Genomic DNA, 124,506 nt, shown 5'->3' on the forward strand with positions numbered 1-124,506 from the left:
CCAGTGTGGATCCAAGACCCTTGATAAAATGCCTTCTAAAGAGGCTGATATTGTCCCTGTTTCTTTGAAGAGCTATGACACCAGAAGTACAAGGAGCGTTTATATGATTTCAATCTTTGTGTTCCCACTTGAAAGGTCAACAGCCCTTCCGTTACCAGAACAGAAACACAGATAAGACTCATGACAAACGGCAAAAGGTGACAATAGAATCTGTACCATGCACCAGCAACCAGGAATGAAACACTTCTGAACCGAAAATAGCTATAAAACAAGAAAGTTACTGATTCTCTCTGCCATCATTTCTATCTTTTCCTCTTACAGTCGTTATCGTTCGCCTTGAGCCAAATGGAATCAGATTTGTTCAAACAAACCTTCTAAAACAAGCTCTGTATGTCTATTTCATAAGTGAAATAGTCACCTTTACAATCTATAAGTAATCTGTTTTCACATCCCTGTTCCCAGTTTATCAAAAACAATGGATCTATTCAGTGTTTCAAAGGCCCAGATATTTAGCTTGATGAGGGCACACAAGAATCTGTATTAAACAAAGACTGTATCTGAAGAAAAGACGAAAGCAGCTTTGGATAAATTATATATCCACTGGCATTCTAAGACCTCTTAAGTTTCGGTCAAGTTAAATGTCCATTTACAAGAGACTTAGGGTTTCCCTTATTTGTTGGTTCAGCAAACACCAAATGCATACTATGATGAAAGACACTAGTCCCAGGCTTTTCCAGGCATCACCATGTCCCACAATGAAGCCCAGGACCCACTGGGTCCCTACTCTCTTTTTATGAACAGAAATACACAAATCTTGAATTTCACAACACAGTTACTGGCTGAGCTAGCGTTAGCTTGATCTCTGGCGCCACCTACAGATCAAGCTGCATTTTGCTTCACTGCGGCACTGGGACACTCAGAAATCCCGGGTGCATTTGCAATGAAATTGCCGCAGGCTGGAGGGCACTGGAGAACCTGCACACTGTGAAAGACCACAAAAATGGAGTGTCCCTCCGACACCACTCTACAGACGAGCTTGCCTTTTTATTATAAGACAACAGATAAAAGGAACCACACAGAAAACATATAAGGCGGGTACTCTTAGAAACCACCACCCAGGTTAAGAAGTAGAACTTTTCCGGCCACCCCAGACCCTCCACATACCCCGACATCCCCTTAAACCTGCTCTATGTATGGATCAGTGTAGTTTTTCCACGTGGTCTAACTCGTTTGTTTCATAATCCCATCGGGGGCGGATCAGTTTTAGAACCGGAATCCATCGTGAGGGAACTATCCCTACTGGATAGAGCAGTGCTCAGTGGACCCCCCGATCTTGGAACCGAGTAAACTTGCTTAGGCGATGCTTGGAGGGAAGACAGATACGAGGGGTGCGGTTGGGGGATGTGTCTCCACAGGGCTGCCTTGGCACCTGCCCTCACACCCCGGTGACTGCGGCCACGGCATCTGCAGGCCTCAGGGTGGAAGCAGGCATCCCTGGAGCGGGTGAGTCCAACGTGGCTCGAGGGCTGGGCGGCCGCGTTGCGTCCGGAGATCCGGCTGGCTGGCCACCCTTTCCGGGGGTCCTAGAGGCACTGGCTGGACTCCAGGGGCGCCTCGAGCTGCCCGACGGAGACCAGCGCGCCCAGCTGCCCGGAGGCGCCGCTCTCGGGCGGGAAGGTGACCAGGCCCGAGCTCCGGTGCTCGCCGTGGTCGCGGTGCTGCTTCCGATGGCAGCGCAGAGAGTCGTCCCTGACGAAGGCGGCGCCGCACGTCTCGCAGCGGAAGGCCCTGTGCGTCACGATCTTGGCCACGGGCGGCCCCTCCCGCCCCGGCGGGGCCCGGTTCTCCGTCCGGGCCTCGTCCCGGTGTGCCTTGTCGACGTGCTTGGCCAGGCTGCTGGGCCGCTTGGTGTCGAAGCCGCAGAGGTCGCACTTGAAGGGCCGGTCGGGGCAGTGCACGCGGCTGTGCACGCGCAGGGCGGCCGCGCTGGAGCAGGAGTAGCTGCACTCCGGGCACTTCTCGGGGTGGTCGGCCCGGTGCAGCCGGCTATGCTCCAGAAGGTCGGCCCGGTCCTGGCCCTGGAAGGCGCAGTGCAGGCACTTGAAGGTGTGCTTGATGCGGATGTGCGACTTCAGGTTCGCCTTCATGGTGCAGCGGACGTCGCAGAACTCGCACTTGAAAGGCTTCTCCCCCGAGTGCACGATCATGTGCCTTTTCAAGTCCGAGCTGATTTTGAACTTGGCGCTACAGAGCCAGCACTGGAAGGGGGTGTCCCCTGGCAACGGGAAGGTGCGTTTCCATTAGAGCAGGCAGGCAACAGAGCTCCCCACCCCCCACATGCGTTCAGAACACGTGCTGGCAGACAGCTGGGTCCTTAAAACTCCAATCACTCCTCACCTCCTACCAGCACCACGCGAGAACACTGTGTATTAAAACTTGCTTAATCCGCATAGCAATCCCACCTGTGAGTGCTACCCCCACTTTAACAGATGGGGTAACTGAGGCTCAGAGAGGTCACGTCATTTGACCATGGCCAAACAGCATCATGGCATCCAAGTCCACCCTCTTCACGACACTTCAGGTTCAGATCTAAACTCACTTGACATCTCAGATTTGGACACAGAAGGAAGAGGTGTGGTTATGCGATACAAAACTGTTTCAAATCAAGATTTATAAACATGCTCACTTTGGGGTTTGGACTTTCCCCCGTGGCTCACACAGGAAAGAATCTGCCTGCAACGTGGGAGACCTGGGTTCAATCCCTGGGTTGGAAAGATCCCCTGGAGAAGGGAATGGCAACCCACTCCAGTATTCTTGCCTAGAGAATTCCATGGACAGTCCATGGGGTGGCAAAGAGTTGGACACGACTGAGCAGCTAACACTTTTACTCTTCACTTTAAGTTGTCTTATTACATCAGTTAACTGGCTTGTATTAAAGGTTTGCAGTTTCACACCGAAAGACTGAATTTTATTTATGAAATTAACCCATGAATATGGCAGCAGGAGCAGAAGACAAATCATGAAATGCCATAGCCTCCTCTACACTCCCTGCAGGGATGGTTAAGGGTTTAGTTCTTTGGAGGCTGTTACTTTAAACACCACTGTCAGTTGATTATAGGCAAAGATGAGATTGTTACATATCCTACACAACCATCCTTTCCCCAAACTTCTCCTACGTTCTGTTGGTTGTGATTTTGACTCATCTAGCATCACTCTCTAAAGCAAGTATTAGCTTCAGTGTTTAGTCCATTGGCTTGAGAGGTTTAAGGATGCCTTTCTCTTTGCTACTACCTCTCTTTGCTTGAGAAACAGCTTTATTTCACTTGATTTTCTCACCTCTTTTCTTCCTGACCTTGCCAGAAACCAGACTTCTATCTTCTGATTGTCAGTTCTCCAGGTTTTTTTCTGCTCTCTGAAAAGTTGGTTATAGCCAGCACCCCCAGTTTCAATTCATACTGCTTTGTTCTACTGTTTCTAACAGAACTCTTCTTAGATGCAACATTCCTGCCAGTGGGTGGATACCAATGAGAACTAAAAAATTCTGGTAAGTTACGCAAGTACTTTGCTGTCTCCAGGATTTGTTGTTAGCCTTGGCACATTTCATACCACTTATTTCCTGCAGATGACTCATAATCTGCAGATGACACTTCAGAGTTAGGGGAGGAGATCAGTTTAAGGACTCGACATTCGATGTGTTTTCCCTGTGACTCAGCGGTTTGGGCCATGATGCCAAGAGGCTTCAGCTGCTCCTCTGACCTCTGACTTCTGCAGCCTGCACCAGCTCCAAGTCCAGAACACCCAAGGCAGTCAGACACTGGCTGCAAAGATTAGCACCCGGCTCTAGGGCTGCCTCCCACTGGTCTGCTGGGACACAGGTTTCTTGACTCAATTTTGGATGTCAGTATATGCCGGTCTGCGTGCCATTTGCCAGGCATTCACTGGAAATTCTAATTTTCTGACTCTTCTTATGAGCTTCCCTGACCCCCCCTTTTCTGCACTATGATGGGTTAGTTGGTTCTATCTCATTATTTCAAGTGTCTCACACAGGGAGGGAAAAGCTTTTCTGCAAAGCCTAATTTCTAGACGCTTGTGATTACCAGGAAATTTTGCTATACGCTTCTTGTTTTAATTAGAATATAATTGCTTCACAATGTCACGTTCAACAGAGTGCGTCAGCTGTATGCACACATGCATCGCCCCACTCCAGCCTCCACCCCACCCTGCTCCTCCCCCATCCCCAGGCCGACACAGAGCACCACCTTCCCACCAGCCAGCCGTTTCACACGTGGCCACGTTTCTGAATTAAGCTGCACAATCAGAGTTGACGTTGAATGACAGAAACACCTAGTTTATTCATCAGACTTTTATTGAGATGCACCCTTTGCTTCCTGCGTTTTGAATTGGATAATCGCCCCCAGCTGAATTCTGCACAGGCAAGTTAGGAAACTCAGCTGTCAGACGTCCAGTGTTTTACTAGAAGCTGCCGTCCCAGTGGGAGAAACCACAGACTTCACCGTCAACAGAGAAGCCCCAGATTCCTCTACTCACACCCTGGAGTCACTGAAGCTGCCTGTGCTTTAACTAAGCGACCAGCGAGGGGCCAGGGATGCAGCGAGGCCCGGGACTTACCGGTGTGGGAGCGCAGGTGCACGGTGAGCTGGCTGGAGTTGCGGCTGGCGTAGGGGCAGAGCTGGCACTTGTAGGGCCGCTCGTCCGAGTGGATGCGCAGGTGCTTCTTGAGGCTGCTGCTGTCCACGGCCGCGTAGTCACACAGATGGCACTTGTGGGGCTTCACGCTGGTGTGGCAGCGCATGTGCATGGTCAGGTTGTCCTTGCGGCTGAAGCACTTGGCACAGAACTCACACTTGTGCGGCTTGTCTCCTGCAAACACACAACCAAGAGTCGCGGCTTCAGGGCCTTTGTCCGTCAGGACGACGGCAGAGAGGGCCGACCAAGGCGGCGGCCCGGGCCCCGCCGGCAGAGAGGGCCGACCAAGGCGGCGGCCTGGGCCCCGCCGGCAGAGAGGGCCGACCAAGGCGGCGGCCCGGGCCCCAGGCTCTGCCTTTTCCTTCGGACCAAATGCCCGGAGACAGGAAGACACCGAGGTCTAGATGGGCACCATGGGATGCGAGAAGGGGTGCCCTTTCATTCACGGCTCAGAGCTTGCGAAGCCTCCCGAGGAGCAGAGATAAAGTCAGGCTGAAAGGAGGCCATAGGCCAAATCTTGTTTGGGAAAATGAGAGCACTTCTAGAAGCAGTCGAGATCGGAGGGGGCAGGTGGCGGACACTGAGCGGCTCTCGGGCTCACTAGCTGATGAGCCGCCTGGAGAGCGGTTAGGGTGACTTCCCTGACTTGGGCTAAACCACAAGCAGCTGAGGCACCCACCTGCCGGGCTGTCAGGAAGGGAGGCTGCTTAGGCTGGAGAAGCACCACCAAGGCTCCAAGCATGTGCAGGTTCCCGGAGAGCAGAGAACCCCATGCCCAGAACATCGCCACCAAACTGCGTTCCTCCTCCTCCAACTACTCCAGATGGATCACCTCCAAACAAAAACCTCCCCCCGGAAACCACTGATCAGGGAAACCCAGAATGGGAAGGTATGCCCAACTAAAGAACCCGGACTTAAAGAAGATAACTATTTGACACCAAAACCAGACATGGGTCTTTAAAAGATGGTTTTGGGTTGTGCGTGGCTCGGGGGATCGTTGTTCCTTGACAAGGGATCGAACTCAGGTCCCCAGCAGGGGCAGTGCTGGGTTCTGACCACTGGACTGCCGGGGGATTCCTCAGACATGGGTCATTAAGATGGCTCAATTAGAGGCAGGGTGGGACAGTGTCCAAAGCCGAAGAATGATGACATCCTAAAGCTTTCAGGATAGGGAGGGAGGTGGGAGTGGGGTTCAAGATGGGGAACACATGTAAATCCATGGCTGGTTCATGTCAATGTATGGCAAAAACCACTACAATATTGTAAAATAATTAGCCTCCAACTAATAAAAATGAATGGAAAAAAAAATAAAGCTTTCAGAAAAAAAAAAAAGGCCCAGATGAGCACACAACTCCTCAGACAACACCAGATGGTAAAAAGATGGGAACAGTACCTGCAGAATTCCATAGACATTACTGAAATAAAACTCTGTACTTGAACCTGCTTCCCCGGTGGCACAGGTGGTAAAGAATCCGCCTGCAATGCGGGAGGCCTGGGTTTGATCCCTGGGTTGGGGAGATCCCCTGGAGGAGGGCATGGCAACCCACGCCAGTGTTCTTCTTGCCCGAGAGCCCCATGGACAGAGGAGCCTGGTGGGCTACAGTCCATGGGGTCGCAGAGTCGGACACGACTGAGCGACTAAGCACTCAACTTAAGTGGGAAGAGAAAATAAAGAAAAGAGAAAATAAAGCCAGTTGACAGATTACACAAGGCATCACACTTGAACCGTGTACATCACAATAACAAAAAGGTAAGCGGACAAGATGTGGGATATAAGTAATGAAATGGGAAGGACTGCTTTCAAACCGGAAAAGAGAAGGATAAAAAAAAAGGGGGCACAACAGAACAGAAAATAAGGGAAAAGTCAAACTAAACATTTAGTACAAATGGATTAAATTTCCTGTTAAAAATGTCAATTAGTTTTTTTTTTTTTTTTTTACAAATCAGTTTAATTCTCTTGAAAAGGGAAAGTGTTAGTTGTTCAGACATGTCCAACTCTGTGACCCCATGGACTGTAGCCCACCAGGCTCCTCTGTCCATGGAATTCTCCAGGCAAAAATACCGGAGTGGCTAGCAATTCCCTTTCTCCAGGGGATCTCCCCCACCCAGGGAAAGAACTTGTGTTTCCTGCTTTGCAGGTGAATTCTCTATCCTCTGAGCCACCAGGGAAACCCACAATCAGTTTAGATGACTCAATAAAACAGTGATGGTCCAGGAAGATACAAAATTACAGCCTGAATTAAGAAAGAAAACAGAGCAATAACAAATTTAGAAAAACCACTGTTAGAGATGTGCCCCAAGGTAAACCGTTTTCTGTTCAAATATTTGGTGTCCTTCTCAGGAGAATTAGGCTGCTTGATCCCATCACTGTAGGCCTGGATGTGGGACTGGCTCTGCTCAAAGGAGAGGAGCAAACCGACTTCAGAGCCAGTCTTGGGAATTCCCAGGTGGTCAAAGGGTCAGGACTCTGCGCTTCCACTAGGGGGCATCGGTTCAACCACTAGTCTGGGAGCTAAGATCCTGCAAACTGGGTGGTACTGCCCCAAACAAGAAACAAAGATCCCCCCAAAATGAAAGAACAACAAAAACAAAGACCCCCCCAAAAACGACCCCAAACTAAAAACAAAACGAGCCAGTGTCTGGTTGGCTACACTTGCTTCTCTTGTTCAGGATGACCTGTAACATTCCAGATCATGGGGTTTTTTTTTTAACTGTTTCAGGTGTACAACATAGAGATTCACAGTTTTTTAAAGTTATATTACACTTATGGTTATTATAAAGATATTGGACTTATTTCCTGGGAAGAGCAAGGATTCTTAATTTGGGCCCTGTGGGTAAAATTTAGGGAGTTTTAAGACCTTGTATGAGAAGGGATTAAGTTTTATCTCCTTTACCTCTAACTGGAATTTTTCATTCCCATACATTCTGAGGATTCATTCCTCTTATTTGAGCTGCAGGTTTTACCTTCGACGGCTATCTCCCCATTTCTCAAACCGGACTCATAGAAACAAGGAGGAAAGTGCAGTTTCGGGGTCAGTGGGTCTGGGAGGGCCTGAGATCCTGTATTTCTAATGAGCTCCCAGGCGGTGGTGACCTTTTCGGTCTGTAACACTCTTCAGGACTTCCCTGCTGGCTCAGACGGCAAAGCGTCTGCCTACCATGCGGGAGACCTGGGTTTGATCCCCGGGTTGGGAAGATTCCATGGAGAAGGAAATGGCAACCCACCCCAGTATTCTTGCCTGGAAAACCCCATGGATGGAGGAGCCTGGTGGGCAACAGTCCATGGGGTCGCAAAGAGTCAGACACGACTGAGCGACTTCACTTTCACTCTTCAGGAAAGCAAGAGTAGTATATTAAAATAATGAACACTTTGATAGCAGCTGTACTTAAATATAGTTTAATGTGATTATGTTAAATTATGTTTATTAAATTATATATGTGATAATATGTTATTAAAATGTTATTCTAGGAGGGCTCTGTAAGCTTCACAAAACTGCCAGGAGTCCACAGCAGGAAAAAAGGGTTAAGAGCGCCTTTAGGTGGCATATTCCAGACAGGCCGCCCCACCAGCTGGGTCCTGGAGGGGAGACCACAGGCGTGGAGCTGGCAGTGACTCTGGGGGCACGAGGCTGAGCAGAGCTGGCCTCCGCGGCCACGGAGACGGGTAACGTCATCACAGCCTAGTCCACACACCCTCCAGCCTCTGGGAAAAGAAAAGTCACAAATGGAGTACTGTGGTCACATCCTACCCAATTTACCAGCAAAAGCGTTTGCATGTTCAATTGTTTAATAGCAGAGGGAAAGAAAAAAATGTCTCAACTCACTTCAGGATAGATTAACCCTGATATCAATACCAAGTGAAGAAATATAGAGTGGGATAAAACAAACATTGGAAGACAGTGTCCTCTATGAGGTAAAATGCCAGACAATTATCTTAAGTGCAAAACATTTGAAATTAAACCATCACTAGTTTTTTTTATAATTTAGTCGCTAAATTGTGTCCAACTTTTTGCGATCCCAAGGACTGCAACCCGCCAGGTTCCTCTGCAAATGGGATTTCTCAGGCAAGGATACTGGGGTGAGTTGCTATTTTCTTCTCCAGGGGATCTTCCTGACCCAAGGATCAAACCCACGTCTCCCACACTGGCAGGTGGATTCTTTACCACGAAGCCAACAGGGAAGCCCGTCAACTATCATTCTTGATGGAAAAACCCAAAGCTGAACAAAACACATCCCAAGACCCAAGCCCACTTCCGCAGACTTGAAATAAAATCAAACAAACAAAAACTTCTCAAACATGACAGTGATTTCCACAAGGATCCTAAGGACTTGAACCACAAGTGATGGTTTAAAAAAAAAAATCCAACTCACTCCCTGGCAGTCCCGTGGTTAAAGCTGGGTGCTTTCACTGCCGAGGCTCTGGGGTCGATCCCTGGTTGGAGGGCTAAGATGCTGAAAGCTGCTCTTGCGGAGCGGCCAAAGAAAAAAAAACTCAAGATATTCCATCAGAGTCAGGAGTAAGATACGGATAGGTTTCCCTTCGCCACTACTCTTCAACTCTGACCCAGAGCACCAAGGCACTCTAGATGGAATAGACACACAAACACGATTTGCATATGATACTCTACCAGAGAATTCAAAAGCATAAACTTGACCTGCTAGAGTACAGAAGGCAGCCAGGGGCCTGGAGAGAACAGGCAAAACTTCTCTGAAGCTGGTTCTGCCGCTGTCAGCCCTCTAGGTTCCCACACACCCTGTTGCTACCCCATCCTTCATCCCAGTTTTCTCCCTGCAGAGAACCACATCCCGCCTTGGGAGGTGGGGAGGCCCGGTGCGGCCGAGGCTTGTCAAGTGCCGTGTTCCGCGATTCACAGTCTTAACTGAGTACTTTTCAGCTAGCCCACTCTGGGGAAAACACAGTTCTCATGTTTCTTTTGGACTTTATTCTTGTGGGCTTTTCACCTGAATATTGGCACTTCTGTTTGAGTGACTGCTTCTTCAGATCCTTTTCGGTTGGAGCCATCACTGATTTGCAGGCATCCTTGTGTGTTCTGAAGATGAACTCTGCCCCACGCTGCAAATTTCTTAACTTCTTAATGATGTCTCAGTGGAAGTTTTAACTTTAGTCATGATGATGTCTTAGTGGAAGTTTTAACTTTAGTCATATTTAATCTGTCTTCTTGGTGGACTTTGCTAATTGTGTTTACCCATCTATTTTCACCATAAATTTGTCCTCCTATATTTCCCAGTAAGTTATAGACTTTAACTTATTTAGGATATTTGGAATTTGAATGATAAAGCTCCCTATTAAAGATGTTGATTACACTACAAAAAGTGTTCTGTAAACCAAAATCCTTGGCTGTCCTGACAACAAGTGCATGACGGGTGACTGCGCAGGGTGCTTTCCCTATGATGTACCCCTGTTGACTTGAAAGAACTAAAAAAAACCACAGTTATTTCAGATTTGGTATTCGGCAGATGTTTCCTTAAATATGAACTGAGTAAGCCAGTCATGTCAAGGAAAGTTACTGACAATACTGGGATGATAACTTTTGGATTCTAGAAAGTTTGGATTGAAAATCATATATCGCTCACTACCCCAGGCCTGCAGCATCCTAGCTTTAGGTATTTCTACTGAGATTCATAATTAAACATGATTTTTCTCCTATGGTACAATGAAATGGATCAACATTTGGAAGAATTACAGAAGTTGGCAAAAGTCACATTTTCCCAAATGACTGATGTATGACTGTCAAACCATGTATGGTTTGAGAGCCAATCAAGCAAGAGTAAGGGCTATTCAAAGTTGAAAACAGACAAATGGAATTTAACAAGTCTGAAAAATTTATGGATGTGACTGCAAATTCTATACAGCAACTAATATTTAACAAACCACCATTTGTTGTATTTTGGTACAGTATTACCTGAAAAGACTATTGAAATACTCCTCCATTTCCAATTACATTAGTGAGCAGCCAGATTTTCCTCTCACATTCCAACCAAAGGAACACACGGCAATAGACTGGATACTGGGATACAGGGATGAGAGTTCAGCTAAACCATGAAATAAGACACGTTTGCAAGTATATATGCACTGTTACTTGCTTTGTTTTGGAAAACAGTTACTTTTCATAGAGGTGTTTATATATAACAGGCTTATTGTTACTCTTAAATGAATAAAGTTTTGGTTTTAACTTCTAACGCAGTGACTGTCAATTAAAAAACTCTCCGGGGGATCTTCAGGTTTGAAGTGTAAAGGATCTCAAAACAGTGGTTGGAAAATCAGTGTTCTACCCATTTGGCAAAGGACCAGCTTCAGCCTCAAGCTGTCACCTGCACACAGACTGCCACCCCCACCTCCCTCTTGCAGCTGCGTCTGGGAGGCCACGTGGTCTATATTTGAGCTCTTTTCCTTGGTAACAGAACTCTCTCTCTGTAGCTGGGCACTTACCACACAGATTCAAGACTCCAAGCTCCCGGACTTCATTTCCACAGCTAAGAATCGCCACGCGACTAAGTTCTGGCCATCGACTGGGCAGATCTGGGCATCGACTGAAATGACGTGTGTAACTTCTAGGATGCTGCCTTTAAGGTGGGAGTGGAACTTCCTAGTGACGCAGACAGTAAAGACTCTGCCTGCAATGCAGGAGGCCCAGGTTTGATCCCTGGGTTGGGAAGATCCCCTGGAGAAGGCAACCCACTCCAGTCTTCTTGCATGGAAAATTCCATGGACAGAGGAGCCTGGTGGGCCACAGTCCACGGGGTCGTAAAGAATGAGGACACGACTGAGCGACTAACACAGCCATTTGAGGCCACACCAATCTTTGGGATGTCCAAGCAACAAAATAGGACCCTGAGTCCCTGAAACCACGGGGCTGGCCTCCACACTCGCCAGCAGTCAGAAGTATGTTGGCTTTATGCAACCATGGGGAAAGCTATGCAACCATGCTAAGAGCGCCCCAGGGCCCACTCCTGCTTTCCAGAGGTAGCATGGGCCTGCCCAGCATCTCCACCCTGGCTCAGGGAACCCCACCAAGGACATGGCCTCACCTGTGCTTCCGTATCCCCCTCACGCTCTGTATTACTCCTGTAAAACATCACTCTAGCCCCCACCTGTCTCTTGAGGTTCTCCTGGTACCGTGGCCATAGGGCTTGATGACCCATTACAGGGCCCGTCCTGTTCACTGCAGGTTTTGGGCAGCACCTTCGGCCTCCACCCACCAGAGTGGCACATGCCCCAGCGGAGAAGCACTGACTGATTATCCTCAGGACTGAGTCACCCACTTTGAAGTTGCCTAACCCGGCCCCCTTGATGAGGAGTCTCTGTTCAAATGGCTCCCGTGGTCTGCGGGCGCACCGCCATCATCCTGGCAGCCCTATCTCCCGAGGCTTCACGAGGAGGCCGTTCACGACCCACCCTTCCCAGGCAAAGCCGGCCCTTTGCTCGCTAGCTTCCACAGCCCACTGTCCATTTCCAAGAGAGACTAGGGGTCCAGAAAGCTGTCCCCTTGACGATGGAGCCTCAGGGTTTCAGCTGGGCATGTGCCTGCCCTTCTTGAAGGCATTTTCCAGCCCTGCTTCGTGCCTGGCGCGATCATGATTGAGTCCTGCTCATTACCTGGCTAATCACTGGGGAGGCCACTTCAGGGGCCTGGCCTGGGGGAGGCTCCGAGCCTTCCTCCTGCTTCAGTTTTCCACCAGCTGAGAGACCGAGGTCCAGAGCAGCTGCCTCGGACAAGGAGCCGAAGCTGTTTGTTAGGATGCTAGCTATATCCCACCAGCTGGGGACTACCTGGCTTCTTAAATTGTGCTTGAGAAACAGAAAACTCATTGTGTTTAAGTCGTTTAGTCTGTGAGGGCAAAGAGATCAGTATCTCAACTCATGCAGGCTAGTGCAGGGTCAACACTGGACACCAGAGGGGGGGGAAGTTTCTCTAACAAACTGGACAGTGTGTGTCCGGCTCTGCGTACCATGCGGTCTCCAGCAGCGATTCAATAACCTCACTGCAGGGCCAGGAAACAGTGATTTTTCATGCAGCTGTTAATACATCATGGGCTGTTAATACATCATTATCTGTAGCAGCAGCCACAGGTGACAGACGGGCCGGGCCTGACACCAGGCCGCACGCAGTGTGCAGAGCCTGCCTCTAGGTCAGTCCTTTGCCCCGGCACATCTGGTTTCTCTGCGTTCTCAGCAGCGCGGCTGCTCAGAGGGCACCTTCCGTCCAGAAGCAGCCTCACTGCTCTTAGCCACGACCCCGACGGCCACGGGGCCTCTGTGCGGACCCTCCCTCTGCCCGCCTCTCCAACCGCATCCCACCTCCGTTCTGCTCTGTCCACACCTCTGCGCAGCAATCCCCTCCGCCTGGAGTCCTTCCTTATCCTCGCCCGACTCCTCAGGCATCTCTCCTACCCGAAGAGCCTCTTCTTCCAAAAAGTCTGCCATCACCAGCTTACGACAGTCTGCCCCGTCAGTTACCATCACTGCCTTTGTGACTTTTCAGGCCCCAGCGCCTCCCACGGGATCGCATCCTGAGGCAGGGACCTTCTGAGCCAGGCTCACCAGCATACATTCCTGTTCTCGGGGTTTTTTCCAACACGCAAGTTTGGGACAAACGAACGGGTACCTACCCGTGTGAATTCTTAGGTGGCGGTCCAGATCTTTCATGCCATGGACAGTTTTGAAGTGGCAACCTAGAAAAGAATAACAGGTTCCCTTAACAGAACCTCACAGAGGAAGTCAGGAAGAATCTGAAATTCTGGCGGGTCGCACACTGAGTCGGTGGCTGGGCGCGTGTGACGGAGCCGGGTGCAGAGCGGGGCTCAGCACGTCGAGTCTACCCTCTACCTGGATAGCAGCAGTTGAAGGTCCTCTCCCCAAGGGTCGCTGTTGGTTCCTTTGACTCGGGGGGAAGAGCCGCGACAGGGGCTTTCTGGACGTCACTGCCGTCAGCGGAGGGACAAGGTGGTGTGGGAACGTCATTATCTAGTTCCGAAGCTGAAATCGAGACAATGGGGAGTATTAATTTCTCAAATATATGCACCATGATTGGGAAGACCCCCTGGAGGAGGAAATGCCAACCCACTCCAACACTCTTGCCGGGGAAATCCCATGGACAGAGGAGCCTGGCAGGCTTCAGTCCACGGGGTCGCAGTCTTCTGAGCACACAAGTCTTATAACAGTGCAGGTCTGGGCTTATTTCACCTACTCCCAACTCCTGCCAGAAAAACCCCAGACGTTACAGATTAGAAGCCATGCACACTCTGGTCTTGACCATCCTCTTCACAATTTCCAGGAAGCAGAGGGGACCAAGGAACATGGAATGTGTCAGGGACATGACTGTCAAGATCCAGACTTTGCAACTGCACCTTTCAAACGATGTGGGGAAGACCTGGTTTGTAAAATAACTTCTGATCCATCAGACCAGCATTTTTAATAAAATAAACAAAGTATGAGAAAAGTGGAATAACACAGTAAAAGCCCAGATGTTTCAGATATGACATAAAGCTGGATGTTTGTTGCATTACTTTTAAATGCTCTGCTTCTGAACTTATTTTGACTCAACTCAGCAACAAGTCACAGACCACACTTCAAGTGTCACTGCTCTCCAGGTTAAAATGCTACCGTTTCAACCTGAAACATGAAGGACGAAAACACTACAAGACTAAAAGGCTTGAGATGGTCTACAGTATCAGGACTTTCTGGGATCCTGATTAAACATACTGTAAAATCCATTTAAGACCCTGGGATGCACCAGCACTAAATGAACATTTAAGGGACGTTTTTAAGGTGTGAAGATGAAATTAAAGTTTTAAAGAGTATTCTAGTAGTTTGCATGCATTCAGGCTAGTCATGTCCAACTCTTCACAACCCCAGGGACTGTAGCCCACCAGGCTCCCCTGTCCATGGGATTCTCTGGGCAAGGATACTAGAGTGGGGTTGCCACACTCTCTTCCAGGGGATCTTCCAACCCAGGGATTGGACTGGACTCTCCTGCATGGACAGGCAGGTTCTTTACCACTGAGCCACGTGGGAAGCCGTGTTCTAGCAGTTTGGGGATGGCTCTGTGTAGACTGTAGATGTCTGATGTGCATCAAAATAATCTAGGGCAGGGCAACGGCTGTAGAAGAAACAAGGTCGGCCACCAGTGGTTGAAACTGAGCCCCTGGTTCATGAAGCTCATCGCATAACCCTCTGTCAGCAAGGCTGACCCAGGTGTTACTGCAGTTTCTGTCGGTCAAAATCGCCAGATTATTTCATATGGTTCAATCTAATAGGAAACTTTAAAAACTTCTACAACAAAGACCAAGTGCTCCTCAAAGACTATAAAGTGATTTCTCTCCAAATAGATTTAAGACCCAGGTAAAAGGAGGTGCTGTCAATATTTTAAGTCTGAAAAGAAAAACATATTAACTGGTTTATGAATTACAGCCCAGGATCAGGGACTTTTGATCCCAGGCTTCCCAGGGGGTTTAGTGGTAAAGAATCTGCCAGCCAAGCAGGAGATGCGGGTTTGATCCCTGGGTTGGGAAGGAAATGGCAATCCAATCCAGTATCCTTGCCTGGGAAATCCCATGAACAGAGGAGCCTAGTGGGCTGAAGACCATGGGGTTCCAAAGAGTCAGACATGACTCAGTGAGTGGGCAACACAGAAGGTGGATTCTGCCTTCCTTGACAGATCGGTCAAAGCAAACCTTCTTATCACAGAAGCTGCAGAACACGCTGATGAGGGTGTAGGGTTTGCGCAGTCACATGCCAGCTGTGTGATTACCGGCAGCTTACTGAACGTTTCTGAACTTCGGTTTACTTATCTGTAGAGAGGCATCACTGACCTGCCTCCAGGTAAGAAGAGATGCACTATGTAAATTCCCGGCACAGGTCCAGCCTCCACTGTGTCAATGCTATTGCAGGGCTTCGGTTAAAGGACTGCAGGTGCCATATCCAAGGAGCTGCGATGCTTGACGCCCCTTCACGGGGACTGAACACGGGACGTAGGCCTATGCCTTTCAACTGGGGGTCATTTTGCAATACCTGGGGACACTTTTGATTGTCACGATTGTGTGCACACGTTTGTGACAGTGGCGTCTAGTGGGTAGAGGCCAGGGACGCTGCTGAACATCCAAAGATGCACGGAACCCCCCCAAACGCAACATCAGAATCACCTGAACTGTGGGTTAAATGTAGTCTCCAAAGCCTCATCCACCTTAACTGGGGAGGGGGTGAGCCCAGGAACCTGCACGCCAACCTCATACTACTCTCTAAGCCTTTGATAACTCAAAGGGTGGCCCTCAGAGTACTAACACCAGCATGATCCAAGAGCCTGTTAGAAAGGCAGAGCCCAGCTCTCAGACGTAGTCTGTGCTTTAACAAGATCCCCAGGTGAGGCCCATGCACATCAAGTCAGAAGCACAACTCCAAGCCAGAGCTTCTCAAATTACCCATCATCACGGTCACCTGAAGGGCTTGTTAAGGTACAGGTGGCTTGGCTCCCCCTCTGGAGGTCCCAAGTGGAGCTGGCAGTGTTTCATTTCTAACAAGTTCCCAGCTGATGCTGCTGGTCTAGGGGGCCACGCTTTGGGACTTTCTGTGAGAAGAGATGGAGAAGGCACTGGCACCCCACTCCAGTACTCCTGTCTGGAGAATCCCATGGACGGAGGAGCCTGGTAGGCTGCAGTCCATGGGGTCACTAAGAGTCGGGCACAACTGAGCAACTTCCCTTTCACTTTTCACTTTCATGCACTGGAGAAGGAAATGGCAACCCACACTCCAGAGTTCTTGCCTGGAGAATCCCAGGGACGGGGGAGCCATAGACGGGGCTGCAGTCTATGGGGTCGCAGAGTCGGACACGACTGAAGCGACTTAGCAGCAGCAGCGGGAAGGGAACCGGGCTCAGAGACGCTGCTCAAGGCTGCTGGGCAGAAGTTCTCTGTGAATCAGAGCCCACACTTGGCAGATCTGAAGTCCATCACTGTGCCTCTCAGAGGAAGAGGAAACCTTGCATTGTTTAGCACTTTGCATGTTAAAGAAAGAAAGCCATTAAACTCATGAGGGTTTTTAATCCCACTGAAACCAAGGAAGACTGGAAAGCTGAAAAGCTAAGACTGGAAAGCTGAAAAGCTAAGACTGGAAAGCTGAAAAGCTAAGACTGGAAAGCTAAGTAGGAGGCTGTGAAGCACAATGGTTTACGAAACTGCCTGGGAAGCCAGCTGATAAGTTCCAGATTCCAATTCTATTCTTTATTAGCGGTGTGACCCTGGTGGAGTTCCTCAACTTTCCTGTTCCTCGGTTTCCAGATTTATAAAATGAGGATTTTGGTCCCCATTTTCCAGGTTTAGACAAATATTAAATTCCTTAACATACTTTCGTAAAAGAACCTTCTGAGTCAGCACTATACAAATGCTCTTGGTTGTATCCACTGATGTGTGCAGACATGAGCCACCAAATTCCCAGGGAGAGGGAAGCAGCTCACAGTGCCAATGTGAAGGCAGGCAGAAGGGAGACTTTCGGGTTAAAGCTCTCAGAAAACTGTGCCCAAGGCTACAAAGGGTCACCCAGGCAGAAAACGGCAGAGCTTCAGAGGCGACCTCCTTCTTCCAGGAAAGGAAGGAAGGTGGGAAGCCTGCTCTCCCGAGACAGGCGCAGCTGGGGCAGAGACCCTTCTAGACTGGAGGAGGATGGTGAGAACTCAAGGGTAGCACAGTGGCCCTTCGAAGCTTTTGAGAAACTGCTGGTGTTCTTTTGGTAAGGTTGTGTTCCTGCCTCAGTTTCTCTCTGGTGGTGACTGAAGTCTACCAACTGACCTGTGTCACTATCTCCTCCAGAAGCTACATGAGTTGCAACGACACCTGCAAATTAACAGCAGCCCAACCTTAAAAACGGCTTCCTAGTAGAGGATCCGCCTGCCAGTGCAGGAGAAGCAGGCATGTGGGTTTGATCCCTAGGTCGGGAAGATCCCCTGGAGGAGGAAATGGAAGGAAACTGCACCCCACTCCAGTCTTCTTGCCTGGAAGATCCCATGGACAGAGGATCCTGGTGGGCTACAGTCCACGGGGCCTAAGAAAGTCAGACACTTAGCAACTGACCCCCCCCCCAGACACACCCATGCACAACCTTATAAAGGGGGGGGGGGGCTCTAGCTCAACATCAGAACAGACCTGAGGCAAGTGCAGGGGAACGTCGGTTACAGGTCTGTTTTTCTCTGCAGCGGGGGCTGGTGTTGAGGGGCCCTGGCACCCCCCCGAGCCACACAACAGCCTCCCCAACCCCTGCAAACAGAGAGCAAGGCTCCAGGAGGTTGCCCTCCAAGCGCTGTTTGCAGGGGTAAAAAGCAGCCCATAGCACTCACTCTGAACAGCCTGTGTTCCTTCAAGAACAGTCTTATGTTATCGCCCCCCCCCCAAGACTTAGCATCTCCAGTACCCCCGCAACTCTTTTTTACAGAGGATCGGCAGCCCTGCCCCACTCCCAGGAAGACCCTGGTTCTTCCTGCCTATCCGCACTCTAGACCTTGAGCACAGAGACGGGGTGTTTGGGTTGCAGAAGTTTCACCCAGCCAAGCTTCACTTTCACACACAAACCACGAGTTTAGGAGCGGCTCTGTTAAGCTGGTTCTCTCCTCACCGCCTCCCTGGGGGCAGTGTGGTCGTCAGAGCCCACCAGACACCTGCTGCTGGAGGTCTGGCCCTTCTCGCAGAGGAGACCAGATCCCACCTCTCCCTTTCGGAGCCAGGAAAATGCGGGGGGCCCGGGGGCGGGGAGGGAAGGAGGGAGAAGGGGAGAAAGTTCCAGTGAGGGCTCCTCTCACCAGCTTCTGGCTAAGCAAAAGGTAGCAACTCTCCACGGGGGTGGGTGGGAGGGGTGGGGAGGAGAGACCTGAAATAGGAATCTACATGGTCTTATCTGAGGACAAGATAATCACAAGGGGAAGGGCCTTAGAAATGCAGATTCCCCGACTCCACTCCACCCCTGGGATTCCAGGAGCGTGGGGTGGGAGCCGGAAGAATCCAGAGGGTTCTCAAAGCTCCCCACCCGCAGGGTCTTCGGAAGCCGAGGCTGCCTTGGGGCACTCAGGGTAGCCCAGAGTCTCCAAGCTTCTCCCGGAACCCCTCTAACCCTACACCCCACCACCGCGCTGACCCCGCTCCTGCCCCCAAACCATGGCGCCACTTCGCTCAGAGTAAAAGTCGAAGTCCTTACTGGAGCCCGGGACCCCCGTCCCTTCTCAGACCTCCGTCGGACGCCCCCGCCCCAGCTCCAGCCTCGCTATCGCCTTCTGCCGTCTCTACCGCTCGCTCAAAGCCTCCGGAGTTTTCCTCGACGGTGCCCCCCGCCGAGAGGCCGTCCCCGGGCAGCACCCCGGCCCCTCCCAGCCCTGTGCGTTCCCAGCGCTCACCCCTAACACGCTGCACGCGCCACCGCTTTATCTCGGGGGCCACCGCTCCGGTCCCTAGCGGCCTCGACCTCCAGGAGGACGGTTGGTCGCAGTGCCTCCGCTCTAGCACCTCTCCCCAGGGCCAGGCAGAAGCTCGGACATTTCCCCGCCAACACCCAGGAAGACGCCTGGGATATCGGAACGCCCACCTCCGAGGCGCACATCCCCAGCCCGGCGCCAAGGAGGCCCGGCACGCCGAAGGCTGCCTCCAGAGGGATCTCAGAGCATCCTTCCAAGGTGTCCGAGGAATGAACCGTCATCGAATAGCGCTTGGGGGGCTGGGAGGTAGGAGTGGTTGCAAGAGAGCGACTCGGGGAGCGACAGAATCTACCCGAGAAGGGTCAATTTACAAGGGTGTGTGTGTGTAACTTACAAAGGCAAGGGTAACAAGATCTGAGCCCCAGAACTAGAGTTGGCAGCCTCACCGCCACCACCCCCCGCCCCCCCGAGCCTGATGGCCGGGACCTCGCACCTGCGCGGGTCTGCGGAAAGTCCGAGAAAACCGCCCCTAGCCCCGGGATCCGCGGCGCCACTCACCCGGCTCCCCCGCCGCCTCCCGGGCCGCCTCGGGGAACTCCCGGATCGCCGGCTGAGGCTGCTCGGAGCTGAGATGCTGGGGCCTGGCCTGCTTGCGCCGCGACATGGCGTGAGGATCGGGGCTCTGGCGACTCCCTGCGAGCGGCCAGCCTCACACAGCCAATTCCTGGAGTTCGGGAATTAACCCGGCTCGGCCGGAGCGCGCACGTCCCGGCAATCCTACTCCTCAACCCAGCGGGACGGTTTATCAGGAGCCCCGGCGGCGGACTGGCCGGCAGCCAAGACCTCGGGACTCTCGGGGAAGCGCGGGGCGCACCCGGGCAGCCCGCACCGGCTGGGAGCTCGTTAGAAATGCAGACTCTCGGGCTCCACCCCAGACCCGTGGAATCAGAATCTGCATTTTAACAAGCTCCCCAGGTGATTCGCATGCACATTAAGGTTTGAGAAACCGTGTCTGCATTTTAACGAGGTCCCCAGGTGGTTCGTTTACCCATTAAAATTTTAGAAGCACAGCTCTCCTGCAACTTTAAAGTGCGCGCGAATCACTGGGGATCTCGTTAAAATGCAGATTCTGACTCAGTGGGTCTGGGGTGGTGCCTGAGCTTCTGTATTTCTAACGAGCTCCCAGGTGAGGCGGCTGCCGCCCAGGCAGCGCTGTTAGATTCCGGCTTAATTGGTCTGGACTGAACCCTGGGCATTGGTGTGTATATTTAAAAAAACTCCCCAGGTTATTCTGAAGTGCAGCCAAGGTTGGGAAGCACGCCCTCCACTCGTGGCTGCGCATTCGAATTTAAAATTTAAATTAGGCTACAATTGAAGGGTGAACCTACGGGTCCTGGAAGAGCCGGGTAAAAATGCAGATTCCGCAAGTTTTCGCTTCAGGCAGCAGGGCCCAGGAATCTGTATTTCTACGCAGCGTCTTCCCCATCCTCCGCCCTCCTCGCCCGGCGCCCGGGCTCCGAGACCACAAAGGAAGCCTGGGGCCCAGAGGGGGCGGACCCCGCCCGGCAGGTGACCGAGGCGTGGTCCTGGGGGCGGGGGCTTGAGCTAATTGGCGTTCTCGCTCAGACTGGCTGGGTCTTGATGAGACCCGAGGGGACCCCTCCTGGCACGAGGTAAACGACATCCGACCGGGAGCAGAAAGCCACCTACGAGCCCCAGGTGTTCGCGCTCTTCGGCTGGGGAGTCACTTCCGGCGGGGCTGTGCCCGGAGCGTGCCCGAACCTGAGAGTCACGTGGGGGCTGTGGTTAAAAAGACTCAGGTTCGGCGCTGAACCCGTGGGGGCGGGGCCTGGGAATCCCCGTTTCTAACACAGCCGCGGGTGAGCTTGTCTTCTGCGGCTGGTCCGGCCCCGAGCGGTTTCCGCTTCATCCTGTAATGCACCTTTTGTGAAGTTTACCCTTGTCAAACCCTAGGGGGCTGCCTGCGAGAAGCACATTTTTATATTTCTCAAAGACAGAGCTCAATTTTCCTCAAATTTCCCGTTAATTATCAAGTTGTAGATTGATTGTCAAGAGGTCTGTGTAAGGCCGGGTGAAGTCACTCAAGATTAAATTTCCCCGACGTTTTTAAAAGCAGCTCTTACAGTTTTCTCTGGGATGTGCGCCTGTGTGCACATACGGGGGCGGTGGCGGTGGCGGGCCAGTGGCTCAGTCGTGCCCGACTCTTTCGGGCCCGTGGGCTGTAGCTCGCCAGTCTCCCTGTCAGTGGAGTTTCCCAGGCAAGGACACCGGTGCGGGCTGCCCTCACCTTCTCCAGGGGATCTTCCCGGCCCAGGGGCCGAACCCGCATCTCCTGCGTCGCGCTGAAGGCAGACTTTACCGACTGAGCTACGAGGGAAGCCCCGGGCACACACACAGGCAAAGCCATTTCAGAACACCCACGTGCGCTGTGTTTTGTCTGTGTCCTTTTGGAATGTCTCAGGAGGGTTATGAGGTGGCACTTGTTGCCTCTTGTTGTTCAGTCGCTCAGTTGTGTCCCATTCTTTGAGACCCCGTGGACTGCAGCACGCCAGGCCTCCCTGTCTTTCACCATCTCCCAGAGTTTGCTCAAACTCATGTCCATTGAGTCAATGATGCCATCCAACCACCTCACCTTCTGTCGTCCCCTTCTGCCCTTAATCTTTCCCAGCATCAGGGTCTTTTCCAATGAGTTGGCTCTTCGCATTAGGTAGCTTAAATATTGGAGCTTCAGCATCCGTCCTTCCAGTGAATGTTTAGTGTTGGTTTCCTTTACGATTAACTGGTTTGATCTCCTTTCAGTCCAAGGGACTCTCAAGAGTCTTCTCCAACATCACAGTTCGAAAGCATCCTTTCTTCGGCGCTCAGCTTTCTTTATGGTCCAACTCTCACATCCATACATGATTACTGGAAAAAACACAGCTGTGACTAGATGGTCCTTTGTTGGCAAAGTGATGTCTCTGCTTTTTAATACGCTGTCTATGTTTGTCATAGCTTTTCTTCCAAGGAGCAAGTGTCTTAATTTCATGACTGCAGTCACTGTCCACAGTGATTTTAGAGCCCAAGAAAATAAAGTCTGTCACTTTTCCATTTTTTTCCCCATCTATTTGTCATGAAGTGATGAGACCAGATGCCGTGATCTTAGTTTTTTGAATGTTAAGTTTTAAGCCAGGTTTTTACACTCGTCTTTTACCTTCATCAAGAGGCTCTTTGGTTCCTCTCTGCTTTCTGCTATTAGGGTTGCCTCTGGGGAAGTTGAAAGAGGAAATGCATGCATCCTGGAGGTGGGGAGAGGTCTGATAGCGCTCTACCACTCGAGCTGTGTGCCTGTGTTTGTATTTGCTCTGGATGGAGATAATTTCTTCAGCTTAGGTCACAGAATTGGATTACCCAATCTTTGGTATCAGTACATGTCCTGCTGTCATCCGTGATGTGTCGCTGGCCTGCATTTGTTTGGTTGCTTGTTTGTTCCTTGGCTTATTATGATATGATTAATACCAGGGAACACGCAACCCCGGCGTGCCAGGACCTTAACCATGGCCTGCATTTCTCATATACCTTCCTTAACCCCTCCCCCAATTTAATAGCCATCAACCTAAACCCTCCATTCTTCATTTCTTTGCCTTTTTTTCCCCTTGGCAAGTTTTTTTCTTTTTTGTACCTACACGTATTCCTTAAATCTTAATTTTTTAAGAACTTCATTAAAAGGGAACGTAGTGACTTCCCTGGCGGTCCACTGGTGCTGCCTTCCAATGCAGGGGGTGCGTGTCTCTGATCCTTGGTCAGGGAGCTAAGATTCCCACATGGCTTGTGGCCAAAAAATCAAAGTGTAAAACAGAAACAATGTAACAAATTCAACAAAGACTTTAAAAAATGCTCCACATCAACAAATACTGAAAAGAAAAAATAAAAGGGAATGTCATCTCCCAGGAATTACTCCCTCGTTTATTATATTGCTTAGGTCATCCAAACTGTCACTGTTATCCAACCATTTTGACTGATGTGTAATATTCCAGTCTTAATTGTCTGCTTTCCTGTTGATGGGCGCTTGGGTTGTCTACCAGTCTTTGCCTTCTCACTAATGCGGCTACGATCTTTCTGAAAAGTGTCAGTTTCTTAAATGAATGCATACATTGGTTGGACTGTAAGAGACTAAGAAATGATGAAACAGTGGAGGCATCAGCCTCACTTTCCCAGCAAAGTAGGAGGGACCGTGGAGCCACCTTCTTTCCCACACTCCATATTATCAGATGTCTTAATTTTTGCCAATCAAATTGATGTGCAAAGATATTTCACTATGGTTTTGACTTGCATTATCCTTGAATATATTTCTACAAAAAACAAAGTGAAAAATTAGCAATGTTTTCTACAAGTATCATGACAGCAACAGATTAAAATTTGTTTCCTTTTTTGAAGGCATTGTTCTAGTATTTTGTGATACATCCATTCAAAGTTATGATCCTAAATAAAGCTCTGTACCATGTTCAGTTTTAGTGGCTTAATTTCAGGGTCATCACTGAAAAACTGAAGAGGAGAAAACCTCACAGAATATATAGAAAAAAGCAAAGTACCATTAGGTATGCTTAAGTTTCGGTTCTTCCTTTTTAATCCCATTCACCAGTTAATACAAACTGACTCTTTATTTTCTTTGAAATCCAGCTCATAAATTTTCAACTTCCCTGATAATCAACCTGGGGCCTCTACAAACTAAACTAAAGATGATGCACCACTATATGTGTAACAAGTGGATTTCAAACCCACTGAAGCTTTTTAGGTGGAAGATATTGAAAAAGATTAGGAAATTCTGTTGCCAAGTTTAAACATGCAGATAGAGGTTTTTTATAGGTGACAGCTTTTCTTTATTTTCAGCAACAAAATCACCTAACAAAGGAATCCTGGCCAAACACTGCATTTCAAATATTCACACCATATCATGTTCCTCTTGGAAACTAGTTACTTTATTTTTTAGAACTTCTTTTTTTTCTTTGGTCTTGTCTCTGGGCATGTAAGATCTTAGTTACCTCAGTTCATTTCAGTTGCTTAGTCTTGTCTGACTCTTTGCTACCCCATGGACTGCAGCATGCCAGGCCTCCCTGTCCATCACCAACTCCCGGAGTCCACCCAAACTCACGTCCATCGAGTTGGTGATGCCATCCAAACATCTCATCCTCTGTCATCCCTTTCTCCTCCTGTCTTCAGTCTTTCCCAGCATCAGAGTCTTTTCCAAGGAGTCAGTTCTTTGCATCAGTTGGCCAAAGTATTGGATTTTCAGCTTCACCATCAGTCCTTCCAATGAACACTCAGGACTGATTTCCTTTAGGATGGACTGGTTTGATCTCCTTGCAGTCCAAGGGACTCTCAAGAGTCTTCTCCATCACCACAATTCAAAAGCATCAATTCTTTGGCGCTCAGCTTTCTTTATAGTCCAACTCTCATATCCATATATGACCACTGGAAAAACCATAGCCTTGACTAGACGGACCTTTGTTGACAAAGTAATGTCTCTGCTTTTTAATATGCTGTCTAGGTTGGTCATAACTTTTCTTCCAAGGAGCAAGTGTGTTTTAATTTCATGGAAGCAGTCACCATCTGCAGTATTTTTGGAGCCCTCAAAAATAAAGTCTCTCACTGTTTCCACTGTATTCCCATCTATTTGCCATGAAGTGATGGGACTGGATGCCATGATCTTAGTTTTCTGAATGTTGAGCTTTAAGCCAACTTTTTCACTCTCCTCTTTCACTTTCATCAAGAGGCTCTTTAGATCCTCTTCATTTTCTGCCATAAGGGTGGTGTCATCTTTGTATTTGAGGTTATTGATATTTCTCCCAGCAATCTTAATTCCAGCTTGTGCTTCATCCAGCCCAGCATTTCTCATGATGTACTCTGCATATAAGTTAAATAAGCAGGGTGACAATATACAGCCTTGACACACTCCTTTTCCTATTTGGAACCAGTCTGTTATTCCATGTCCAGTTATAACTGTTGCTTTCTAAACTGCATACAGATTTCTTGGGAGGCAGGTCAGGTGGTTTGGTATTCCCATCTCTTGAAGAATTTTCCACAGTTTGTTGTGATCCACACAAAGGCTTTGGCGTCATCAATAAAGCAGAAGTAGATTTTTTTTTTAACTCCCTTGTTTTTTCAATGATCTAATGAATGTTGGCAATTTGATCTCTGGTTCCTCTGCCTTTTCTAAATCCAGTTTGAACATCTGGAAGTTCCCCTCTCAGGGTTCAAACCTGTGCTGCCTGCACTGGGGGCGTGGAGTTTTATCTGCTGGACTGCTAGGGAAGTCCCTAGTTACTTCCTCATTCTTTATATATATTACTTTTGTCTTGATTTTTTAAAAAATAGTTGTTAGGTAGTTCCCTTTCTTCACAGAGAAAGTTAGTTTTTAAGGCTTGTCACTTTGTAAAAGAACAATGGAGTATATCTGTAATTTTGATAATTTAAGCATTTTGCCAAGAGATAATGCATACTGCTGAATTATACAGGAGAGTTCTCCTGGTCACTCAGTATCTCCTTACAAAGCATTGCAAAGGTTCCAGAGTGGGCATCCTGCCATTACTAAGCACATGTACTCAGGCCAGCTGGGGTGAGAATCCCGGCTCTGAGACCACGTGACCTTGAGAAAGAAGCCCTGTGCCCCAGTTTTCCCATCAATAAAATGGGGAGGCTAATACACCCAGGGTGGCGGCGAGGGTGAATGAACTTCATGCATGTAAAGTACAGGGAACAGTGTCTGCTACAGATGCAGGCCTTGAATGTTAACAGTTATTGTAACAGTGGGGTAAGAGTTACAGTTACCTGTAATAGTAGCTAACGCTCATCTAAGCTGGTGGTTCCCGGAATTCCCTGGAAGTTCAGTGATTAGGACTCTGAGCTTTCACTGTTGAGGACCTGGATTTGATCCTTGGTTGAAGAACTAAGATCCCACAAGCCTCATGGTATGACCAACCGAAAAAAAAAAAAAAAGACTTCGTGGTTCCAGTGAACTCGAGACAGATATTCGTTTTATGTGGGAATAAACAGGAAGCAAATAAGCTGTGCTGACATTATCAACCCTTCTGAGTTGCATATTCTCATGCCTTCATGCCAGTTTCTCTCTCTAGTAAGTAAGTACTAGTACTCACTTATTTAGCCTAGTAATTTCTTTTTTAAGAGAAATAAATAAAAACACAATTCTCTCTCTGACTGCTCCCAGAGGAGAAAAACATAGCTCATAAGAATTTGAAAAGAAGGTCCAAGCTCACTTACGATGAAAGAAATACAAGTTAAAAATACACTGAGGTACTATTTTATATCCTGTCTGAACAGACAAGACAAACTCACGCACGCCCCGTGTCAGTGGAGAGGGGGAATGCTGCGGCCCAGCTTCCCTCGCCCAGTGCACTTCTCACTGTGCGTGGGCATCACTCGGGACCTTGTTAAAAAGCAGATTCCGACTCCAGGGCTTCTCAAACTTTAACGTGCCGAAGACGGACCTGGGGATCATGCTAAGTGCAGATTCTGGGCAACGAATGTGTAAGAGGCGTTCAGCATCACCAATTATAAGGGTGGTGGTGGTTTGGTTGCTAAGTTGTGTCCGACTCTTTGAGACCCCGTGGACTATAACTTGCCAGGCTTCTCTGTCTATGGGATTTCCTAGGCGAGCATACTGGACTAGGTTACCATTTCCTTCTCCAGGGGATCTTCCTGACCCAGGGAATCTTCCTGAGATCCAGATCAAACCTGGGTCTCCTGCACTGCAGGCAGATTCTTTACCAACTTAGCCACCAGGGAAGCCCAATTATTGGAATGAATATTTACCATAAAGTCTTTGTTTTTTACCTATCAGCTCAATAAAAATTGAGAATACTGGTAACATCTACTTTTAGTAAGAGTGCAAGGAGATTAGTCCTCTAATGCATTGCTAGTGGGAGTGTGAATATTTATAGTCCCTTTGGTGAGGGCAATTTGGCGATGAGGCTTTAGATACGCCCTGCCAATTCTGTCAGTTCTGCTTTTCATCGATTCTTCAGAGAAATGGCTGCACATGTGCCAAGCGGGCAGGTCCAAGGATGTTTGTTGCAATACCACTGTCAGAGCAAAAATCCTTGAGAAGCAACCTGAATGCCCAACAGGAGAGGAATGGTTAGAATCAGTTGTGGTTTAGCCACATCAGGCAGCAAATACAAGTACTCAGGCAGATTTATGGTTATAGGCATGGTTAGAGCTCTAGATAGACTGCACTGAGGAGGAAAAACAAGTCCTACAAAGACATGAAAGTGAAAGTCGCTCAGTCGTGTCTGACTCTTTGCGACCCCATGGACTTGTCCAGGCCAGAATACTGCAGTGGGTAGCCTTTCCCTTCTCCAGGGGATCTTCCCAACCCAGGGCTTGAACCCAGGTCTCCCGCATTGCAGGTGGATTCTTTACCAGCTGAGCCGCCAGGGAGGCCCACATGGACATGAACACGGGTTCAATCCCACATGTTTCCAGGGGTAAGAAACGAATGTCCGGGGGAGAAATGCCTTGGCAGAATGCACACTGGCTGTGGGGTTCCCACAGGCGGCTCAGGGGTGAAGAATCCACCTGCTGCTGCAGGAGACGCAGGTTTGATGCCTGGGTCGGGAAGATCCCCTGGAGGCGGGCATGGCAGCCCACTCCAGTCTTCTTGCCTGGGAAGTCCCATGGACAGAGGGGCCTGGTGGGCTGCAGTCCACAGGGTCACAAAGAGCCAGACAGGACTGAGAGACAGCACACATGCATACTGGCCGTGAGTTAAGGAAGATGTGGGCAGGGAGTAGTTTGGGAGGGGAAGGATTGGAGAGCCTAAAATATCCACAGATGTGCCTAAGAGAGCATTATACTCAGTAATATATATATATACTTTTAAATAGAGAGCAGGTTCACATACTACTTTATGGTTAAAAGTCAATACTTAAAATTACTACATTATGGTTATATCATACAATGGAATAAATTCTTTGTGACCATAAAAATAATTTCTCTGTGCACAGATGGAATATTCTTCAAGACGCATGCACACATGCAATAGTATCGTGATAAAATTTAACACATTTACATATATGCACATTCTCACGTAAACTTGTGAATGCAGAGGAGACCAGGTTGCGGGTAACATGAGTTCTCTCTGGGGACACGACAACAGTATTTGTGATGCAGTTGTCTGAGTGACGGACATCTTGGCTATATGCCTTTTCACACTCTTTTAAGTTTGAAAATTTTAAATTTGGCACATGTACAAGAATGTGGAAAACATAAACGTGCAATTTAAGGAATAACCATCAACATAGGGAGATAGGGAAGATTCTCAGCACTGAAGGAGCCCTTCACACATTCCATATCAGCTTCTTCTTCCTTCAGCCACCTGTTTCCACAGTCTCTAACTCTGTGCATTATTTAAACATCGTTTCATCACCTAAATATGTTGCTTAGTGTTGCCACTCATGGAATGGTATGACTTAACTTTCCTTCCCTTGCTCCTTTAAGCCTGTGAGATTCAACACATCACTGCAGGCAGCTGTGGTTCGTTCATTGTCACCCCGTGAATATATTCACACTTCATCTACACCTTCACGACGGGTGGTCTCCAATTTGTAATCAAGAGCAATGTAGCTACAAACATTCTGGCACAGATTTCCTGATTCATATGTATAAGTGTCTCTATGCCCAGAATCTGCATTTTACTAATAACAAGATCCCCTGGTGAGTCTCATGCATGGTAAGTTTGAGAAATTCAGTGTGGTAGGAATGCCTGGGTCAGAACATATGCTTATGTTAAAATTTCCTAGGAAGTGCCAAACTCTACTTCCATGTGGCCATACTAATTTATATCCCTATCAGCATATGAGGGATATATAGCACATATAGCTGAGCCACTGGGCTTCCCTGGTGGCTTAGTCGGTAAAGAATCCTCATGCAATGCAGGAGACCTGGGTTTGATCCCTGGGTTCAGAAGATCCCCTGGAGCAGGGAAAGGCTACCCATTCCAGGATTCTGACCTGGAGAATTCCATGGACTGTACAGTCCATAGGGTTGCAAAGAGTCCAGACACAACTGAGCAAGTTCACTTCACTTTGTCAGAATATATAACTTTTTAAATTAAAAAAAAAAAAAAAAAGAAGCTTGTTAAATAGTCACTAGTGCTAAGTTGCTTCAGTAGTGTCTGACTCCCAACTCTTTGTGACACTATGGACCATAGGCTGCCAGGCTCCTCTGTCCATGGGATTCTCCAGGCAAGAACACTGGAGTGGGTTGCCATTTCCTCCTCCAGGGGATCCTCCCAACCCAGGGATCGAACCCACCTCTCTGGCATCTCCTGCATCAGCAGGTGGGTTCTTTACCTCTAGCGCCACCTGGGCAGCCCGCAGGCACTAGGACACAGTCTTAGCTGAAAATGGAAATAACCATGATACAGATCCTCAGTTCTTCTTCCCCTTTCCTTTCTCCTCCGTCACTCCAGCCCCTCCCCTGCACGGATCAGAATTCGAAATGACGAGAATGAAATATTGGAGGAGGATACTGTGTAGGCAACAATGTGGATCAGGACCTTTATGGTGGAAACAGCCTCCGATTCCCAGGCTGGCCCACACAGGCATGTAAGTTCCTGAATGCTAAAGGAATGCTTTCCCGGAATAAGCATTCTAAACCTCAGGATGCGGGGCTGGGGATAGTGGGCCTGGACTGCTCAGCTATCTTACCTACTCTTGAGAAAAATGCGTTTCCAATTCCTTTCTGGTGACATTGAAATCACCCAGCCCACTGTCATTTTCAGGTTCATTTTCATAGTGTCCATACATTATGTCACAGCTGCACTCATCTCACAACTAGCAAAGTAACTAACGCTCAAAATTCTCCAGGCCAGGCTTCAACAGTACATGAACCATGAACTTCCAGATGTTCAAGCGGGTTTTAGAAAAGGCAGAGGAATCAGAGATCAAATTGCCAACATCCATTGGATCATTGAGAAAGCAAGAGAATTCCAGAAAAACATCTTCTGCTTTATTGAATATGCCAAAGCCTTTGACTGTGTGGATCACAATGAACTGTGGAAAATTCTTAAAGAGATGGGAATACTAGACCACCTGACCTGCCTCCTGAGAAATCTGTATGCAGGTCAGGAAGTGACAATTAGAACAGGACATGGAACAACAGACTGGTTCCAAATAGGAAAAGGAGTACATTAAGGCTGTATATTGTCACTGTGTTTATTTAACATATATGCAGAGTACATCATGAGAAATGCTGGGCTAGAAGAAGCACAAGCTGGAATCAAGGTTGTCGGAAGAAATATCAGTAATCTCAGATATGCAGATGACACCACCCTTATGGCAGAAAGCAAAGAACTAAAGAGCCTCTTGATGAAAGTGAAAGAGGAGAGTGAAAAAGTTGGTTTAAAACTCAGTATTCAGAAAACTAAGATCATGGCATCTGGTCCCATCACTTCATGGCAAATAGATGGGGAAATGGGAAATAGTGAATGACTATTTTCTTGGGCTCCAAAATCACTGCTGATGGTGACTGCAGCCATGAAATTAAAAGACACTTGCTCCTTGGAAGAAAAGTTATGACCAACCTAGACAGCATATTAAAAAGCAGAGACATTACTTTGCCAACAAAGGTCCATCTAGTCAAAGCTTTGGTTTTTCCAGTAGTCATGTATGGATGTGAGAGTTGGACTATAAAGAAAGCTGAGCACTGAAGAACTGATGCTTTTGAACTGTGGTGTTGGAGAAGACCCTTGAGAGTCCCTTGGACTGCAAGGAGATCAAACTAGTCCGTCCTAAAGGAAATAAGTCCTGAATATTCACTGGAAGGACTGATGCTGAAGCTGAAACTCCAATATTTTGGCCACCTGATGTGAAGAACTGACTTATTTGAAAAGACTCTGATGCTGGGAAAGATTGAAGGTGGTAGGTGAAGGGGATGACAGAGGATAAGATAGTTGGATGGTGTCACCGACTCAATGGACGTGAGTTTGGGTAAACTCTGAGAGTTGGTGATGGACAGGGAGGCCTGGTGGGCTACAGTCCATGGGGTCTCAAAGAGTCAGACACGACTGAGCGACTGAACTGAACTGATATTATGGCACACAGTCTCCCCGACTCTGACATATTCTACTAGCACTTGTTCTAGAACCATTCATTTGTTTAATAAAAATTAATTGGGTTCCATCTGAGTGTGAGGTGCTATATCGACCTCTAGGAATGCCACAGTAAGCCTTTAAGGAAGTCACAGAGTAGTCAAGAGGAAAAATAAGTAAACAGTTCCATACAGTATGATAAAGACTCACACAGTGGTCAGGCAAAGCTTCCTGTAAGAGGCAGACTCGTAACCCCGGAAGTGCAGGAAGAGTCGGTCTTAGGCAGACAGAGAAATGAGGCAAAGAGGGAATAGACATGGCACTTTGGAGAAACCGCAGCCTGGCTGGAGGTGGCGGATCGCTGGGGACAGGAGGCGGCGGATCGCTGGGGACAGGAGGCGGGCGGATCGCTGGGGACAGGAGGCGGGCAGGGAGGAGGCGGCGGATCGCTGGGGACAGGAGGCGGGCAGGGAGGAGGTGGGCGGATCGCTGGGGACAGGAGGCGGGCAGGGAGGAGGTGGGCAGATCGCTGGGGACAGGAGGCAGGCAGGGAGGAGACACGAAGGCTTTGATGGCAACAGGGTGCGGGGAAGCCAGCTCCTACTGCTGCTTCCCCTCTCTCCCTATTAAACTTGGACATTTCCAGAGCAGGTCCGAGGCCTGGTCTGGGAAGGCTACCTAACCTGCCCTCCCCTGAGAGGCATCGGTGGTGATGGCAGTGATGGCTGCGATGCTGTCAGTGAAGAGTGATCAGAGGCTCGCCGTGTGAGCGTCCGTGAACACATCTCACACGCATTGTCTCACCCGAGTCCAGCTCTTCAGAGATGCGTGATTTTGAACAAGTCTCCTAATCTCCTCAGGCCTCAGTTTCCTCATCTGTAAAATGAGGATGATAATTCTACCTAACTCGAATGGTTTTTCTGAGTATTTAAAGGGAAATATATGTAAAGGGGCTGACAGTAAAGAATCAAGTATATTAGTTATTATTATTATTATTATCAGCAGCAGCCACCTACCTACTACCCTTACACTATAATAACTTTAAAAACTACTTTAAAATGCAATAAATACTTTCAATAAAATATTTTAAATGAAATAAACTTTAAAATACAAATTTCTATAATTATTGATTTTATTGAGTATCTACAAAGTGCCTGATTGGCTTGTCTTGGGTCATATACCCATCCTTTAGCCCAGGGGTTGGCAAGCTATGGTCTATGGACCAAATCTGGCTCATTTGCGTGTTTCTGTAAATCAGGTTTTATTGGAACATGGCTCCACTCATTTACATATTTATCTATGGCTGATTCCTGAGCAGTTCAAAGGGTAAAGAATTCTCCTGCAATGTGGGAGACATGGGTTCGATCCCTCTGTCGGGAAGATCCCCTGGAAGAGGGCATGGCAACCCACTCCAGTATTCTTGCCTGGAGAATCCCATGCACACAGGAGCCTGGTGGGCTGCAGTCCACGGGGCCGCAGAGAGTCGGACACGACTGAGCAACTTTCCCTTCACACGGCTGCTCTTGTGCTAGAACTACAGAACTGAGGAGCTGCCGTAGAGATGATAAATATTTACTGTCAATTATTTCTGTTGAAACCAGCAACTCTGTCCGTTGCCTTATAGGATAATCTCGCTAACCTTTGCTTTTGGACTGATACCTTTGGCCGAGGTCACAGGGTGCTGTGATTGGCCAGGCATGAGACACATGCCCTCCCCTCACGAAGGCCGGCCCTCACACAGCTGGAACCCGTTAAGCTCTCAGAAGGAAGGAGAATTCCCCTGCTGGTGGTAGGGGCATCTTTTTGGTTAAAGGAAACAAGGTTTGCACTATTAGACCAAAAACATCTGAACTGGCTTTTCAGCTGAGTGCAAGGTCTGAGTCTAAGCAATGATGTCTACATTGATACAGCCCCCAATTCTGCCCAGCTGGAGTCCTCAGTAAAGACCAGTGACCGTAGATCCCATCAGAGCTCCTCTCTTTGGGAGTTTATCAATTAGAGTTCATTGATTACAAGCAACAGAAACTGCTGGCCAACTGCACCAGATCAGGAATTGACTGGCGGCAAGTGAGGGAGCTGAGAGCATAGTTCAGGCGACAGGTGGACAGCGAGACAGGCCACACTCGGGATGCCGCAGGGGTGTCTGTGATGCTGAAGCTGGAAACTCCCCAGCGGGGCCCCGCTGCTCTCAGAAACTGCTGCTGCTGCCATCACGCACTGTTGAAGCCTCTGCAGAAACGCTGCTCTTGTGACTGAGCTCTAAGACCTCCTCTGGTTCGTGCTGGCCTTCCCGGGTGGGGTGAGCGGGAAAGAACCCGCCTGCCAGTGCGGGAGACATAAGAGACGTGGGTTCAGTCCCTGGCTTGGGGAGATCCCCTGGAGAAGGGAAAGGCTGCCCACCCCAGTATCCTGCCCTGGAGAACTCCATGGACTGTATAGTCCCTGGGGCCGCGAAGAGTTGGACACAACTGAGCGACTTTCACATGTGTTAGGTACTTAACATGTATTACTCTTTTTGTTTTTCTTTTTAAATTGAAGTATGGTTGCTTTACAATATTATGTGAGTTTCAGGTATACAGTATAGTGGTCCAGTATTCTTGTAGATTATATTCCATTATAGGTTATTATAAGAAAATGGATATGGCTATACCGTTTATCCTTGTTGCTTATCTGTTTTACATATAGTATGTGTATCTGTTAATCCCACACTCCTAATTTGTCCCCTCTCCCTTTCTTCTCCCCTTTGCTAATTTTCTGTATCTTAACATGCATTATTTTATTTAACATGTACTATTTAATTCTTTATAGTACTAAAAGGCCAGCACGGTTATTCTCTCACATTATAAAGAAGACCAGAGAGGTTAGGTCACTTGTCTGGGTCATTTTCATTCTCTGGGATAATACGGAGCTGGGATTCTAACCCACATTCTGCAGGAAGACTGCAGAGCCTTCCTTCCTAACCGCTGCCATCCATGCTCCACTTGTCCCTGGGCCTGCCGTGCAACCCAGGCTCGCGAGGGCTTTGAATGATATCCACGTGCCCTTCACAGGCCCAGCTCTAACAAACTGCGTCACAGAACCCCCTTTTATTTTTTCACCCCTAGACACCCTGGTGGCTCAGCTGGTAAAGAATCTGCCTGCAATGCAGGAGACCTGGGTTTGATCCCTGGGTTGGGAAGATCTCCTGCAGGAGAAAATGGCACCCCACTCCAGTATTCTTGCCTGGAGAATTCCATGGACAGAGGACCCCGGCGGGCCACAGTCCACGGGGTCGCAGAGGGTCAGACGTGACTGAAGTGACTTAGCACGCACGCATGCTGTCTACACTGGATTAGGTGGAAAGAAGCTCTGTAAAGATGACTGCCAACTTACTAACTTGCAAGAACTTTTAATACTGAAAAAATTCTAAGTTCTCATGGATCCTTCAAGATACAAATCTTTCAAATTAACCTGAACTCTGCTGATCTTTCTGAAGACACATAGTAACTTAGAGTCAGGTAGAAACGAATGGAATCCTCTTTAAGAAAAGGTGTAAACTCTCTCAAAAGCTGAAGCATCTCCAGAACTTTGTTACTCTCACAAATCTTCTGGAATGCGCTGAGTCTAAGAGCCAGCAGGGAAAACGCTGCCTCTAACCAAAGATGCACACAGGGAGACTAACAGGCCTTGGGGAGACCGAGTGGGGAGGCCTCTGGGCAGTTTTCTTTCTGTTTCTAAAAAAGGGAACTGGACAAAAATTAAAAAAAAAGAGAAAAAAAGGAAGGAAAAGGAGGTAAGATAAGATGTGAAGACGAGACCTGTTGGATTTGCATTCAGAGTTTATAAGGACAAATATTTTTTTCATCATACTTGTGTTGAAAGTGATTTTAAAGTGGTATTGTAGGGGAAACATTGTTTTACTTATTCAGGTAAATGCTAAATATGGGATACGGCAATTCAGTAGAAAATCGTAAATTGAGGACGTTCACTAATAGTCTCCTGTGTTGGCTTTTGCTGTGTAACAACCTCAAAATCTCAACGGCTCTTGACGACAAATCTTTGCTCTTTTTCATGGATCTGGGAGTCACTGTGCTCTGCTGGGTTGGGCTCAGGTCAACCCCATGCGCCTGCTCGTTTTTCCTTGGGTCTTTACCTCTGGGTTGGGCTCAGGTCAACCCCATGCGCCTGCTCGTTTTTCCTTGGGTCTTTACCTCTGGGTTGGGCTCAGGTCAACCCCATGCGCCTGCTCGTTTTCCTTGGGTCTTTACCTCTGGGTTGGGCTCAGGTCAACCCCATGCGCCTGCTCGTTTTCCTTGGGTCTTTACCTCTGGGTTGGGCCCAGGTCAACCCCATGCGCCTGCTCGTTTTCCTTGGGTCTTTACCTCTGGGTTGGGCCCAGGTCAACCCCATGCGCCTGCTCGTTTTTCCTTGGGTCTTTACCTCTGGGTTGGGCTCAGGTCAACCCCATGCGCCTGCTCGTGTTTCCTTGGGTCTTTACCTCTGGGTTGGGCTCAGGTCAACCCCATGCGCCTGCTCGTGTTTCCTTGGGTCTTTACCTCTGGGTTGGGCTCAGGTCAACTCCATGCGCCTGCTCGTTTTTCCTTGGGTCTTTACCTACACGGGCCTGTGCTTCTCATGACAGGCCATCTGAGAGGGAGAAGATGGGCCAAATCACACGGGCCCAGCCACAACCCCCCTTCCCTTCGGCTTCATGGGCCACAGCAAACCACGAAGCCTCGCCCAGAGTCAGCGGGGCCCGGACGCCACTCTACCCACCATGACACTGATGGGCAAGGCTGGGTAAGGGTGACTCAGTCCCAGGGAGGGGGTGCCGGGTTGGAAATAGAAATCGAATCCACTCTGCCTACTAACATTGGAAACAGGAGTGCAATCACACAGCGAAGCATAAACAGAGAAAGATGATACATTTACAGTAATAATACATTTATCTCTAAAGCATTAGGTCAAAACTCAAACTCCATCAACTCTGTGGCATGTGACTTGTTATTTTTCTTGGAAAACTGACCCATGGGGTATGAAACTCTGACCTTTGCCTTATGTTGTGTTGCCGCCTTCCATTGCTAAGGCAAAGCATTAGGCATTATTTTACAGCTTCTGGGCTCGGCCTTCCATTGGAATGGGTGCTAAGGGCATATTGGAAGCTACTTACATCTGCTCGCCTGTCCTAATTATCAGAGTGCCGCCTTACTCTCTGTCCCAGACTGGATGATGGACTACACGGTCTCTTTATATACACGATATAAATGTGGTATTGCTTCTCTAGAAATAAACACCTCTCCCAGGAGCTAACATTCCCCAAGGAGCCCCATTTACTTATTTTTTTTTTTGGCCTTTTCCTTTTGGAAGAATGCTAACAGGCTTATATTTTACTCTCTTAGATCAAACACAGAATAATATGAAACATAAAACAAATATTTTGGTGTGTATGAGAAACTCAGGGCAAAGATTCTACCTTTGAATTCCCCAAGCTATAGCTATAAATCAGCACGCAACAAAACACATCTGTCACTCACATCTGGGGGTGGGTGTGGCAGGCACACCAGCAACGGCTTCCCAGTCCCACTGACTATTCCAGGGGGGTCCAGGGGTGGGTGGGAGTAGAGAAGAATCCCGGATTTACCAAACTGGATGAAGGTCGTGATGACAGAAAACATGCCGGTTAGGATGGGGCAGGTGATTTGAATGCTGGCTGATGGCTGCAACATTACAAGGGAATTTGCTGCGTGACCTTGGGTGGGTTTCTTACCCTTCCTGAGCCTTTGATTCTTTAGTATTTCCCATGTTGTCTGGATCAGAAAAATAGTCGCTGGTGCTATTTCTAAAACACAGGTTCTCAGGGCCCCTCACAGGCGGACTGTATCGGTATTGCCAAAGCTGGGCTGTGGCTGCGGGCCTTTGTCACACGTTTTCCAGGTGAATCTTACACCCGGCAAGCTGGGAAACATCTTTTTCTGCACAAAGTGGGTAATAATTGTGCCCCCCTCGTGGGCTGTTAGGAGGATGAGATAACGACGTACAGCATTTAGCACTGTGTTGGACAGAGGAGCCTGGTGGGCTACAGTTCATGGGGTCGCAAAGTCAGACACGACTGAAGTGACTTAGCATGCATGCATGCATGGCATATCCTGAGTCAACAAATGTTAGCTTTTTATCACTGAAAATCGTTATTGCTCTTTATTTAATAAAAGTCTGTTAGGTACCTACTCTGTGCAGTTGTACTAGGGCAAGGGCTGGCAAACTGTGGCCCAACACACCTGTGTTTGTGTGGTCTGCGAGCCAGGAATGGTTTTCACATTTTAAAAAAAACGGTTGGAGAAAAAGAATAGTTTGTGACGCTTGAAAACTACATGAAACTCAGCTGTCAGTGTCCATAAATAAAGTTTCATTGGAACGCAACTGTACCCTCTCCTTCACTATTGTCTCTGGCTTACGGAAGTTTGCTAAACCCTGCTCCATAGCAAGAGCCTGTAAATGGTGTTCTTGTATTGGGGAATAGAAAGATTTCTCAAGAGGTGTATGGGCATGATTGAGGAAACCAGTTCTCAGATCCTCCACTTTTATGTGTACTTTTCCCTAAAACTGATCATCTAAGAAAACACCCAGGAGGTGACTTATGGTGCCGAGGTTGAGAAAGTAAGTGCTCCATGACTGGGAAGGAAATCTCAAGTGGTTTTCAGTTCTTTGCTTTTAACAAAATTGACCCAATTAATTATGATTGATCATTGTATGATCTGGCATTTAACTCAGAAGGAATTTAAATAATTGAGAAGCATTGCTGAAACAATACACTTTCTATGTCCACATCCTTACTTGTGTGACTGAGACTTCTCCGGGTTTACACCAATAAAAAAGAAAACTGAGAATATAACTGCAAATGATCTGTCCCTCATTTTAGCAGATACAAAGTTTTATGTACTGTTCATCACAGATATATAAGCTGATTAAAAACTAGTCCTATCTCTCAGTAAATTTTTAAAATTTTAATTATCAAAACATGTTTACAACATAACAACAACAAAAAGTTGTTTCTAATGATAATTTGACGTAAAGAAGTATTTAAAGCTTGGAGCCCTATGGTCAAAGGGAATAAAAAAATGTGTTTCAATTTACAGAACCATAATTTTGTTGCTGAGTAGTAGGATGAAATGATTAAGTTTCAGATCTGGAAGTTTCAGAGACCAGTTCTTTCGATCTGATTGGCTGAGATAGAGACTTCCCAACTTTTTCCCCCTGGCAACACTGCCATTCTATCTCAGTTTTGCCAGTCACTGGATCAGATCAATATCAAACTTTTCATCTCCATGAGAATAGATTTTAAAGATGACTTAAAAGAACCCTCTGTCCAAAGGTATTATTCCTCTGCCAGGACAAAAGAAATACCAACCTATGTGACCTTTCTGAGGAATATACTCAAGAGATTAACGGAATAAGGATTAAAATCTGAGTAAAGATATGAAATACAGAAAAAAGAGTATAAGACACTAAGATGAAAAATGAATGTTGTAACTTTGATTATATCTCAGTGGATGATGGTAATTTGGGAATAATAACATAAGAGACATTCTGTAGGGTAAAATTTAACAAAAGTCTGGAAGTAAACGATCTAGAAGCTATCTCAGCAAAACCCAGGATTTGGGGAGGGGGTTGTAGAAAGAGATGTGGTCCCACAGCCTCCTCTTAGGAGGATGCAGATTCTTAACGAAAGGCTGGCGCCTGGTTAATATTTATATTTGATATAACAGTAGAGGAAGCAATTTAAGAATAATCACTAAAGTTTAGAAAGTAACTATTAGCAGAATGGAGACATATTTAAGAACCATTGAGAACAAAGTGAAAAGCTAGAAAGGGAAAAGAAGAAAATCACTAAGTTTAATAAGTTGTAAATATTAAATAAGACAGAAATGAATAATACTAAGTATATGTTACTATGATAAATGCAAACAGTTTGAATTCTCCAACCAAAGACAAAGAGATACTATTAAAGAAAGATATTAAACCACAGAGTGGGCAAAGATAAATTGAGAAAATATAATAAAATATAAAATAAGTCTTAGAATATTGTCACAAAATAAAGTATAATTTAAGGCCAAAAACTTTTAAATGGAAAGATCAGGCATAAAGGATAAATTGTGAAACTGACAAAGAACACATCACAGCCACAAAATTATATGCATCAAACAACGTGTGACAAAATACAATAAAATGAAACACAGTAATACAAGAAAAGCTTGATAAAAAATACAATGATAGTGAAAGGTTTAAAAATACTTATTTTGAAATTTACCAAATAGACAAAAACTAAGAGGGATTCAGAAAATCTGAATAACAAAATCAACATGCTTAATTCATAGATCTCCATCATACATTGACAAAAACTGGTCATTGCATGGCCATGAAAACGAATAAATTACCAAAAGCACATATTTTACAGGTCATATTCTCAGATCAAAACATTAATATCAAAAACCAAAATGTAGTCTCACAAATTGTACTTACTTAAAAAAATAAGAAATAAACCTCTTGGATTTTATCCCCCTGATCCACCAAACCAACCAACCAACCCTAAAACTGGAATAACAAAGAATCTAGAAATTTTTGAAAAGACACTTCATATAAAAATCTGTAGAGATATGGATGTCAAGAAAATTTCTGAAAGACTTGGAAACAGGCAAAAAAGATTACTGGCTGGTCTGTGAGATCCCAGCCCCAGGTCCCCTAATTCTACAGGGGTCAATGCCTGTCAGTGTTTTTGAGATATTTTACAACTTTGTGAGTTATAGAAACATACGATAATGCAACAAACATGCAAGAATGCCAACAGACTTTGTGGGTGGAATGCAACTGATGGTTGCCCTGTAGACACTGACCAATTTTGCATCTGTCTGTGAACTCACTTCAGTATTCCTGACCGCCTGTTTAAGTGTTCATTCATTGAATTCTCCTTGGAACCTGTTGTAACATCTTACTGATTCCTTCATTACTTACTGAATTAAATGAAATTGCTAATGCCTGTTTACTTTATATTGGTATGACAGTCATGATTTTGAAACTTCGAAAAAAATGATCTTTTTCTGACAAAAAAAAAAAAAAGATCTATAAGTCATACTGGAAAATACATAGGTTTAAATGCTTTTACTATTAAAGGCTGAAAATAAGTGAACTTAATACAGGAAATTAGAATAATAAAATAAACTGAAAGAAAAACAGGGGAACGAATTAATAAAAATACTGAAATAAAGATAAATGCTGAAGTGAATAAAATGGAGGAGAAGCAGAGAAAGAATAAATAAAAGCAAAAGCATTACTTTTACATAAAAAACAAGATAAACTCTTGGCAGACTACCTAAGGAGAAAACTGAAAATACCAAAAAACAAAGCAAAACAAAACCCAAAAAACCCAAACCCAACAACAGCAACAAAACAAAACCAAAAGTCAAACAAAAAACCCCCAAAACCTTTCACAAAATCCCAAACAAACAAAAAAGGTAATCAGAAAGCTGTTAGGCCAAAAAAACCTGAAGATTCTAAATAATTTAAAGAGACTAAGTGGAATTACATACTACAGATTTGAAAATTTAGAGTGAAATGAATGTTTTTTTTTCCTTTTGCAAAGTCTGTTGTACCAAAATATATCAGGTTGAGATATAAAATCCAAATAGACCATTAATTACAGAAAAAAATTGGAAAGTTTCATAGGAATGTACAGTGAAGAAGGGTACCATGTGACAGACATGGGGTTCATGTCCCAGGTGCCCAACAACCCACGGAGAAAAACGAGAGTATGAGTTTAAAGTTCATAGATAAGAAAAGTGCAAATAATCAGAAGTCTACGCAGAGGCGTCAGGGAGATGCAGATCAAAGCTCGAGCTCAGGGAATGCAGAGTCCTGATTACCATTTTCACACATCAGATTGACTAGACCTCAAAAGATCAGTAACACCCGAGATTGGTGAGAGCTGGAGCTCATACCCAATGAGACCATCATTCTGAAAAAGTCATGTGAGTCTACGCAATGGAAACTACAGAAACTCACTGAAACTCACTTTGAGAAATCTAACCTACAGAAAGAAAATAAAGCACAAATGAATACGAAGAATTACGTAAGACATTTACTGTGGCAGCTTGTAATGGCAAACAAACGCCCAAACAACCAAAATATCCAGGAATATGGAGGTGGGTGCTTATAACACGGTAATTCATACTCTACCTTTTGCTTAAAAAAAGTTTGGCGTTGCTGTACTGACAGATGGTACTGTGTGTGGAGCAATAAGAGCAAGGCAGAGAGAAATGGACGTAGTGTGATACTATAAAAACAAGGAAAAACCTTTACTGGTGGCTCAGACGGTAAAGAATCTGGAGCTCTGGGTTCGATCCCTGGGTGGGGAAGATCCCCCGGAGAAGGGAATGGCTACCCCCTTCAGTATTCTTGCCTGGAGAACTCCATGGACAGAGGAGCCTGGTGGGTTACAGTCCATGGGCTTGCAAAGGTTCGGATACGACTGAACGATTAACACTTTCATTTTTCACATCAGAGAGAAATGTATATAGTGCAATACTACAAAAATAAGGACAAACTTTTCTAGGTTATCTTTTGAGCTGGTATGAACACAGAGACCTTACTTACCTTGGGTGGGGTAAGAATAGGCTGGAGATTATTGTCTTGGTTTTTGTCCAGCTCTATATATAGTTTATCAGGAAGAACAAGTTTTCCTGTTGTAGTTTGTTAAAAAAAAATCCAAATATGCACGTGTGTGTATATGCATGTATGTGTATGTGCTTTACATGTTTAAATGGAGAGCTGCAGCTCTCTGGAGATGTAATGGTCTAAAGACAAATATAGCATATAAAAAGAAAACAGTGTGCTCGATTCAACCCCAGCTCTGTAACTGGAGTAGAAAACACACGCAAGCACAGAGAATAATGATTAGAAGGAGGTACATCAAGGTGGTCACAAATTTTACATCTGGGCAGTAAAACTATCAGCGTCTTTGAATTTTTCTTAATATATATGCAGATGGCCCCAAATTTATACGATGGCTCAACTTAAAATTTTTTAACTTTTCGATGGTACAAAAGCAATATGCATTCAATGGAACTGTACTTTGAATTTCGATCTTTTCCTGGGCTAGCACTCTGCAGTCTGATCTTCTCTCCTGAGGCTGGGCAGTGGCAGCGACTCCGCCGTGGGATCCCAAAGATGAACCTACAGCCATTCTGTACCCCTACAACCCATGACCGTCACTTTCTGCAGTCAATACCTTACCTGAGATATTCCATATCCTGCTACAAAACGGGCTTTGTTGGGCTTTGTATTAGCCCAGCGGTCGGCTAAAGTAAATGTTTTGAGCATGTTTAAGGTAGGTGAAGCTAAGCTATGTTTGGTAGATTAGCTGCATTAAATGCATTTTTGACTTAATGATATTTTCGACTTAGTAATATTTTCAACCTAATGATGGCTTTATCAGGACACAACCCACTCGTATGTTGGAGGAAGAGTTATAACATGGTTCCCATATTTTCTATCTTGACTACATAACATTCGTAAGCAGGAAAATATCATTTAAAAGTTGAAGCAAGGGGCACACTGGGAAAAAAGAAACATGTAGGACATAGGTTCATAACAGTTTCCCAGCTAGAATTTAGTGGCTGAATATTTTCTCAAAGAGCTGCAAGCAATAATCCTAAAGTGATAAAATAACTAAAATACTAACAGAGTAAACTGCAAGTTTTTTGATTTCTTACCAAACCACAGCTAATGATGCATTATTACCATAGCTGATAAATAAATACCATATTACCATAGCTGAAAAGAAATTCTGGCAAAGAAGATATGTGAATTATCAAAACTGTGTTCAAGTGGAAGGGATCAAAAACAGAAGACAAAACGCAGCTTGAACTCTGTGTCTTATGGAAAGCTGGCTTTCGTTTCTAATGGGCAACTCTCAAGGTTTCCGGCATCTCCATTTTGCAAAGTTTCTCAGTTTGCTATTACAAAAAAAGGGGGGATAGTATCTTTATGTAAAAGTGAGTTGATATGCATGAGAATTTTAGTAAGTTCATGCGTTACGGAAATTAAAGTGTTGATGACTCTGGTAAAAATGTATCTAAAGTGTTCTCTCATTTTAAATATGCTTCTCTCACAAGTGTAACCTCCCCTCCTGACCAATCTTTGCTGATGCTCTGTGACAGCATGTTTCATTCATTTAGAGTTTGTTAAGAGCCCATCCTGAGCTGAAGATAATACTAGAAGCTGGAAATCAGAGACGAAGACCCCAGTTCAGGTCTTTGAAAGTGAAAGTGTTATTTGCTCAGTCGTGTCCCACTCTGCGATCCCGTCAACTATGTAGCCCTGAGGCTCCTTTGTCTATGAAGTTCTTCAAGCAAGAATACCGGCGTGGGTGGCCATTCCCTTCCCAGGAGATCTTCCCCATCCAGGGATGGAACCTGGGTCTCCTGCATTGCAGGTGGATTCTTCACCATCTGACCCCCAGGGAAGCCTCAGGTCTTTGAAGGGAAACTTGAGACTACTCTCTGGCGCCACCTACTGATCACACGGCATTTCAATTCAAAACAGTAAAATTTGAATTTTCCTCTCTGTACAGCCCACACTTTGGAAAAACATAGACGCTTTTCCAATCTCGCTTGTCTGATCCCTGGGACTGCATGTATATTAATATCTAACACAACGGCATTCTAGAAAATTGTCCTAAAGGCTAACAGGAACTTGCATTATATTAGCATCTAAACAGAAATGTCAGGTTCGTCACTCTGAAGTTTTAAAATAAAAATGATAGTTGGGTCACTTTAGGCACCACACATATATGACTGTGAAGAAGGTAAGACGTTTACATACTATTTATGAGAGAGGACTAAGAACCTTTGCTTCTTCAAGTTCTCTTTAATTATATAACTCACCCCCCCAATAACCCAAATCACACGGTGACTCTAAAGAATCATTAACATTTGTTATGTTTGAATCATGTATCAACTTATTAGGAAACCATTCCTTCCCCCGCCCCCTCATTTGCCCTAAACTGTTTTTAGGCATATCCATGTAACATTATGTAGAAAATGGTCCTTCATGCCAATAGATTTGTATCCATGTATTAAAACACTATAACCCCCAAACACTGCGGGGGTTTCAGAATGGAAGCTCACAATAGGCTGAGAAGTACCATCTACTACACAAATTTAATGAGATGGAAAAATCCTTTATTAGAGCTGGGAAACAAGTTGGAAGCAAACAAATGCATTCACTACTCCTTTCATTCCAGCCCCTAAACGGGTCATGTTGGTAGCACTGAAGACTCACTCCACAGCAGTTAGAACAGGGTGATTCAGAGGGCTCAAAATCATCACAGCGTAAACAAATTACAGTGAGCAGTATAAAATTGCCATTTATTATGGGGGCGAGGCGTTTTTCACAGCAGCCCTTGAAAACAGTAAGGAAGCAGTAATTCTCTTACAGAATTCTCTTTCTGACGTCCTTTTTGGGAGTCACTCCTTTTCCCCCCTTGCTCTTGTTTTATGAGCACTAGTCCGGGATGGAATCCGCGGGACAGAGCAGCGCTGGGTGGGCCCCTCCTTGGATGATGGAGTAAGTCTGCTTGGGGAGCTCTTGCTGGGACGTGGAGAATATGGGCGGCGCCGTGGTGGCCACTGCGATGCTCTGGCCGCCGTCGCTGACCACCGTCACTTCAGCGGTCCCCTCCTGAATCAGGGCGTTCAGGCCTTCGAAGTCAGTACACGTGATGCCCGAGCTGGTGATGAAAGTCTGGTTGCCGGAGCCCTCCTGGGGGCCGCCCGGGGCGGTGGGGATGAGGGTCTGGTCGTGGGTGGTCAGCAGGACAGCCGGCTGGGGCAGCGCCGCGGCCTCGCCGGGGCAGCCGGGGGGCGGAGGGGGCGCGATCAGGTTGACCTGGCGGAGGACCTGCAGCCGGCTGTTGCCCCGCAGCTCCTCGGGGTTCGGCGCCACCAAGGCGGGCTGCACGATGTTCACGGCGGCCGCCGCCGCCTGGACGATGGTGCTGGCCTGGGGCACTTGGTGGCCCACGATGATTTTGACCCTGCCCTCGCTGAACGGGGGCGCCGGGGTGGGCGGCAGGGGCAGGTGCCCCACGGCCAGGGGCGCGGCGGGCGGCTTGCCGGCGTCCACCTGCAGCTGCAGGACCGTCACGTCGGCGCCCTTGCCGTCGCCATACTCACTGTGCTGCCGCCTGTGGCTGCGGAGCGAGTCCTCGCGCATGAACGAGGCGTCGCAGCGGTCGCAGTGGAAGGTCTTCTTGGCGTCCAGCCTGGCCGCCTGGCGGCCGCCCGGCCGGCCCGCGTCTCTCCTCTCCGCCGCCTCGCTCTTGAGCGCGTCGCCGTGGAACTTCTTCACGTGCTTGGCCAGGTTGCTGGGCTGCTTGGTGTCGAAGCTGCAGTGGCCGCACTTGAAGGGCCGGTCGGGGCAGTGCACGCGGCTGTGCACGCGCAGCGCGGCCTTGCTGGAGCAGGAGTAGCTGCACTCGGGGCACTTCTCGGGGTGCTCGGCCTGGTGCAGCCGGCTGTGCTTGCGGAGCGCCGCCTTGCTGTCCCCCAGGAAGTCGCAGTGCGGACACGCGAAGCTCTTCCCGCTGTGCTTGATGCGGATGTGAGACTTGAGGTTCCCCTTCATGGTGCAGCGGACGCTGCAGAACTCGCACTTGAAAGGCTTCTCCCCCGAGTGCACGCGCATGTGCCTTTTCAAGTCCGAGCTGATTTTGAACTTGGCGCTACAGAGCCAGCACTGGAAGGGGGCGTCCCCTGTCAACACAAGGTGAGTTTCGATAAGAACAGGCAGGCAACAATCACAGCGGATCCCCCCGAAGCACACACCAGAAACCCGCTTAAACCGAGGCGGGCGCGTGGAGACCTTCTAACTGCAGCTCCTAGCAGCCCCTGGGAGGAAAAAAAAGAGGGGGGGTCCGGGGCGTCTTTCCTTTCCCCAAACTTTCCCACCACCACCATCATCATACCCGGAAGGAAAATGGAGACTGAAAATCAAGCTGCTTAATCGTCCCCCGTAAAAGAAGGTTTGTGAATACCCTCAGTGTCTCCTTTGAAACAATCAGGCTAGCTCTTCCTACCATTAATGTGCTCGCTCTGCTAGGGAACCGTTCACAGTTGTATAATTTTGCATAATCCGTTGATTTTGATTGAGTTATGTGTTGTAACAGATTCAAGGGTACATTTTCAAATCAGTCAGCTCCGTGCTCACTCATCAGAATATCCTTTTTACAGTGATTGAGACGCCCCGCTTATACTTCATGTAGATGTTTATCATTAAAGATGTGTTTATTGCGTGCAACTTAATTTATCCACATCACCAGCTGTGTTCTTTACTCTTGGAGTTACAAAATCCAGCTGCTTGATTTTTTTTTTTTTTTTAAAGATTCATGTGCGGTGAAAGATGAACAGGAAAAGCGAAATTGCAAACATCTGAAAGGACATGGATATTCCAAATTTATTTCCTCAGTGAATGCCAAGTCCCAATCGTCTGATAATTGAAGCAAATTGGTGAGCCCACCCATTGCAATGCTGTTTGAGCAAGAGAAAGCAGCTAAGAGTCTTCGGCGGCTTCTGGGAAGGCAGGTGCCCTGCTGAGCACTCCACAAGAATGGTCTCATTTGAAGATCCCGACATTTCTATGAGGTGGGTACCGCTGTCAATATTATTCTCAGCACTATTTATGAATGAGAAGAACTGAGGCCTAGAGGGACTACATCACTTGTTCATAGTCACTGGGTAGTACATGGCAGAGCTCGGATTCCAACCCAGGCTGATTCCAAAGCTGGTATTTTTAGATGCTGGGTCATTATCTGTACATATGACCAAGGCTTTCTTACTGTAAACTTAAAAGAGTGGGACTGTGTTCCGGCTTTTTGGTACAAGACTTATAACATCATTGTGAGATGTTCAATAAATGCAATTAACGATGGCAGGGAGCAGATTAAACAAGCTTTGAGAAAATGAAGACGCTCCAAACCAAACAACGCTTTGCATGACTAAAATGCCACTAAGGTCATTCACACAAAACTCCTGAACAAGGAATGGTAAGCTATACAGACTATGGGCCAAATCCGGCCCACAGTTTGTTTCTGTAAATAAAGTTTTATTGTAACACAGTCGTGTCCATCTGATAATGTGTCGCTGATGACTGCTTTCATGCTCCAACAGCAGAGCTGAGTATCTGTGACAGACACTGTATGGTCCGCAAAGCCTGCAGTGTTAACTATCTGGCTCTTTATGGAAAAAGCCTGCTGGGCTTCCCTGAGATGCTGGCTTGATCCCTGGTCTGGGAGATCTCACACGCCTTGGAACAACTAGGCCTGTGAGCTGCGATGCTGAGCCTGCGCCCCAGAGCCGGGGAGCTGTGACTGCTCGGTCTCACGCTGCCGTGCTGAGCCCTTGCGCCCTAGAGCCCGTTCCCCACACTGGGAGCCGCTCCCGCGATGGGAGCCAGTGCACCCCGACCGCGGGGCGGCCCCCACTGACTGCACCGAGGGAAGGCCACGTGCAGCAGCGGAGACCCAGCACAGCCATAAATAAACGGAGAAAACTATTAAAACAGAAAATGCCTGCTGACTTCTGCCTGAGAATGTTGCTCGTAACCTTTTTTATGTCATGGGGTCCCCCTTTGGCAGTGAAATCTGTGGATCCTTTCTCAGGAGAATGTTTAAATGCACAAGGTAAACTAAAATAAAAATCAATGGGAAGACAAGAGAAACTGATTGTACCCAAAGTTATTAAAAATTGAAGGAAAAAAACTTGTGATTTGGCAATGTGTGTGCTTCATTAGTGCATGAAGTGACAAGCTCCAGTGGCGGGTCTAGTGACTATAATAATTTCTAAATAGAGAAGAAAGTAAACTATATTTTGATCTATCAAAAACACTCGCTATAAAAAGATCTGTGACTTCTATGGATGACAAGGTTTCACACATACTGTAATCAGATCGGATGCCCATTTTCATAACCAAAGGACACATCACATTCCTTATTAAGATCAGTGAGAATGAAGATGTAATTTTTCCCCTCATCCAAGTTCATGGACCTCCTAAAGTCTACCCATGGATCTCTTGGTGGAGGTGTCTGTGAATTCAGAGGAAGAACTGCTGCTCCAGAATGTTCTACTAGGTATTCCAATTAGATCACTGCCCAAATTAGTGACCATCTGTTTGCCTTTTCTTTTTTTAAAGCAACCAGCAAAGGTCAAACCTGGAAAAACCAGGTAACCAAATCTCACAGCTGAGTTGCAGAGCTGAACAACACTTTCTGACATGAAAGCAGAAGGTTTACATCTCTTCATCATCATCTTTTTCCTTTTTAAAAAAATTTTTATATTTTCTTCTTTTTCCTTTTAAAGTGAAAGTGAAAGTCGCTCAGTCATGTCTGACTCTTTGCGAACCCATGGACTGAAGCCTGCCAGGCTCCTCTGTTCATGGAATTCCCCAGGCAAGAGTACTGGAGTGGGTAGCCATACCCTCCTCCAGGGGATCTTCCTGACTCAGGGATAGAATCCAGTCTCCCGCATTGCAGGCGGATTCTTTACCATCTGAGCCGCCAGGGACGCCCAAGAATACTGGAGTGGGTAGCCTGTCCCTTCTGCAGGGGATCTTCCTGACCCAGGAATTGAATCGGGGTCTCCTGAATTGCAGGTGGATTCTTTACGAGCTGAGCTACCAGGGAAGTCCTTTTCCTCTTAACCATAAATTAATTTCTTAAACAAGGCAGAAATGTTAGTACCAGTCCCATAGGACCAGAAATTCTCCAAAGCTACTGACTATGTTCGTCCCTGCCCACTACCCGGTCCCCACACTATCTGGTACCTGAGACTCAATGAATGTTGCTCAATGAATAAGTAACTGCCATATTTAAGCTGATAGGGCTTTCTTGAGTTTAGGTTGCTACTAAGACAAGGTAGTTGATCAAAGAGATAAAAAGATAAAAACAAACTCCTATTAATTTTATAATTTCTAAAAATTTACAAGTGCCACAGATTTATAAAAGGGATGGATGTTCCACAGAGACACTGCATAGATGGCACACATTTAAATTTTTAGAAAATATACCTTTTCTAGACCAACTTAAATATGCTACTATAAATGGTAAGTTTTCCCTCCTAAGGTGATTCTGACCCATTTCGTTAAATGCATACTTCAGTGCCCCTAACTTAGGTGGGAGAGACTTCTGAAGAAAATCAACTAGACACCAGTCATGCCAACGTCTTAACTTGCTGTAGTATCTTAATGTCCCCAGATGTCCCCACCTCCTAGCCCTCTCTGTAGCCATGGCCTCGTCCAGGTTTGTGATTATGCAGGCTCTCCTGGCAGAGGCAGGGTGACTTTCCATGACCCCCCAAATAGCCTCAATCATGTCACTGGGTTTGGCGGATGGTATGTTAACTAGACTTGATACAAGTAATGCCTTGAATCAGGGCCTGTGAATTCGGGTTTGCCCACGTGTACCTCTGTCATCCATTGCCACGAGAAGGTCAATCCTGTCCCTGCCCGCTGGTCCTGGAAGGAAGGTGACAGAGGCGGAGCAGAGCTGGGCTGCTGCAGCCAAGGCCACCGGACACCCAGCCCACAGCCGGTAGACTCTCAGATTTGTAAGTGAGCCCAGCGAAGACCAGCAGAGTTGACCAGGTGACACTCCGCTGATCCCCAAACACGAGCAGAGAAGGCATGTTACATCCACTGAGGTTTTCTGGGGTCTTTTGGTACACAGCATCATTGAGACATTAGATAGCTGAAACACATGTTAGCATCCAGAAACTAGTGCTGCTGTAACAGAAAACTAAAATATGTAGCGCTGACTGGGACTGGGTGGCAGGCAGAGGCAGGGAATAGTGGCAATGGCCAGTATTTAATTAATGGCCAGTATTTATGGTTTGGTAAAACTGTCGCCTGTTCTAACTCAGAAGATAGAAAGTGTACCCACTGAAGTTTGGATTTGAGCAAAGAGATTAGTTCTAAGTAGAACAGTGAAAGTGTCTTACAAGCTGCATCTGATAAGGTCCCACAAGAAAGAGACAAACTCAAAGAAAAACAGGGTATTTCAAAATGGAATTTAGAGAAAATATAGAAATTAAAAGATGTGCTGGGCTGAATGAAGCGTCTCATCTCCAACGAGCAAAAGATTTTCAAAGTAAGACAAAAGCCTGGGGACAAAGATCATATCCAGGGAACTGATCTCAGAGGGAAAAACAAATGAGGAAAGAGGGGTATAAGCATAAGGTGCCTTGTTAAAATCTCCAAAAGAATAAAGTTGGTGCCAGCTAAGTCCTCTCAGCTGGACAAGGATTCCTAAAAGCCTCACTGGTTTCAACCTCCAGAAGGTTACATGCCAAAAGTGTCTATAATTAGGTTTAGAAGAAAGGCAAGTCTCCAAGAGGAGTATGGGTGTGGCTTCTGACACAGATATCCAGGAAATGCACAATGTTTTTAAGGTAGCTCACCAGTCTAGAGTAAAGTAAAATCCAAAAAGATCCCAAGTTTCTGCAGGAAGGAAACAGGTGGAGAAAGTTTCTCAAAAGCACATTTCCACTCCTTTTCAGAAGTGGTGATGGAAGGTGAGGAAAGGATGCTGCAGGGGACAGAGCCGAAAACCAGGCAGCTGGGTCAACGCTTATTCAAGAAACATTCCCTGTCCTCAGAGTTGGGGGACCTGGAAGCATCTTTCCAGAGAGAGTTCAGAAATCTGTGGGCCAGTGACGGCCAAGTGCCTCCTGTCCTCCCCCTTTGGAATGGCAGGATTATTGTAAGTATTCCGACTGTGTTTCACTGCTGTATGCTGGGAGTGGGGGGACAGACAACTTGTCTTTTTATTTCAAATTCAAAAGGCTCTAGGCCAAGAGAGGCCATATCTGTACATGATGGAGTCTATAGGATCCCGGCCTTTAAACCTGATTCTATGATCAGATGTGATTTGTGGGGGTCTGGGCAGAGCAAGAATGCACGTGTGTGTCAGAGGGAAGTGGATGAGGGTGCAGTGAACCCTGGTTGCTTCATGGCCTCCACCATGTAACCTTTGATGACCCTCCACTGTGGGTGAGCTCAGCCCCACCCCTTGATACCAGGTCCAATCAGGTAACTGACTTTAGCCAATGGGATGCAAGCAGAGGCTTGAAATGAGCTCACACATTGGGGCATGCTTGTTTTGTCTGCCATCCTCATGGAAGGACAAGCGTGGAGTAGCCCACTGGTCCCAGAAGGAGGCCATGAGATATATGGACAGAGCCAGACTGCCCCAGCCAAAGCCAGGGGACAGCCAGCAGATGCCCAGCCAAGGTCAGTGGACACCTGCCCTTTCCCACACGCATGATCAAGCCCTGCAAAGATCAATGGAATCTCTAGCCAACCCCCTGCTGACCTGAAGTATGTGAGCAATAAATGCTTTTACTAATATAATATGCCACTCAGATTTTGTGGTGGTTGTTACACAGCATCAATGAGTCAAAAGCTAACAGATACACACTTGTGAAAAGGAAAACACACATAATTTGTTAAGTTACCTACTCTGCTGAGTTTTTCCATCAAGCTGTCCCATGTTGAACTGATGAGTATTCTTTAAAAAAATCACTGAAACATCTAAGCATGTGTTATGCAGGCGTTTACTAAAATTGCATTTTATATCTCTATTTCATTTAGAGCATCTTCTTGATTAAATACTAGTGAGTGAGTTACAGACCTACATAAAGATAGGCATAAAGTGTAACTTTACTGTTCTCGCCTGGTGTGTAGAGAAAGATGCTTCTGAGCAGATGAAGAGCAAGACGGCCCACTGGGGGATGAACTGACGTGTGCAGTTCCTTTCCCGAGGCTGTGACTCAACATGCCTGAAGGTGCCGGCGACTGACGCGCCAGGCCGGCGGGCGCAGAGCGAGGACCGCGCGGAAGACTTACCGGTGTGGGAGCGCAGGTGCACGGTGAGCTGGCTGGAGTTGCGGCTGGCGTAGGGGCAGATCTGGCACTTGAAGGGCCGCTCGTCCGAGTGGATGCGCAGGTGCTTGTTGAGGCTGCTGCTGTCGGCGGCCGCGTAGTCGCAGCTCTTGCACTTGTAGGGCTTCACGCCCGTGTGGCAGCGCATGTGGGTCTTCAGCTTGTCCTTCCGGCTGAAGCCCTTGCCGCAGACTTCACACTTGTGGGGCTTGTCGCCTTCAAACAAGCACGTGCGGCGGCAGGGGACAAGATGAAAAAGGAAAAAGGCTTACTTCCCGCTGCCTTAGAAGAGAGGAAGGCAGAGGCACCCCAGGATATTTCGAAACTCCCGCCCAAACTAGCTGGATGGGTTTTAGTCGTCAACAGACAGCGAGTGGGGGCGGCTGGACAGCCCAGGGAGCTGGCTTGGTGCTCTGTGATGACCCGGAGGGTGGGTGGTGGGGAGGGGATATATATACACATGCATGTATTATATATATGTAACATATGTATATTACATATATATATACTTAAATATATATACACACATAGCTGATTCACTTTGTTGGAAGGCAGAAACTACAACAGCATTATAAAGTAATTAGACTCCAGTTAAAAAATAAAACTAGATGGGGCTCCCCTGATGGTCCAGCGGCTAAGACTCTGCACTCCCAATGCAAGGGGCTAGGGTTCAATCTGTGGTGAAGGAACTAGATCCCACATGCTGCAGCTAAGACCCAGTGCAGTCAAATAAACAAATAATAATAATAAATAAAACTAGATGGATAACTGGCAAAGAGCTAACATCTTGGGAGAGGGGGAAAGGCTTCTTCTATTTTCTTTATTAGTATTTTCTGACTTTTCTGACAGCGAATATGAGTTCCTTATCAATTAAAAATAGAAAGCAACTCAAATTTTTAAAGTGCAGCTAAGTAAAAATGAGGAACATTGTCTTTTATACCCGTTTGGGTTTCTTCTTTTTCATAACAGACACAGCCTAAAACTCAGTCTCTGAGCTCGTGGCTCACCAGCCTAAGAATGCATTTCTCAGCCTCACTCGCAGCCAGGGGTGATTCTGCGATCAAGTCATCATCCATCAAACGGCAAAGAAGGTGAATGTGCTCCTTTCCTAAAAGGAAATTGCTTGACTTTTACTTTCTCTCTTTGCACCTGTCTGGCCAGCTGTTCCCAAGACGTGGAGGTGGACGCACATGCGAGGACAACACGGCTGCGGAGGGTGGATGTGTACCTAACGCACGGTGACACCAGGGGGAACGTCAGCCCCCAGACGACCTCCCAGAACACAGCTGCCTCTCTGCCTAGACCGCCTGCTTACCTCTGGACAGTTATGTGAGACAGGCATAGGCCCTGCCGTGTGTGAGCTGGCATTTGAGCTTCTCTGTTACAGAAACTTAATCTGTATTCACGGACACACCTGTCATCTTGCCACCCGTGAAAGTGAAGTGAAGTGAAAGTCGCTCAGCTGTGTCCGACTCTTTGTGACCTCATGGACTGTCCAGTTCATGGAATTCTCCAGGTCAGAATACTGGAGTAGGTAGCCATTCCCTTCTCTGGGGATCTTCCGAATCCAGGGATCAAACCTGGGTCTCCCACATTGCAGGTGGATTCTTTAACAGCTGAGCCGCCAGGGAAGCCCAAGAATACTGGAGTGGGTAGCCTGTCCCTTCTCCAGCGGATCTTCCCAACCCAGGAATTGAACTGGGGTTTCCTGCATGGCAGGCGGATTCTTCACCAACTGAGCAATCAGGGAAGCCCTGCCACCCTTGAACACCTGCCAATTTTTCTGATGACTTTTGTATGTGTGTGTGTACATTTTGGGGTACAGCCTTCCTGGCCAATATCAATTTAAACACTTATTTTTGAATGGTACTGTATCTCTCAATGATTTTACTTAACCCTCCCAACTTGGATCAGAATCCAGGATGGCCTTGCCTTCTTAGCCAAATGCAACACTCTCTCCCTATTATTGACTACTTTCTTATACTTGAAATAATTTCAATCATATTCATATCATTAAATTTCTAGAACATAATTGTTAAGGGTGAAGTATTTCACTGTATGGATATACTGTAAATTATTGAACCAATTTCCTACTTGGCCATTGAAAGAATGAGGTAGATACATACACATAGGGATGTGGAAAGACCTCCAGCATTAAGTGAGAAACAGCAAGCTGCAGTGACAGTGTATACAATATTAATTTTACTTTTATTTTTCTTTTTTTACAATATTAATTTTATAAGAAATGGAAAAAGTACATTTTGTGTCTGTTTAAGCCCAGTATGGGCTTCCCTGGTGCTCAGATGATAAAGAATCTGCCTGCAATCTGGGAGACCTGGGTTCGATCCCTGAGTTGGGAAGATCCCCTGGAGGAGGGCATGGCACCCCACTCCAGTGTTCTTGCCCGGAGAATCCCAAGGACAGAGGGGCCTGGGGGCTGCAGTCCGTGGTCGCAAAGAGCCGGACACGACTGAGCAGCCAAGCACAGCAAGCCTCGTATTGGCCAAAATTTAAGAATGAGACGCACTGGACTCTAAAGACTGATGACTTCTGGGCAGGTTATCAGATACGAAGGAGGTAGGCAGTGAGTCAGGATTTTCACTTTTTACATGCCCAACACATACTTTGACCAAATCCTAAATAGCTAAGTGCTAGAGTCAATTGTCAGTCAAAGGTCATCACTATCTTCATAGAATAAACATCTGGGATTTAAGAATACATCTACGGAAGTGTATTAAAGATTACAATTTTATTATTAAAAATGTTCATAGTCAGAAAATCCAGCAACCACCACTTCTCAGTACTGTCAGCTGCTACGCAGCGTCGGTGGGTGCCAGCCCATGTACTCCGATGCTGGACAGTGGTGGAGCTGGGCGGGTGGCAAAGAGTCCGGCTGCTGCTGGCCCTGGCCACACCCCCTTCTAAGGCAAGGGCATGCCGTCAGCTCTCCGACTTGAGGATGTTAACGGAGGCGCTGCAGTTACCTTTGTTGCAGAAACCACCTTACAAATCCAAGCCTGGTTAACTGGGAGCTCCCTGAGGGTGTGCAGCAGTGAACTTCAGGTCACTGTCCTCACTGATGCTTTTATAATAGTTCCCTGATTCTCAAGAATCATGATAGCACTTTACTCTTGCAATGATGAGTATGCTGTATGTGACTGATGGACCTTCAACAGAGGACACCCACCAGGAGAGATTTACTGCTTGGTACATTGAGCATGCTTACCAATACCTGAAACGTAATAATTTCAGAGTCTGATAACTTGATGAAATTCAAATGACAAGATGCTGTGAGGCTGATTAGACCTGATGGTGACCCCAGTGCAACAAAGCAATCATTGGCCCTGGCCAAGGAATATCTGAGATAACCGCTGGATATTTTGTCTTCTTTATTTTATCTTATAGATACTTATCTGAGGCTAAGTAGCAGATTTTGGGCAATTAGTGATGCCCATGACAAATTTCAGTGTCCCTTCCTTATATACATGGATACTCATTGAATTTATACATGACTATATAATTTGACTTATGAGCATCTAATACTTTGTTAAAAATAGCCTAAAGTAATTCTTTCTCCATGCCTAAAGTCTGGGAGACACAAAAATGATACATTAAAGAAAATTAAATCACAAGAAATCATCGCAGGTTTTTTTCCCATGCATCAATCTTTTTTTCTTCTTTGAAAATAGTTTTTGTTAAATTTCCCCTTGGAAACTGCAAAAGTGACACACTCAGGTATCCATTCAATGATGCAGTGTAAAGCTACCTAAGTGAAAAGTTACTCTTCTCCCCCTTCTTGCTCTGTTTACCCGTCATTACACACACACCATACACACACACGCTTAGAGGATATTCTCCTCCAGATGAGAAGAGCAGGTGCATTTAAGTTGTAATTAATTCTGGCAGATCAATTTTCAAAGTGCCCACACCAGTTCACATTTCCACTCCTAAGTTTGCTCATATCGATTCTAGCACTGAGTTTTCTTGCTTTAAACATTTTCTGACAAAATCATGTGTAGAAACAGCGTCTTGTTTTTATTTCATTTGTATTTGTGTTCCTGTGATGACCAATGAGGTCTGTGTCATATCATGTGTTTGACCTGTCTGGACCCCCACCTCCCAGCAGGGGGGATGTGTGTGACCACTTACCAGTATGGATTTTTAAATGACGTTCCATGTCCTTCATACCATAGGCAGTCTTGAACTGGCAACCTTAAAAAGGCAAGGAAAGATGAATGCCAGAGGGAAACAGTTACTTTAGAATGGAGAAACAGAGAAGCCACTTCCCTAACCAACGGATGAACATTAATAACATAGTAATGGGACCAGCAGGTATCAGGGTGAATCCTCATACCAGGTATCAAGAAGCACAGAACATCACTTCTGTGCGTCCTACTGAAACTGCCGCACCAAAATCTAATCAGACAAACCCAAAGTGATGAACATTTTATGTAATAACTGGCCAGTTACTTTGCAAAAATATCAAGTTCATGAAAGACAAAAGCGTAGCATTAAAGGAAACCAAAGACACATGAGAACTAAATGCCATGTGTGATCACAAACTGGATCCTGGACCAAGAGAAAAATATTTTTCTTTTGATACAGAGGATGTTAATGAGACTGTTGGCATAATCTTAATAAAGTCAGCAGTTTGATAACAGCATTTATCAATGTTAATTTCCTGATTTTGATGATTATACTGTGGTTTTATAAAAGAATTTCCTTGTTTCTAGGAAGTATATATTGAGGTACTTAGAGGTAAAAGTCATGTCCACAACTTTGGGGGAAACATATGTATACTTAGAAAAAAACAGGGGCTTCCCTTGTAACTCAGTTGGTAAAGAATCTGCCTGCAATGCAGGAGACCTGGGTTCGATTCCTTGGTTGGGAAGATCCCCTGGAGGAGGAAATGGCAACCCACTCCAGTATTTTTGCCTGGAGAATTCCATGGACAGAGGAGCCTGGCAGGCTGTGATCCATGGGGTCACAAAGAGCTGGACACGACTAAGCGACTAAATCACCAACCACCAGAAAAAAACAAAGCAAATGTAATATGTTAATATTTGGGAAATCCAGATGAAAGGTAAAGGTTGAAGGAAAAAGAAGGGGCCGGCAGAGGACAAGATGGTTAGCTAGCTTCACTGACTGCAATGGACATGAATTTGAACAAACTCCAGGAGACAGTGAAGAATAGGGAAGCCCGCATGCTGCAGTCCATGGGGTGGAAAAGAGTCAGACACGACTTAGCGACTGAACAATAACAAAAGGGTGCTCAGAAACTTTTTGTACTATTTTTGCAACTTTTCCCTAAGTCTGAAATTATTTCCAAATAAATTTTTTTGTTTTCCTTTTTTAAAGTAAATAAGGGACAGTCTTTCTGGATATCTTCCTAAGCTGTGGCACCAAGAAAAATTCACAGTAATCTGAAATTCTCACTAGTGCCATTCAAAGATTCTTGGCTGTAATCTGAAATTCTCACTAGTGCCATTCAAAGATTCTTGGCTGTTAAAGTGTTAGGGCCCAAGTGCACGGTGACCAGGGCCAGTGAGAGGTGGGTCACATGTAACGATGAAAATTCTGTGGCGTTGATTTCTAAGCCAAGCAGTTTGGAGCACATCTTTGCCCAGTTGTTGGGAATTCAGGAGTTCGAGCCCTGGACCTGTTAGATGTCACATTCTCTACCCAAGCAGGACTCAATGTCGCCTTTACCTGGATAGCAGCAGTTAAGCCTTTTCTGAGCAGGTGGGGCGGTGGGCTTTTTGGCACGTGACTTGGCAGGGACAGAGATGACAGTGGCTGTCTGGTTTTCGTTGCTTTCCGTGGGCAGATATGTTTGATAGCCATGTTCAAACACAAATTCTGGAGCTGAAACTAAAAGATAGGATGATTATTAATTTTCATAATATGAATACCCAGTAGCTTCTCCCTTTGCCTACTTTCCTTTGTGAGAATAAATATGTTAGATTGTTTTCCCATTGTTTCTTGCTGCTTAGGAGTGATCACGTGACCCTGTTCTAGCCAATGAGACCCTAGAGAACATCCGCTGGGGGTGTTTCTGGAAAAGATGTTCTCCCTGATTTAAAAAAAAAGGTGGGGGCAGAAAGAGAGGTCGTTGAGAAAAAGTCATTCTTGCTGCCCCGGCTGCCCTACTATTTGTCTTTGGACATGCCTGATGAGGATGTGATGTCTGGATCGAGGCAGCCACTTTGTAACCATAAAGCGAGATGTTGGGCCAGAGCCCTGAAACCCACTCAAATCTACACTCATTAAATAAACAAGAAATGTCCTATTGTTTATATCAGGTAGGCTTTCTGTTAACTTCACCCAAATGCATTAGGCACTGTACTTTCATAAGCTTTATCACAAAAACCTTACAAAAACCAGAAAGGAACTGACTGAAGGAATTCTGGGCAAACTATGAATACTCTCTAAACACAAACACTCTTCAAGCACTCCTAAAACCAACCAACCCACCAAACAACCTTATATTCTCACTGTAGTTTTGGGGAAAAAGAATAAAAAGAAGACCAAACATCATTATCATCTTTAACTCTTGTCATTATAACAAGTAAAACAGGCAGTCCCAAATGTCTTTTCTTAAAATTGTTTTCACTGCTTTGTTAATTAAGTTTATAATTTGCAGTTTGGGAATATGTATTTTCTCCCTTCCTGTAGTGTCTGTAATCGTCACACAGAGATCTGGCTGCAGACAGGAGTAAATACAGCCTCTGGGACTTCTTCCGGTGAACCTGTCCGGCTGAGACGCCCTCCTGATGATTTTGAGAGCCCATGTCACATTCTGCTTCCCAAACTTCAGTCACGGAGGCACCACCTTTGACACTTCTCCACTGTACTTACAAAGTACACTTCTTTAAATCAACACGGGCCTGACATCACTCCTTATTCGGCTTTGCCTGAAGCAGTAATACTCATGCCAAAGGGCTGAGGTGCCAGTTATTTTCTCTTAAACATTCTCTCTCTTTGAAGCTAAGATGGTATAGACCGTAAGATGTCACATTATTTTATATACAATAAATTTTTAAAAGCTGTCAATTCAACACATGATAATGCATTGCTTTCATATTCCTTATAGGTATTTTACATATATTGATATTCCTTAGACATTTTATATGTATTGAATGGGTTCTGTGAGACTTCACTGAACATTTGATAGGACATCCACGTTCCTGGCATGTACCTCTTTGGTACCTTGAGCAGTGACAACTTCATCCCAGCGTATGTCAAAGAACAGCCAGGTGGACCAGCATTTGGCATTTGAGCAAACTCATGGTTTCCATTCTTCTCAGTTGAAACATGTAGCGGGGAGTTCAGCGGCTTTTGTCTGAAGCTGGCAAGAGATTCTGACAAACTGAAGTTCCACCTTCTTGCCAAGTCTCTGATGACCTGATCACCCACACCCGCCTCTTGTTGAGATGCTTCATCTGTGGGATTTAGCTACTGGTCTCAAAGTGTGGCCCCCAGCCAGCGGCGCTGGGTCCCCAGGCAGCAGCGCTGGACTTACCTAGGAATCTGCTACAGAGGCAAATGCTTGGGCCCCACCCCAGCTTACTGAGCCAGAAACTCTAGGGTGGGCCCAGCAATCTGGTCTAACAAGTGGCCCATGTGATTCTGATAAACACAAGTCTGAGAACTAACGGCGCAGACCATACTTTTCCATGCAGCTCGGCAGTAAACCCCAACCCAACTTTGTCTAACAGGGAATCCATCTCTCTCAGTTGTTGCTTTGCAAAAACCAATGGTTGTTTCTCCAGCAACAAAATTTGCTTCATCAATATCAAACTGACCTACTACTATTTCTAGGTACTTCTGGGCACAGTTACTTTTCATCTTCAATCTGAATCATCCTGCGGTATCTCAGGAGACATTTCAAACAAAAATTAAACCAAACACACATAGCTCCCCCCCCAAAAAATGCACACATCTCTGCCAAAGTGAGTAAAGCAGTGATGACTGATAATAACCCAGGTCATTCACAAACGTGCAAAGACAATTCCTTGGTGACTGCCTCCGGGCGCAGCCATCTCGCTGATTCCCAGCTGCAGCCCCCTTCAGGTGTTACAATGTGTCTCTGAACTGACCGAGAGTCCAGGCTCAGCCACTTCCTGCGGGTGGGACTTCAGGCCAGTCGAGGATCTCCTTGGAGCCTCAGTTTCCTCACCCGTCAGTGGGGATAATCACTGTGTCGGCTTCACAGGGACATCAGGAAGCTACATGAGAGCATCAGTAGGGCAGGGTATGGCCTCAGCTGAGTCTTAATAAACATTAATCCCTACAGCTGAACAGAACTGGGCACCAGACTCTGAGTGGGAATGATCAAGGCTTAGGGGGAGCAACCACTTGCCGGGAACCGGGGGGCTCCCCCGGTCACAGGACCCGAGATGAAACTAGGACGGCTGGTCATGGCACCCCGACATCCCAGCTCGTGGGACAGAAAGAAGACTGGGGGCGCAGGGGCGGGGGGTGGGGGGTTGTGACGGTGGCCAGGCACTCCCTACAGTCCGGCTGCGGAGTCTGTAACCCTCCGGGAGGCGCGTCCGGGGTTCAGGATGGTCCTGAGCCTGGGATTCCCACCCTCCCTGGAGACGCCGGCCTGTCTGCTGACCGCCCCCGCCCCGCCCCCACAAGCCTCAGCATCCCTTCTGTGGTGCGGCCCAGCAAAGGGGAACCGTGAGAGTGTTCTGCGGCAGCTCCTTTCCAGAAACCTGGTTTGCACTATTTCCTCCCACCCAGGAGGCCGTCTTTACGTTCTGCGGGCTGTTTCCCTAGGTGCACAGAGCTCGGGGCGGTCCTGCTGGTCTATTTTTGCCTTTGCTGCAGGTGCTTTTGGCGTCTTTGGGGAAGGCATCCAACTGGAGGGGTCACTTGGGGGTCCCTTGTTTGTCTTCAGATTTGGCATAAATAGTGGAATCTGAGTGTCCAGCAGACGTGAAGGCAGCAGGGACAACCCCAAGCACCCAGATCTGCTGAGCGGGGGAAGCGCTTCTAGCAGAGGCGTGAACTCACCCCCAGGGAAGAATGTTCTCAACCCTTCTTTCCACTGGGGTGACCTGTAGCATGAGCTGCCGCTTTCTGGGGGTGTGGGTGGGATGGGGGAGTCTCATTTTTAACTTTCCCCCAGAGTTCAAGGCCTCGCCTCCCCCGTGCGTAAAGGCTCTTACCATCAAGTGCAGTGTTTCTGGATCAGCCCCCACGCCCTCCCTGCACCCCCAGCAGCTCACAGCCTCACCCCTGCTTTTGGGTTTGTGTGACTCTGGGGCTCTCTCTGGCTTGCCACTGTGCCCAGCTGCACCTCTGAAACGCACAGCTTGTTATATGCAGCCCCGCTTTGTAGCAGGAGTACCTCGAGTGTTCAGTCATTCACTCATGATGTTGCTTAAAAAGTAAGACTGTCTCATGAATTTCATAGGGAGCCAAAACCGCTCTCTGAGCTTAGGACCCACTGGTGCCTGAGACCCGCTGAGCTCACAGGGGCCCCTGCAGCTCCTCCCACGAAACTGCCCTGCGAGTATCTGAAGTCGTCCACGTCCCCCAGGTCCCTTGGCTCCTCTTTCTCTTCCTCAGGTTAAAAACTCCAGTTTTAATCCTTTCCTCTTTTTTAAAACTAAAAGTGTATTATATTGTCAACACAAAAGAAAACACCAACTGGAGAATATCCAGGGAGCACAGAAAAGCGTGGAGAAGGAAAGCAGAGCAACGCTGTCCCCACGTGGCAACGTGCCCCCTGCACGACGTGCTCACGGAATTCTGCACTTTTCCCCGAAGCACTCATCTCCGCTGTAGCTAGCCACGTGGTAAACTATCTGATGACCTTCCTCTCCGCCATTCCGTCCATCACTGTCTCCTAGAGCCTCACAGGATTCTGGCAGGTCAGGGGCTCAAGGAACACCTGTCGAGTTAGTGATGGATCAGACGGCTCACGGATTCTTTTTACATAGATTTTAAAAATACAGAACTGAGATCACGGCTTCAATCATTTTGTATTCTTTTCTTTCTTATTAAATGATTAAACAATTTTGTTAAACAGTTTTGCTATGTGAAAGCATGCTGCCACGTTATCAGTTCATCCAAAACACCATTTCTCACGGCTACATAGCGTGCCACCATTTTGGCCGTCCCAGCTAAATGAACCCTTTTCTCTTTTTTGGACATTGAGTTGGTTTCTAGGGCTTTACCTTTATAAATAACAGCTATCCAAAAATTTTAACTTATCTCTTTAGTTTCTCTGGATACCTCCTGTAAGCTGAAGAACCGGGTCAAAGTGGAATGGTCATTTTATGGCCATTTTATAAGACCCTTCAGGGAAATCTAAATCAATATATATTCTCCCCTTCACCTTGGCTATCACACAGACTATCTGACAGGACAATATGAGATCATTTTAGTTTAATCTGCATTTCTTTCATAATTGGTAAAGAATCCCTTTTCACTATATTTTATTCATTCACATATCTTCTTTATGAACTGCCTGTTCAGGCTATTAGCTCTTTTTTTTTGTTATTAAGTTTTGACTTTTTTCTCATTTACTTATAAATGATCTTTCAAATCAAGGCTACTCCTTCACTGTCACATATTTAAATCTATTGTTTGCTTTTCCCCATATTGTCCATACTCACAGCTCACATTTAGGGGTCATGATTCGAGTGAATCAAACTCAGCATTCACTCCTGGGAGAATTCTGTAAGGAAAGGTGGTCTCATGCTCTTCTAAAGGGTTTCCCCTCATGTCATCCACACCTGATCCGCAGGTCCCGGTTCCAAGGGCTGAGGCCAAGGCCAGCTTCTGATTCCTGTCCCTGCCCCTCTCTCTGCAGCAGCTGGCTGGTCTGGGGGCAGACACGGGCACAGAAGCTGGACCGATCAGACCTGCCTGCCTGCGGTTAGGAACTGGGACAAAGACACTGTGGTTTGCTGTGGACATATCATCTATTTTGGAAAAAGAAGCACCCATGTGCCAGACATTGCCACCGATAGTGTCTAGAGTTCTAGTCCAGAGTTCCTTCCAGCCTCTCTCCCGGCCCAGTGGTTCTCAAAACTGATCAGGAAGCAGAGATTCTGATGCGAGGTCTGAGTATAGTCTGGTATATTTCTAGCTGTAATTTACACATGTTTTCCATTCTTTTTATGCAAAAGGAGAGAGCTTTGAGAACAGTTTTGAGAACTGCTGCCCGAGACTATTCCAGGAGGGTAGTGGCAGGAGAGTGGGTGGCCAGAAGGGCTTTGGACTTGGATTCCACAGCTAAGCCCCTTCTCCATGACCCTTTCTGGCCTGGCTACACCAAGACAGTGGAACTGGGCCTGTTCCCCATCTTAGCCGATGGGACCTCGGATTCCTGGGGAAGCATTTCCTCTCCATTAAAGAGAAGGTCCCTTTCCGCATCCCTGAGCTGGGCTGAGTGAAGACTTGAGGAGGAAAGCAGCCACCTTGTGGCCATGAGGAGCATTACTGCCCGGAGAGCAAGATGACGCAGAAACCCTGGGTCTGCCCGGCCAGCTCTTATCCTGGGATGAGCAGAATCTCACACTCCAGCCCTCTTGAAGCTTAGTGTTAAGAGCAACTGAAAGCATCCGAACTAACCCGAGCCCTCACTGGCTGGCCCAGACTCCCAGGACCTGCTCAGAACCACCCAGACGGGGTTGTTAAGGGAGGGGGCTGGGGATCCCCGTCTTTCACTGAAGCTCCAGCGGGTTCTTTTGGGAAAGGCTGCGATGAGGACTTTACCAAGGGTGCCGAGCGGCGGCCAGACGCACAGCTTCTGCAGTCCGAGAGCTTGGCTTCCAGCCCCAGGTCTGGCTCCCAGCCCCTATCTGCGTCTGTCACTTCGATCAAGTTATTTAACACCTTTGTGCTTTAGTTCATTATGGGTAAAACGGGGACAATAATTATTAGTATCTAATATATGTTGCAAAATTTTAATTTTTTAAATTAAACGTTAAATTCGTTAACAACTGAAGTTGTGAAAACCTGCTTCACACAGTGAGAAAACTGCTTGGCACAATAATAAGCAGCACGTAAGAAATTAGCCGGGCTTCCCAGGTGGCAGAGCAATAAAGGATCCGCCTGCCCACGCAGGAGACGTGGGTTCCATCCCTGATGTGGGCAGGATCCTCGGGAGGAGGAAATGGCCACCCACTCCGGCATTCTTGCCTGGGAAATCTCATGGACAGAGGAGCCTGGCAGGCTGCAGCCCCCGGGGTCACAGAGTCAGACACGACTGAACGACTAACACACACACAAGAATTCGCTGTTACTATTATTATTGCCGGATCCTCCGGGCAACTCACGACCTAGTTTGTTTTACTAAATTGCTCACACGCTCGGCAGCCTTCAGTGGCTCCCTAGCTCCTTGAGAATAAAGGCCGGATCAGAGCAGGGGCCGCTACTCCATGCGCCCTGTATCATCTCCAGCCACTGTGGTCAGAGCTCCCTGCAGCAGCAGGGGTCAGCTTCTCCACCTCCAGACCATCGGGAGGATATGCCCCGCTCCCGCTGTCTTCCTCCCAGAGGCCAGTGAGATTCTCAAGGTCTATCATGCGTGTGATCTCACTCATCATTTTCCCCCATGGCTTTCCCCGCCAAGACCAACCTACTCCATGAACTCTCTGCATGAGGGGGTACTGGTCACACATGGCTGGGCTTGTATGTCTTGGAATTCTCCAAGGGAAGCATCTCCATTATCTCGGCTCCAGCATCTGGTGCCCGCTAGTCCCAGAGCTGCCCTCACCGGGCCCTGGGTGAGGAGCCAGGCGCCATGCCATGAACCTCATGGACTTGAACGAGTTGAATCTGAACCACGCCCCCTCCTGCATTTACTTGGTAACTTTTACTGAGCGCCTAGGATGTGCCAGGCCTGCTGCTGGGCAGCCGGAAAGCAAGACTGATTAGTCCCTGCTCCAGGGAGATTATGGGGCTTCCCTTGTAGTTCAGTCCGTAGAGTAAGCCTGCAGTGCAGGAGACCTGGGTTCGATCCCTGGGTTGGGAAGATCCCCTGGAGAAGGGCATGGCAACCCACTCCAGTGTTCTTGCCTGGAAAATCCCATGGACAGAGGAGCCTGGCGGGCTACAGTCCACGGGGTCGCAAGGAGTTGGACACGACTTAGTGACTAAACCAGGCAGATTATAGTCTAGTAAACTAGAAGTTAAACCACTACCTTGCTTACTATTAGTTAGTTGTTTTGCAAATACAGAATAAGGGTCATTTAAAATTAAGAAAAGAAAACGAAACAACCCACTACTTTGAGGCCCACAGGCCAAACTGAGCCTTCAGATAATTCTGTTTTCTAGGCTTTCAACATCAGTTAGGTGGGCTGGGTCTTCCCCAGGTCAATGACCTCTGGCCAAAGACCACCAGGGACACACCTATAGTTGAATAAGTTGATTACTCCTTACGGTAGGGGAGGCCTCACCCCACGGGGGCTGTGGAGGGTCTCAGTCAGAGGGTGCCTGGAGGCATGTAGAGTTTTAGATGTGTGGGGCTCGTGGTAGGTGATTCTGCGAGGAGGCGTCAAGGAAGCCTGCACTGGAGGCTGTCGGGAAGTGGGGACAAGCCTATGACTTGATGTCTCAGCGACCGTGCTGAGATGCGGAGAAGGCGGAGCAGCAGATAAAGTCGATAGCGCAGCGGAGCAGCAGATAAAGTCGATAGCGCAGCGGAGCAGCGGGGCAGGAGGGGGCGCCCGGGGCGCTGAGGCTCAGGCAGGATAACAGAGTTCTGTTCTCAGTCTGCCCCTGCACGGTCAGAGCTGCCCTGTCCCACGTGGACGTTCTGGGACTCTCTTCAGCAGGGGAGCAGCATGGCCCGCGCCCGGGGAGTTAGCCCAGCTCCCAGCGACGCCCCCTCCCGCTCACAGCTGACCTGCTGCCGTATTTGCTGCCCCTGCCTGATCCCCGGAGCATCTAAATTCACTTCTCTGGCTAAAGACTGCTTGTTACCAAATAAACTGATGGCAACTGTGATAAGTGCTGGTTGAGGAAGCGGTGAAGAACCTAACCTTTGGGGTAGGGAAGGGAGGGAGAAATCATGGCCAGCTTCTAGGTGGAGGTGACTTTTAACCTGGGTCCTAAAAAAGTAGGAATGAACCAGAAGAGGCAGGAAGAGTCAGTGATAATTCAACTAATACTGTCTGGAGGCTTGCTATGAGTCAGAGCCTGCGTAAAATTTTCCATGTGCTGTTTCACTTAATTTCTACAGCCCCCTGATTCAGTAAGTAAGTAATGAGAACTAACCCTGACAGCTTGAGTGTCTACCATGTAGGAGTCCCTGGCAGTGACCCTCTGAGGTGAGTACTATCATCACTCTCCCGTTTTACAGCTGGGCAAATGGAGACCCCGAGACCCTAAGTTACCTGCCCGAGGTTACCTGGATGGGAAGTGATGTAGCTGGGATTTGAACCCAGATAGGCAGTCTGGCTCAGGAACCCAGACTCTCTCCACTACCAAGTTCCATGGCCTTTCTATGTATTTTTGTCCCCACTTTAAAAAGGAGACAACACAAGCTCTTATAACACAGCTCCTAAGGCCCTCTATAGCCAAGACTTTAACACAGGGGCCTGACCCCAAGCCCCATGACTTCAAGGGGGGAACTTAGAAAAATGCATGTAGGATGCTAGTTTTTTCCACCAGCATCAAGATCTAATTTTACTGCTTTTATAGAGAAGTTCTATGCCAAATGATAGGCAGCTTTCAAAGCTAGCAGGCAGAGAATAAATTTTACTTTATATCCAACATGGCAACCCACTCCAGTGTTCTTGCCTGGAAAATCCCACGGACAGAGGAGCCTGGTGGGCTACAGTCCATGGTGTCGCAAGGACCGAAGCGGCTGAGCAGGAGGAAGGGTCTGGTTTAATCAAGGACTGAGGAGGGACCACGGGCCCTGGACAAGGGCTGGGTGTGGGTATCGAGAGGAATCTGCCAGGGTGGGGGCCGGGCGGTGAGCACCTTTCCAACTGGGTCGAGGCCTGGAACCCCCGGGGAGCTTGTTAAACATGCAGAGGCCTGCGCCTCAGCCAGGCGGATCCGGAGGTGCAGCCCTGGCACCAGCGCCTTTAACAAGATCCCCAGGGACCCCGGTCCAAACTGCTGCTGCTGCAACGTTGAAGCCCAAACTCTGGGGAAGCGGGACCCAGCAAAGCAAAACTGTAGAGGAATGGGGGCGGGGGGAAAGCAAGATGCTGCCTGTTTGGGGGCGGAGCTGCAGGCACACGCGGGGAGAGCAGCTGGGCCAGCCAGAGACCCAGCGTCCTGCTAACCTCACTTGTGCGTTCAGCTTGATGCTAAGAAAGTGAAAGTCACTCAGTCACTTATCTTAATAGAGTGAAAGTCGCTCCGTTGTGTCTGACTCTTTGCGACCCCCATGGACTATACAGTCCGTGGAATTCTCCAGGCCAGAATCCTGGAGTGGGTAGCTTTTCCCTTCTCCAGGGGATCTTCCCCACCCAGGGATCGAACCCAGGTCTCCCGCATTGTGGGCGGATTCTTTACCAGCTGAGCCACCAGGGAAGCCCTTCATGTTAATAAAAGCGGTCGTTTACCGAATCCAATGACTGTCCCAGGTTCTCTATTTGGATTATTGCAGCGTCTCACAATAACCCAATGATATAGGCACCTAATTCTACAACCCAATAGTATTTGTTTGTTGTCTACTCACTAAGTCACGTCCAACTCTTTGTGTAGCCCGCCAGGTTCCTCTGTCCATGGGATTTCCCAGCAAGAATACTGGAGCGGGTTGCCATTTCCCTCTTCAGGGGATCTTCCCAACCCAGGGATCGAACTTGCGTCTGCTGCATTGCAGGCAGATTCTTTATCCCTGAGCCACCTGGGCAGCACCTACTAGTACTAGGTACCCTTTTTAATAATCCCTTTCTGCAGACGAGGAATACCGAGTGAGCGACATGCCCAGAGCCCAGGGCTGCCGACCGGGATGAAGGTCCAGCAGCCCGTCTCTGGCGCACGGCGCCCCCATCAGCTCTGTGCGGTGGGGAACCTCCAGCAGTGGGCGCCGAGGCGTACAGGGCGGTCGGCAAAACTGAGGCACTGCTACCGTGAATAACGGCTGGGCCGTGGAGATGCCAGGAGGCGGGTGAAGGTCTCCGAGCTGAGAACTAGGACAGAGGAAGGGGCGGTTACATGGTGCGGGGTCAGCTTCACCAGTGGACGTGAGACGCGGGCCCCCGTGGGTTCATCCACACAGAACCCATGCTGGGAATGATGCTGGGGGCCCAAAGGCAGTGGGACAGACCTTAAGTTTGTTCTGCAAACGATCATTAATTACGGGGACCTGATCTGAGAGAACAGTGCACATGTGTGTGGTCTCGGGCGGGCTCTTTGAGGCAACGCAGTTAAGCCCAGCTCTGACACACGCACCAGCGTTAAGTTAGTTCAAGGCAGAGGGGGCAACACATACAAAGGCTCAAGGTAAAGCGGCTCGTTCGGAAAACAGAAAGGACGTCATCACGGCTACTGTGGTTCGGAGCGGAGGGGAGTGTCCTGAGATGAAGCCAGGTCCTGTGTGCAGATGGCCCTGAACCTTAGGTTTTGCGGTTGAGCTGGTGTCAGCCAGGCAAAGGCGGGAAAGGTATTTCAGGCAGAGGGAACAGCACCAGTGAAGGCTCAGCGCCCAGAAAGACGCAACGGCCACACATGACGGGTCTTGAGGCCTCCCCTGTGCTGGGGCCTCGGGTCCCAGGCTTCACACTGGTGTGCGGGGTGGCTGGGAGTTTGTTTCTGAGAACAGATAACCCAACACTAGAGCTTCAGGGAGAAGACCATGAGGGCAAAGGCCAAGGGACCTAAGTCCCAGGGCTGTTTTGAACCTTGAACCATCTCTCATCTCCACTTGCAGCTTCACTTTATCCAGCTGTAAAATGAGAAGGTGGCACCAGGCTCATCTCTAAGGTGGGTTTCAGTTCGAACACTTTCTTGGTGATTTCCTCTAGGATGAGATTAAGAGAAACTCAGGAAAAAGTGGGAAGACCTCAAGGTAACCTGATTAAAGTTTGTGAGGTGATCAATTATATTTCAATGCTTAACAAATTTCAGCAGAAACATTATTTTGGATACATTAAGGAAACGACCACAAAACTTTACCTGCTGCCAAAAAATTCAGACACAACATCAACATACAACTGATAAGGTAAAAGTTGGTACCCCCACTTCGGAGGTTCTCCACATCTTAGCTCCCGATTAACTGTTTGCAAAACAATGAAAACAAGTCAGAAGTGGCTGATGGGCTCGATCAAGCTCCAGATGTATTTTGTTTGACCAGCAAAGTTTTTTTTTCCCCTCGTTGCCTAGCACGTGGGATCTTAGTTCCCTGACTGGGGATCAAACCTGTACTCCCCGCAGTGAGAGCACAGTCTTAACCACTGAACTGACAGGGAAGTTTCCTAACAAAGTTTTAAAATTTGGGAAATTTTACCTCTTTCAGTTTCTCAGAAAAACCCAAATATCTAACTGATTGAATCCAAAGAGCAGCTTTCTCTGTTTCACCAGAGTCCCCACCATCCCCTAACGACTTTGGCAGAGGTGACTCCTCTTTTTAACATTACCTGCCTCATCCCTGTTCCAGAAGCTTTCCTTGAATATAATATGTATGCATATATATGCCTTTTTGTATTTACCCTGAGACTCTATGTGGGTACACAGATCTAGCTCTCCTTTTCAGAGCTAAGTCACATTCCACTGTCTGAATTTATTCACCTAATTAATTATTAGATTATTATTCATCATCTGTGGCATTTATTCATCTAATCTCCTCCTGACATATATGTTACAAAGGTTCCATTTTCTTTACAGTATATCCATAAACACCCTTGTACATTTTTACTTGTCAGGTTTTATAGGATAAATACCTATAAAAGTGCACATACTGGGTAAATGTGTACATTTTAAAATTTGAAAGATTTTAAATGTAAGAATTAAAGTTTGAAAGATATCACAAAATTGCCCGGCTTATATGAATGGAAGCAGTATTTGATCTGCGTTTCTTTATTACTGAGTGATGATGAGGCAATGGCGCATCCTTGTATACTTGCTGGCTCTTGAGCAGCAACTGATGCTCTTTGCTGAGTTTTCCACTTAGTCCTTTTATTGATTTTTAGGGCTTTTTTTTTTTTTTAATATATGAAGGATATTAGGCCTTAGTCACATGTACTGCATTCCCCTCCCCCGCCCCAGTTGTCTTTAGGCTTTTTTTATACATTGTTTTTACTTTGGAAAAATGGTAACTTTATTTGCAACTACATAACAATTCTTTCTCTGTGTGTGGGGGGGGGGGCGCAATCCTATAATCAATCTGCTTTCTTTGGAAGGCACAGTACTAATAAATATATTTTTGGATTTAAAAATTTGAATGCCTTTAGCTAACAAACACATTCTCTATTTTCCCATAGGATCCAACAGTGTGTCTACCAACTATCTCATAAATGGGTGACTTACTATATTTAAAGTGATCTGTCTTGTCCCTTAAGGCAGATTATAAAGGAGTAAGCGTAGGGGTGTGTGAGTGTTTGGGTGTCTCCGCGTGTGTATAGTTTTTATTCTACAACTTTGACGGTTTCATTGTGCACATTTAACTTTTGGATCCATCTGCGGTTTCTTTTGGACACGACCAAGAACTCAGATGAACTTTTCTGTTTTTCTGGTTGGCGGCACAGAGAAGGGGAGTCATCAATACTTGTTTATAGATTTAAAAAATTTCTTAAACATTTTTTTTTGTCCTTTACATAAATAATGCAAATTCAGGAATCACACACTTATTTCCACCACCCCAAATAACCACTTTTTCCTTTTTTACCATTTCCTGCATGTATTTTTTTCTTGGTATATAGGGTTTTTTTTTGGTTTTGTTTTAAAAACCTAGTTTTTGTCTGGTAGTTTTGTTTAGCACGTGACAACAATTTATAACTGCTACCACTTAATGTTTTAACCTAGCAGTTCCCAAACCTGGCCAGGCAGCTAGCTTCCCCATGGAGCTTGTTAAAATTAATGAATCAGCAATCCTAGGGGGTGGGCCCTGGATGTCTATATTTTTAACAAGATCTGTAGAGGCGTCTGGGACACAGCCAGGCCAACTCTAAGTGACTACCCCACCCCCCAACCATACCTGTGATCGTCTGGGTCTCGGAGGTGATGGTTCGAGTGGTGGTCTGAGTCTGGGTGGCAGGCACCGTTTCCTCCGATACAAACTGGACCGTGCTGGGCGCCGCCCCAGACGTGCCGGTCAGCTGGCAGCCACTCTGCTTGTGAGCTACAAAGGCGTCCAAATTGTTAAACTGCTGCTTGCAGATGCCACAGATGTGGATGTCGGGAGTCAGCTCCACCAGCACTGTTGTGCCACCTGGAACTTCATGGGACAAAGGGGAAGTCAGGGGTTAATTTCAGACAGCTTGGAATGACAACACACACCAGACCCACATAAGAAAAATGGGCACGGTGGCAGACGTGGCTAGCTGTTGGTCCAATATCTATCTTGCACACAGAACCTCAGTTCTGCCCAGCAGCAACATACCCACCCAAGTAATGCTCCTGATTATTCCCTGTGGGGGCACTAGTGGTATTACATGCAAAAAGGTTCTTCCCTGCACTTCAAGAAGGCTACCCTGCACTTCAAAGGACCATCTTCTATCTCAGATAAAATGTAATTGTACTTCTCAGTCATTATGAAAACTAATGCTCCCACTATTCCAACCCTCTCCCCCATCATGAGAACCACTAGCCTGAATAATTTTGGTTCATGACATACTTGGGAATCCCTCCAGCACAGTGCTGGAGGAGCTTCAGGGAAAAACATGATAAAAAGGGAGCTGACATGGTTGGCACTGTTCATCTCCCTTCAGCCTTGAATGCAGATGTGATGCCAGGTGCTTCTGCAGCCATATTGTAACATGAGGTAAATAGTAAGATCTCTACAAAAGTTACTTCACTGATCCCCTAAATCAACCCTAGAACCAATCAATTCCAGACTTCTAATTAGGCCAGTATAGTTCAGTTTAGTTACTTGTAAGCAAAATTAATTCCTGACAGAGACATTATTTCACTATAGTAACAATATCAAGAATTAATACTGTATTTAATACTTGCAAAGCGCTTACCATAGTCCTGGCACTATATTAGAAACTGCTATATAAATGTTTATTAAATAAAGAAATACAATGAATAAGTAACTAATAAGACAAACTGAATTTTTATTTTAAAAGTTTTCTTTGCCTTATTACAAGGAAATTCATGTTGATAACAGAAAATTTGGGAGAGAGGAAGCAAGGAGGGAAATTACAGTCTTTCCACCTATGGCTACCATGAACATTACAAAATATTTTCTTCCATTCATTTTCAATTAAAAATTATTTATATCGTAGTGCATTGTAAATTAATCTTTCCCCCAATACTGTTGTACAAGCATTGTGCTCTATCACTAAAATCTCTTTATATATGTATATATATAACTATTTAATGATAACACATTATTGCATATTTTCTAAGCCTCATAATTTCTCACTAACTATAAGGTTTGTATATTATTCCCAACTTTCCCTGAGTCTAAATAGTATGAAAACCACCTTTGTGCATATACAGTCGACATCCTTGCTTCATAATTTTTTTTAAAAAAACTTATAAAATATTTGCATTATGTCCAATGTCCCATTACAACCAAGACATCTCTGTGCAGAAAGACAATTTGGTTGACTTCTAAGAAAAGATACTTTGCACTGAGCATGGTGGTTTTATAAGCCATCTTGCAAACACTGAAATCAATGGATAGAAGGATGTGACATTTCTCTTCTCTGGAACACTGTCTTCCTGTAGCTACTGAGGTGCCCGAGCTAAGAGAAAGACAAGGAATTAAGAGGCATAGTGACTGCATCGCTGAGATTCCTTAATGGTAGGACTGATATCAGGGAGGAGATGCGGTGAAGTTTGTGCTTCATAAGGTGGTTAGGAGAATTAAATGAGATGGTGCTTGTAAAAGGCCAGCACAGGGGTCCCCAGCATGTCACGTGATGGGGTTATTACTGAGGGGTCCTATTTGAATTTGAAAATATCCCCTATGAAAATCTGTAATGAACTGAGACCCAATAGAAAACACTGGGTCTATTTTTTTGTTTGTTTTTTTCATCATCATCAACAAAAAGAATTTCTTTATCTTTGCCAGGCTCCTCAGTCCATGGGTGTCTCCAGGCAAGAATACTGGAGTGGGTTGCTGTGCCCTTCTCCAGGGTGTCTTCCCAAGCCAGGGATCGAACCTGTGACTCTTCCGTCTGCGGCATTGGGAGGCGGGTTCTTTACCACTGGCGCCGCCTGAGAAGCCTCTTTATCCTTGCAAAGTTCTCCAAACCTGTCTGGGCATCAGAATAAGGGCTGGGGTGGGTTTAAACACGGACACGTCCGAGCCCCACTTCGGAGATACTGAGTCCTATTGCAGGTGGGGTGGATGGGGACTGAGGTTTAGGGAAATCTGCGCTTCTCACAAGTTATGCAAGGAACCCACAGACAAGTTTGGGAGCCAGTGTCTTCCAAGTCGTTAGCAGTCACATCTAACAAGTGCCAGGGGTTCTCAAACTTCCTGTGCCTCCAAATCGCCCAGGGCAAGGCCATCCTCCTCCCCCCAACCCCGGCCCCGCCGCCTGGTAGGTGGGGCCCAGAGAGCTCCCCCCCCCCCCCTTAAAAAAAATAAGCTCTGGAGCTCCCAGGTGGCTGGTTCGCGCTCAGCCCCTGGTCTACACTCAAGGAATCAAGGAGCCCGGCGAGACCACGGGCTTGGAAAAGGCTGTCATCATAATGAAAATGAACCCCAAACTCAAAACGCAAAGAACACGCCCACGGCCCCGTTCCCCATTCAGATCTCCACCTTGAACGTGGACAAGGCTTTCCAGGAAGCCTGCAAGCCCAGCCAGCCAGACCTCGTGCAGTCCTCCGAACCCCAGACTTCAAGGATTCGGGGCCACCGAGACAGAAGTTTTCCCATCAGCGTGGCCGCGGTTACCCCCAATCCACCTCCAGGCTGCGCCGGGGGCGGGGAATGCCGCGAGCGGGTAGGCGATGGTCGGAGCCGCCAGCCCTCCCCCACCGCCCCCTGCCCGGGGGGGCTCTCTGGAAGCTGGCGAGCGCCCCCGCCTCGCGCCGGGTCGGGAGCGCCCGCCCCCGGCCCACCCCGGCGCCTCCCGTCCGGCGCGCCCGCCGGGTCCCCGAGACGCCGGCTCCGGGCCGTCACCCCGATTTCGGGGCCCCGGGCCTGCCCGCTGCGTCGCAGGCGTGCTTGGGCCCGGGCCCCGGAGCGCGCACTGCGCCCGGAAAAGCACTTACTTTGCACTGAGCCCGGGAAGCTCTCGCCCTCGCTGCTCGCGTTCATGGCGGCAGACTGGGGGGCGAGGGGGGTCCCTGGCCGGCCGGGGTGCCAGGGCGCGGGGCGCGCGGGTCTACATGGTGCAGGGACTTTTCCTTTTATTTTTCCACCCTCCCAGCCTTCCTTCTCCCAACTCCGCGAGGCGGGGAGGACGGATGTACAGCGAGCGCCACTTCCGCTGCCTAGAGGGCGCTGGCCCGGCCCGGCCGCACCAACCTGGCTTCGCGGCTGCGGCTCCCGGGGGAAGCAGCCGGCCAATCCCGATGCCCCGGGCCGCGGGGTCCCCCCGGGGTCCAGACGGCGCACACGCGGTGGGGCGGCTGCGGGTAGCGAGGGATGCGCCCCCTACCCCCCGGGGCTGCAGCAGCCAGCGCCCTGTCCGCGCCCCGGAGGGCTGGGCCGGCGCGTTTGGCACCCCCACCCGGGCTCTGGCGCCTTTGCACCTGCCGCTCTGGGAGTCTGGTCCCCGCCGAGTCCGGGCAGCCGGGTCGCCCCGGTGGTTTGCAGAAGAGGACCGAGCCGGCAGCAGTTGGGTGGGTGCGTGGGGCGGGCCTCCTGCCCAGCAGTGAAATAAAGAGCACCGTGCTCACGTGCTTGGGTGGCAACTGGGATCGGTCGCTGGGGCAAGACCCCTGGCCCCGGGGGTCCGCCAACTCTTGTGTGCATCACAACCACCCAGAGAGCTTGTTAGGACGGAGGCCGCGGGGCCAGCCCAGAGTTCTGACTCGGTGGGTCCGGGGGGAGGCCCGAGGACCAGCCTTCTAAGTGACAAGGTGGAGTTCCTGATGCCTGTGGGCGCTGCTCCCCACGATCTGACCCCGCGCTCGTCTGACTTCACCTGCTATTCCCTCCTCCCCTCAGGCGCCAGCTCCAAGCTCTTTCCAGCCTCAAGGCTTTTGTGCTTACTGTTCCCTCTGTATCCACCTGCCACCCTGCCTAACGCCCTCAGGTCTTGATTTCAAATGCCATCCACAGAGAGGCCCTTCTTGGCTAGCCCCCCTGTTCTAATCCTGCTGTCCCTCCTCCATCCAGTGGCTCCCCTGTTACTTTCTGGTCTGCTTTATCTTCTTAGAATTTATCAAATCTACCATGGTCATCTGGAGTATCTCTATCTGTATCTACCAGTCTATCCTTCTATCTGTAGATCTATCTAGTTTGTCTATCTCTACAGACAGATACGGCACTTCCCTGGTGGTTCAGAGATTAAAGTGCCTGCCTGCAATGCGGGAGACCTGGGTTTGACCCCTGGGTTGGGAAGATTCCCTGGAGAAGGAAATGGCAACGCACTCCAGTATTCTTGGCTGGAGAATCCCATGGACGGAGGGCTACAGTCCATGGGGTCGCAAAGAGTCAGACACGACTGAGCAACTTCACTTCACTTCACAGACACATATACAGATTTATTCATTCATTACCTGTTTTCCCTTGCCCCTTACATTCAATAAATCCTCCAGAACCTGGAATTAATAAAAACCTCTTTGCCTCGCTGATATATCTATCCCCAGTGACTTGGCCTGGTGCCCGGCACATAGTAGGCCCAAGTAAATAGGGCGAGTATGACTGATGGAATTAACCTGCAGTTTCCATTGAGGGTTTGCTCATTCCTTCAGCAGCAAGTTACTTACAAGCGTCTGCCATGTGCCAGGCAGCGTGCTAGCCCCTGGAGGTACAAGGGTGATCCTGACTATTTACTTCCTGCTCTGATAGAACTTGGATGGTGGCTAGTGATGCAGTCCGCACTAAACAGTCAGATCAGCAGAGTAATTTCTTGAGAGTGATATGATCTCAGAGACATGAAACAAGGCTGTGATAGTGGCTCCTTGGCCTATCTGAGCAAGCAATATTTGAATGAGGCCGCTGCGTCAGGGGCAGTTCCAGCCTGGGGGACTGGCAGGCGCTAGAGTCCTCAGCGACAATGCGCTAGATGGGGACGGGCCACCCCGCCCACCGGTCCCACTGCGAGTCTCACTGTCCTCCCCCAGCTGCTCAGGTCGGCCAGACCCCCCTCACTGCGGCTGCTCAGACACGCCCAGCTCTGCATATCCTCCTCCTTCTGCCTGGATTGCCTTCCCCTGGTCTTTGCAGGACTAGCTCCTTTCTGTCATCCAGGGCCAGATGGAAGGTCACTTTGTGGGGAAGGCCTTTTCTCTCTCTTATCTGAAGTACTTACCCCCCACTTGGTACACTGTGTACATCGGCTTCATCACACCTACTCCTGGTCAATATGATCCAGAAAGGCACTGCAGCATAGGGCGATATTTACTTTTTTAACGCTTGATAAATGAATCCCCACCTGCATGAACATTTCCAGCCTCATGCCCCTTCCCAGTCACTGTTACCCCAGCTCCCCAAGTCCAGAGGGGTACACACCATACAGAATTCTGTTGCTGCAGATTCCTTTTGTTGAGAGCAGTAGTTTTTATTTTTGTTGGAAGAGGAGAAATACCAAGGGGGCTTGCTAAGGAACAAATTCTAAAGTTCCAATCCAGACCCAACTGCACCCAAATTTCCTAAGGCAAGACCTGGTAATTTGCATGTATGTCACAAGTGCTTCAGGTAATTCTTACCACGATGTAATTAGGGGCCTTACGAATCAGTGCTTTGTGGACCCTGAATTTTGAAATGTATTATGAACTTTGTAACCCGAAGGTTGATGTCATTCTCCCTAAGTGGCAGTCGGAGAGCCAGGGTGCAGCATATCCCTGTGAATGATGCTCATAATATGAGTTAAGAGCATCACGAGGGGGAATGAAGAAGGAATTCATAGGGCCTGGACTCCTTCTGAGGCCTGTCCGTGCTGATCGAGCTCGGCCGCCTCTCCAGTGGACTCTGAACTCTCTGCTTGGTGCCTGTGGGAACGACAATGGAAGGAGAAGACCCCTTCCGGACAGGGGAACCTGTCGTATCCAGGTTACTCATCGCCTAAGAGAAAACAGACACTAATCAGCCCTGCCTCCAGACAGTATCTATCGGAATGTAACCACAGGCTTATCGGTTATTAACTGGTTGGAATGTAACCGCAGGCTTATTGATTATTAACTGTTTGAACACATAACACGTGAACGATGGGGTTATTGGGATTGTATTTACCCTTCCTTCGTAAGCATCAAGGGATTGGGGTGGTGGGTTTGGACACGTACACATGGGGTATAAAAGATTTTCACAAATGCTGGTCGGGGTCCTTGGCTAAGAGGAGACTCCGCCTTGGCCCGCCGGTGTAATAAACTGCACTCCACTATCAAAAAAGTCTCCCCGACCGGGACACACACTATTCCAAGGTGATGTAAACCCTGGAGCGGTTTCGCTGTAACTAGTTGGGTGACCTGCTTGGGAGATTCAGCTGCTTTCGGCCTCACTTATCTATAATCTGGGGATGGTAATGGTACCCACTTCCCTAAGGTCTTTTCAGGGGAAAGTGGAAGTGCAGTCCTTCAGTGGGTCTGACTGTTTGCCCCCCCGCGGACCGTAGCCTGTCAGGCTCCTCAGTCCATGGAATTTTCCAGGCAAGAGTCCTGGAGTACTGCTATTTCCTTCTCCAGAGGATCCTCCCGACCCAGGGATTGAACCCGGGTCTCCCACATCGCAGGCAGACACTTAAGCATCTGAACCACCTGGGAGACAGTATACATACAGTGCTTAGAACACTGCCAGGGCAACATTAGCATGACTGGGCTACAAAGGTTTAAGAAAATTTAAATGTTTACCCCACGTCCAAGGGCAAAGGAGAAGCCCCAGCAAGCCGGGAGGAGGGGTGACATCGTGTTTAGAATCAAACCCTTCCCCACCAGAGGCGCGCAGGGGGCTCAAACAAACCTTGTGCGCACCGGGACCCAGGGACCCACAGAGCCTGAGCCAGAACCGAGTCTGAGCGCCTCCCGCGGAGGTCCGGGTCAGCAGCGCCGCCGCAGGGGCAGGGGCTCTGGGTGCCGCAGGCCTGGGCGTGGCATAAGCCCGCCTGGAGGAGGTCGTCATTAACCCGCCACAGAGCCGCCGGAACTTACCCAGGACGGGGGAAACAGACCCTTGGAGGGCGCAGCAGAACCTTGTGCGCCAGGCCCCAGGGGGAAGGAGCAGTGACCCACAGGAGACTGACCCGGACTTCCTGTGAGTGTCCAGGAGTCTCCGGGGGAGGCGGGGGTCGGCGGGGGCCTGCTGCGGGGCCGCGGGCACCGAGCGGGGCGGTGCGTGCCTGGGACCTTTTGAAGGAGGTCACCTTGTCTTCATCACCTCCACCATAGTTTGGACCCAGGTAAATAGCAGGGAAGGAACACAGCCCCACCCTTCAACAGAAAATCGGATTAAAGATCTACTGAGCATGGCTCCGCCCCTCAGAACAGGACCCAGTTTTCCCCTCAGTCAGTCTCTCCCATCAGGAAGCTTCCATCAGCCTCTTATCCTTCTCCATTAGAGGGCAGACAGACTGAAAACCACAATCACAGAAAACTAACCGATCTAATCACATGGACCACAGCCTTGTATAATTCAGAGAAACTATGAGCCATGCCGTGTGGGGCCACCCAAGATGGACGGGTCATGGGGGAGAGTTCTGACAAAGTGTGGTCCATTAGAGAAGGGGATGGCAGACCACTTCAATATTCTTGCCTTGAGAACCTCATGAACACCATGAAAAGGCAAAAAGATAGGACACTGAAAGAAAAACTCCCCAGGTCGTAGGTGCCCAATATGCTACTGGAGACCAGTGGAGAAATAACTCCAGAAAGAATAAAGGGATGGAGCCAAAGCAAAACAACACCCAGCTGTGGATGTGACTGGTGATGGAAGCAAGGTCTGATGCTGTAAAGAGCAATATTGCATACAAGCCTGCAATGTTAGGGCCACGAATCAAGGCAAACTGGAAGTGGTCAAACAGGAGATGGCAAGGGTGAACGTCGACATTCTAGGAATCAGTGAACTAAAATGGACTGGAATGGGTGAATTTAATTCAGATGACCATTATATCTACTACTGTGGGCAGGAATCCCTTAGAAGAAATGGAGTAGCCCTCATGGCCAACAAAAGAGTCCGAAATGCAGTACTTGGATGCAATCTCAAAGACGACAGAATGATCTCTGCTCGTTTCCAAAACAAAGCATTCAATATCACGATAATCCAAGTCTATGCCCCAACCAGTAATGCTGAAGAAGCTGAAGTTGAATGGTTCTATGAAGACCTATAAGACCTTCCAGAACTAACACCCAAAAAATATGTCCTTTTCATCACAGGGGACTGGAATGCAAAAGTAGGAAGTCAAGAAACACCTGGAGTAACAGGCAAATTTGGCCTTGGAGTACAGAATGAAGCAGGGCAAAGGCTAATAGAGTTTTGCCAACAGAACGCACTGGTCATAGCAAACACCCTCTTCAAACAACACAAGAGAAGGCTCTACACATGGACATCACCAGATGGCCAATACTGAAATCAGATTGATTATATTCTTAGCAGCCAAAGATGGAGAAACTCTATACAGTCAGCAAAAACAAGACCAGGAACTGACTGTGGCTCAAATCATGAACTCCTTATTGCCAAATTCAGACTTAAATTGAAGAAAGTAGGGAAAACCACTAGACCATTCAGATATGATCTAAATCAAATCCCTAATGATTATACCATGGGAGTGAGAAATAGATTTAAGGGATTAGATCTGATAGAATGCCTGATGAACTATGGATGGAGGTTTGTGACATTGTACAGGAGACAGGGAGCAAGACCATCCCCATGGAAAAGAAATGCAAAAAGGCAAAATGGCTGTCTGAGGAGGCCTTACAAATAGCTGTGAAAAGAAGAGAAGCAAAAAGCAAAAGAGAAAAGGAAAGATATTCCCATCTGAATGCAGAGTTCCAAAGAATAGCAAGGAGAGATAAGAAAGCCTTCCTCAGGGATCACTGCAAAGAAATAGAGGAAAATGATAGAATGGGAAAGACTAGAGATCTCTTCAAGAAAATTAGAGATACCAAGGGAACATTTCATGCAAAGATGGGCTCAATAAAGGACAGAAATGGTAGGGACCTAACAGAAGCAGAAGATATTAAGAAGAGGTGGCAAGAATACACAGAAGAACTGTACAATAAAGATCTTCACAAACCAGATAATCACGATGGTGTGATCACTCACCTAGAGCCAGACATCCTGAAATGTGAGGTCAAGTGGGCACTAGGAAGCTTCATTATGAACAAAGCAAGTGGAGGTGATGGAATTCCAGTTGAGCTATTTCAAATCCTAAAAGATGACGCTGTGAAAGTGCTGCACTCAATATGTCAGCAAATTTGGAAAACTCAGCAGTGGCCACAGGACTGAAAAAGGTCAGTTTTTAATCCTAAAGAAAGGCAGTGCCAAAGAATGCTCAAACTACCGCACAATTGCACTCATCTCACACGCTGGTAAAGTAATGCTCAACATTCTTCAAGCTAGGCTTGAACAATACGTGAACTGTGAACTTCCAGATGTTAAAGCTGGTTTTAGAAAAGGCAGAGGACCCAGAGATCAAATTGCCAACATCCTCTGGATCATTGAAAAAGCAAGAGAGTTCCAGAAAAACATCTATTTCTGCTTTATTGATTATGCCAAAGACTTTGTGTGGATCACAATAAGCTGTGGAAAATTCTTCAAGAGATGGGAATACCAGACCACCTGACCTGCCTCTTGAGAAATCTGTATGCAGGTCAGGAAGCAACAGTTAGAACTGGACATGGAACAACAGACTGGTTCCAAATAGGAAAAGGAGTATGTCAAGGCTGTATATTGTCACCCTGCTTATTTAACTTATATGCAGAGTACATCATGAGAAATGCTGGGCTGGATGAAGCACAAGCTGGAGTCAAGATTGCCAGGAGAAATGTCAATAACCTCAGATATGCAGATGGCACCACCCTTATGGCAGAAAGTGAAGAAGAACTAAAGAGCCTCTTGATGAAAGTGAAAGAGGAGAGTGAAAAAGTTGGCTTAAAGCTCAACATTCAGAAAACAAAGATTATGGCATCTGGTCCCATCACTTCATGGCAAATAGATGGAGATACAGTGGAAACAGTGGCTGACTTTATTTTTCTGGGCTCCCAAATCACTGCAGATGGTGATTGCAGCCATGAAATTAAAAGACAGTTACTCCTTGGAAGAAAAGCTATGACCAGCCTAGACAGTTTATTAAAAAGCAGAGACATTACTTTGCCAACAAAGGTCTGTCTGGTCAAGGCTATGGTTTTTCCAGTAGTCATGTATGGATGTGAGAGTTGGACTATAAAGAAAGCTGAGCACAGAAGAATTGATGCTTTTGAACTGTGGTGTTGGAGAAGACTCTTGAGAGTCCCTTGGACTGCAAGGAGATCCAGCCAGTCCATCCTGAAGGAGATAAGTCCTGGTGTTCACTGGAAGGACTGATGCTGAAGCTGAAATTCCAACACTTTGGCACCTGATGCAAAGAAACTGACTCATTGGAAAAGACCCTGACGCTGGGAAAGATTGAGGGCAGGAGGAGAAGGGGGCGACAGAGGATGAGATGGCTGGTTGGCATCACCGACTCAATGGAGATGAGTTTGGGTAAACTCCGGGAGTTGGTGAAGGACAGGGAGGCCTGGCGAGCTGTATTCCGTGGGGTTGCAAAGAGTCGGACGGCTGAGTGACTGAACTGAACTGAGCTGAAGTTAATATTTGCATATCTAAAAATCACTTGGTTTTGGTTGCGCCAGGCTTCCTCTGCTGCTCTTCCTCACTGCAGCGCGTGGGGCTCCCCCTGGTCCTGGCACCCGGCCTCTCACTGGGGCCTCCCATCGCGTGGAGCGCAGGCTCTAGGCCCACAGGCTTCCCTCGGTACGGCACTGGACTTCGTTGCTCCGCGCCATGTGGGATCTTCCCAGACCAGGGATCAAACCTGTGACCCGTGCATTGGCAAGCAGATTCTCAACCACTGCACCACCAGGGAAGTGCAAATCCTAGTTCTTGTTATTATTATCTGTTCTTGGTTGCCATCTCCTCTCCAGACTGTAAGCTCCCGGAGAGCATGGGCCTGATCTCTTTCACTAACCCTGAATCTCTGGAGCCTCCAACAGGGCCCGGCACATGCGACCTCAGTACAGCTTTGCTGCTGAACGAATTCACTTACGTTTCCACCAGCTGCGTATTAACCACTTGCTACTGGGCTCAGCCAGACTTTCTCTACTTCGAATGTAGGTCACTGCAGTGGTTTTTGTCTTTTTTCCAGGTCTTAAAATATCCTTTTTTAATTTCTTTTTTTCCTTTCTATACGTATACTTCTTATTATAAGAGTATTACAAGTTCTTGGTTAGTAATTTAGAAAAAACAAAGTAATATAAGAAAAGAAAACCCGTATATAATTCACTACCCAGAAATAACTTTTTGGTTGATGAATATACCTAAAGTCTTTTCTTCTTTTTGTGTATGTGGGCTTCCCAGGTGGCACTAGTGGTAAAGAACCTGCCTGTCGATGCAGGAGGCATAAGAGAAGCGGCTTCGATCCCTGAAGTGGGAAGATCCCCTGGAGGAGGGCCGGGCAACCCATGCCAGGATTCTTGCCTGGAATTACTTATACTACTATGCTATGTCCTTTAATCCTTAGAACAACGCATAGGTAGACACTGTCATACTAGTTTATAGATGCAGAAACTTGAGTCTCCTAAAAGTTAAATAAATTTCATCCACATGGAAGGCCAATAAAGGACCAATGCAGTTAAGAATCCTTGAGGACAAGTAACTGAAACGGTAAGGAGAATGGAGATTTGCATATGTTACAGTCAATCAATTAGAATTGTATCCTTCTTTCAGTGATTTCTGGCAGGAGATTTTCAGATATTTCTTCAATTATTAAGAAAATACATTGGACCTTCCCTGGTGGTCCAGTGGTTAAGAATCCACCTGCCAATGCAGGGGACATGAGTTTGATCTCTGGTTGGGGAACTAAGATCCCGCATGCTTGGAGCAACTAAAGCCCATGTGCCACAACTACTGAGCCTTGTGTAGCCCCTGCTTGCTGCAACTAGAGAAAGCCTGAACACGGCGACAAAGGGACAGTGCAGCCAAAAATGAATAAAAAAGAAAACACACTATTTTTACACTGGTAGTATTTATTAATCATAATAAGAATAATGAGGTCACAGCCACTGGCTTGATTGTTGTAAGTTCTGCAAGCAAAGATATCCTTATCCTAAGAAAATAGTTTATAATTTCAAGTGATCAAAATTTTTTTGACAGTAACCATTTTAACAGATTTAGTTTCCTATAGCAACCATGCACAGTTCACTAAAATTGAAGTTCTCAGGGCAGAAACTTTTGTTCATTTTCTTCCCTGCTGCTCACCAGCATCTATAATAGTGTCTGGCTTCTAAAAAGGGATGGATAGATGGATGATGAACAGACAGATGGATGGATGGGTGGATGATGGATGGACAGATGGAATGATTAGAATCATGGTTACTTTGGAAGACAACTATTAAAGCAAATCTTTGACAATCATAGGAAAGCATTCTTCTCTTTTCAGTAAAACATACAGACAAAAGTGTGATACAGTGACAGAATCTAGAAAAATTATAGATTTAAGTTGTATGGTCACTGATATGCAAATTCCTTATAGCCTTCCTTATTTTTCTAGACAAAGGCTAACAAGAATGGCTAACCCAGGGTTTTGCGGTTTTCAAAAGTACTTGTGTCAGCTACCTCTCCACTTCTCCATTTCTCAGAAGTACTACAGAAAATTCTGGCCTCAGGTTCCACCCATAAACTTACCCAAGGTGGGTGAGCTGGCTCTGAGCCTCTTGTTATCTGATCCCTTCCCTGTCATGTCTGCCCGCCCCCCCCCCCCTCCCCGCTCAGCTCTGCAGGGGAGCTGACCCCTGTCTGTCTTCCAGGCTTCTGGGGCTTCTAGTTTCCTGTCGAGATTGCTAATGGGTGGAAGGAAGCGGGAGAAGCAGCCAGTCTTTTCCCAGGTCTTCCTCTCTGGGTGGCAGGGTCTGCATCTCTGCTCTGGCTTCAGATCCCAGATGGGCCCACCGTGGCCTCAGGCAGGTGGCTCTGGTTCCTGGTCTCTGAAAACACAGCCTCCTCCCTGGGGAGCACGGGCCGGTGACTTCCAGCTGATGCTATAATCTCTGGTTACCTACACATTCCCATTTGGCTTTTCAGCTATCAATTCCTGATGTCAGCTTAACTTAAATCCTCAGACTTGCTTTCTTTTCCTGGTTGGGCTCTGGTTTAAGGTTTGGATTAAGGTGTGTGGGGCTTATAATTTTCTTCTGGCTTTTCTGGACACGGCAGGTGATTCTCAATTGGAGAGTGCCGTAAAGTCTCCAAGGGAGCTGCCGAGAACACACACACCCAGGCAACGCCCAGCCGCGCGGGAACAGAATCTGGAGGCCTGGAGCTCCAGGTGCCAAGCCTGGGGAAACGTGGGTGACACGAGCTGGCCCCTCCTGACTTTCTCAGTGAAACCTGACCTAAAATCTTGGAAGCAGACCAGGGGGGCATTTTTTATATTCCAGAACTGATTTGCCAACAGTATTTGATGATGGCCTGCAATCTTTACATAAACATAAAAGTCAACAAAGAAACACTTGGAAGTTAAAATAACCACTGTAACCTTCCGTAACAGGATATAGTCAAGACTCAACCTGTTGGGCATTAAGTGGTGATTATACAACCGACCATTTTGATGAGAGCTGGCTCTGAGTCCTGTCTGGCATCTGAGGGTGGCACACCTGTGCTTTCAGAGAAGCCTCACGTGGATAATTCCATATGAGCAAGCACACACACGCCTGATTTTTTTCACTCTTTCGGATAGTTACTGTCTGAACGCGAGAATGCTCAAATAGTATAAGAAGGTGTGTAGTAAAAAGGGCGTGCCCCTTCAGCCTCTCACAGCCCCAGTCTCCTTTCCAAGAAACGGTCATTATTGCCAGTTTCTGGGGTGTTCTTCAGAATGGTATATCTATACATATATATATATATATATCTCCCTCCATTTCTTTTTCTTCCAAATGAAAATACAATGTAAATAAAACTCTATACCCTGCTTTTTTTTGCATAACAATGTATTTTGGAGAATATTGCTTGTAACTGAACCTAGGTTTTCCTCCTTGCCTTAGGAAGAGTTCAGTTTTTCATTGTGCATATACATATACTAAAATTTACTTAAACAATCCCTGTTAATGAACATTTAGTTTGTTTCAAGGGTTTTGTTACCACAGACAAAGCTGCAATGAGCATCTATGCCTGTATAGGGGAGAGTATATATCTGTAGCATACTTTCCTAAAATAGAATTGCTAAGGCAATGGGTATGGGCATTTAGTGGGGTTGTTTTTTGGGGGGATATGAACCATTTTTAAAGTCTTTATTGAATTTGTCACAATACTGTCTCTCTTTTCTGTTTCGGTTTTTTGGGCTTGGAGGCATGTATGATCTCTGCTCCCCGACCAGAGACTGTTGCCACATCCCCTACATTGGAAGGGGAAGTCTTAACCACTGGACCGCCAGGGACACCTCTGCCTTTCAAATTTTGATGCTCTCTAATGGCCCTTAGAACGCCCATCAATAACTTGTTAGGGCATCTCTTTCCCACATTCTAACTCACACAGTAGTCAGGTTTCTGATCTCTCAGTCTGGTGGGTAAAAAAAATGCTGTGTTGAAGATTTAATTTGCATTTCTCTAATTATGATATACTTCTGAATTTAATCAAAGGAAGGCAAACTCAACACCTGTCTTCAACAAAACAGAATAATGCAGCTACAATCTGTATAATTATGAGTTCAGAGAGGTTCAGACATAATGCATCAATGGCAAGGGAGACACTTTGTCTCAAAATGTGACTGTCGAAGAGCTAACCTGCTGGGGTTAGCTCTCAGCTTGCTGGGATCCCCAGTGTGTTAAAAATTAGCAGGTAATACTTTAGCTTGTGTGTTTTCAAATGGTTTTAGTATGTGACAGAAAATTCCAATCGGTTATTTGCTAAGATCTTGAAACCCTAAGTGATGGTATGGTTTGAAAACCACTGAGCTAATCCTCATTTTGGGTTTCCCAGGTGGCTTAGTGGTAAAGAATCCACATGCATTGCAGGGGCTGCGAGTTTGATCCTTGGGTCAGGAAGATCCCCTGGAGGAGGAAATGGCAACCCATTCCAGTATTCTGACCTGGGAAATCCCATGGACAGAGGAGCCTGGTGGACTATAGTCTACTGGATTGCAAAAGTCACACATGACTTCGGGACTTAACAACAAAAACCCTCATTTTACAGAATGCAAAACTGAGACGCTTCCTTTGTAGGAATCCAAAACTGTTGGTGGAAATTTGAAAACATTTTTTTTGTTACCTTTTTGAATATCTTTTAAAATATCTTTTAATTTTGGAATCGTTTAAGACTCACAAAAAGTTGCGAAAACAGTAGAATTCTTTTATTACCTTCTCCCCAGTGACAACGGCATATTCTTTTTGAGTTACCCCCCCCCAAAAAAACTTGAAATGTTTATTAATTTTAAATGCTTTTTACCCATCCAAGATCACAGCCAATTCAGAAGGTAGTCATATCACAATTATACTGATAACCCAGATTTTCATTAAGATGTCCCAGGAAGTATTAATATTTTAGTTAGGGCCACATGTGTGGTTGAAATCAATAGTCCCCAAGATACAAGGGTTCAAAGTCATAGAAACTAATTTCTCATTCTCTGCAGTCTAAGATGGGTGTTCCCGTCCATGGAAGGGGGTCTCCTTTAAAGAAATGAGGACCCTCTAGACTGGAGGAGGTGTATTTTTGATGTACAAGTAGCTTGTGTGCCACAGAAAGGATTCTGCTCTTTCTCAGATGGTGTATCACCCAGGAGACTGGGGCACCTAGGGTTTAGTTCAGTCTATTGTTATTTAGGGGCTTCCCCTGTGGCTCAGGTGGTAGAGAATCTACCTGCAATGCAGGAGACCTGAGTTTGATCTCGGGGTTGAGAAGCTCCCCTGGAGGAGGAAATAGCAAATCACTCCAGTATTCTTGCCTGAAGAATGCTATGGATGGAGGGGCTATGGTTTTGGTCTTCCTAGTATCTCTTTTTTACTTCTGAAAACAGGACTACTTCTTTCTGTGACTTCCCTTGAGAATGATTGCCCTAACTCCACATAAAGGAAATCACAGCCACCCCCTCTCCCCAGCCCAGTTGTCAACCAAAATGGTCATGTGATCCAGACCAAGACAGCGTCTCCTATGATCCTGAATTATCTGAAGCTCCTCCAAGCTTCCCTACTGTATACATTCTGTCTGTTTCCCCTCTGAAATTCTGTTTCGCACTTTATCAGGATCATGCTTCCTTTGGTTTGAGCTCAAGGTCCTCTTCTACGGAACCTCTTAAAATCTCGGTTGACTTAGGAGCCTCCTCCTGCAGGTCCCTCTGCGTGGCCGTATCCTAGCACTTACGCGCTTAGCTGCTCGGGCATGTCCGACTCTTTGCAAGTCTATGGACTGCAGCCGCCAGGCTTCTCTGTCCATGGGGATTCTCAGGCCAGAATACTGGAGAGGGTTGCCATGCCCTCCTCCAGGGGATCTTCCCAACCTAGGGGTCGAAGACAGGTCTCCTGCATTGCAGGGAGATTCTTTTACCATCTGAGGCACCAGGGAGGCCCAAGAATACTGGCGTGGGTAGCCTATCCCTTCTCCAGGGGATCTTCCTGACCCAGGGATCTAAGCAGGGTCTCCTGCATTGCAGGCGGATCCTTTACCAGCTGAGGCACCCGGGAGCATTTTGTGCTGGTTGGTCGTTGGCCGTTCTCAGCTAGGATGCCTCTGGCTGCCAGCCTCTTACACGGAGTCTTTCTCAGTTATGCCTCAGGCACAGGTCACCGCAATCCTATCAGCAGATGGACAGAAATGGGTTTGCTGGAGCTCCTGGGCTGGTTACAGTGGCCAAGACCAGCTTTGGTCTGGGTGCCCAGCCTCAGTCTAAGCTATACGTGAAAAGACTCGTTTCCTTTCACTAGTGACAAGTCCACAGTGGACATGTGTGATGCTGTGATTGATAATGAGACACATGTGCCTGGTTTTCCACCTTTCTTGGCGTGAAGCTCCTAAAACCCCTTGGAGTTTCCTCGGAGATGACGGTGATGAAAGCGTCTTTTGTTATGTTAATGAGGTGACTTTTGGAAGGCCCCAGTCACCTAAGCACGGGTGCTGGTTGCCAGGGAAACCCAGCTGTGTTTAGCCCTGGTTGGAACTTCAGTCTCTCCTTGCCCTTCTCCCCCCACTTCCAGGGAGGAGACAGGGGCTGGAGATCGGTTTTACCACCAATGGCCGGGGATTTAATCAACACTGCCAGGGTAAGGGAGCCTCCTTGAAAACCCAAAAGGACAGGCTGCAGACAGCGTCTGGGCTGGTGAACATCTGGCCGTGAATTCAGGGGAGCAGGAAGCTCTGGGCCCCTTCCTACATACTCACGCCATGCACTTGTTCCAGCCGGCTGTTCCCAGGTTGTGTCCGTTTACAATAAACTGGTAAGAAATAAGTAAAATGTTTCTTTGAGTTCTGTGAGTGGCTCTAGCAGGTTAACTGAACTCAAGGTGGGGGGGTGTGTCTTGGGACGCTCAGATCTCCAGCTGTTGTCAGAAGCTCGTGTCAACATGGGTCTGTCATTGGCTTCTGAAGCAGAGAGGGAGGCCATCTTGCAGGACTGAACCCTTGACTTGTGGGATCTGAGACTATCTACCTGTAGAAGCGAGCAGGGCACCCAGCTGGTATTGGAGAATTGCTTGTGTCTTAAAATACACACACACAGACACACAGACACTGCAACATGTGACCAAGTTCTGCTTAGTAAGAGGTAGAGGAAATCTGGAACCTTCTGAGAAAGACTTTTCATCCTGAACTGAAAGAGGCATGTGAGAAGAAAGCTCCTTCCTGCCTCATCCCCAGCTTCCCTCCTCATCCTCATCTTCTCTGGGTGTTGTCAGGAGCGGACCTGGGTTCTGGAGCTCTGACAGCCATCCATGGACACCAGGCTTGGCAGTGGGAGCTGGGGGGTGCTGAGGCAGGTGGGGAACAAACATAAAGAGCCTGGGTTTTTTTGCTGATGTTACTGAGCCATTGAACCTACTCTGAGATTGCCTACCTCCTGACTTCTCATTAATTGTAACAATAGATGTCCTAATAATTTCAGCCAGTTCCCTCCAACTTTTTTCACAACAGGGTACATGATCATTCAAATGATAATAACTTAGTTATTATCACACTGGGGTCGAATGGTAGAAATTTTGAGGCACTGTTATGCAGGCTGGGGAAAGAAAATCAATCCTATTTCTTCATGTTATTTCCTTAGAATATAGAAAATAAAATGGAAAGTTTCAGGAAATAATTATTACAATTTTACAAAACTTTTTGTTAGAAGATATCAGGTTTTTACATGAGAAACTTGAGTTTGCATCCGTAAATCTTGTGTATCAGATTTTATGCTCTAAGTGGCTCCATGCAATTCCTGTTTCGGTCTTTTTAATGAGGATCATGTTATGTGATCCTCATTAAAAAGGATGAGATGGCTGGGTGGCATCACTGATGAAATGGACATGAACTTGGGCAAACTCCAGGAGAGGGTGAGGGCCAGGGGGGCCTGGTGTGCTGCAGTCCATGGGGTCACAAAGAGTCGGACACGACTGGGCGACTGAACAACCACGTGTTACACATGGTCACTTCTCTTTTGGCCCTTGTGGTAAAGAACCTGCCCGCCAATACAGGAGATGCAGCTTTGATCCCTGGGTTGGGAAGATTCCCTGAAGGAGGAAAGGGCAATCCACTCTGGTACTCCTGCTTGGAAAATTCCATGGACAGAGGAGCCCTGCAGGCTATAGTCCACGGGGTCGCAAATAGCTGGACACGACTGAAGCAACTTCAGTTCAGTTCAGTTCTTAGCACTATGTTACATATAGGAGAAGAGCCATTTCATGAAAAGCTTTGTTAACACAAGGAAGCTGTGTAAAAACATACTATTTTTATAACAAACTTAACATACTATTTTTATAACAAACGCTTAGAAATTTCCAATAATAACATTTTTTAAAAAGGCAGCCAGCATACATATCCTCTCCTGTCATTGGTAAATGCTGGAATTTCTTGCGGTAGTACAAATGGCTTTCAAGTCCAGTCAGACTTAGAGGTAAAATATCATATTTTACAATCGTGATGAACTCCCACCGGCAGAACACAGAGCAATGCCCTACAGGTGGTCTGCACCCACTAAAAGGTCACAGCTGAGGATGACGTGAAGCACCCAGCTTATAGAAAGGCAGGTCAGGACCGCTGCATACGGAAACGGACCTGCCAGTAGTTCTGGCCAGACCCCCATCAACTCCACGCTGGTCGGCCAGGGCACGGTGTTCCTGGGCATCAGGGGCACGAGCTCTGCCAGCATCCAGGACGCGCTGGTCACTGTCCGTAGCCGTGAGCTCTGCAGCTGATGTGGATATCTAGCTGGGCAGCATCTTCCTGACCACACTCAGCACATCCCGCACCGTCTGGGCTGCTCAGCGGAGGACCAGAGTGAAGACACGGTGCTTCCTGGTGCGGAGGGTCCACAGCTCTGGTATTTGTCCATTTTCTCTTGGTTGTTAAAGAGAGAAATCCAAATTTGAACTGGCTTTAAACAAAGAAGGGAACGAATGACTTCCGCTTCAAGGATGGTGTTATCAGGAATGGCTCTCTCTCTCGCTCTCTGGTCTGATTTAGGGAAAAATTTATTTCATCAAGCTAACATTTTAAGTTTAGTTTTTTAAATCTGTGTTATTAAGGCACATATATTAAAGAGCTAGATAATTCTGCAAGGCTTTTTATCAGTGAGAGTGATCTCCCCACTCCTATTTCCCAGACCCCAAAGGAATTGTGGTGTAATTATGTTCAGACAAATATGTAGCGGTCGTCGTTGCACCGTAGGATATTCTGATTACCTTTGCTGTTCTGCACAACCTTTTGTTTTCATTAGAGTTAAAAGTTTTCCTTTTCTGTCTACTTACATGTCTGTGTATTAATTCATCTGAAAGAATTACCGCCAGTTGTGCAAGTCTCTCCTCAGTGAATCGGAACGCTGACAAGCCCTGTTGATTTTAGCCTCTGAAGTTCTTCAGTGCAGACTGGAGCCGCTGAGGAGCGGCTGTCTGAAGACGTCTTCACACCATCCCGGGCTTTCTTACGCTTCTCCCTCTGGTTTGTTCCCCACCTTCCACTTTTTTTTGGTATGGTAGATTCCTATGACAAGGTAGAAGGAAAGTACATTTAAGATCTGTGTATCCTCCTACTTTATTGATTTGAGTTTAAAATTCTAGGCTGGGCAGACTATGACTCAGCAGGGAAAAGGAACAAATGAGGGATACGTATGAAAACTGGGGGGAGTTTTGGGGACTTCCCTGTTGGCCCAGTGGCTAAGGCTCTCCACTCCCAACGCAGAGGGTGTGAGTCCCATGCCTGGTCAGGGAACTACATCCCACACGCCGCAACTAAGAGTCTGTGCGCCCAAACTAAAGATCCTGTGGGCCACAGCTAAGAACCAGTGCGACCAAATAAGTAAATACATATTAAATGGGAAAAAAAAAAAAAGACTTGGGGGAATCCCAAAGACACTAGGTTGAGTGAGTGAGGGAAGCCAGTCTCAAAATGTTACATGTTGTAGGAGTCCATTTATATGACACTCTCTAAAAGACAAAATGACAGTGATGAAGAACAGATCAGTGAGTGCCAGGGTTTAAGAGTGAGGGGAAGCTGTGAGTACAAACGGGCAACACCAGGGAGACTTAGAGGGGGATGGAAATCTTCGGTATCCTGATTGTGGCGCTGGTCACTGAAGTCTATACATGTGTTAAAATTCATAGGCCTGGACTTTCCTGGTGGTGCAGGGGCCAAGAATCTGTCTGCCACGGCAGGGCAGATGGGTTTGATCCCTGGTCCGGGAAGATCCTGCATGCCACAGGGCAATGAGCCCGCGCGCTAGGGCCTGTGAGCTGCCGCCCCTGACTCCAGGGCCCGTGAGCGGCCGCCCCTGACTCCGGGGCCCGTGAGCCGCCGCTCCTGACTCCGGGGCCCGTGAGCCGCCGCTCCTGCCGCTCCTGACTCCGGGGCCCGTGAGCGGCCGCTCCTGACTCCAGGGCCTGTGAGCGCCGCTCCTGACTCCGGGGCCTGTGAGCGCCGCTCCTGACTCCGGGGCCCGTGAGCTGCCGCTCCTGGCTCCAGGGCCTGTGCCCCACGACGAGAAAGGCCGCTGCGGCGAGGAGCCTGCCCTCAGCAGAGTCGCTCCCGCGAGTGCGGACAGCAACGCCAAGCGACGCAGACCCAGCACAGCCGACAACGAATAAGTAAACTCACAGGACTGCACACGGACAGAAAACAGTCATTATCTGTATTATAAACAAAAACAACAGGAACATTCCAAGTTATAATTCTGATTCTTGTTGTAGGAGGTGGTGTGTCCTGCAGTCACCATGACCACCAAATTCGTGACTACCGAACCCCTGCTTCCAGGGGAAACGCAGAGTCGGGTTCCTTTGAGCCCCTAGCCGTGATATTTTCATCAACACATCGACACATAACCTTTGTGTATGTGTTTCTATCGAAAGACAGCTTATATACTGTTAATGCATTAGCACCGAACTCTGCCAACTGTTAACTGTCCACGTGTGAGCGCTAAGTCGTTTCAGTCGTGTCCAGCTCTTTGTGATATTACGGACTGTAGCCCGCCAGGCTCCTCTGTCCATGGCATTCTCCAGGCAAGAACACTGGAGTGGGTAGCCATTCCCGTCTCCAGGGCATCTTCCCCACCCAGGGGTCAAACCCAGGTCTCTGGCATTGCAGGCGGATTCTCTGCTATCCGAGCCACCAGGGGAGCCCAAGCTGCTCCCTCCTGCTGCTGAGTCGCTTCAGTTTTGTCCGACCCCGTGCGACCCCACAGACGGCAGCCCCCCAGGCTCCCCCGTCCCCGGGACTCTCCAGGCGAGAACACTGGAGTGGGCTGCCACTTCCTTCTCCAGCGCATGAAAGTGAAAAGTGAAAGTGAAGTCGCTCAGTCATGTCCAACTCTTCGCGACCCCGTGGACCACAGCCTACCAGGCTCCTAGACCTAAGCCGAGTTTCCATACCACACCGAAGTCAGCCACAAGGAGCAAGGCAGCTCCACGGTGCTTGGGTTTCCCGTGCTGATGATCCTATGTCTGATATCATTATGATTGTTGTACTTTCAGATGAAAATTCCGTATTTTTTTCCCACCAGCTTTCAGCTACCTTCCCTTGTCCCTTTGTAATCTGAATTTTAATGATGATATTTATTGTTTGGGTCTATTTCTACCCACTGCATGGATCTTGGCTGTCTAATTATTGAGCAATGCATGTCCTCTGGTTCCAGGATATTTTACTGGATTTTTCCTGTCCCCACTATTTCCTCTGTTCTCGTCCTGGAACTCACAGCATTTGGCATTGGAACTCCTGTCCTGCGCTTCTCCTTTTCTGTTTTATTTTAAATTATTTATTTAAATTTTTTTTTTTTTTTTTGCTGTGGCTTTGTTGCCTGGAAAATCCCATGGACAGAGGAGCCTGGTGGGCTACAGTCCATGGAGTCATGAAGAGTTGGACATGACTCCACACACACGCACACACAAGAGAATCCTCTAAAAGGTAAAATCATGACTCTTTCTGTGTCCTGATTGTGGTGGTGGTTATACAAATTTGTATGTGAGATAACATTTATAGGATTGCACATTTAATGAAAAAACATCAAGTTATCTGTATTTTACATTAAAAAAATGAATTAGTGAATAATTTAAGGGAAGACTTCAGTTCAGTTGAGTTGCTCAGTTGTGTCCAACTCTTTGCAACCCCATGGACTGTAGCACACCAGGTTTCTCTGTCCATCACCAACTCCTGGAGCTTACTCAAACTAATGCCCATCCAGTCGGTGATGCCATCCAACCATCTCTTTCATCCTCTGTCATCCCCTTCCCTTCATGCCCTCAATCTTCCCCAGCATCAGGGTCTTTTCCAGTGAGTCAGTTCTTCGCATCAGGTGGCTGAAGTATTGACGTTTCAGCTTCAGCATCAGTCCTTCCAATGAACACCCAGGACTGATTTCCTTTAGGATGGCCTGGTTGGATCTCCTTGCAGTCCCAGGGACTCTCAAGAGTCTCCCCCAACACTACAGTTCAACAGCATCAATTCTTCGGCACTCAGCTTTCTTTATAGGGAAGGCTTAAAAGGTGTATAATCTGAACCCCTAGAACTGGGCTCTGTGGAGGTGAGATTGAGGTTCAGAGAGAGTGTGTTGATGGAGCTTCCATATGCCCCTCCTTCTCTGACACTGTACTGGGGGCTAGTCAGTTTCTAATTTCCCGTTTCTCCTCCTGTGCAGTCAGAGTAATGCTACAGAGTAATGCTACAGTAATGCTCAGAATGGACCCTTCTGAGATGTCCTGATTCCTGGAAACTGTGGACCTGTTAACTTACTTGGCAAAAAGGACTTTGCAGGTGTGATGAAATGAAGGATCTTGAGTTGGGGAGATGACCCTGGACTGTCTGGGTGGGTCCAGTGTAACCACGTGGGTCTTTAAATAAGGGAGCTGGCAACTCCAAAAAAATAAATGACCCAATCAAAAAATGGGCCAAAGAACTAAACAGACATTTCTCCAAGGAAGACATACAGATGGCAAAAAAACACATGAAAAGATGCTCAACATCACTCATTATCAGAGAAATGCAAATCAAAACCACAATGAGGTACCATTACACACCAGTCAGGATGGCTGCTATCCAAAAGTCTACAAGCAATAAATGCTGGAGAGGGTGTGGAGAAAAGGGAACCCTCTTACACTGTAGGTGGGAATGCAAACTAGTACAGCCGCTATGGAAAACAGTGTGGAGATTTCTTAAAAAGCTGGAAATAGAACTGCCATATGACCCAGCAATACCACTTCTGGGCATACACACCGAGGAAACCAGATCTGAAAGAGACACGTGCACCCCAATGTTCATCGCAGCACTGTTTATAATAGCCAGGACATGGAAGCAACCTAGATGCCCATCAGCAGACGAATGGATGAGGAAGCTGTGGTACATATACACCATGGAATATTACTCAGCCATTAAAAAGAATTCATTTGAATCAGTTCTAATGAGATGGATGAAACTGGAGCCCATTATACAGAGTGAAGTAAGCCAGAAAGATAAAGACCATTACAGTATACTAACACATATATATGGAATTTAGAAAGATGGTAACGATAACCCTATATACAAAACAGAAAAAGAGACTCAGATGTATAGAACAGACTTGTGGACTCTGTGGGAGAAGGTGAGGGTGGGATGTTTCAAGAGAACAGCATTGAAACATGTATACTATCTAGGGTGAAACAGATCACCAGCCCAGGTTGGATGCATGAGACAAGTGCTCGGGCCTGGTGCACTGGGAAGACCCAGAGGGATCGGGTGGAGAGGGAGGTGGGAGGGGGGACCGGGATGGGGAATACATGTAAATCCATGGCTAATTCATTTCAATGTATGACAAAAACCACTGCAATGTTGTAAAGTAATTAGCCTCCAACTAATAAAAATAAATGAAAAAAAAAAATAAGGGAGCTGGGAGAAGATGTGGTAACAGAAGAAGAGGTAGAGAAAGAGAAAGATTTGAAGATGCTATGCTACTGGATTTGAAGATGGAGGAAGGGGCCATGAGCCCAGGAGTGCAGGCAGCCTCTAGAGACTGGAAAAGCCCAGGAAATGGATTCTTCCACTGAATCTTCAGAAAGAATGCTGCCTTGCTGACACCTTGGTTCTAGGACTTCTGATCTCCAGAACTGTAAGATAACAAGCTGCTTAGGATTTTTTAAAAATTTTTATTTACTTGTTTAAGGCTGTGCTGGGTCTTCACTGGCTGCGTGTGGGCCTTCTCCAGTTGTGGCGAGTGGGGGCTACTCTCTCTGTTGTGGTGCGTGGGTTCCTCACTGCAGGGGCTTCTCTTGTTTCGGAGCACAGGCTCTAGATTCACAGGCTTCAGGAACTGCAGCACATGGGATCAGTATCATTGCAGCTCACGGGCTTAGTTGCTCTGTGGCATGGGGATCTTCTGGGACCAGGGATTGAACCCTTGTCCCCTGCAGGAGCAGATTGTTAACCACTGGGCCACCAGGAAAGTCCCCACTTAGTGTTCCAAAGCCACTAGATGGTGGTGATTTGCTACAGCAGAATTAGGAAACCGATACACCTCTATTCATACGCTCATTCAGTATTCCTGGTTTCTTTGGATCCTCCTTTCAACTGGTTCTAATAGCTCCACAAGGAGCCAGACCTGCTAATACCTTGAATTTAGTCCGGTGAGACTGAGTTTGGACTTGTGACCTCTCTTGCTGTGAGATAATATGTTTGTGATGCTTCCAGCCACTGGGTTTGTGGTAATTTGGTACAGCAGCGAGGGGAAACTTTCCTCTGCTTCGGGACACAGAGGGAACATGAGTGTCAGTGCCTGAGATGGAGAGGTGGGTGTGAAGTGCATCAACAGCTCACCAACCTAATAACTTAAAGCGAACCCTGCAGCCTGAATTAAAGTAAGCTTCTGCGTCAGGATCTCTTATGCGGTTTTCAAAAGGCATTCAAGCCCCCCTCCCCCCCAACTCCTCTTACTGTAACAGAAATTCAACTAAAAGAATGAGAAACAAGGATCTCCTTGGGTCAGCACTTCTGTCTGACCATAGTACATAAAAGGTTCCGGAGAGCTCCTATAGTCACAAGAAACAAAGCTGGTGTTAATGAGGCCACGTCCAGAAGGTGTCAGAGGCAGAAGAGAGTTATACAGGGATGGCCACTGACTTGAATCTCTTTTACCACACTGCAAAGATGACTCGATGGTTGAAACATCACAACTGACTTCCTTTTTGATTTTTACCGGAGATTTCATTGTTCGCTTCATTTTTTTTTTTGTTGGCAGATATGTGACATATTTTTTCCAAGAAACTTATTCAGCACTTCAAGGCGTCATTATTCTTTAGTCCTGTGTCCTAGCATATTTGGCTCAAGTTTTAAAAAAGGATGACTTTAGTGAGTATACTTGGCTGACCAGGCCTAGAGTAAAAAGGGAAAAGAAAAGTGAGCAGAACTGACCAAGAAGATTTCAATAAGGTCTCATAAGAGCTCATTTCTGGCACACATTTCACGTATTTTTTTTTATTAAAGCCTTCCAACCTGGGAAACGCTTAAAGAGGCACACAGAGAACTTCATTTAGGGTACAGTTTCCATTGAGAGTTGAATGTGTACCCCCTCAAAAGTTATGTTGGTTGAATCCCCCAGGGAGCTCTGGAGACAGTTCAGTTCAGTCACTCAGTCATATCTGACTGTTTGTAACCCCGTGGACTGCAGCACACCAGGCTTCTCTATCCATCACCAACTCCCAGACCTTGCTCAAACTCATGTCCATCGAGTTGGTGATGCCATCCAATCATCTCATCCTCTGTCGTCCCCTTCTCCTCCTGCCTTCAATCTTTGCCAGCATCAGGGTCTTTTCCAATGAGTCAGTTCTTGGCATCAGGTGGCCAAAGTATTGGAGTTTCAGTTTCAGCATCAGTCCTTCCAATGACTATTCAGGATTGATTTCCTTTAGGATGGACTGGTTTGACTGAAGGCAGTTGGGCTGCTGTAACAAAAATGCTATAGCCTGGGGAGACTTCAACAACATCAGTTTGTCCTTCACACTCTTAGAAGTTGGGATGTCCAAAATCAAGGTGCTGCCCAATATGGTTCCTCGTGAGAGCTGTCTGTCTGGTTTGTAAATAAGTAGATGTCTTCTTACTGAATTCTCACATTGCAGAGAGAGAGAGAGAGAGAGAGAGAGAGAGAGAGAGAGAAACAGGAAGACAGAAACATTGAGCGCATAACGGTGTCTAGATCTGCTCTGTTCAAGATGGCAGCCCCGAGCCACATGTGGCCATTGAGCCGTTGAAATGTGGTTATTCCAAATTGAAATACACTGTAAGTGTGAAATGCACACTGAATTTTGAACACTTAGTACCAAAAAAAGAATGTGAAATACCTCACTAGTAATTTTTAACATTGACTACATGATGAAATGGTATATTTTTGCTGTAATGGACTAAATGAAATGCATAATCAAAATTATTTCCACCTGTTTATTTTTACTTTTGTAAGAAGTAGCCAATAGAAAATTTCAAGTGACAGAGATGGATTGCATTATGTTTCTATTGGATGAAGCAGGTTTATATCCTTGCACTTGGTCATCAGGGAAGGGGATTGGTTAAGGCATTTTTCTGTGTGTGTTTGTCCCTCAGTCATGTCCAGCTCTTTGCGACCCCATGGACTGTAGCCCAGGCAAAAATACTGGTGTGGGTAGCCATTCCCTTCTCCAGGGGATCTTCCTGACCCAGGGATGGAACCCTGGTCTTCTGCGTTGCAGGGGGATTCTTTACCATCTCACCCACTAGAGAAGCCCAAGACATTTCTAGCTCTGCCTAATCCCAGGCAAAACTGGTTTGGGCAGCTTGAAATGGAAAGAGCCCAAGTGTGGGGCTGCTAGAAGTCGGTGCCTGCTGGGAGTCTGTGTGCAGGAAAATGGGAAAAAGATGCTCAGGGACACGACGTACACACACCTTCTGTTCTCATCTGTGCAGATGAGAACTGTGGCTTAGTTTTACTTTCATTTATAAGAACTTCCTTTAAAACAAAAGTTCATCATGAGCAATACGACCGGGGTATCACAGGCTTGTCATGTTAGTGATATTTCTAGGATACATTAAAATAACAATTAAAATAGAATCATAGTTATCTCCCATCCCACTGAAGGTGCACATTCTGGAACATTCTGGCAGAAACCAAGTTTGCTAATCTTCAGCAAAGGAATTCTTTTGAAAGAACAGTTAGTCATTCTCTGATATGCTTAATTATGGCTTTCCTTCTCTTCCATTTTACAAAGCCATTTGAATTCTTCCAATGTGCTACTTTGACACTTAACTCAGTGTTTATGAAACAATCATAAAAATTAATTCTCTTCCTTCTTGAAACTGTTTAAAATCCTCATCCTTGGCCTGCCTTATTGACATGTGCACACTAAAGTATGACTGTGTGACAATAATAATTTCACAACAATGAATAAATGTCAAATTAATTATGTTAAAATAGTAATTTGTCTGCTTCATTTCTAATATGTATAAATATTAATTTGGGGGGAAGTGTGAAGGAAATATTAAGTACATTGTCAGAGTTGAGGATCAACCTTTGAAGTGGTATTTACTTTTTCTTCTGAAATGTATTATGTGGGAGCTTCCTTTTTCTCCATATCTGTTACTTGGTGGTCAATAAGTTCTAGGGAAATTTCAGACAATGCCTTAGGTTTCAAACCAGTGGCTAGGGCATGTCAATGGCAATATTACCAGAACTTTCTGTTCATGAAAACTTTGTGGTATTTTTTCAGTGGGAGAAGAGGCAGGGTTTTTTTTTTCTGTCATGATAAAGATTGTACCATCTTCTAATTTTGTTTGTTTGCCAGAACACCTATGGGACTAAACATAGAAAACATATGTGCTTCTCTTCACTCTTTAAATATTACCTTGAATGTCTATCCTCAATGAATTCTTCCCAATTTAGTCTTAACATTTTTGATAGTGTATTGTTGCCATCATCTAAAATGATATAAACTGGACCTCTCTATTGTTTTTGTAATTATATTTAGTTTATAACTTATACACAAATAATTTTTGATGTATGCATTCCTATCAGTTCAGTTCAGTTCAGTTCAGTCACTCAGTCGTGTCCGACTCTTTGCGATCCCATAGACCACAGTTTGCCAGGCCATAGACCACAGTTTGCCAGGCCTCCCTATCCACCACCTCCCGGAGTTTACTCAAACTCATGCCCATTGAGTCGGTGATACCATCCAGCCATCTCATCCTCTGTCGTCCCCTTCTCCTCCTGCCCCCAATCCCTCCCAGCATCAGGGTCTTTTCCAATGAGTCAGCTCTTTGCATCAGGTGGCCAAAGTATTGGAGTTTCAGTTTCAGCATCAGTCCTTCCAATGAACACCCAGGACTGGTCTCCTTTTGGATGGACTGATTGGATCTCCTTGCAGTCCAAGGGACTCTCAAGAGTCTTCTCCAACACCACAGTTCAAAAGCATCAATTCTTCGGTGCTCAGCTTTCTTCATAGTCCAACTCTCACATCCATACATGACCACTGGAAAAACCATAGCCTTGACTAGATGGACCTTTGTTGGCAAAGTAATGTTACTGCTTTTTAATATGCTGTCTAGGTTTGTCATAGCTCTTCTTCCAAGGAGCAAGGGTCTTAATTTCATGGCTGCAGTCATCATTTGCAGTGATTTTGGAGCCTAAGAAAATAAAGTCTGTCACTGTTCCCCCATTGTTCCCATATCTATTTGTCATGAAGTGATGGGACCAGATGCCATGATCTTAGTTTTTTGAATGTTGAGTTTTAAGTCAGCTTTTTCACTATCCTCTTTTACTTTCATCAAGAAACACTTTAGTTCCTCTTTGGTTTCTGCCATAAGGGAGTTGTTATCTGCCCATCAGAGGTTATTGATATTTCTCCCAGAAATCTTGATTCCAGCTTGTGCTTCATCCAGCCCAGCATTTCGCATGATGTACACTGTATATAAGTTAAATAAGCCGGGTGACAATATACAGACTTGACACACTCCTTTCCCAATTTGGAACCATGTTGTCCCATGTCTGGCTCTTGACCCAAACACAGATTTCTCAGGAGGCAGGTCAGGTGGTCTGGTATTCCCATCTGTTGAAAAATTTTCCACAGTTTGTTGTGATCCACACAGTCAGAGGCTTTGGTGTAGTCAATAAAGCAGATGCTTTTCTGGAACTCTCTTGCTTTTTTGATGATCCAACAGATGTTGGCAATTTGATCTCTGGTTCTACCTTTTCTTAATCCAGCTTGAACATCTGGAAGTTTATGGTTCATGTACTGCTGAAGCCTGGCTTGGAGAATTTTGAGCATTACTTCGCTAGCTTGTGAGATGAGTGCAACTGTGCGGTAGTTTGGACATGATCTCCTGTAGCATATTGGGCACCTACTGACCTGGGGAGTTCATCTTTCAGTTTCCTATGTTTTTGCCTTTTCATACTGTTCATTGGGTTCTCAAGGCAAGAATACCGAAGTGGTTTGCCATTCCCTTCTCCAATGTACCATATTCTGTCAGAACTCTCCACCATGACCCATCCATCTTGGGTGGCCCCACACAGCATGGCTCATAGCTTCTCTGAATTATACAAGGCTGTGGTCCATGTGATTAGATTGGTTAGTTTTCTGTGATTGTGGTTTTCAGTCTGTCTGCCCTCTAATGGAGAAGGATAAGAGGCTGATGGAAACTTCCTGATGGGAGAGACTGACTGAGTGGGAAACTGGGTCCTGTTCTGATGGGTGGTGCCATGCTCAGTAAATCTTTAATCCGATTTTCTGTTGAAGGGTGGGGCTGTGTTCCCTCCCTGATATTTCAGTTCAGTTCAGTTTAGTTGCTCAGTCTGTCTGACTCTGTGACCCCATGAATGGTAGCACGCCAGGCCTCCCTGTCCATCACAAACTCCTGTTTACTCAAACTCATGCCCATTGATTCGGTGATGCCATCCAGCCATCTCATCCTCTGTCGTCCCCTTCTCCTCCTGCCCCTGGTCCCTCCCAGCATCAGGGTGTTTTCCGAGTCAACTCTTCGCATGAGGTGGCCAAAGTATTGGAGTTTCAGTTTCAGCATCAGTCCTTCCAGTGAACACCCAGGACTGATCTCCTTTAGGATGGACTGGTTGGGTCTCCTTGCAGTCCAAGGGACTCTCAAGAGTCTTCTCCAACACCACAGTTCAAAAGCATCAATTTTTCGGCGCTCAGCTTTCTTCATAGTCCAACTCTCACATCCATGCATGACTACTGGAAAAACCATAGCCTTGACCAGACGGACCTTTGTTGGCAAAGTAATGTCTCTGCTTTTTAATATCCTATTTAGGTTGGTCATAACTTTCCTTCCAAGGAGTAAGCGTCTTTTAATTTCATGGCTACAGTCACCATCTGCAGTGATTTTGGAGCCCCCAAAATTAAAGTCAGACACTGTTTCCACTGTTTCCCCGTCTATTTGCCATGAAGTGATGGGACCAGATGCCATGATCTTAGTTTTCTGAATGTTAAGCTTTAAGCCAGCTTTTTCACTCAGGCAATGAAGATAATGGCGACCTCCTTCAAAAGGTCCCAGGCACGCACCGCCCCGCTCGGTGCCCGCGGCCCTGCAGCAGGCCCCCGCCGACCCACGCCTCCCCCGGAGACTCCTGGACACTCACAGGAAGTCCGGGTCAGTCTCCTGTGGGTCACTGCTCCTTCCCCTGGGGCCTGGCGCACAAGGTTCTGCTGCGCCCTCCAAGGGTCGTTTCCCCGTCCTGGGTAAGTTCCGGCGGCTCTGTGGCGGGTTAATGGCGACCTCCTCCAGGCGGGCTTATGCCACGCCCAGGCCTGCGGCACCCAGAGCCCCTGCCCCTGCGGCGGCCGCTGCTGACCCGGACCTCCGCGGGAGGCGCTCAGACTCGGTTCTGGCGCAGGCTCTGTGGGTCCCTGGGTCCCGGTGCGCACAAGGTTTGTTTGAGCCCCCTGCGCGCCTCTGGTGGGGAAGGGTTTGATTCTAAACACGATGTCACCCCTCCTCCTGGCTTGCTGGGGCTTCTCCTTTGCCCTTGGACGTGGGGTATCCTTTTTTGGTGGGCTCCAACATTCTCCAGTCGACGGTTGATCAGCAGTGAGTTGTAGTTCTGGAGTTCTCCAAAACAGTTTTGTAGTTTGGAAGATGAGTGCACATCCTTCTACTCCGCCATCCTACGCCAAACTCAGGCTTAATTAGTCCGGGCTGAGCCTCCAGAGAGACAGCATGGGTCCCCGCCGCCCCCTGGGTCCCCGCCGCCGCCTTCTGTAGATAGATGTAGTCCCACAATACTTCCTAATGGAAGATGGATTTGGTGAAAAACATTGTGGATATACACGGGGTCTGTGGATGTAAACAAGGGCCCTGGCAGATTGAAGTTTAGCTCTCAAACTCCTCTCTCCTGTGATGTGATAGTATTGCAAAGTTACTAGAAATTACAAGGTTGCAATGTTTGGCACGATTTTCCTGAAGGCAAAAAATACTGCATTAAAATATTATTAATCTTGATTACTGACCTTTTTGTTGCCTCAAATGTTTTACCGGAGATGAGTGTCTCACCTCATTCTAAACTTGGCCCTGCTTCCGAGCTCTTTCCTGATAACTTGTAGTAAATGCAGAACAGTCTTACCGATTCTTGGTAATTCTTGAATTTGGATAATGAGTTTACCGAATGTCAGACTGTTGTGTATTTTGAATTTTCCAATAAAACATACAACTTTACAAACATAATACAAATACTAATATATGTGCAACAGAAAAGCTTTGCTGTATCGCTTCATTTACACATTACGTATGTGAAAAGTGAAAGTCACTCAGTCGTGTCCAACTCTTCACGACACCATGGACTGTAGCCTGCCAGGCTCCTCTGTCCGTGAAATTCTCCAGGCAAGAATACTGGAGTGGGTAGCCGTTTCCTTCTCCAGGGGATCTTCCCAACCCAGGGATTGAACCCAGGTCTCCCACATCGCAGGTGAATTTTTTACAGTCTGAGTCGCCAGGGAAGCTATCATGCATATAAATGTTAAGCATTAATTATAACACTTTTTCTTAAAGTTCCAGATTTATATTGTAAAAATTTGGAAAATGTCTTTGCAAGTATAATGAAAAAGATTAAATCTCATCTCTCAGAGGGTCCCTGACAGTGTTTTTCTATATTGCAGTCCTATATTGTGCACGCGTGTGTGTGGGCTTCCCAGGTGTGTAAATATACACCACACCTTCTTTATCCATTCCTCTGTCGATGGACATGTGGGTTGTTGCCAAGACTTGGCTATTGTGAACAGTGCTGCAGTGAACACTGGGGTACCCCCGCCCTTTCTTTTTTAAAGAATATTTATTTAATTTTTTGGCTATACAGGGTCTTAGCTGTGGCATGGGGGATCTAGTTTCTTGACCAGAGATCAAACCCAGGCCCCATGCATTAGGAGCACAGAGTCTTAGCCACTGGATCACCAGGGAAGTCCCAGGGCACTTTCTTAGCATTAAAAAAAGCATTTTTTTTTTTTTTCTTTTTGCTACACCATGAGACTTGTTCCCTGACCAGGAACTGAACCCACACCCTTGGCAGTGAAAGCATGGAGTCCTAATCACTGGACCGCCAGGGAATTCCAGCACCTTCTACTTTCGCTTACCAATTTATGGCATTAAGCATTCACAGAGTGATTAAAACTAACCTCTTTTATGTCTAAGTTTCTTTTATGTGTATATGTTCTAGTCATATAAAAAGAACATGTTAATTTTAGAAAATTCTATGTTTACATGTGAATGTGTGCTTCTGAAGAACCGTCATACTATAAATACTATGCTGCATTATATATTTTTCGGGAACAAGAAGTCACAAGTATTTTTCCATGTCGGTGAGATTCCATGATCTTTAATGGCTATCTGTGTCCCATCGGATGAACACAGATTCAGGTGCTGGTTAAGAACACAGGTTTTGGCAGCTTGTCCATCTGTTCTGATCCCTCCATTCCTCTTTACTAGTCGCAGATCTTAGACAAGTGATGAAACAACCCTTTTCTTCGTTTTCTTACCTGTAAAAGTAGAAAGAAACTGTGTATATCTTATAGGGTTGTTCTAAGAGTATAGGACAGAATGTTTATTAAGCCCTTGGAACTTAATGGAACAATGCCCAATTCTAATCCATAGTCCTAATGCCTAGCTCTAATCCATCAAGGTAAGATTAATGAAAATAATAAGTCATCTAATCCTCTCTGACCAGATGTTTAGGCTGTTTCCCACTCTTTGCTTTTTCAAGTGGTACTGTTAGCATCAACTCTTTTCTTAGGCTAAGTTTTTACAAGTTGAAATATTGGATTTAAGAACGCAAACATCTGTGAAGCCAAGCCATATAATGCAGACATGCTTTCTATAAAGGCGATGCCGATTTCTGTTCCCACCATCAGCTGAAATATTTTAAATATCCTTTTTACCATGTTGGACACTATGATTATCATTAGTTTACATTTCATTAATTAGACATTCATGTCTTTTTCCTTCTCTAGTTGCTGATACTTGCACTTATTTTAATATTATCCCTTTATACCTCACATAAATAAAATTTTTTTTCATTGTTTGCGTAACCAGGGCACAGTCTTCTGTTTAAAGTGAGTGAAATGGACACAGGTGGAAAGTGAGTGTGCGCTCTCTCTCGTATCATGCTCACTACACTAACTGTTAACAGGCTTTTCGGTATCCTCTGCACCCTTTAAATAATCATTTGAAAAATAATAAAGTGAGCAAATAATATATTCTTGCTGTAAAAATGCAAGCAATGTTCAAATATATCTATGAATGCTTATTTAAAAATGAAATCTTACTATTCTTACTAAATGTAGAACACTTTTTGCCTTCGACACTAAGTCATGCATAAACTTCCACACTGGTGTACACAGATCGCCTCAATTTTTCAGAATGTCTGCAAAGTGTTCTATATCTCAATTATATGACTCTAATCAATATTTATTAGCCATTCCCTATTGATGGACACTTGTCTCCAACTTGTTAATATTACATTTTGGTGCATGCAGCATCTCCGTACCTATATTTCTGCTTGTTTGTTTGTAGGTAAATATCTCAATGTTCAATGGTTGGGATGATTTTTTAAAAAATGCTAAAGCAGTCAGTAAGCAAAGATAGATAAGCTGAGATTTGAGGAAATCCAGTTACCTCTCGTTCCCATGCCCCTGCCCCCGTCAAGGGGTTGTCGGAGGTATTCTAACATAAATAATACATGTGCTTAATTAGAAAAAACAACAAGTTATTTCCACCCAAATTTCAGTTTACAATTCTTATTTACAAACATTACTTTTATCTTATTTCTTCCTGCCTTTGTAGTAAAGCTTAATTTTTAACTGTAACCTAAACAACCTTTAAAACAAATCATTAATCCCACAGGTTTGCCATGTCATAATTGCCTGGTTATTCGGATGATGGATGCGTCATATCTGAAAACAAACTAGTTATCGTGTGAAATTTATTTCAACATGCATTATCTAAACCACCAAAAATGAGAACACTGCATGGGTAAATATGATGGATTTAGAAGCACAATGCTCAGGTTTAGTATTTAGTCATTTTTATTATATTGTTGGCTCAAAAATGTAAAAGACTAGCAGAGGAACTGTTAACGCATTTTCAAATTTTTGCCTGTTCTCTTGTCTGGGAAGGAAGTAATTCTAGCCTATGAGCTCCTGAATGCTTTACAAGTAATAGAAACCAAGTGGGAAAAGCAGGTTCTATATTTTAATGCTGACATCCTCATAGGAAAAAAAATTAAAGATTCGGAATACTTGGCCGTGATTCAGTACCTAAACACTTCCTGGTGTTTTTCAGAATTCCCTGGAGACCCGTGAAAGCTTCTGTGTGGAGGTGCCCATTGTCGCCGCACACTTAGGCCAGTTTATCAAAGTAACGAGCTCAAGAGTGATGCTTTTTCCAGGTTCAACTCCATGAGGGAAGAACAAGAGAGAAAACAAAACCAAAATTCAGACAGAAGGGTAATCCTAAGGGCCAGCCTGACAACAAATTTATTAACTCATACACACCGAATCTTACCCAGAGTAATATTCTTTGTGGAGATTTTACTCAACAAATCTTATGCCAGTTCCTCCAGTCAAAGCATTATAGATAAAGCACTGTGGTTTTTACACTGGGTGATGTTTATTGATATAGACTTAAAAAACAGTACTGTATGGCTTCTTCCACTAGCATAACATTTGCAAACAACTGTAAAATGCTTAGAATGTATTTTTTTTGTGTGTTAGGTGCCTAATGCATTAAAAAATTAACAGAAGGAGAAGGAGGTCCTCAAATTCATTTAGACGAAATTTTTCTCTCCCTTGGAATTTGAATGATGGGTAAAATTTGGGGGGGTGTCGTGGGTAGTGAGCTGTGTAATTTGTGTCTTCAAAACAACCACTGTATTAGAACATGAGATACAGTATCAACAGATAATAGAAAATGGAACTTATACCAATGTGTGTTTCTTAAAAGCTTTTGTTATCTGTTATTTTCTAACTGTGTAGGCAAAATTTAGTCACATGTCGGATACACTTATGTTGACAGTAACATATCAGATAATTTAAATAGTAAGTCCCTCTTATAGTTTTGCCTCATGCAGTGTTGAATCACTTTGAAATTCAACTGGTGTTTGTTAAATAGATCATTCAAATACTGTCAATGAAACATTAAAAAAAAATTCTCGGAGGTGACTTACTCCATCTTGGTTCTAGTGTTGCATTTATGGTGTAACCAAATATGAGTTTTCTGAGCTGCAAAGTTGTTCTTTTAGCATTACCAATCTGGGTTCTTTTTGTTCTTTTTCACTTTCTTTTTTTGTTTTCCCCTCCCTCTTCTTCCTTCAACAATTCACGAAGTAGGAGAACTTCTGTGTTAACTTTATTGCTTATTTAAAAAAATTTCTGGGACTTCCCTGGTGGTTCAGTGGTTAAGACTCCAAGCTTCCAAGGCAGGGGGTGCGGGTTCCATCTCTGGTAGGGGAACTAAGATCCCAAATGCCTAATGGTGTGGCCAAGAAATAAAAGAAAAAAAATTTTCTTTCTGGCATATTTCAACATATCATTTGGATGAAGCATTAAAATTTTTTAAATCTGTCCTGCATTTTTTCCCGTGTTTTATGGTAGAAAAACAAAACTAGTATATACAAATGATCTGCTAATGTTAATATTTCTTAACCTTTATGTATGTGCCCAAGAGAAGACATTTTTTCCTGAAACAGCATTTAAACAAAAATAGAGTCAAATATTATGTCTATAACTCTTGCATTTGTGGTTATATTTTTTAAACTTTAAAACATTATTATTTACATTAATGTTTGAAGTATTTTCTCTTGAGGAACTACCTGTATTTTTTGCATAATGGCCTAGTTTCAATAGTAATATTTTGTAAATGGTGATGGTAAAATTTATGTTCTTGGACTGTCCGGTCATGATTCACTCTATTTTGAATCTAAAAAAGATTTCTTTCCCAACCAAATGGTTATGCCTCACATTTATCCTAGCCCCATGACCTACTATTTTTGCCTTGAAAATGCATGATAATCTGATCATGTTTCTATCATCAGTAATTTCATACACAAATCATGAAGCCCATGGATTTCCTCACACGTCACATACTCTTATTTATCTCTTTGCTATTTATGGTTGATGCTTTTGGGAGAAGAATTTGGATTTAGTATAAATTGAAACTCAGCACCTAGGTTCGCCATCAAGTGTCTGTATTTCGCTGCAGCGCTGGGAACAAGAGTGTGAAGAAGCCCTTGACGGGAGCAGATGCTCCCTCCCCAACGCCCTCCGCCACAAACGCGCAGACAGACAAGGCTTCCGCTAAAGCTAAGAAAGATGGAATAACCACCACTTTACATTTCGGTGACCTTTTATGTACTTTCCCAGTACTTTCCCCCTCTTTCAACAGGATCCTGTTTTCATTTTTAGAAATTATCTTTCCCTCATGAGCATGGTTAATCAAAGCCTTCACACTTCCCACTATAGAGGCCAAAGAGGTAGAAACTTCTTATTATTCCAGGGCAGGCGAGGGTGGACAAGTGAACTAAGGTCAGTAAATCAGACTCTCTTAACCCTGGACTTTGAATTGTGAGCGAAGTGACTCCGAGATGCAAAGAGGGTGCAAAGGCAGTGACCCCTGTCTGCGGTTCTGCTTGAGCTCCTGCCTTAGTCCTGACCTTTGTTCACGCCTGCTTCTGTAGCCTCCCCATAAATTCTGGAGACTCCCAAATCTCCTTCCAGCGCGTTTCCTTCTTGCTTTTGCTGGCCGAACAAGGGTGGCCTAACGGTTGTTGTTGCTTGCCACCGAAGAGCTCTGACGGAAAGGGAATTTACCTCTCACCGCCCACGCTGCAGTGAGGAGCAGGCGTCACCAGCCCTACGCCCAGTTTACGGACTGGGAGCTGGGGTCCGGGGGCCTGAAAGACTCGCCCCAAATCTCACAGTGAGGGCACAGCAGAGCTATAGTTCCTTCCCACGGTGTGGGTCTCTACTTCAGAGACACGTCTTTGAGGTTCACTTGAAAGACACTATTTTGAACCCAAAGAGGCTGCATTTAAACCAGAAGAGACAGAGACACCTTAAAGAGCAAGCTGTACATTTATTTCTGCACGTCCTCTCATCTGCCCACCTCACCAACTCTGGGGCTTGTTACAGAAAATAAAGATACATTTTCCTGTGTGCATCAGAACCCAGCTTGCTGCCCATTATTTTTCTGTTTACCTCAGTTGCAATAACTGCGTATTTATCTGGGTAAGTATTCAGTTAATATCTGTCTTACCCTCCTGACTGTCAGCTCCCCGAGGGTGGGGGTTGTATCTGCCTCCCCCTCTATTAGATGCAGGGCGGAGGGGCCCAAGGCTGAGTCCTCAGCATGTACTTTCTAACTGCCCAGTGACTGGCTCCCAGCAGTTACTCAGTAATCGAATCTTTCTGCCACCTGATAGAGACTGTTGGCTTCATTTGTCTGCGATTCTGACAAATAGAGACCTTTATTTTAAATAGGTTAAGAGGAATGGCTACTGAAGGACAGTTGAAAAGATATCTACTTAACAAATTAAAAGAGTGAATTTAATTTACTTAAACATGTATAAATATATGATTTCTAGTATTATCTGTATAGCTAACAAACTTCTAAAAGACTTTTTGCCAGGAGTGTGTAAAAATCTGTACCGTAATTTGTTTTTATCTAATGAACTCATTTAGAAAAGTAAATCTAAGTGACTATCTGAGCATCCTCTTTGACATGAATGTCTCTAGAATACACATTTGCTGTGCTGAATTTTTCCTAAAATGCAAGAAGATAAACGTATATCTAGCAGAGTACAAAATCACCCTTTATGTCACTTGAGTGTAGCAAGTCCCCTCCATATAATTGAGTTTTGACCCAAGAGTGGGCTCCTAAGTTCAATTTGCTCACAAATCCGACAAAGTTAGCCTAGGTAGCCATCTAACACAATCAGCTGTAGGTACGGTACTGTGATAGGGTTATAATACTTTTCATACAAATAGTGCGCAAAAAGCAAACACAAAATAAACTATTTTTAATCTTATAGTACAGCTTCCCTGGTGGTTCAGACGGTTAAGACTCTGCCTGCAATGCGGGAGGCCTGGGTTCGACCCCTGGGTAGGGAAGATCCCCTGGAGAAGAGAATGGTAACCCACTCTAGTATTCTTGCCTAGAATTCCAGGGACAGAGGAGCCTGGTGGGCTACAGTCCACTGGGCTGCAGAGTCAGACATGACTGAGCGACTCACACACACACCTTGAGAACTACAATAGAACCAGCTACATCGCCTATGCTTTTACACTGTCTTCTGGACATCCTGGGCTTGAAATAAAGGGAATGGCAAACTCCATGTGTCTGTTGTATGTGCTAAGTCGCTTCAGTCATGTCTGACTCTTTGAGGCCCCAAGGACTGTAGCTCAATGGACTCCTAGGTCATGGGATTCTCCAGGTAAGAATACTGGGGTGGGCTGCCATGCCCTCCTGCAGGGGATCTTCCAGACCCAGGGATTGAACCCCTGTCTCTTATGTCTCCTGCATTGGCAGATGGGTTCTTTACCACGAGCACCACCTACACAAGTACTGTAAAGTACACAAAAGTGCAACAAATTGTGGAGGACGCATACATGTGACAATGTACGCCAGACACATGAACATGTTTGCATCTTTTAAAGTTGGCAACTGGAAGGCTTGTATGTAGGGGACTTACGGTATGTAATAACTTGGGGAACTCCAGATGCTTCATCACTAGAGTTGTGTTTTATGGATTGTGTGGATGTGCTACACGTAAGAGGCCAGGGTCTCTGAATTCAGAACTGCAGCCCACTCCACAAGGGAAAAGTGGTGGCCGACTAGGGTGACTAATGGGTCTTGGTTTGCCCAGGACTTTGCACTGCAAGTTCCACCTTCTGGGAACCTCCTCAACCCTGCACGCCTTCTAGCTGGCATACTTGTAACTGAAGGGTACCGTGGTTTTAGATTTGGCTCAGTTGGTCCAAAGACCTTGGGACAAGGAAGCAAAGCAAAGAAGAGACAAATAAAACCATCCCAGCAGAGGAAGTGGAAAAGTGGGCTTAAGAAATGGACTCTATTGCTCATTTGCCACTTAATTTCCTTAATTTGGGTTTCCCCAGTAGCACACCCTGAGATACAGCCCCACGTACAAGTAGATTATCTGGGGGGTGACCCGAGGAAACATCCATAAAGGAACGGGGCAGTGAGACTGGGATTGAGAACAGCCAATAAAAGATGCGCTATCAAGCAAGTGGACTTCCCGGGTGGCTCAGTGGTAAAGACCCTGCCTACCAATGCAGGAAAGGTGGGTTTCATTCCTGGGTCAGGAAGATCCGCTGGAGAAGGAAATGGCAACCCACTCCAGTATTCTTGCCTGGGAAATCCCATGGACAGAGGTGTCTGGTGGGCTACAGTCCATGGGGTTGCTAAAGAGTTGGACGTGACTGAGCGACTAAGCAACAAGATAAAGCAGGTTAGTTCTGCAAGTAATAGGAGCCTCATCCCTTGTGGGAACCCTAGGAGCTAGAGTGGACTGCATGCCTGCCAGATGGGAGGGAGAGGGAGCTGGGGTATTTATACACTGGTTCCTGTTGGTCACTGGTTGAGAAGTGCCCCTGGGATGTTAACTCTCCAGGACTTCTGGTTCAGCCCTGAGTGCGTGAGCGGAGTGGGCTGCTCCCCGGAAGGAGCCCCCAGGCAGAGAGACGGGATGCTGGCAGCGGGAAGCTGCCCAAGAGAGCACTTCGGTGGAAACGCCTGAGGGACTGTGGGCAGGCATCAGCCAGGTCCGCTCCAACAGCCTTGGGCAAGGCACTTTCCCCTCCGGAGTTTTATTTTCTCTGATCATGTGAGAAGCGAGAGTTTGAAGAATGCCTCCTAAAAATGTGGACATGGACTGCTGCCAGAATGGGAGATGATTTTGGCGCTACATGGACACAGCTTCAAGTAACACTGAATCCTGATTTGTTCAGTCCTTCCAGAAACACGAATGAGAAAGTCTACTTGTGTGTTACTTTGTCCTAAACACTTATCCTGCGATCTCCTCTTTTTCATTAAGAAGGAAGCAAACCCCAATAGAAAACCCAGTTTCTAGAATGTAATATACTACTCTTTTCTTTTGATTTAATTAATTTTTGTGGTTAGTTTCTATTTATGGTATGTGATCTTGGTCTTTAAATAAATGTTAAACAGACTGAAGACAAACATTAGGTAAGAGCTATACAGGTGGGATGTTAATATGGTAAAATTTGTGAGGGTGAGATACTACGAAAAAGAAACTCTAAATGCTCTTCAGATTCAAGGTCAGTGTTCCTGTGTTTCTTTGAGAATTTTTTTTTTTTTTTTTTTGGTGAAATTCCTGTTGCTGATCTTTTGGGTCATATGTTCAACCTTCCAGCATTTGAGGGCTTAAAATCTTTTCTGCATTCACGTGTGTGTACTGAATAGGGAAAAACTACGATAAATGGTTGTATAAAGATGGCCGGATTCAGATACTTTTCTGAAATATGCTGCACCAGGCTTCCTCAGCACCTTTCAGTTCCACCTAAAGAGGGATTCTAATTTGGTTGTTATCACTTTCTGCATCAGGCCATAAGACAGCATCAGCAGATTTGCGCTGAAGGCCAAAGGAGATGTTTCAAAGAGGGGCAAATGTGCCCTCATTTTATACTCACTTGGAGTCACGTTTGTAAGGCTCAAGGATTTCTAAACAAAGGAAGCTGTTTTAATAGGAAAAAGTGATGGTTTTAAGTCTTGATATGCTTTCAAGGAAAAACAAGATATTTTAAAGAATAGCCAATTGAATTTAATAGTTGGAGAGAAGAATTGTGAAATGCAGTGATTTTACAAAGAATTTTGTGATTTGAAGCAATATATTCTAAGGACAGTCTGTTTTATCCGCAGCAAATCTGAGATGCAGTATTTTCTGGAAATAGGTCAAATTCAGAGTTTTTGTACAAACACTATCTCCCACTAGAGGGCGCTCTTTAGTTGCGTATTTAACGTTCTTTTTGTAAAAAATAATTTTAAAAAATGACTACAGGGCTCTGAATTCTGATACAATTCTTGTTGAGCATGTTATGAAATTTTCTCCAAGACATTGTTTTATTTTCAGCTTATATGTGTGAAATTCCACTTTAAGAAGTATAACATGATCCTGAGTCTTTCAATATGTATAAAATCCCCATGGTATTATGCTACAATAGAGGCAAAGGTATAAGTTTAAATTATTGCAATCCCACAGGTCTTTTGACTATTGTTTCTCTATATATGTTACTGCACAAAGAAAATTTATTGTAAATATTAATACCGTCTGCTTAGATCCTTTGTGTAAAGACAAAGAGAAGCAGTGTGGTCTAGGTGGGTGATTCTGCTGGTTTTTTTCCAGAGTGATTTTTGTTATCTTAAGCCAGTTTTCCAGGACATTCTTTTAATTTGTTTTTCAAGATTTCAGCTGTTCAGCTTGTATTGTCTTAGCTCCCTAATAATCATGGTCTACTTTTTTTCTAGATTCTTTCCCTTTCTCCTTAGATTTGGGCTTCTCAAAGCAAACTGTATGATATTCTAGTGTTTGTGAAACCACACGTTTAAAAATAAATTATGACTCCCCCTGCCCAATATTCAGAAAAATAAAATAATCAATAAAAGTTTCTCAATTTAAGTTGTTTCACTGCATTACATTTTTCTTTAACTGCTACAGTTTAAGGCTATAACTTAATATGACAGTGACATAACGCAGACAAGCAAAATGTAGTTATTTAAAGTTTTATAAATTGATTCCCATGGTGTTCTACAAAAGACTTCATCTAAACATGTTTGGGAACTCTAACTTGTCCTAAAATTACAATTCTTTTTTTTTTTTTTATAATCACACATATAATGTAGGAGAATACACTTTCATAAAAATTCAAACAATAATCATTTCAGGATATAATTTTTAACAGAGGTATACGTTTCCATCCCTTTTTATCCCTTCATGAAAATTCTCCTTCCCCAGAAGTAAACTGTTCACATATCCATGTATAGACTACAGATATCTCCTATATGTATCTGTCATTTAAAAATAAACTTTTAGTTTTTATTAATTTTATTAAATTTTAGCCTATGTATTGATGTATTGCTTTTTCTAGGTAACAATATGTCTTGGTGATCTTCTTACTTCACAGTGTGTGGCCTTAACTAACGTTGTCTTTATAACCACTGGAGAATATTCATAGTCTCTGTGGATGTTCTTTCACTCATATTAAGAGACTGAGGCTGAATCCAAATTTTAAAACAGTTCACACCACCCTGCAGGAGATATCTTTGTATATCTTTGGTGCCTGCGTTGGTGGGTGTGTTGAATGGGTCTCCGCTGGGCGTGGGGGTGGAGTTTGGGGGTTTCCAGTGTCACCCGAAGCTTGAGAGAAAGTGGCAAAGCCTCTGAGCTTCCATGTGTGGATTTTGTGAAAAATCTCTGGTTCTTCAAGGATATGGCTGTGCCCAAGCTGGTTTAATTTCTCAGAGAGGTGTCATTTGAGACCATTAATCTGATGAGGTAAACCTTTGTTAAAGAAAAAATGAGAATTCAACTCTGAATACTTGGTGAGTACTTGATCCATGTAAGCTACTGTGCCAGTCATGGTTTGCGGGGAGAAAAAAAGTTATCGCTTGAAAAAAAAAATGACACAGAGTCTGTGCTCACAGGGGGCAGCAGTGGCAGGCAGGGTAAACTGCCTGTGCAGAGAACACAGCCAAACCTCACCCCAGCGAGGACAGTGAGAGACGGGGGGCCGGGGAGAGACGGACCCCCAGCGGTGGGCGCTCCTGAAGGAGGCGGCGTGGGCCTTGAGAGATGGGCGGACCTCCCGCCCCTGAAGATGGAGAGCAGGGAGGCGAGGAGTTGGAGCGGATGAACTACTGTGTGAAAGTGAAATGCACGCATCTAATAGAGAATTTGGAAAACACAACCCCCTTGAAGAAATCCTATTGACTTGATCTCCCGAAGACAACCACTGCTCTAATTCTGACACATTTGAGTATTTCTTCCCAATGCACATTTTGTAATGGGGGGGGGGGTCTACTCTTCTCAACTGTGGGTGTCCTTCGTGAGTCTGGCTCAGCTGGCAAGAGCAGATGAAGACGCCCCCCGCCCCCCCACTACCCTGAGGGCATCTGGGAAGGGCCCCATTGCCGGTTAAAGGAGATGCAGTTGTAACGCTACGGAACAATATCCTCCTTCCTCAAACTCACTCTTCGGGATATACAAGTGGCTGATCACCATTTCTAGAAGGCACCATCCAGTGTTGTGAGGAGAAAGTAAAAAGTGTGGAATGTACCTATCAAAACACACTACATCTTTCTACGCTTGTTGAGATGTCAGTCAACACTGTGAGGTGGTTCTTCTCCCCAGAGCTCCGTCATTCTCGCGCTGGAATGGTGCTAAGGGATAGCTGGGCGGACTCCAGGCTTTCCAGGTCAAGGAAGGAGTTTCTGTTTGCTCATTAAGCAAACCGAAAAAAATAATATAAGTACTAGGAAGACAGGAATCTGTTTTAGGGTGTGTGTTTTAGGGGGTTTGTCTTCCATCCTGGAGAAAGTTCTCTTAGAAGAATGGCCCAAGCGTCTTCTTCTAAATGTAGCAACAAAGAAGCAGAGGGCGAGTTTTTTTCTTTTCAGACTCTTTGAAACTTCAGATCCTGCAATATATTTTAAGCATAATTTTTATTGGCGTGTAGCCTGGATCAGCAGGGCTTTGACAGGCCCAAGAGCGAGCACACACCCTAGAGGGAGGGATCAGCATGTCTAAAAACGGGATAATAGATACACCAGAGGATGGGGAGGGACTCAGTTGCCTGACTTGGATGGAGCAGACGGAAGCTTCTGAAGGTCCCAAGGTACCGTAATGTCACATAGATCTGGTCCTCCAGAATTGTGGTGGGTCCTTGCCATTTCTTTGGCAGCGCAAGACCTTTTCGTGTCCTTCCCAGACATGGGAGATTGGCCACATCGTGAGAGCCCATCGTCCGCCATTAGAAGGCTCACCGTCCCAGCCCCCCCGGCAGCTCTCACACAGCGCGAGCCAGACACCCACTGCGGACCCTGAGATCTGAGATTCCTGCAGGCGCCCCGTGGAGTGCGCTCTGGGGAGTGCAGGGGCAGCCCCGGCCAGGCTCTGGAGGCAGCAACGGCACGGGCGTCGGGGCGCTGTCCAGAGCCCGCTCGCGGGGTGAAGCAGGGGGCCGGCTGCAGGGCCTGAGGCCGAAGGGCTCGTCTGTCCCCCGAGCAGCTCTGCAGGGCCACCGCAGGCGCGCTTCCGGGCCGGGCTGCCTCCAGCCTGCTTCTCAGTCCCTCATGGAGATTCTCAGACGATAAACTACCCTTTTCCCCTCAAGACGGCCAGAGGTGGTCTCCGCTGCAACTCCGAGTCCTGACCTTGGGATGGGTGCATTTGAGGAGTGGTGAGAGAAGAGAAGAGGGCGCGTGAGGCCCTTGTGATGTGATTTCACACTGGGTCGGGAAGACCCCCTGGGGAAGGAAATGGCTACCCGCTGCGGTGTGCTTGCCTGGAGAATCCCATGGACAGAGGAGCTTGGCAGGCTACAGTCCAAGGGGTCGCAAAGAGTCAGACAGGGCTGTGTGACTAACACTTCAACACGGAACAAGGGTTTATTAGGACACTGGCTTCATAACAGTAAAACTTCTTTCTCAGACAATTCAAAAAGAGTACGTTGAGCACATGAAAAATCATGCAGTCTCAGTAATAACAAAATTGCAAGTAAAATCAGACATTATTTTTATTTCAGAGAGATTGAAAACATTTTTAAAAATGTTCAGTGCTGATAAAGATGTGGAAAAATGGACATTCGTGGTTCAATCATGTTCCAGAGTTCCTTCCAGAAGGATGTTAGCAATAACTAGCTAACTAACTTTATATGTCTATGTGTCTTGATCCAACAGTTTCATGTCTAGGAGTTTACTTAGGGAAATAATTAGATGAGTTCAGAGGACTTTCAGATAGATGGAGATATAAAAATGTCAGCTTTACTTCTGATGAAAAAAAAAATTTTTTTTTTTTTGGAGGATGTTTTTCGGAGTATGTCCACCTTGGCACAGCTTATCCAGGGAAAAGTTACACTTGTCAAAGATTGCTGCCTCAGGTTATATGGTTGTGGGACAGAGAAGAAAGGCAGCAGGTTCCAAATGAGCCTTTTAATATGTTAGCCCGCCCATCTGAGCAATGTGGACCAATGGCTATCACCCATCAATCAAGTAACTCACTTCTCTGGGGGGTGGGAGCAAGAGTGTCACATGTGTGTGGTCTCTCTCTAGGGAAACATGAGACAAGAGAATAAATGTTCCGGGCCCAAGATCCCCATATGATTCCATTTTTGTTTTAAAAATGTGTGTGTGTTGATGGAAATAGGTATAAAAATGAGCCTGAGATGGATGTCTGATCAGGAATTTTCCCTGTGGGTTGGGCCTGTGAGGGAATCTTCAGTCGTTAATATTTGACTTTCAAAAATGCACAGTAATTATTTTTCACGAGAAAAAAAAGCTGAAACATATTTCATTAGAAAATGAAGTTTTTGTTCAAACAGTGTGTAATGCTTATGGTATGTAAATGACATTCAGTCATACAACAGCAAGTGTCTTTTATAGTTAGCTAAACATTGACAATCGAGCAACGCAGACGCCATGATGAGAGCAATGATGGATTCTGCATGTGTTCCCTGCTGTCTTTCTCTTTGGCGGCACTGGGTCTTCGCCGCTGCAGGCTTCTCTAGTTGCGATGGGGGGGGGGGGGGTAGGGAGCTGTTCTTCCTTGCCGTGTGCAGGCTTCTCCTTGTGGGGGCTTCTCTTGGTGCAGAGCATGGGCTCTGGGTGCGTGGGCTTCAGCAGCTATGGCGCACGGGTTGAGCCGCCCTGAGGCACGTGGGCAGTTCCTGGACCAGGGACTGAGCCGCGCCAGCTGCCGTGGCAGGCAGACTCCCCACCCCTGGACCGCCAGAGAAGCCCTCTGCCGCCCTTTCAGAGTGTGGATGTAAACCAAGCCCCTCCTCTGCTCCCCCCGAGACCCCTCTCAAACCCTCTTTATTAAAACCATTTCTCATGTTTTCATTGTACCTCGAATGAGAAGTCATCCTCAGTACATGAATGTCCTGCATGAACACAAGACACAGAGTGGTACCGGGACTGAAAAAATCAAGCTTTTGCAAAGAGCGATTCTTTGGGGGGGACGTGAAGGCCGTGAACCTGGAATCCGGTAAACTTGCATCCCAGATTCTCTTAGGGGTAGCTGTTCCGGATGCAGTCCATTAAAATGAAAATGAAAAAAAGACAAGACAAGAAAAAAGGCAAGTGATTGGTGCAAGAGGATTATTGGTCTCTTTTGCTTACCTTTTCATTTTCCCCCTATTCAATCAGCTTGTATTTAATACTAAAAATAAGCCTAATTAATCTCACACTTAAAAATCAGTGAGCTTTCAGAGGTAATGGCATAGAGGACTGTATCTTTTGTTTTCAGAATTTCAATACCACACCCTGCTCCTTTTGTGTCCACTGACATCTATGGAAGTCCTACTTTGTTGTGGGCACTTGGAAGACAGTGTTAGTTGTCTGTCTAGTATCTGTTCTCTTTTCTTCCTTCTCAGCAGAACTCAAACTCTGTCTAAGCACTCAGTCTGTCCACATAAAAAAACATGCTGTTCTCCCATCTCCTTTGCCACCAGGGGCGGCCATTAGTACAGTTCTAGTTGGGAAGACTAAGCTGATCTTTCTATTAAACGTCAGTTTTCCTTCCTACCTTCCCCTGCCATTTTTATTCTTTTCATCTGGAATACAGATGTGAGGCCTGGAGTAGAAGCAGTTACCTTGTGACTATGGGGATCAATGCCTTATGCTGAGAGTGTGAAGCAGAAAGAAGGTCGGTCTGAGGGTTTCGTTGACCAGCTCTGGTCTATAAACCTCTGGACTTCCTGTTGTATAAGATGAAGAAATCTCTACTTTTTTAGGTTAGTAGCTTAGGGCTTTCTCTTATTTGCAGCTGAAAGTATTCTTTTAAAACACTGAGGTGAAATTCATATAACCACTTTACAGTGAATTCAATTCAGGGAAATTTAGCACATTCACAATGCTGTGAACTACCACCTCTATCTAGTTTCAAAGCATCTTCATCACCCGTGAACCAAAGGAATTCTTAACTGACACTGGCGTTAGACCAGTGTTTTCTTATTGAATGCTCTCGACAGTCCTAATAAAGTAGATACTGGTACTAGACATTGTGTGCGGTTGTGCACCAATCACTTCCTGTTTTCCAGTCGTGTCTTGTTTTTTAGCTTTCATTTTAACAAAGTGCATCTGAAACAGCTACCCTAACAGAATCTAGGATGCACGTGCACTGGATTTCAGGTTCATGGCCTGAGTTCTCCCATGTCCTGGGAGCAGCACACCCTTCCCCTCCGGGGAACAGCATCTTCCCCAGAGCGTGTCCATGTGTTCTGAGCAGCACTGACACTGCAGCAGCTCCTCCTGGGTCTGCGGATGAGCAGAGCATCACCGATTCAGGGACAGGCCTAGGGGCGGACACGTGACACCGGGCCAGTGCTCAGATGGCTGGAGAGGGGTGTTCTAATTTTCATTAGGAAAATACAAAGCCAGGAGCTCCCGGCCACTATCCTGCCCCCATTTGGAGCTGGTCAGCCTGAGTGTGAAGCTGATACGGTGGAAGGCAAAGCCAAGGCACAAGGTTACCAGGTCCTGATGAGATTTTTGAGCTCCCAAAAGTGATTGGGGTAGAAGCCAGCTCTAGTTTCAATATTTTCAAATATTTGAGTTAATTTACTTTTCCTTAAACCCATTTGGATAGGATTTTCTGTCATTTACACTCAAAAGAGCGCCACCTCTCATTGCAGTGGTAGTATACCACCCCATTTCACAGATGTGGGGCTGAGTGTCCAGGATGACAGAGTTTTCCCAAGACCACCCAGCTGTGGACTCAGGTCAGTGTCCCTCCAAAGCTGTTCAGCTTTACCACCAAGAAGTCACTTACCTACTTCTGTTCCATGCTGGCTGCACCCAAATATGGGAGTCGGGATTTCCGTGATGGTCTAGTGGTTAAGATCCAAGCTTCCACTGCAGGGGGCGCATGTTCGATCCCTGGTCTGGGAACTAAGATCACACAGTTCGGTTCAGTCGCTCAGTCATGTCCAATTCTTTGCGACCCATGAACTGCAGCACGCCAGGCATCCCTGTCCATCACCAACTCCTGGAGTTTACTCAAACCCATGTCCATCAAGTCGGTGATGCCATCCAACCATCTCATCCTCTGTCGTCCCCTTCTCCTCCTGCCCCTAATCACACATGTCACATGGAAAAAAAAGAAAAGAGAAAAAAGTTTGAATAGAATAAAAAGGAAACTACAATATATCAACTTAAAAAATTATATGGGAAAACTAACAAATGAAAAACAAAGATGGGAGTCAAGTTCCACCGTCTTGCTAGTGAACGGGAATCTGTGGTTCTCTTAGGTCCCAGGCTGAAAACACTTGTTGGATGTTGGCAGGAAGAAAAGAAACATTTCCTTGAACAGATTAATTTTTGGACTTGGTAATTATAATTAGCTATTTTTGACTTAGTGACAGCAACCTCTGTGGGTTATTTATTCATCACGTCTGATTCTGAAGCAAAACAGCTTTGATTTGGTTTCCCAGTGACCAGATGAACCATATCTTTGGGCAGTTGGTAGAGAACTTCCTAACAACAAGAAATAAAAAAAGAGAATCTGAGTACTCCTCCTTCCCCTCCAACATTCTTTGGGAAACATGCTTTGCTAGGTTCTGGACTAGTTCACTCACATGTGTCACTAGCAAAATATTGAAGAGGCAAAGAAGCCTCATGGAAACAGTTTTATTGAGTGCCTCTGTGACAAAAATATCTTCAAAGGGAGTTCTATCAATTTTATTAAGCTACATTGTGCACTTTTACATGACAAGCATATCAAGCACAATCGCATTTGAATTAGCAATCAGGTTTTAATAGTATTTGACACTTCCCCACCTTGTACTGGCAGAAGCTGTCTCTCTGAGACACTGGGAGAGGAAAAGTCAGCCTCCTGCTGAGAAGTGGGTGGCGTCCGAAAGTTCATTTGTGAGTTTGTTAGTTGTTGCTTAGAACACATGTTCCCACAGTCAGAAGGGGCTTTAGTTTCCTGTGCTGAGACTCAAGAGCCAAAGGAGCCCCTTATATCAGTTAAGGGGTTTTGGTGTCAAATAATAGAAATGAACTCTGGTTAATTTCAGCCAAATTACTGGAAGGATACTGGAAGCTCTGAATGGTGGGAAAGCTGAGGGACCAGACTTTCCACGAGGAAGCCCCAAGAGGCCCACAGTAATGACCACCATCGTAATGTCTGTCATCACCCTGTCTACCAAAAACCTGGTCCTTCCTGTCGTCCTCCCCCTCAGCAAATGGCTCCTCCGCCCATCAGGGTGGAATTGTCCTTGACGCTCCTATTTTTCTCACACTTTACATCCAGTTGTTTGGTAAACCTGGTGAGGTCTATCTTCTAAATACGCATGGTATCTGCTCACTTCCCGTTCACCCGTGGCCCTAGGCATCATCACCTCTCACCTGAAGCACTGCCAGCCCGTGGCCCTCGGCGTCGTCGCCTCTCACCTGAGACGCTGCCAGCCCGTGGCCCTCGGCGTCGTCGCCTCTCACCTGAGACGCTGCCAGCCCGTGGCCCTCGGCGTCGTCGCCTCTCACCTGAGACGCTGCCAGCCCGTGGCCCTCGGCGTCGTCGCCTCTCACCTGAGACGCTGCCAGCCCGTGGCCCTCGGCGTCGTCGCCTCTCACCTGAGACACTGCAGCGCCTCCGTGCTGGCCCCCCACCTTCCCCTCTCAGGCTGCGACACCCAGCGGCCAGAGGGGTCAAGCTACAACGGCTTTCTCATGTTTTGGTTAAGTGGCTTGATCTGACTGATCTGGGTCCTGACCTGCCTCCTCTCCTCCCTGCTCATCAATCACATTTCCACCCCATCCTTCAGCTCCAGCCACACTGACTTCCCCCTTTCTGTTTCTCAAACATAGTCAGCAGGCTCCTGCCTCAGGGCCTTTGCACTTGCTCTGCCTTCTGCCTGGAACACTTTTGCCAGAGCTTCTCTGTTCAAGCATAGTTTCCTTAGTGAGGCCTTCTCTGATCACCCTCTAAAACAGAAGTCACCTTTCCCCCATCTATCTCACAATCTATCCCCTCCAGTTTACTTTTTCTTCACAGCCTCATCACCATCTGAGGTTATACAAGACACAGATGTGTTTACAGTCCTAGGATGTAAGCTACTTGGGGCTTCCCTCGTGGCTCAGATGGCATAGCGTCTGCCTGCAATGTGGGAGACCTGGGTTTGATCCCTGGGTCAGAAGATCCCCTGGAGAAGGAAATGGCAGCCCACTCCAGTACTCTTGCCTGGAAAATCCCATGGATGGAGTAGCCCGGTTTGCTATAGTCCATGGGGTCACAAAGAGTCGGACACGACTGAGCAACTTCACTTTTCACTTCTCATCAGCTACTTAGGATATAACCTACTTGAATTTGCCTTTTTTTCAATTCCATTTCTTCACACCGGCGCTGATTAAATTGCATATGTGTGCGCTCTGTTGTATCTGACTCTGAGACTCCAGGGACTGCAGCATGCCAGGCTTCTCTGTCAATGGGATTTTCCAGGCAAGAATACTGGAGTGGGTTGCCATTTCCTTCTACAGGAGATCTTTCTGACTCAGGGATCAAACCCATGTCTCTTACACTGGCAGGTAGGTTCTTTACCAGCTGAGCAACCAGGGAAGCCACAGATTAGCAATAAATGATTTTTTAGAATGAATGGATGAAGGTATGCATGGATAAATATAGGATCAGCCCTGTGGTGGGAACAGACTCATTAGTCATTGTGCTTCCACTGGGAAGAATGAATTCTGATAACTTTCCATCTCAAAAATCAAATTTCAGGGAGGGGTTTCTGATGAGTGTAGGTTGACTAACAGGCTCATATCTTAGCAAAAGGAGAATAGGATGCAAATCCCACGAGTTTCCCCAAAGAAGACACACTCCCAAAAGGAAACCAATTTCCAACAAATGGTAGCGATTCTTGAGATACAGGCGAGGGAGCTCTGCCCCAATGTGTGAGTTTGTGCATAGAAGTGAAGTAACTTCCTATTGCAGTAATTTGATGCTTCCAGTAACCAAAACCCAAGTAACAGCAGCTTAGCCACACAAGGGCTTATTTTTCCGGCGTAACGGGTCACTGAGGAGACAGCTGCTGCCACTGCATCTGCAGCAACAGAAGCAGAACCCAGGCTGGCGTTCCTGGGTCTTCTTAGCCTTTCACGGTCACAATACGGCAGCCATGTGTCCGAGTTTCCTGCCTTCACACATCCTTCAAAGGGAGGAAGGAGGGGAAGACAAATGACACAGTGTTTTCTTCCAGTACCTCTCTCTCTAACCTAGGAGGAAACAGCCTTCCTAGGAGCCATCTGAGACTTTCCATTGTCTCTTTCTTGGCAACACTGGAGGACTTGGGACAATGCTACTTAGACTTTTCCAGTCTCTACGGTGAGAGTTGGACATTGAGAAGGGTGTTGGGTGGTCAACCAATGGTGTCTGCTTGAGATCAAACAGCGAGAGGGTTAGGACTTGATTTAATTTGAAATTTTGTCTGGTGCCAAAGCCTATCTCTTGGGCTCGAGGCTAAATTGCCTCTTGGGAGGAAGATTTTGTTTTCCCTTCCATTTTGCTTTGCTTTGTTTTCAGATTC

General features: G+C 46.5%; 1 protein-coding gene and 1 long non-coding RNA gene across 4 annotated transcripts; one reads left to right on the plus strand and one right to left on the minus strand.

The window, feature by feature from the left end:
* Positions 1-1,025: 1,025 nt before the first annotated feature.
* ZFP64 (ZFP64 zinc finger protein) lies at positions 1,026-74,693 on the minus strand. 3 transcript variants are annotated; one of them, XM_070472766.1, is made up of 9 exons: positions 74,503-74,693; positions 71,306-71,545; positions 57,895-58,056; positions 56,335-56,397; positions 52,150-52,401; positions 13,556-13,705; positions 13,339-13,401; positions 4,630-4,881; positions 1,026-2,275 (listed from the first exon to the last, which is right to left on the minus strand). In XM_070472766.1, the coding sequence occupies exons 1-9, from the start codon at positions 74,546-74,548 to the stop codon at positions 1,584-1,586; spliced, it is 1,920 nt and encodes a 639-aa protein (XP_070328867.1). In that variant the 5' UTR covers positions 74,549-74,693; the 3' UTR covers positions 1,026-1,583. The 3 variants fall into 3 exon arrangements, with proteins under 3 accessions (XP_070328867.1, XP_020744603.2, XP_070328866.1); XM_070472765.1 differs by lacking the exons at positions 1,026-2,275; positions 4,630-4,881; positions 13,339-13,401; positions 13,556-13,705 and adding an exon at positions 44,595-46,007 and having other exon boundaries at positions 74,503-74,687; XM_020888944.2 differs by lacking the exons at positions 52,150-52,401; positions 56,335-56,397; positions 57,895-58,056; positions 71,306-71,545; positions 74,503-74,693 and adding an exon at positions 19,677-20,602.
* A 30,611-nt stretch (positions 74,694-105,304) lies between these two features.
* On the plus strand, positions 105,305-107,355 carry LOC110145518 (uncharacterized). Its single transcript, XR_002316236.2, has 3 exons — positions 105,305-105,356; positions 106,577-106,739; positions 107,015-107,355. It is a non-coding gene; the product is annotated as an uncharacterized lncRNA (long non-coding RNA).
* The last annotated feature ends 17,151 nt before the right edge of the window (positions 107,356-124,506 follow it).

This window comes from Odocoileus virginianus, chromosome 9 (assembly GCF_023699985.2).
Source record: "Odocoileus virginianus isolate 20LAN1187 ecotype Illinois chromosome 9, Ovbor_1.2, whole genome shotgun sequence".
NCBI classification, from domain to species: Eukaryota; Metazoa; Chordata; class Mammalia; order Artiodactyla; family Cervidae; genus Odocoileus; species Odocoileus virginianus.

Excerpts from the sequence above, each read along its gene's own strand:
- ZFP64 (XM_070472765.1), bottom strand. The coding sequence starts at position 74,548 with ATGAACGCGAGCAGCGAGGGCGAGAGCTTCCCGGGCTCAGTGCAAA. Across the intron at positions 71,546-74,502 it reads CTTCCCGGGCTCAGTGCAAA|TTCCAGGTGGCACAACAGTG; the intron begins GTAAGTGCTTTT and ends TGTCCCATGAAG. Across the intron at positions 52,402-56,334 it reads TCATTTAAAAATCCATACTG|GCGACAAGCCCCACAAGTGT; the intron begins GTAAGTGGTCAC and ends GCTTGTTTGAAG.